This window comes from Crassostrea angulata, chromosome 1 (assembly GCF_025612915.1).
Source record: "Crassostrea angulata isolate pt1a10 chromosome 1, ASM2561291v2, whole genome shotgun sequence".
In the NCBI taxonomy this organism is placed as follows: Eukaryota; Metazoa; Mollusca; class Bivalvia; order Ostreida; family Ostreidae; genus Magallana; species Magallana angulata.
Window position 1 is genome coordinate 19,291,385 of NC_069111.1, and position 121,896 is coordinate 19,413,280.

The window sequence follows — 121,896 nt, forward strand, 5'->3', positions numbered from 1 at the left end:
CAGGGGTATTTTAAGTCAATACACTAGCAGCTTATTTTGAATATCAATTGATCGTCTAAGCTAAGTTGGAACTGTGGAATGCAATAATTGAGTAGAATATAACTTATAAGGTATATAACGTTATATACTATGTTTTATGTTCATTCACATCAGTTGTACCAGTGGTATACATCTTTCTGTCGTCTCAACGTTAGCCCAAACAATTAAATTGACTGCGCACTGACATTTCTTTTTCCGGTAGTCTACATGTCAAAATATGACTTGCACTGTCTGAAACGTTGGTATTTTGAATATTTATACCTCGAATATATTTGATCTTTCAAAGTGAAAACGGAAGTTTTAACTATTGTTTCTCTTTAAACAATGTTAAATCTGATGTCTTGAATTATGATATCTAATATCCCGGGGAAAAATTCAGTTCTATTGAGTTCGAGATAACAAGGTTTGACTGTATTTTGACTCACCAAGCCTTTTAATTTTGAAGTCATTACAGTTTTATTTTTAAAGAAATTCCTTAAATATCTACTTATATTTATTAAACTTTTTATTTTACAGATTTGAATGAAATTCATGCCAGATTATTTGATCATCGACCAATTTTACAGGGCCATATAAACTACTTTGTGAGAGAATTTGAGGTTTGTTAACTTTATATAATTGATAGACCAACCCATTACATACACAGTGTTTCTCCTTTATAAGAAGTCCAATTTCATTTTATGAAGTTGTAAATTGTATGTTCATACCATAAATTAAAATATAAAACCATTTTGCTCTATCGTGTACATTCATGATTTTTCACACATATGAAGAATTTGTTTTTATTATACACATTTTTTTCTCTTTATTCTGGTTTAATTTTAGGAAAAACGAAATGATCATGAAATAGAAAGACTGAAGAAATTAAATGAAGACATCAGGGATATGAAAGATGAACTTTTACCACAATCAACAAAAGGAATGGACCTTTTTCTGGCAAATCTTACTGCCAAATGTAATAATTAACTCTTAATTAAATATCGTATTTGTTTATGTGTATCTTGTAAATTTACCAAGGTATGCAAAAAGAATTATCAACTGGGTTTTCGAAAGTAAAAAATCCAGTTATTGAAATGGTGAAAGGTGGCTGGCTGCCAAAAGGGTACCTCTATTGTATGGTATTCAAGATAGGAAGTTGTTGTTTTGTAGATCATTTTTACATATATCAGAGATGAGCATATTACTTGGATATTGATTTTTGATAATTTATGAAAAAATACCAGCTGTTGAACTTAGTCAGTCTCTTATAGGAGAAAATAAAGATAGAATGAATAAATGAATTTATATTTTTTTAGTGAAAGTAGCAACAGAAGTGTGTAATAAAGTTGAGAACAAAGAGAACAGTATGGATGTAAGTATAAAGTGTGAATTTAATTTATTTTAATTTTTTCTAGGAGAATGTGTTAGTGTTTATAGAATTTACTTGCAGCATATTAATGTATATTTTAGTACAGTTAAACACGATTATAGCAAACACGCGTATATAATGAATTTACGCTTACAGCAAAGTGATTTTGATTCCCTGAGACTTTTTTCATGTTGTAAACCTCACGCCTCACGGATATAACAAAATACATTTATAACAAAGTAAAATCGCCCGTGCTCGGCACTTTGTCATTAGAGTGTTTTACTGTATGTCTGATAGTGCATCATGATGTCCGTTTCTTGTGTAGACGGAGTTTTTGGAAAAGGAACGCGTCCAGAGGAAAGATGAATGGATAGAGTTCTTGGGACAGCAGGCAAAAACGTGTGAAGAAATTGACGAGGAATTTACTGAGCAAGCAGGAATTCTGGCTAGACATTATGCTGAACTTGAGAAAAATTTAAAAACAGTTAACAGCTCAGTGCCATAAGCATTCCATTTTGAACTGAACCTTCAAGTTTCACTTTTCTAGCATGTACAGTAGCTGATACACCTGTACTAGTAATGTTTATAAATTAAAGATATTTGTATTTGTACTATTTTAGTACATAAAAAAATTAAATATTTTCAAAATGTGTATGTTTGTGTTTAATATTATATAAGTGCAATAAACTTATTTGTTGATTATATATGGAATTACAGTATTATTACTCATTAACTGGCCTTCAAACAAATGATCTAAAATTGGTAGATGTAAATACAATAGCCGGTGAAGTAGCTGCAGATCTGTAGCTCTCTGGCTGAAAAAAAACCCAGATAAACAAACCAGGATTTTTTTTTCCAACCAGAGAGCTACAGATCTGCAGCTACTAGTGAGGGAGGTAGCTGGTGTTAATTATCTCTTATAACAAAGTTCAAAAATTTCCTAGAAAACTTATTTTTAAAGACTAGTGAGTCATTTGAATATACTCTCCTCTTGCTGTGAAATGATTTTCTTCATGAAATTAATTTTAAATTGAATCATTGGAAATATCATGTTTTTAGATTTTAAGAAAATCTGCCAAGTCTTGTTGTAGAACTTAGAATGATATGTGTTATACACAAAAACTGGTGCTGGCTACCATCAGCCTTTGAACAATGGTGTTCGCACCATGCTCTGTGCAATCCCACAAAGTGAAAACTTGATAAATATTGACCATTCAAGATAACATGTAAAGAAAATCCAGAACAAATTGTCAACATCTTATTTTGTCTTCATGAGTAAGAGCTGCCAGTCTAGAATAAGGACTGGCATATACTCTACACAAGTAATTGACTCCAGGGAAGTCAGAGGTATATGAACATGTAAATGGAAGTATTTCTATGGTTACATGTACTTTTACATACTGGGTGCTAGAGCAGCAAACATCTGAATCATTTTTTTTTTTTTTTTTGGGGGGGGGGGGGGGGGTATGTTTGGGTCCAATTGTTTTCTGTAATGCTTCAGAGGTTAACACTTGAACCTGTACTTTCTTAAAAAGAATAAAAGAGAGCTGTATATAAGACACAAAATGATGTTTATTTGAAATAATCTATATCACAGATTTATGAACAGAAGCTACAACAAGTAGTTTGGTGTGTATCGTTTTAAGCCAGAGAGTATATAGAATATTCTGCCGTGTACTAAAAGACTATATCTAAATGATGTTCAGGAAAATTTGTTTAAATTCAAAAGTTATTTGAGATCACAGAATAAATTTAACAAAAAAATTTCACTTGCTTCATGGTACATTTACATGTATGTATCCGACTGTAAATCATTTCTTTATATATTGCTCTAACTTGTGTCAACAAGAGGAAACACATATATTAATCTCTTAAAACAAGGCAGATACATATGAAGCAGTAACCAAACCAAGTTCAATAAAAGATTCAAGACTTATCATATTTACCAATGGTTTATCTTAATGTATTTTTGCCTAATAGTAAATGTATTTTGTTACATGTATTAAATTAAAACTTATTTTTGGTAAAAAATTTACGAAATTAGCATATTTTACAACATCAACATGAACAAATTACTATACAGAGGACAATTAATATTTAAAGATGTGTCATGAAAATGTACAAATGCAGTTGGAAATGAAAATACAAATCATGCAATGAAGTTCAAAATAGAAGTTAGCAAATGACAAAATAAAGTAATACACATTTCAAGCAATGTTTTAAATTAAACCCATTTACGAAGCTATTGCAATAAAATTACATGTTCTGGACAACATGGTTAATATTGATGGTAACAAATATTTTAATTTTCTCTGTTTATATACAGAAGTATTCATAATTTTTATAAATTTATATCCGATTTTTGGATTTAGAATAATAGCATATACATGTATCTTAGTCCTTACTAGTATTTACTTTAATCCCAAAACCATCAGAAAGCATCAAAGATAATAGTTGGTGAAAAAATTAAGGTCCATTGATTTTAGCCAATTTCTGATACAAATAATATATGGTGCCTGGATACTGCAATCAAATCAAAAATAGTGATCAAATAAACACAACAAAGAAATGGAGAACAAGTTTTTTAAACAGTTAATTTCTACATTTTACACTTTGGCATTGACCAATGTGCTCGTTTGGTCTCCTAATCAAGAGTAGGAGCTTTGTTCTCCCCTAACAGAGGGTATTGTCAGTTTAACTGAACTCTCTGTTCCTCAAAACCATGGGGGCCACCAGGGTCCACACGTACAGGGCCACACACACCCAGGAGGACACGATCTTGACCCACACAGAAGGCATGTTGGCATTCAGAGACTTGAAGTCAGAGCTTGGACTGCAAAAGATGAATTAATTTATGTATTAATTAAATCTATAGCTGTCCATAAAAAATCAGAACAAGAAATCTAAGGAAATAATGCATATTTAGCAATACATGTCTACAGAGTTCAAGTGTTTTATCTTCTGATGTGAGGCAAAATCCTGATGATATAAAAAATGAGGAATGCCTAGGATTATCTTAATTTATGTTTTTAAGAATTGTTTAGAGTTATTTCCCTTGACACTCTTATTTAGAGTTATTTCCCTCGACACTCTAAACACATTCATATAAAGAATATATAGGACTATGTCTCTGCACCAGATTAAAGGAAGTGTGGAGGGAGGGGGATACATGGTTCTTACCTGTACCAGTTGGTGAGGGTCATCATCACGTAGAGGGAGGCCAAGGCCAGCATGAAGTGGAAGAAGGAGTAGCTGTAGGCCACTGCGTCTTCCTCATTGTCCCACACATGCTGCTTACCCTTCTCTTCATCTCCAGAATCAGAGGCACCTGAAATCAAAAGCAGCCACTAAAGTCAGGATCTACCAGGCAGTATGTCTCCAAGAGACGTAGCTTTGCAGACATTTTTAGTTAAGTTAAAATATCTAAATATATGAATTCCATATTACCTGTATTTCAATATGATTGAAATATTTCTTTCTTTCATAATGCCAAAAGTTCCTATTATTATTTCTGGACAGAAATTTATATATACTAGTATAGATATGTAATTATATAATAGTCATAAAAGAAAGTAGACATCAACATTATAAATATTTTTTGCTGATTTGTCTTCTTAAAGTATGCCTCATAGAGTTTTTAAATTATTAAAACTATCATTTTAACTGTATAAGTCTTGCAGAAAAAAAATCTTAATATTTTTCGTATCCCCTGTATTGAGCAGACTCACATCCCAGACAGCATAATCTTACATGTGCCAAACATTAACTTGCTAAAATTAATTCAGACAAATACCAATATGTGTATTTTACAACAGATTACATGTAAACTAGACTGAATTAAAGAAAAATAATCGATAAACAATCAAAGAATTGTCAGGTATAAAGAAAATGTAGATATCATAATATCACAGCTATCATTATTGAAGCCATTTTGTCTCCTGAAGACATCATTATAGTAATTCCATCTTTAATTAATTTTAAGTTAAACTTTGCAATTCTAATTTACTAGCTATGAAATGAAAAAGGACAAGATAAGGTTTCGAAGAAACAGAAAAATTAAAGCAAACATAAATGATTATTTACTTCTGATTGTAATATGGGTGCAGTGCATATACATGTGATTATTTTGATTGCATGTACTGGTGCATGCATAAAGCACCATGGAAACATTCAAATTTGTGAGGGGGGGGGGCAATTTTTTTTATGTCTAATTTAACCACAGGGACTAAGTCCGTTTTAACATTAATTATTTATGGTTACATTGAAATTAATGTTAAAACGGGCTTGGCCCCTGTGGTCTAAACTTTGATGGTTATGGCAGTGTAATTATATGTAATACTTGTATGTTCATATATTCCAATGTAAGATAATAGTACTATGCTATATGATATCTATTATTCATGATATAAATATCAAACAGAAGGCTGACTTTGGTAGCTGTCAACATAGTAGCTAGTCTAAATAATACTAAAAGTTTCTACATTTTGCAAAGTTTTCACTCTTTTCACTTATATCAAATTCTGTATTAATTTTACAAACATCTTTCTTACTTGACAATTTCATAAGGAAATCCAAGAGAGATTTGAACTAATTTCCAAAGCCACAATTTCAAAAACACATAAAATACTAATTATACTATGGTTTCATTTCTAATTTCTTTTTTGGAATTTATATGAAATTCACACTTGGGAAGATATGTGAATTTGCTGACAATGATATTTTTGTTGGATATATATGTATCTCTCATTTGAACATCAAATCCATTGAAGAGGTACGTGTTGAACAAATATTGTTGAAACCACAATACAGTACATTAATAATTATCTCAAATACATGCATTTGTGTTTATCATTACATGAATTGGAAATTTGATTTTCAGTTACTGGTTTAAAACATGCATTTAGTGAAGTTAGTAAATTGTTACTGGGTCATGGGTAATTTGCTATGGCTAATGTTGTCCTTAAGTTTTTAAACATTGGAGAATATAAGGAACCTCAATACACAAATAGATCGTTGTTTTTGGACGTAGATTATGTATTACCGTTAATTTCAAATAACAATATGATATCCAAGTTATTTTTACATCATTGAAAAAAAATATTATCAAATAAAGAAAATACCAGGTAATTACTGTATACAGGGTTATTTTCACCCTTCTACACTTGCAAACGGTTTCGTTCCATTTTGAATTCACCCAGATGCAATTGTGTTATAAGAGATATTATTTGCAAGAACAAAATTTGGCAATAGCCCAGTCTTAAATTTTCCTGCTAACAACGAGGGTGAAAGGGGCCAAAAATAAAACGCAGGTGAATATTTCCCTGTATACAATATCAATCTTTTGATTTCTATCTTGAAGAATATGATGAAAGAAACCAAGTTTACATGCATAAAACATGTCAATTATCTAGGTAATGATAGAATTTAAGATATTTTGTCTTTTAATGATTTTGTTCTCATTTTCAATTTTGCAATGCATTATAATTCACAAAACAATGAATCTGATCACTTTTCATCTATAATTAGACTCTGCCCAAAATACCCTGAAAATGAAACCCTGTGTGCATTGTATGGAGGTTTCTTAAATGAAAATCCTGACCAACACTTTCTGCATACAATAAGTAAAAGATAGTTAACTGTTTATCCTTAAAAGAGGAGTATCAAATTATTTAAGGAACAGTAATCACACTTGTTTACTCACCACCGTACTTGTCAGCTGTCGCAATTAATTATCAACAAAAACAGTTAAGTTTATGGCATTACAAACTCCATATTGCATTGCAAGAGCAACAAGGACAATCTATTATATCTTATCTATTTATACCAGCTTGCGAACCAAGTGAAATAACAAATACATATACAAATCTGTATTAAAAATTAAGTGAAGTATCAAATGAAGTAACATTCACCCTTTCTATCTATTCTTAATACTTAAAACAAATCAAATTTAGTTATATCGAAGATACACACTTATTGATGGATGAAACAGGGGCAACAAAGACTTATTTGAATCTCGTGAGAATGAGGAAAACCTAACATGGCTGCAAATGAACCTAAGGAACTCTGGTTCGAAAACTACATTTATTTAGATTATAAGAATTAATAATACGTGCCTTTTCAACAATATGTTAAAAATACATGTTTGTGTACATGTACATTTTAGAAATTTTAAATGTGTATTACACTTCATATTCTGAAACAAGTGAAACAGTTTTACATTCGGGTACCAGTACAAATGATACATGTATTAGCTCTGAGTGAGTGGATGTGTGAAAAAAACAATTCAGTACAAATACACTATGAAAACAAATGCAAATGGACTGATGCAAGCTATCTTCTTAAATCAAGCAATGAGAATAGTGAAATATGCAAGGAAATTTAATTTACAACAGGAAAGTTATGGCACGTTCATGGCTTTTTATAAATAAATAGCATGCGAAATAGCACTTTTGAAATCTTTGAACTGAATTTCTTTCTTAAATCCAAACAGTTTAAAAAATAAAGTTCCTAATAATTTTAGAAACAAAACTCTAAAATCCTAACATTCACATCAATTTAGCATTCATATTCATACCATCAACAAGTGGAGCATCACCTAAAATTTAGACAAGATCTCGCTAAAGATACATGATAAAATTGATCCAGACCCTTATAATGATGTATCGAACAAACATAAAAAATATCTTGTCTATTTCACAACATTTTGGAGGGGAAAATTAAACAATTAAAAGTACAGTGTATTTCTTCAAATTCAAACTTACCTGAATCAGACTGAAGGACAGTTCTCTCTGACAAGGTTAACTTTCCGACTTGACTGTTGCTTGAGGTGCGGATACTGTGAAAAGTATAAACAGTATAAACAAGTGCATAAACTGGAATATGCATGTACAAGAATAGACACAGAGTATTTTTCATATGCAAGGACAGACCATTAGAGGTACATGTATATATCACAATTCATTTGTGGAGAAGCAAGAAAATATCCATTCCAGTCAAATATTTCATAAATGACTTGAACATGAATTAGCTAACATTGCTTGAAACTTGTCTAGCTATTTTCAGGATTGGGAAAACTTTCACTTTCACTTTTCCTCTCTGAACAGAAACTATACAGTATTTGTAAATGAATCTGATATAATATTTTGATAGGTTCTCTTATGATAAAGAGTTCTATTTTGAATGAACAAACACTGGGATAAAAGGTAGTTATTAGGCATAAAATTAACATAGCTGAATATGAAAATATTCATTTGGACTAAACCCATCACACACCTGGAGTACAGGACAGCCAAGATCCACATCAGCAGAGCAAGAAGACTCTGCCAGTCAAAGTTGTCAGCTTTCACGTAGTCAGTGGGGGTGAGGTTTCCAGTTACGTTATTTTTTATAAAGATGGTCTCAATGCTGGGATTGCAATTCCTATCTGCAATGGTATCATCAAAATAGTCATTTTTTTTTCAGAAAGCATCTTGTAATAAGTTTATTGTCCATGTGTCCATATTCATGTAAAAATTATCAAATAGAAACATCTACCAAACAACAGACTCACTCTTGTCTAAGAAAAAGACTCTGATGAAATTGTTGAGTTACAGCATTAATTACCTGGGTTGTTGGACATGGCAGACCAGGTAAGATACATGATGTAAGCAGAGATAATAGAGGACTGCAGGAGACCAGAGCGGGGGTTCACTGAAAAAACAAACAAATTTATATCAACCGGTACAGGAAACCATTTTATAATCAATCTCAATCATATTAAAATAAAACTTGGATTCTCTAAAATAAAACATTTATCATAGCTACAATAACAGATCATTATTTGGGAGCATCCAGGATCTAGTCCTTGGGAAAAAAAAAACAAGCTTATTTTATCCCAGTCTTCCTTCACAGCTATAGATCATCTTTTTGTAAAAGTGAAATTTCTGTTAGATGTGAATTTGACAAAGTATTTTGGCCAGGACTCAGATCTTATTCAGTTTGTTTCATATGTGAGATTCCAACACAATGGTTTTATCATCAACAAGAGGCCCATGGGCCACATCGCTCACCTGAGGAACAATAGGTATGATAAAGTCAGCTTAATGGAGTCATAATACAAACAATCTGGATAATGTACAATAATACATGTAGATCCTGTATAAATAAAATCCATTTTTCCCCCTTGGAACTCGGATAGCCCTGATTGCTGCCAATATTTACAAGAGCAGCCTTTAATCACCGCTCCTGCACATATATAGGGACTCAACATTACGCAGGCAGGGATGACCGCACACCTATACAACTCAACAGGTACCAACGTTAACGCAAGTAGGAATAAACAACTTAACAGGTACCAACGTTAACATCAAAGGCCTGAAGGGCCATAATGGCTTACGGGTTTGATATGACTATATTTACATGGATCGAGTATGATTCCCTCTATTTCTAACGGAAACTTTAGTTTATTTATAGCTCTATAGAACGTAACTAGCTACATGTAATTCATAGATCTATAAAAACTAACAGGACCAATATCAACATGCCCCATTTGTTGATTGGTCGAACCTTAGTGACCGAAACAGACAGGATTGAAATCTAGACGCCTCTTTTATCAATTGATTGAAACCACCATTGCTTTTAGGAAAATCATAGACTGCATAAAATAATAATGATGATGTCAGACTCAAACTCCAATATGAGACAGTTTGTTTCTTTCTTTTATCCAACGACTGAAGTATATTAATTGTAAATTCATTCAACTACTGTGGTTTCATTAATTTTCGTGGGTATCAAATTTCGTGGATTTTCTGAAAACCACAGTTTCAAGGATACGTAATTTCGTGTCCAATGATCCTGTCAATACAAAATGTTAGTTGAAATTGAACTTCAATGAACATTAAGTTTCGTGGATCAACTTAACAAGGAAATCCACGAAAATTGGTATTCAGCGAATATTGATGAAACCACAGTATATAGGACACACTTAAAACCAACATGCTCTCAAATATCAGTATACCTTGTATTCCTACGCACTATGAACTTGCGCGAGAGTTGGTGCACGGTGCGACGTAACAGCGCCACAGCCAGCGCGAACTCACTGCGCGTAAAAATAATATAACCAAATGATGAAATGTACTGCATATTATGTACTATAATTAATGAATTCTCATGAAATCTACACCAATAAGTATTATTCCATTTTATTTGTATTTCAAAAATGTATATTTATTAATATTTTTCTGTTTTTTTCTACTTTTTTAAGAGGCTGACCTTCACAAGCTTTTATAAGAAATATAGATTCACAAGGCAGTTCTAACACCTTCTGTTTTATTTTTTTCCCTTTGTACATAGATAAACTCTTTGGAGGGGGGGGGGGGGGGCAAGAAACAGGCAGAACTATGCAATTACAGCAAACTTGTTTTGACACCAAATTTAATTAAAATTAAATACTGCACTATAACTTTGCAGTCAGTCTCTCTTCACATGACATGTGTACACAGTCATTTTCAGAGGCATACTATACGATGTCTATATGTTATAGTAATGTGACATCGCTTCCGTATATGACTTGCAATCAAGCTTAATTGCATATTGTTTTCTTATTTGAATACATTTGGTCTCAAGTTTCCAATATCAACAGTTCAATCATAGCACAACCAAGGTAAGTCAATCGAGGGAACATTGTGCTATTTTTAGATCTTGGAAAATCCCCAAAATTCGATAATGGCGGAGGTGTCGAAGAAGGCACATTAATATAATTGCCCCTCTATTTATGCATTTATTACCGATTTATAATCCCAGTTTCAATAGATCTCAATCATAAGTTCAGTTCTTTAACCGTTAAACACTTTCCCCCTTGCTGAGATCAATGTCGATCGAAGTTAGCGACGCTGTCTGCGGGTGCAAACGTTTTTATGAAGATTGAACGAAATAACGACAACTTTACATTTACTTAACATTGTTAGGATCTGAAATAATTGGAAAAAAATTTTTTGCTTATAATACATGTAAGTATGCATAGCGGAAAGCATGGCGGCACTGTGTGATGCATGGCGGGGGCCTATACCTCTATGCAAAAACGGCCTAGGGAAAACACTGCAGCTAATATTCATTCGCGTTAGATTTCGAGTTTGTTTAAATAAAGTCAATTCATATTAGTTACAATAACATAAGTGATAATAACATATGGAAAATATAATCTTGCTTAAAGATATTTATTATGACGACAAACAGTTAACTTTGCAACATTCGAATAGAACTATTTTTTGTTGCGCATGTTCAGATAACTGAACTCTTTGCCGTAGAGATTATCCAGCAACTAGATGGCTGTAAGCCATAACAAGTAGGGATAACCGCACACTTGCGCCAACAGCTCAACCTAACGCAAGCAGGGAGTGCCGCACACTTGCGCCAGAAAGGCCAGAACACCAGCAGGGATGACCATACACTAGTGCTCCGCCCCAACCACCACAAGCAGGTATGACAGCACACTTGTATTAATGCGATACAGGGCAGGAATGACCGCACACTCTGTATCATAGGTTAGAAACCACGAAAATTAGATAGTGTAGGGGTGTCCACCCACTCAATCTATCCATATCTGTTCAAGTTTAACCCCAAACAGTTGATAATAATGTCATAGACACTGTCCCTATATATGTGCCGACCTAAAATAATTCATAGTATCTAAAAATTGGAAATCAAAAATAAACAAACTAATCCGGCCTTACCCAAAACTACTTATGCAGAACAACTTATATACATTGAATATTCATTATTGTATAAAAATAATCATCACAATAATTGGTTAACAGTGGATGCATTAATTAAAATAATCAAGAATCAATAAATCAAGGGCAAAAACTCAATACAGTAATACAAAAAGAGTCTAATGAAAAAATAGCTGCCTGTTTCAATTTTATAGTCATATCACGTGTTGAGTATTGCAGTTCTCAAAAAGATCCTTTACAATTGTTTATATATGGGATATTTAGCTGCATCAAACTCTGAACCTTCTTGTGAGGCCAAAGAATTGTCCTGGAGCCAAAGTCTTAACAATTATAAAGAATCATCTTGCTGATTAGTTTCTGAGAAGAAGATTTTTAAAGATTTACTCTATATACTTCTATGAAAAATTTTAACACCCCCCCCCCCTTGTGGCCTCACCCTACCCCAAAGGATCATGATTTTCACAACTTTGAATCTACACTACCTGAGGATGCTTCCACACAAGTTTCAGCTTTCCTGGCTGATTAGTTTCTGAGAAGAAGATTTTTAAAGATTTACTCTATATTTTCCTATGTAAAACTTCGACCCCCCATTGTGGCCCCACCCTACCCCTGGGGGTCATGAATTTCACAACTTTGAATCTACACTACCTGAGGATGCTTCCACACAAGTTTCAGCTTTCCTGGCTGTTTAGTTTCTGAGGAGAAGATTTTTAAAGATTTACTCTATATATTCCTATGTAAAACTTCGACCCCCCATTGTGGCCCCACCCTAGCCCCGGGGGTCATGAATTTCACAACTTTGAGTCTACACTACCTGAGGATGCTTCAACACAAGTTTCAGCTTTCCTGGCTGTTTAGTTTCTGAGAAGAAGATTTTTAAAGATTTACTCTATATTTTCCTATGTAAAACTTCGACCCCCCCATTGTGGCCCCACCCTACCCCCGGGGGTCATGAATTTCACAACTTTGAGTCTACACTTCCTGAGGATGCTTCCACACAAGTTTCAGCTTTCCTGGCTGTTTAGTTTTTGAGAAGAAGATTTTTAAAGATTTACTCTATATATTCCTATGTAAAACTTCGACCCCATTGTGGCCCCATCCTACCCCCGGGGGTCACGAATTTCACAACTTTGAATCTACATTACCTGAGGATGCTTCCACACAAGTTTCAGCTTTCCTGGCTGTTTAGTTTCTGAGAAGAAGATTTTTAAAGATTTACTCTATATATTCCTATGTAAAACTTCGACCCCCCATTGTGGCCCCACCCTACCCCCGGGGGTCATGAATTTCACAACTTTGAATCTACACAACCTGAGGATGCTTCCACACAAGTTTCAGCTTTCCTGGCTTTCTGGTTCTTGAGAAGAAGATTTTTGAAAATATCTCGAAATTTTTCATTAATTTCTAATTATCTCCCCTTGAAAACGGGTGTGGCCCTTAATTTTCACAACTTTGAATCCCCTTTGCCTAAGGATGATTTGTGCCAAGTTTGGATGAAATTGGCCTAGTAGTTCTTGAGAAGATGTTGAAAATGTGAAAAGTTTACGGACAGACGGACAGACAGACGGACGGACAGACGGACGACAGACAAAATGTTATCAGAATAGCTCACTTGAGCTTTCAGCTCAGGTGAGCTAAAAAGCTTATTTCCCATGGAATGCATAAATAAATAATGTAAATTCATATCAATGTACCATCTGTATCTTCTAGGTAAATTAGATATTCTTACAATCTTGAATCTTTGGCAGAATGGCAATGACTGACACAGCAACAGACAGGATCAGGTTGAAGCTGACAAAGAATTTATGTAGCCCACAGTCTTCACCCTGTAACAGAAAGTCAACAGCATTGAAATGATGAAAGGACTTTAATGTTTAAAAAAAACCTAAACAATTTCACTTAAAAATACTAAAATTCAGTAATTAATGTACATACATTTGCATAGTAGATGTAGAACATGATAACTGCCGCAATGGAAATGGCATAGAACAGGAAAGTGAAGAATAGCAATCCTAAAAGCAAAACAAGGTTAGTTAATATGTTTTACGGTGCGACCGTTGGGGCGAGCGCAGCATGTGATCAAATAATGAGTTATGATAAATCAATAAAAATAAAAGTATTAGAAATTAGAATTTCCCTGATTTTGAGAATTTCTTTTTCATTTTGCTTGTAAATATTTTTTGAATGATGCTGCCGCGCCCCTTTTAAAAAACGTTGCTGGAAATTACTGTAATTATATAGTGAATAAAATAAATGTGAGCATTCATCCAAATGAGAGAAAGTTACAACTGTTTCCTATTTAAAAAAAAAAATGTCCCCATTCGTTAGCTTTGCACAGGCACATAACATCAGGGGGGCCAGGCCCCCCCCCCCCACTTTTTCTCGCAGCAATTAATTTTTTAAAATATACATATAAAAAATTGAATTATCATGGAGTTGGCCCCCCACTTTTTTTGGAGGATGTAAAAATTTAATGAAAATAAGGAAATAAGGATTGAAGTTATATACTACTCAAGCCCCCCCCCCCCCCCTCCCCCCCCCACACACACACACAGATTAGGATTTTGAAGATTTTGGGAAAGTCTTATTTCCTTTTTTTTTTTTTTTTTTTTTTTTTGCTTGTCCAGATTTATTGGATGAGTCTGGCCCCCCCCCCCCACTCCCCACTTTCAAAAACGATGCTACGTGCCTGTTGCAAGATTTTGAGAAGATTTTGGTATTTATATTTCAGCAGATTTACAATAACTACTTAGAGTAATTTCCCCTTATTGTGACGTCAGAGTTCAGGTCGGTCAAGTGTCTTTCAAAGTCAAAGTACTGAATGTAGTGTTAGACGGTGGCGCCGTTTGAAAGTGGCATATTACATGTATGGAAATTATTGATGTCGAAAATCCACAGCCAGCAACTCATACATGTACTAGCACAACTGGTCGTGAGTTACTCACATGGATAATTATGTGGAAATCGTAGTTGTGTTCACAATCCACACTTTACAAATGTTCAGTCTCTTTATCGTCATCTTTTGGGGAAAACCCATAGATTTATCACAGAAGCCTTTATAGTATAGAAGTTTGTAGTATAGAAGTTTGTATCTATATGTTTGTATCTATATCAGTTGCTATCAAAACTCCGTTTGAATGACTCATTAAATATGTGGGTTGCCACCACATATTGAATGAATAAATCAAATCCAAAGTGATTTCATCACTGTACGCCCAAATATTTGATTGTATAAAGAAGGGGAATTTTGGTTTTTTCCCTTTTGACCTTTGGGTTGACCCCGCAAAGGGGAACAACTTGTGGATTGGACTATAGTGCTTTAAAGATATTGTAGATTTCTCAAAGTAACGAGAACAAATAAAGCTTTGGTATGATGCATGTAAAATACTTATCAGGCTTTTACTGACTATTTGGGCATACATGTAGTATGTTTATTGTCCCTCTCGACAGCATTTTTTCTCAATTTCTTCACGGGGAAAAAGTTGCATCATCACGCTTGTGGACCATCACACTTGCTTTTGTCCTCATAGTCAGTTATACATTTAGGTGTACAGAAAACGGAATGGTTTGCAAGAACCTGTTTGATAAAACTGGTATTGCTTTTGGAATGCATGTCATCATGAAACAGAAGAGTCAGTCAATATTTTATCTTCGACTGTAGTGGATTATTTCCATTTGCTCACAAAGAAAGTGAATAAAGATTTGAGAAAAAATTATCATACAATATTCAGTCGCGGCACTTTCATTAATCAACGTTTTAAAGTTCATTTGTCTTATTGTATTTAGCTATAGATTTATTCAAATCATTCGAATGAACTTGGGAAAGTCACATGTATATTTTATCGGTTCTCAGTATACTTTAACACGCATAATTTACTTGCTACATTAAACTTTTCTTGTAAACTTACAAGAAATAATATTATTTCTTGTAAGTTTACTAGCAAACATAGCATGGATGTATACGCTACGGCCGATGTAGCATTTCGTTGAGTGATGACACTTTCTAACCGGTGTGTATTTCGATTGCGAGTCACAACGAACTGACGCATTTATATAGGCTCGCCTATTTGTAAATGGAAACAAATATCGAAGAAAGCTCATAATAGAATTGTACATAATGTACTCGCGAGTTAAAAATTATTTGAGAACAAAAGGGGCGATATTTACGTACATGTGTAAATAATGTTATCTGTTTGCGAAAAAATCCCCCAAATCCAAAGAAAAGGTTCTCTAGTAGCAGAGACGGGCGCATATGGATTAAAGTCACAGATTGTACTTCGCTCATCAAATTGCGTTATTTCAGTTTAGTGTGAAATTCGTCAGAAACTGTTAAGTGAACAAAATTATTATATCTTACATTACTGTTCACAATGTACCATAAACGTACATGTATATGGAAAATTGTATGAGTTGAACCGATTGTTTTTTCTCACAAAAAAAGCTAGCGTTTGCTGCAAATTAGAGATACTAGTACACGAGCTGACACGCCGTGAAATCCATATGACGTTTTACAGCATGTCTTTAATCCCTTATTTGCTTACAAAAATCTGAACTGAAAATCTTTGAAACATCATAAAATGTTGTTTGTTTATACATGTATACATTTACATGTACATTTTTTATTTATGTTTTATTGCGTGTAACACTGCATACCTAACAAAGTTATCGTTCCTTATCCGTTAGGGTCCCTGTGAGAAATACTCTTCCAATCAGGGCCGTAGCAATAGACCGTGGCTATTTATAGCCACCGTCTAAAAAACTAAGTGAAATATACTGTTTTGTTTACTTAAAAAGCATGATATTCTTGAAATTACACAATTTATCTGTTTCTCAAAAGTTTTACTTTGATTCTCGCGAGAAGGAATCAAGTCTAGTGAGATCGTCCGACATTGATAAATTGCATTGTGGGTCGAAATTTACTGACCCCGAAAAATTCTGTGGGATGAATGTGCAAGAAATCCATTGTGACGTCACTCGAAGGAACAACAACTCTGTTAGTCTTATGTAATGGAATTATTTTATTTACAATGCATGATGTACATAGTCTTTTATCTTGTTCTCGTGAGAGTGTGAAATGGGAAACCATAGTAACAGGGAAGTACTGGGACAATTAAAACAAGGCATTACTGGTCCGATTTACTGACGCCAAAAAAATCTGTTGAATGAATGTGCAACTAGTCCGAATTTTCTATTCACACACGCCTTGTTGGTAGAGCTCGCTTCGCGCCGGCGCTGTGCACCGGCGAGCTGCGCTCGCTATAAATTTCTGTTTGCTCATAAAATGAAAAATAATTACAATGCAAGAAATTCATAATTTTACATGGGAGATAAGAAGAATCTAGCTTACCAAAGTAATAGCATTTTGATTCGGTTTCCTCGTACTTCTCCACCCAGTTCTCGGCCCACCCGTGAGCGAAATCAATCAGAAGGACCAGTTGTATGATGATGAAGAGGAATGCTCCAGCCAGACCAACATACATCCAAGCTGTCAATCAAATAAAAAATATGCATTCTTTTTTATAAAAGGCATTCATCTTTTGTAAACATATATATGTAGACAGGATTCTCATTAATATTTAATTATAGGTAGTAAATATGCACTAGATTATCCCCTGAATATTGCCCAATGTATAGACAGCAATCACAGAATATACATGCATTTATATGTGTTTGCTGTTCAACTCTTTGCTTTAAAAAACCTCATGCTACCTGACCATTAACATTAGTTACATATATCTAATCTTATTCTGCATCATAGGCTGTAATGCATCATAGGCTGTAATGCATCATAGGCTGTAATGCATCATAGGCTGAAAAATGTGGAAATAAAACTATATTGGTACACACCTATCCCAAATTCTCCTCTTGGAATAAAAAATGCTCCAACACATATGGCAATCAACACTAAAGCCTTGATGGCCCAAAATCTGAAACATATGAAGACAATGTCATTCACTTTGATGTCAGCATATATATGATAACTCTTATTTCATATAATCATGGCTTGTTTGGTTCTTTGGACACAAAATGACAATGAATTACATGTATAATATTGCCCATTTGGCTGACTTTAGTATTCATGGTTCGTTTTGTAATAATCTTACCCATTCTGAATCCCAGACCGAGGGTCTTTGGAGGACTTCACATTGATCATGATTATACAGAACAATACAAAGAACCCTGTCATGGCGAAGCAGATTCTGTAAACCGAGAGGTAACCAACCACTTCGGAGCAATCCAGGGCCTTGTCTTGAATGTTTACATTGATGGTGTCTATCCTTAGATCTTTACATAATGCTGGAATCTGTAAAGTTTATTTTTATTATTTTATCAAATATAAATATATGTAGGCCTACAATTCTAAATTACTCTGTTAATGTGAAATTTTGTGAGATTCAAGACTCATCTATGTAAATATAACATTCAGAGTTACAAGTTTGTATTTTATACCTTTTCTAATTCCGTCTGCAGTCCAGAAGCTAGGAAGATGCTAGCTACGATTGTTCCTACGATCAACAAGAGCGAGTAAGCAATGCGTGTTGCTGTAGAGTTCTTGCAGGATGGACAGGCAGCGCAGCAGAGACTGCAGGCTGCACTACCACAACAGCAGGCTAACTGTAATAAAGTGAACAGCAGTCTATATAGTAAGTACAGGTATCAAAATTAAGTATACTTTTAAATAAAATCCTTAAAAGATGTTTTTATAGTGGAATAAATGGATTATTAATGACTTATTAAGTCTTTTTACTCCTATTAACTATCTATTTATTTAGTTCCATAACCCCCCCCCCCCCTTTTTTTCTCTCTTGTGCCAATGTGAACATCAAAATTAATCTCATAAAGCACTTGATAATATACTTCTTCACCATGTTTACTATTAATCATTTATCCCTTTATCGCAAAGATAACTATTTTTCATTTCCAGTGCCTATGTCGAAATGGTGCAATCATTCCGCTATCATTTTATAGTGTTTACGCCACATCAAATATAATAACCTAATACATTAAATACAAACCGAGCCAATAATACAGCCCATCACGTCTTCTTGCTCCGCTCAAAAATAAATCAAATATCTGAAAAATAAAGAACTAATTCACTGTCATATGACAGATTTTCGATTAGTCAGAAAATGGTTCCTGCTTTGTTTACGAAATGGCGCAGGTTAAATATAGCAGATGCGTAGACTTACCCAAAAAATACCCACTTGGTTCCAGAGAAGGGAAAAATATTTTTATCAAGATCACGGACTATCTTTTATTTCCGAACTTGAATAAAATAATTTCAGTTATACTTAACAAATTATATGATAGTAACTTATAGTTCAATGCTGCAGATTAAACGTATCTATATAACAATATTCATGGACTTTGAATATACATTAAAATAATATGTTGTCAAATAAAATCAAATAATTTACAAACACGTATATTACATTTCATAATATTCAATCATTATTACATTATTTAAATTGCATGATTAAATTGTGTATTGTTTATATATATTTTTTTAAGAGAATCAGAGTTCAATCATCTGTTTGCAGACTGTTATCATATATATCGTTCTTTTGGGTTATTTAGCGCACCAACGACGACGAACCGAAAGTAAGGAATGAAAGTTGGCGGGAACTCCGAACCATGATGAACACACAGATATGATCTTCTCTAAATTTATACTTGTGGATGGATTGTTGGTTTAACGGTCGGTATGACATAGTTTTAATTGTATAGAATAATATATATGCGTTCTAAGCGTTCTTACAGTACCTTTAGCTTCCTTCCATTCAACTGTATAAGTAGCTGCAGGTCTGTAGCCATATATGGCCAGAAATTAGTCCTGACTTTTACCCCTTTCTATTTGTAACCAGTAACATTGGTTACATCGAGTCCTGACTTTTACCCCTTTCTATTTGTAACCAGTAACATTGGTTACATCGGTAACAATGTTTGATTATGAATGATTTTCAAACTTTGATGTACTTGTGACAGGTTACAGTGGTTACTGGTAACATTGGTTACAAAACAGAGTTAGGTTTGGGTTAGGATTAGGGTTAGTTTAGGGTTAGTTTAGGGTTAGGGGTTAGGATTAGGGTTAGTTTATGGTTCGAATTAGGGTTAGTTTAGGGTTAGGATTAGGGTTAGGTAACCATTGTAACCAATGTAACCAATTTAAAAAAGACCCCCTGTAAAAAATAAAACCCCATGGATTATAGCTGTAACGATTGTAACCATTGTAACCACATAAAATAAGACCCCCTGCAAAACAGAAAAAGGCTCGTCACCTCTGTTACCTTTTGTCACCAATAGAATATAGCTGTAACCATTGTAACCAGATAAAATAAGACCCCCTGCTAAACAGAAAAAGGCTCGTCACATCTGTTACCTTTTGTCACCAATAGAATATAGCTGTAACCATTGTAACCATTGTAACCACATAAAATAAGACCCCCTGCTAAACAGAAAAGGCTCGTCACCTCTGTTACCTTTTGTCACCAATAGAATATAGCTGTAACCATTGTTACTGGATGAAATTAAACCATCCAGCGGAAAGAAGATAATCAGTTTTGTATGATATGTTACTTTTGTCACCAGCTGAAAACAATGCCTTGTTACTGGTTACAAATGAAATGGGGTAAAAGTCAGGACTAATTTCTGGCCATATCTATCTGTAGCTCCCGGTCTGAAAAAATTCGGATGGACGACCTGGGAGCTACAGTGCCTCCCATAGTTAAAAACTGCAATTTATGGCGCACAAAAAATGGCACTAGTTTTGGACTGATTAATCTCATTTCCGAACACATTCTGTACAAATATTTGATTCCAAAAAATTCCTCCGACAAATTACTACAGTGAGGTCGCCTTTAACGAATCACTAAGTAAATTTGCGTTGATTGTACGTATTCAAGCTCGAGTTAAATTCATAATACAACATTGTTTTATTGTACCATACTTGACTCATAACATCATATATATCTTTCCCAACAACCAATGATTAAACAAAAATTATCGCTGTACTTTGATGAACGATGTTTTCTCCTTTAGCGGATCATTTTCTCCATTACCGAATCACGTGATATACAGCTGATTATTTTTTGTTAGGGACAGTGTCGAAATATTTTTTAAAGTTTTAATATGCTTTAAAGCATGAATAAGAAAAATGGAAGAGCTAATAATTTTTTTCATTTTGAGTGAAGTGTTCATTCTGTTTAACCCGACAATTCATGATAAAATAACAATGAATTCAATGGAAAAAAAAATGACTGCATGATTTGTAAACTTTGATCCACCAATTTATTAAAAATCATTTAGTTTTTAGTCATTATTGTAAGTCATCAATATTGTTAATTTTATGAGATACATGTATATGCACATCTTTTCATGAAATTACAAAGAAATATAGCCTACATGTAAATGGATCGAGAAAAAACCGACACACGAGGGTTTTCCCAAAATTGCATTGACAAGTGACGTTATTCAGTTCATAGAACTCACAGAAAGATGAAGTTTGTGTCGCAACGGGTTTACGTTATTTGCATTGAAATTATGTGTCGATATTAATTAAATACTGTATCAGATTGGATTTTTATAACATATATATATGTACTACATCATAGATTTTTCGTGCGGCACAACGACACTTAAAAAAAAAAATAAACATACAGAAACTTGAAGATTATCACGAGGAAAATAACTCATCGAATAAAGAATTTAAAAAAAAAAAGAAGAAAAATATGAATTTAAATTTCTGCATTGTTTTTTGGTTTTTTATTTATTCAAAAAAATTTAGCCATTCCGAATTTTTTAAAGATTTTTTAGCACGTACGTTAGAAAAGTTGAAGTTTGAATACACAACGGTAACTATAATTATAAAAAAGGTTTTAAAAGATCTAGAAGCAAATCCTAGGGCGATTTTAAAGTAAACAAAATAAAATACACAAAATTGCCTAGAAACGTGTTTAGTGATTGTATAGTTAAGCAACCAAAAAAAAAAACAAAAACAAAAACAGGACTCAGTATTGACATCCAGCAAAAAAAAAACAAAAACAAAAAAAAAAAACAAAAAACTTCCACCGATAGAAATGGAAGAACAAGTTCCAAGAAGACAGACGTTTTGAATCGGCGATCATTTTTACTATGAAATATTTTAAAACAAATCTAGAAATGTATAGTGAATGACTGAATGTGCAAGCTGGATAGGTGTTCAAGGAAAACAAATATTTTCCATGACCTGTACATGTATGGATTCAGCTATCGTTTGTACTTATGAAATATTTTTAAAACAAAATTAAAAATGTATATGTGAATCTGCAAACTGGATCCATGTTCAAGGAAAATTATATTTTTGGGAAATAAACTACTAAATGTCATCGAATACGAATAACTTTAATTTGTAAGGCATGGGTTTTTAAATCAATAAATATCAGTATTTATACAGGGAATTGGGGAGACCACAATATGGTTGAAATCATAATCGAATGGAGAAATGTTCTAGAAAATGGGAATGAGATGTGTTTTTAAAATCTTATATTGTTGTTTCTGGATTTTTTTATTGAAGCAGATGTGCAAATAATCGTAGCGGTATCAATTAATTTTGTCATGATCCCTCCATGATCCCCGCATCTCGGTGATTCGTTATTGGAACCCTGACTACCCACAACATTATAGCCAATATAATTATTCTCTGATTAAGAAATTGTTTGACGCTTTCAGTGCTTGTAGACAGATAAATTTATTAAACATCTATACTAAATATGCTTACATACAATGAGCCGTTCACATCAGAGCTCAACCGAAAAGTGAAAGTAGCCAGCTGCACGCATGCTTTTTGTCTGCGTCTTCAAAAAGCTTGTTCATGTTTGTTTAGAAATTACGACATAAAACAAGATAAAATTTAATAATTTCATGATAAATAATTAAAACAAGAATAACTCTACATGACAGGATATGTTAAGTTAAGTATTGAACCTTTAATAGAAAAATACAGAATTGTTTATCTGAAAGTGATTCGGTAATGGAGACGATTCGTTAATGGCAACCTCACTGTATATATATCATCACTTAACTTGCCTCTGATATTCTTTTAAACACCATCACCAGTCCCGTAAATTGAAGTGGTGCAATTTGTTTACATGTAAAAATGGCGACTCTCGATCTCGATGTGAATTGATATAATTTTTTTTCCGAGGTCGGTTAGCATGTTTCAAAGAAAGTCTGCGGCAAGTAAAGTAACAATATCAGTAGTAAATTGTTTGAAGAATTTAATGGTACTAATTGTTTTCACAGGATTTGTGTGAAAATAAGGTTAATCAGTCCAAAACTAGTGCAATTTTTTGTGCACCGTAAATTGCAGTTTTTTACAATAGGAGGCACTGTAGCTCCCAGGTCGTCCATCCCGATTTTTTTTAGACCGGGAGCTACAGACCTGCAGCTACTGTTTAAGATTTAAAATTCCCAGCAATTTAAGATTTTTTAAAATATGTTATACGGTGCAACCGTTGGGGCGAGCGCAGCATGTGATCAAATAATGTATTACGATAAATCAATAAAAATAAAAGTATCTACGTAACGTAAATGAATTTGAATGCAAAATAAAATATAAACATGCCTATTTTTTTCTAGTAAATTTTCATTATTCATAATTTAAAAGATTGTTTATATCTCAGTTTTTACAATGTTGTTGAATAATAAAGATTTTAACATAATGTTTATTGCAGTTTATTTCCTCTTTTCTTGCAGCAGACATTTTTCTTAAACTTGCATATAAAAAATTGACTTATCATAGCCCCCCCCCCCCCCCCCCCCCCCGGTTTAAAAAAAATATAATTTACGTATAAAAAAAATTTGCTGATCATATAAGAAAAACAGTTTTGGACCCCCCCCCCCCCCCCCCCCCCCCCCCCCCGGGAGGATGTAATAAATGTGAAAATAAAGATACCATTGAGCAGTTAAAGAGCTAAATGCATACTACGCACTCACCATTCCCTCACCCGCATTAGAATTTTCCTGATTTTGAGAATTTCTTTTCATTTCGCTTGTAAATATTCTTTGAATGATGCTGCCGCACCCCCTTTTATAAAACGTTAAAATTAATTACTGTAAAAAATAAATGTGAGCATTCATCCAAATGAGAGCAAGTTACAACTATTTTCTATTTAAAAAAAAAAAGATGTCCCCATTCGTTAGCTTTGCAAGATTTTGAGAAGATTTTGGTATTTATATTCCAACAGATTTACAATAACTACTTAGAGTAATTTCCCCTTATTTTGACGTCAAAGTTCACGTCGGACAAGTGTCGTCTATCTCTTTGAAAAAACCCTGAAAAAAAACTAAGTGAAATACACTGTTTTGTTTACTTAAAAAGCATGATAGTCTTGAAATTACACAATTTATCTGTTTCTCAGAAGTTTTACTTTGATTCTCGCGAGAAGGAATCAAGTCTAGTGAGATCGTCCGACATTGATAAATTGCATTGTGGGTCGAAATTTACTGATGCCGAAAAATTCTGTGGGATCAATGTGGAAGAAATCCATTGTGACGTCACTCGAAGGAACGACAACTCTGTTAGTCTTATGTAATGGGAATTATTTTATTTACAATGCATGATGTACATAGTCTTTTATCTTGTTCTCGTGAGAGTGTGAAATGAAAAACCATATTTACAGGGAATTACTGGGACGATTAAAACAAGGCATTACTGGTCCGATTTACTGACGCCAAAAAAAATCCGTTGAATGAATGTGCAACTAGTCTGAATTTTCTATTCACACACGCCTTGCCGGTAGAGCTCGCTTAAATATTTGTTTTTGGTATTCGCAGAAGTCTGTCGGTGTGTAATTTTGAAGTTGAACATCATTTGTTTTATTATTATACATTATTTGATCTCTTTTTTGACTATTAATTCTTCAAATATTTTAGGATGATAAAGATATAAAAGACACCATGGCACAATTTGCTGTTATTGAACAAGCCAAAAAATCTTTGAAGACAGTTCAGGATTATATTAAAGTAGGAATGGAAACAACTATCGATGTTGCTCAAGATATTGCAGAAAGTAAAATTGGTAAGTTTAATTAATTTATTGATTTGATGTCGTTTTTGTTATTTTTTGTGTTTTTTATTTTTCGTACCAGCTGCTGGTATTAATGGTTAAAACATACATGTATACCAGTACAGTACAAGTATACTTAAGAAATAAACAATGTTATTTAGTGAACATGGCGTTATGAATAACAATTGCTCTGTGGCATATTCCATGATGCCTGCAAGCGCATCATGAAAAATATGCCAGCAGAGCAGTTGCTATTCATAATGCCATGTTTAATAAATAATCGTTGTTTATTACTTATATTTGCATTTTACCACTCAAATATCCTGTATTAGCCTAGACCTTGACATTTAGCTATAACATCAAAAATAAACATTCAGACTGAAATGTATCTTTTTAATTCACATAGATTTGTTAACAGAATCAATGATATGTTATAACAATTATTCCTTTAAAATGTTACATGTTTTAATTAAATACATCAATTCTATGGAGTTGGAGAAAAACACGTGATGTATCGTATAGTGGTTTAAATCTATAACGTCATGGTAAAGTATATGACGTCAAACCTTTATGACGTCATAGTATACAGAAAGAGCAATTGCGATTATATAACCTGAATGAATCATCCAAAAAAGCATTTTATTGTTTATATTAACATCTTTCTTTAAGCTAATTGATAAATTGATTAGGAAAAGTAAGTAAAATTCACTAAGTTACTGTTAATGTACGTAAGTAAGTTAGCTTAAAAAAACAGCCAAATCGTCTCCTGTGAGACTTTGAGTCTGACATAGTCATGATTATTTCGTGCAGTCCGTGATTTTTCCTAGGTGGCTATAGGTTTGGACCAATCGATAAGCTGGGCGTGTCAATATCTGTCTTGTCATTTTCTTGTCAGTTTCAGCCGCTGTAGATTTCGACCAATCGATAAATGGGGCTTGTAGATTTCAGTCTGGCTGTTTCTATAGAGCTATGAATAACTATAAGTTTCCATAAGAAATAGAGGGAATCATACTTGGTAGATGTAAATATATCTGTATGTCTTGTGTATATACTGTATACAGGGAAATATTTTCGTCCCTTTTGCCATTGATGTCAATCAGGTGAATTTAAAACAGGGCAAATTCCAATGTCTCAAATTATCTATCTTTAAACACAACTTTGTCTGGCCGAATTCAAGACAGCTAGGATGAAACCGTTTGCATGTGAAGAAGGGTGGAAATAATACACGGCGAAAATAACCCTATATGCAGGATTATTATTAATATCTTTGTCTATTTCTTGACATGGTGTTATTTTTCCTTTTTACTAACTTATAGTTCGATTCTGTAATCTCCAATCGGATCATAATATAGTACACGGCGTTTATGTTGCAGCATAAGGGGGAGACCCTGCACATGTCACAATATTAATATAAAAGGAAACCTTAGTATCAGAGGGGAATCTCGGAATATGTCATCTCAAGCCCATGCAGTTCAAAGTCCTTATAGCTTTCTCATTGTGACTGCTAAAGCATCAAAAGTCAACCTCAAACTAAGCTGTACTCGCATGTTGGTCAATCCAATCAACCCAGTCTAATATACAGATGCAACAAAATATTGCTGTATATCTTGTTATGCACCATGGCAATGGGAGAGGATCAGCTTTCAAAAACATTTTTGAAAGCTAATGAATGCCAAAATGGGGGGGGGGGGGGGGGGGGGGGGGGGGGGGGGGGGGGGCACGTAATCCTGTTATGTAGAGCTTGTATTTTACAAAAAATTTTGTGGTCCATTGGAAGAAGAGAAAGCATATTGCTTTTAGAAGTGTGACAATACGGTGTTATATCAAACACATGCCATTGTTTGTGATAGCCCATGATATATTATAAAATTCCACGAAATATATATATTTTGAGATTGTTTACAAATAATGTGTGTAAATTGTAAGTTGTGTTGTGAACTTTCTGCTTTTGTACACAGAGAGTGAGAAAGAAATTGATACCTTGAAGAGTGTCATGCAAGACTATGTGCAAATGGAGCGAGATTTAGAAGATTTCATGAATTCAGTTGAAGATGTGACAAACCAGGTATTCAAGAAAGTTAATTTTAAACTCTGATATCAATGATTACTATGCTAATATAACATATTGCATGTAGTATATGTATCATTAATATGTACAACATTGTTAGTTTTTATTCTGTAAGATTACACTAGATGACCAAAATACTTTTCAAAAAATTATTATAATTTGGGAGAAAATATACATGAATAAGAACACTCAAAGTTTAAAAGTGTCTCCCCTACAACTTGCAAACGATTTCGCCCCAGTCTTAAATTCACCCGCTGACAAGGCTGGCGAAGAATAAAATGGGGCGAATATTTCCCTACATGTATATACAGTACAGTAAAACTCGGTTATAGTGAAGTCCTAGAGACCTATGGATTTATTTCGTTATATCCGCGATTTGTTATATCCATGTAATGAATTCATAGAATTTACTATTGCGAATCGTGCACGTTTTCTTTAACCAGACCTACAAATTTTGCTAATTTGGGCTAAGAATGAAAATACATTCTTTTGATACCCTTAAAAATTGGATTGTAAAATTGAAAAATACATGCGAAAATAAATTCATTCAAACTATGATGTTAAATGTTAGTGCAAACTTTTTAAACTGTAAACAGATTCGTTATAAAAAGTGTTAAATATCTTTATTATTTACCTCTAAGGGACTAAAAATCAGTTAGCTATATCCGTAAATTTGTTATATCAGAATTTGTTAAAACCGTAAAGTTTTGCAAAGATTTCATAAGAATTTTACCGGGTACTAAAAAAAAAAATTCGATTTATCCAAGAATTTGCTATATCCGTGTTCGTACTAAATGAGTTTTACTGTATTTAATCTTGTACAGTAAATACATTATTTTCATGTATCACAGTTACAAACATGAAGAAAATCTATCATGTCTATTGTGTTGATATTTACATAAAGCATAAAAAAAATCAAAAAATAAATCTGTAGCAGTATAATCATTTACAGTAATTCCTTTCATTCTTCCTTGCTTGCTTTAAGGCTGCCCAGTCTCAAGAAGCCATTGATTTAGAAGAATCGGTAGAGAAGAGGCTCCAGGATTATAAGAACAGAAGTCGGAAGCTTCCACTAGAGGGGCATGAGAAATTCTTGGATCTGACAGAAAAAATAGCAGGAATCCTAAATCCAGGTATGTGATGACAGGTACATGGGATCATTCTAAAGTATAATTTAAAATTTTACACCATAACACCGAGCAAGCGATTGACTTGAGGTACATGCATATATTCCCTATTTGGGATGTCTTTCTGTTCACTATTTCAGCAAAAAACAGTTTCCCTGTCCTTTCTCTCTCTTATGGTTGTAGAAACTGAGCTGAATTAAGGAGTTTGTCCTCTGAATATCTTGAGAACATTCAGATTTCTTTTAACTTATTGCAGAAAATTGAACTAAATTAATATATTAAGAACATTAAGGAATTTAAGGTTCTTTCTGAATTCATGTTCCTTTTACAAAATCAACAGTTTTTTCCCCCCTTTTTGTTGTTGTGCTTGTACTTTGGATTTTAACTTCCATAATATCTATGAAGAATTTTCTGATTCATTCTTTTTATCAATGAACAGACGGGGAGGTGAACTGTATCCCGCAGACTCCGGTCTGTGGGGGGGACGAGGAGATGGTGCTGACCCAGTCTGACGTCAACACGAGGTGTCCCTACACAGGCAAGGACATGGTGAACCCGGTCACCAACAAACACTGTAAACACAACTATGACAGGGGACGGAATCTATTACTACATCAAAATCAAGAAGAACAAGGCAAAGTAAGAGTTTCATTAGCATGTTGAAATAGTAGTGTAAGGAGTGGAGGGTTTTTATGTTGCTATTGAAGGTCGAGGGTCAAAAGACTAAAACTACTCTGAAAATTTATAGATATATATATATCTCAATTTTTTGAGAACCCTTTCTTTGTCCTTAGTGTATCTTGTGTTAATTGAATTTCATTGTTTTGCACCTGGTGTTCAGTCAGTTGGTATGTTGTTTGGTTGTTGGAACATACATGTACTGTTGATGTCTGCTTATCTTGAGAACCCTTTCTTGGTATACTAGTACCCAGTAAAGAGTAGAGAATCCATATTGATTTTGAGTACAGTAAGGTGGTATGGGACACCTTCATATTGTGATGTATACGTACTTCCTATCGAAATATTAAATCAAGTATAATTTTATGAATGTTTTCTTTCCCAAAACTTTAACTAACAGTACAGCACAATGGGTTAGAGCGTTCATTAATTTATGCATCTGTAAGTCTTGAGTTCTACTACTGCTGAGGCTCTTCTGATTTTTCCATTCCAAAAAATTTCAAAACATATTTTTTGGTCAAATATTATAAAATTTTAAAATTCTAAACCAGTGAAAGTATTTGATTTTAATGTACTTTTATCCATGTGGATATCAACAGTTGCCCCATATCACCTTAAGTCTAGAATAATACTACTCTAGACAAAGATATTGTCCCTCGGCCCGGTATCTTCAGAATTATCCTTTGTCTATCTGCATTGTACCTTGTATGAAAGTTGACCCCTTTCAATGATGAGGAGGGAAGGGGCGTTTTTAACAAATATTGTCATTAATTGATTTGGCAATTAAATTGTGTCTTTATAAAAAAGGGGTAGTTTACATCAAGTATATATATCACTACATGCGTTGTATTTTCAGGTGCCCAGTTGGTGGTTGTATGAATGAAAATCCAATCAAAAAGGAAGATTTAGTGGAAAACAAAGAACTTAAGAGATATATTGAGAAGAAAATCCGCCAAGAGAAGAAATCAAAGAAATAATATCTTATGTGAGATAATAAATCATTTAATGCTACATGTACATGCATGTATGTTAAAACATGTATGTAAATGCCACTATGTGTTTCAAAGGTTTTCTGCAGAGAAACTGTTTTTATTCTGAATAAATTTTACAATGATGATTAACATTGGTAGTTATTTTTTTTAGCTCACCTGAGCTTAAAGCTCAAGAGAGCTTTTCTGATCACAGTTTGTCCGTCGTCCGTCTGTCCGTCTGTAAACTTTTCACATATTAAAGTTCTTCTCTAAAACCGCTTATCCAATTTCAACCAAATTTGGCACAAAGCATCCTTATGGTAAGGCAAATGTAAATTGCAGAAACGAAAGACCTATCTTTATTCAAAAGCTGAGAAAACCTCAAAACTGTAGAAAAAGGGGAGTGCATTTTTAAAAATCTTCTTCTCAAGAACTACTGAGTAAAATTCAACGTAGTTTTGCATAAATTATCCTTATGGGAAGGAAAATATGAATTGCAAAAATTAAGGGCTAATCCTGTTTCAAATTTGAGTAATTTACGGAAATGATAATAAGACAGAGAGAATGAGGGTCAATCAGCTTAACTTCGGGTTTGGTATTCCATATCTCAAAACCCTCTTTGAAACAAAGAAGCGGTCATTTTGAACGTATAAGGAATTGGTCAATCTGACAAAGATGAATTTGGTTGTTGTGGAACAGTTTGCGTGCGAAAGGAATATTTGAAATGTGCAAGATACATTAATGCCGATTTTGTGAAGTAAATTAAGATTAGATATTCCAATGCGTTGACATTTTCACCTTTGATGGTGGCTTTAGCTTGTTTTGATTTTCGTTTCGTTTTCATGAATTACTGTTTGTAACTTAGGGGAACTATCGCCTGTATTTTGTAATTTTTACGTACCAATCAAATATAGACATCGGAAAGTAAGACAGCCGACTGTTACTTGCGGAAAATAAGATACATTATGAGGTACGGTACTTTAACAACTAAATACAAATTCTAATGGTACATGTAATACGGTATGTGTTTTGCGGTAATAGTTGATTACTGCAAATGTGTTTTAGGCTAGTTGTAAGTATTTTCTCGTCTATTCAGTCTAAACGGAGATTAATTTTGCTGATGAAAATACTAAGTGCGTGTACATGTAGCAGAGACATGAATAATTGTTAGCTCACCTGAGGTGAAATATACAGAGAAATATCTTTAAAAAATATTCTTCTCAAAAATCAATCGGCCAAAAAAGTTGTAACTTGTGTGGAAGCATCCTCAAGTAGTGTAGATTCAAGCTTGTCCAAACCATGATCCCCGGGGGAACGGTGGGGTCCCAATGGGGGATCAAATTTTTAGATACAAATGTATAAAGAAAAATCATTAAAATCTTCTTTTCAAAAACCAGTTAGCCAGAAAAGCTGGAACTGTGGAAGCATCTTCAGGTAGTGTAGATTCAACTTTTTTCAAATCACGATCCCCGGGGGTAAGGTGGGGCCACAATGGGTTGGTCGAATTTTACATAGGAATACATAGCGAAAAATCTTTAAAACATTTTCTTCTCAAAAACCAATTGGCCAGGAAAGCTGTAGCTAACTTGTGATGAAGCATCCTCAGGTAGTGTTGATTCATTCTAGTTTTTTTCAAACCATGATTTCAGGGGATAGGGTGGGGCCACCATGCAGGGTCAAATTATGGTGGTGCATGTAATTCGGTATTATCTCTACGCAATAGTTGATTAATGCAACATATTCTGTTAAAATGTTCAGCAATTTCAATCTAAACTGAGATTATTCTCGCTGCTAGAAATTTATAACTAAAGTATATATGTATGATGAAAAATAAATTCGAGTTTTCTCTTTGTTTAAATTGTTTACAAATTCCTATAATTTTACTAACCTGAGAGTTGAGCTTCGAGTTATAAGCAAGATACAGAGCTTTGCGCACAATGCTACTATATGTTTGTACACAAAGCTGAGGTCATTTTTTAGTTTGTTTATATTTTAAATGCAGCTATGCTGAATAGGAAATACCAAGTTTAAAATTCTTAAGTTGAATATTAATGTAATAAACTCATGTGAACAAAAACATGACTCAAACCAAGCTATGTATCTTGCTTATGATTCTACGATTGACAGTGAAATTTTGGTTGATCAATAGAAATGTCTTGCTAAAAGGATGATATGCTGTAATTACTTTCTGGTGCCCCTTCTTCAACGATGAATTGCATAAAAGCTACACAAATTTTTGATAGTTTTTTGAACACAAGTAAATGAAAGCAATGCCTTTTGAACAGTTTCCATAGGCCTGACACATTATTATTATGAGGATAAAAGCATTATCGGTGTTCTTAAAAAATTATTGCAATGGAAAATCATCTTTGTTTGTACACATTTGTTGTTTTTTAATAAAGATGAAAATAATGGAAGGGTCTTGGTACAAAAGAGCAACATGCCTGCCAATACATTAATTTGAATTATAGCTCTTTAACATATGTGACAACATTTTCAGTTAAGTTTATTTTCTTCAATCAAGTGAGTAAGGATATGAAAGGTCATACGAAATGAATTCATGCCTGGTAAATGACAATTGTCTATAATGGATAAGGCCAATTAAATTTTTCAATGTTTTTAATTTGAGGAATTGAGCACATTCATTCTGGTGCATTGAGGTACACTTTTCTTCTTTCACATAAAGAATTTTTTAAAATACAATAAGTAGCAAGTAGTGGAGGGAGAAAATGTACCTTTATGCTCTCATATGTATTTTAATCGTTTTATAAAGTGATTGGGGGGGGGGGGGGGCTAAAATAAAGGGGAACTGGAAGTTAACCGTGAACACCAACTGAAAATTTAGTTATTTATATTGCATATGATCTTATTTTCGGTAAAAATTGTATTCCATAAAGGTAAATATGCCAAAGGTGCAAAAATAAGTGAAAATTCGGATATTCTTTTTTGGTTAATCTACCGAGGGGCCACATGGCACAATATCCTTTGAACGCCCATATAAAGCCAGTGTTGCTCAGGTGAGCGATGTGGCCCATTGGGCCTCTTGTTTATATATAAATTCATCATCTTGCAAATATACGTTTGCTCTTTAGATCCATGCAAACTACAGCACACACACTTCTGTAAATATAGGTAAAAATAACAAAGAATATATGTTTATTACTGTATTTATTGAACATGTATTGATATAAAACTTTGAATTATGAAATGAACACAATGTACATACATGAACATGTATAAGGAGCTGTATAAAAATATATAGTTACTTTTAAAAGCATGATGTATGCATTTTCAAATCTTTTTTAAAGGACTAAAAGGAAAGTTTAAACTGCTTTTAGTTTAGATATATATCATTATCATGATTATGCTTATGAAAAATAAAAAAAATATATTTCAATATAAAAGTACAAACAATGTATAGCAATATATTTGATTTTACTGGTAAATGTATGACAAAAGAAATTAAAAGATTGAACAAGTTTCCATTTATATTATGCATAAACATGCTTTAATGATAAATAATAAATACAATTTGGCAGCAATTCATGGTAAAAAATAGAATTTTTAAAAATAAAATGATAACAGATGAAATAAAAGGTCAATGCACTTTATTATCTCATAAAATTTGAAAATATATAACATATAAATAAAATATGTTATGTCATGCATTTCCTGCATTTCTTTAACAAAATGTAGATATGGTGCATGTTACATGTACATTGAATTTAATATACTAATTACAATCACAAGAATTAACTGTGAATTGTTTTAAGCACAGAATTTTACTACAATTGTCCCGTTGGCATGATTTTTCATAGATTCTAAATATTAAATTCTCTTTTTTAAAATCATGGCTATCTCCTTTTGATCGTATGTGTAGAATATGAATTTCATTTTAATACATGTATTTTGGTTTTGTTAATCAAGAAAGTGGGTATATGACTAGAAAAGGGGAGGAAAGGTTAAACAAATTCAAACTGCAATTTACATATGCAAACAGGTATATGTATACATCTCATGCGCGGATCTAGAGAGGGGGGTCGGGGGGGGGGGGGGGTCCCGACCCCCCCCCCCCCCCCCCCCTTGAAAATGAAAATTTATTAAATTTACATAGTAAAATTATCGCGAAAATATGCCTCGGACATCCCCTGGCAAACACAATTATCCTTCGGACCCCCCCTGGAAAAATTTTCTGGATCCGCGCATGCATCTCTTCACTTTTTCATGAGAGATTTTGTTTGAACATCCTGACACACGTAAGAAAAGCTTGCTATATTCCTATAGAGTGTAATGTACTGAACAACCTTTGACATCTGAGGTAGAATAATGTCATGGGTCAGTGCACTCCTACTCTCAGCAGAGAGATTTTGTCTGCTGAACCCAACCTGCTTCAAGAAGAAGATCACAAAATCAAAGCAGTTGTGACGGTCCTCAATGTACCTGCAAAAGACCAACAAAATATAAGTATTAGATAACAAAAATACATGTATATACATCATCATGTACTAGTTTATTGAAAGTTTAATTACACGTATATGTGTTTTCCTCTATAATTATGCTCGAGTATGAGGTGGAATTAATTTTTTTTTGGTAAGCAACATGCACAACTTATTAATTAAAAATATTTAAATTCCATGTAAATTTTTTGAAAGTAAAGTGTGTGGAAAGCTAAAGCATTTAAAAACCATAATACAGTCGAAGAGGTTAACAGTTTTGAAGTTAATATGTCACAAGCATTTAACGAATTGTTCAACTTGAAAGATGATGGGGATTAGAATGATGATATTAAATGCATTTCAAGTCACTTTTTAAGAGAGGACAGACAGGGTATCATTATAATATACCTCAGTATGATTATTCTATATAACACAACATCTGATTGATTCTAGACAGTCACGTGTTGGGGAAATAAAACTTCATATTTCCCTGTCATAGCGATCCTCATTAAGATTTTTCATCATATCCCACCCCTTCGAATTTTCATTCCATGCTTATGAAATATCAAAGGATGAGAATACGATGTGATTAGTGATTTCAATTTTTTTTATATCAGAAAACTGACATATATTAGAAAGAAACCAGTAAACATTCACTAAGTCATTGCTTTACTAGCTTTGAAAAACGATTAGAACCTGATGTATTCTTATTATCACCTGTCATTCGGTATAATAAACAATATATTACATGATTATGAGGGAAATATGAAGATTTATTCCACCCAGAAAAATCAATCTGTGATGCCCCTGGGAAATATGATTTTTCTTAGGGGAATAAATCTTCATGTTTCCCTCACAATCATACAATAAATGTATAATATATTTCAATGGTAGAATAAGATGGTCACTTACTTTGACTTTGTCCACATATTGGACTGAGATAGGTTATGAAGCGTGGCATCCCAGAGATGGTAGATCTGGGGTGTGACGCCTCTATTTGACAGTGGAATCACGAGGCATTCCTCCCACCCTGCTACCCCTACATGAACCCCATCTTCATCATAGTCATACACTGTGCCTGAAATCCACATTGGTAACTATTGTTAGAGTGTTTCCTTCTTTTTGTCATCTTGCAGTGAATTATACAAATTTGGAAATCTTATACTGATACATGTACAACATATTCTTTTTGTTAATAGATGTTTTTATATCTCACCTTTTGTATCAGTCACTCCGATGTGTAGATTGACAGAATTGTCATAATTTCTGCAAAAAACATTACCAAAAGATAAAATAAACATGCATGCAAAAGCTGAGGAGACATAGAAGTCACCATTATCTGTGAAGAAGTTGACATCAACTTTTAACAGGAAAAATGATCTTTGCTAGCCAAAGATTTTTGGTCAACTCTACTCCCAAAAAACCAAGGTTATGGGTGAGCTTGTTTTAACACGTTGGGACCAATCAATCAAATGGGATAAAATAGCCCGTTCAAGAAATAAAAGCCCAAATGGGATATAAATTTAAAGTGCATAAATAAAAATTTTTGATTTTGAAACTTTTGATATAAATCTGCATTAAGGTAGTCCTATACTCGGCACTAAATGGACTCAATCATTAAAAGCCTAGCTTTAAATGATAAATATACATTCTAGCAATACATATACAAAAGAAAATATGCATGTTTTCATGCTAGTTTGTTTGTTATCACCTCTCGGACGGGTGTACCCCCTTGCGAAAATTATTGACAATTATGAAATTTGCCAGACGTCCGTATATATAAATAAATATTTATTTAAGCCATATCTCATCAATAATTTTGCGCACATTTTTGTAAGTAAGTACGCTTTATGGACCTGATGTATCAAAATAGAATAGAAAAAATGCAATGCTAGTATCGCGTTTGGTAATTTTTTTTACTATTTTATGGACTCAAACTTAAATTCATGGTGTTTATTCTATAGATTGACATCTCAGAAAAAAGATTTGGTAAAATAAATGATATGTTGACGGATTACTTTTCACGCTATAAGCTCTAAACCAAGTAGACTCTGACGAAAAAATCCGTAAAAATCACATTTTGCTAGTTTTCTGCCTAGATCTGTCAACAATGTTAGATATCATTTAAACATTAATTAATTGACGATTGATTAAATTCGAAATAGCTTCTGTCTCTACATTTAAACCGGTTTTAGTAAAAGAAAAAGAAAATTTCGGGGGGGGGGGGGGGGGGGGGGGGGGGGGCATCAAAACAAAGAAGATATAAGCATACCTGAGATCCCGGTTAATCAGAAACTTTGTTTTTCATTTTACTTTAACAGAATCGAGTTTCTCAACATTAATCATTTCTATCTCTCATAGAATACATATATTACCGTTCCAATTGCTTATTATTGCCATTGTTTACAACAGCGATGTAGAGTAAAATCAATACCGGGTATCTAAAACGCTTTGTAAAAGTCGAACCAACATTGTAAAATCCGTATTATGACGTAGTGCGATACTCGGACTACTTTAATATGTATCAAATACAAGAACTTTTGGTTAAGAAGTTTGTCTATATGTCAATAGTTTGTAAAATTGATCCCCAAGAAGTTTTGGATATACTGAGGGATTAATCTCCGTAATTATAGTATGGTTACAGAAAAAGTTGATACATTTCATCAATAATTCTAATGTGGATAAAATTTATACATGTATCTGAAATTTCAAAATCAATTTTTTTTTACTTTTCACACTTTAAATTTGTATCCCATTTGGGCAATTATATCCAGAACGGGCTATTATATCCCATTTGGGCGTTGGGTCCAAACCTGTTTAATGATTTTTTTTTTAGATCTGCCTTTGGTTTGTGGGGATTTGAAAGGACTGGAAAACCTTGGAGCCCTAGCATAGATAGTAATAATCAGTTATACATTGTACTTTAATTGTAGATCTTCTTTTAATTAATTTTTTAGTGTGCAATTCAGAAATTAAATTATCGACATACCTGAGAAAAGTTCCAACTGTTGGTCTTACAACCAGTGACACCGGTGACTCTCCAGCATTGGTGAGGGGTGAGGGGAGTTTGTAAGGGGGGATACGACTAGGCGAGTGAGTCGTGTTATAGTGACACAGAGGACAAACAGGAGGGACAGAAAAACACAGAATATTGGTCAGCTTGTCACAGTGCTGCCAGCACAGGATATCCGGCGTGCTTTGTCTGGACATCGTTTTCTTGATTCTCTGCAAAGAAACTAAGGTAATTTTAACTAACAGTTTTACAATGAATTGGATTGAAATAACTTGATACAAACATAAACGCAATTACATCAATTAAATTAACTGTCTAGGCCTGTGTCCCTCGGGCGACAACTTCTAGATATTACTCTTGTCGCAATGGCGTGAAGTCACCGGAAGTTCAGGTAAATTTATCGACTATATTAGCTTCGGGCTCGACATGATGTTTAGGACTCGTGCTCAAGATGCTGCACGAAGCAGACACTTCATATGATAAAGATGGATGAAAATGCAGAATATAAAGATTTTGAAGAGGCTATAAGGGCTGTTAGGGATATTGAAATTGAAACTAATTCGCAGTTTGTAGTTGCTCGAAAAACCAAATCCTTTAACACTAATTGTAAGTATTAATCTTTTGAAATCAAATTCATGAACGATTTCAGGCTGTTTTATTTCAATGAAACATTTACTAAATAGTACAAATTAATTTATTTGCTGCATGCAATAAGTTTCAGACATATCATCCTATCATTTTTTCAGTTTTATTGATTTTTTTTTTACAACCAGTGCACTCTCCGTTAAGAAAAACGCTCCCCCCTCCGCAAAAAAAACCAAACAAAAACAAAAGAAAACCCCATACGGTTCTTTTTTTTAGAATTTGTTTTATTAAAATGTTATTTATAATAATTATTTATTTATTTCCAATGTTGGACCCAGAGCTGAAGGGCATGTATACAAGTTTTCAATTATTATATAGAGCTGGAGAAAAAAATCTGGATCAGCGCCTGCTAATAAAAATTATAGCGATGTCTGTTGTAAAAATAATATTTTATAAACACATAATTTAAATGTCATGTTAGTTGCCGAATATTTTTTTAAAAGAGATTTAAATTGTTTAAAATATATTCAAGTTAATGAATTAAATCATTACGCATCATTTTATCGGAGAATTATAACTCAGATGTACGCGTTTTTTTTTTGTGTGTTCCATTCCGTTCCGTTTTTGTTTTTGTTTTTGTGTGTCAGTCCTTTGCAAAAAATCCTACTCATTATCGTAGTTAAATGTTAACTAATGTGTGCTATTAACACTAACAAATAAATAATTTTAAAAAATGAAATCAACTTGTCACCAGTCCAGAGGTTAAATCGAGATCAGACTAATTACTTGCACACCAGTGTTAAAATTTGGAACAGCCTTATCAATTCCATCAACAGTCAATCCTCTGTTGTGGTCATAAATAACTCCCCGAAGAGAGTAAGGGCGGTGTAAATTACTTTGTAAACTTACTCTGCATCAGAAACAATTGAAATTTTTGTCGAAATCTCACGTTTGACTAGGCTTCATCGGCGATGAAGAGAGGAACCACACGTCATTCTGTCAATGTCAGCACTGCAACCGTAATAAAATTATAATTGAAACTGTAACAGCCATTTGGTTTGCCCTTTTACCAAGCAGTAACGAAAGTGGGGATGAAATCAAGATTTATGATGCAAAACCAAAGGTAAAGGGAACATTTGGGACAAAGCGAGACAGTTGATAGTTTGCTTGAAGAAACAGGTGGGAACAATAACTGGGGGGGGGGGGGGGGGAGGGGGGGGTAAAAGGGCGTCTTAATAAGCGCAGCGGTCGTCGCCCAAACAAGGTTTTGCAGAAATATTTTTAAAAAATTAAGATTGAAGCAATAATTAATTATTTGTAAGACTGATCTGTGTCACTGAAGCGGTTGCTGTTCAACGGAGCATTGAAGTGTATATTGTTTACACTAACAAACCTGTATACCCGTATAAACTTTTGACATCAATTAACTGGGTATTAATTAGATAGGTTCGGCATGAAAGAAATATCAATGTCAATATCAAAGCTAGCATTGATGATAACAAGTTGCAAGTAACTTAACATTCATTGTTGAATATGTACATGTAACAATGCTTGACCGTATGAATTGCAATATGCTAAAAACATATTGATAAAATATCTTACAACTCTATATTGTGGAAATAAAATTAAAACGAGAAAACAATCAGAATAGACAAATGTTAACAGCCTTAGGATAATCCAAGACAGAGGAAGATTGTGTTTTATGTGTTATTGATCATAATGATTATAATTGTTTCAGGTCAAACGAAAAGAACGAAATGAAAACAATTCCTTTTATTTAATTATGTGCTTGTATTAATTTCCTCCTTTTTTGTACATGTATTTATTAAGACATTTGTATATACATTGCTTAGCGACGAAAAATAATTAAATGATTTACATACATGTCACCTTATCAGCGAATCTGCAGCACCACTCATTCACTTCTGTAATATAATCCCTTTAACGACCGAGGGCTCGATATAAGTAAAGGTAGTGTTTAAAAAATCAGGTTAATTGTTTATAAAATGAAGGAATGCAATAAAACATGTGACGACTGCTTTCACTGTCCAACTAAATATCTAATACATATTCAGTAGATTCTTCCATTTACTATCACTATTTAAACGAATGTTTTAACAATTAAAAAAAAACATTCAAAACGAATCTAAAGACTTTCTAGTACTGAAAGGACTATGAGAATTGAGCAGTCAACATTGCACGCAAAGCTACCGAGTAATTTACCGTGCCATATTTAATACAAATTTAACACTAAATCATTTTTAATGATATAAGAAACATTGGGTTTTCATAAGAGAAGCATAAATGATGGATGGGGAAGGGGGGGGGGGGGGTAACAATAGCCTTATTTATTTAATTTATAGTGATTTCAGTCTTGGAGCATAACTAATAATAGAGTGATATATTTTACTTCAGTTTCGTAGAACTATATATACTTTAAAATAGCTCAAGACTTACTTTTAGTTTATATATACATGTATCAACTTACCGACAACCTTCTGTCGTCGATAATAAAACAAGCAAATCACAAAATTAAAAAGAAAATCCTACATGTGTTGAATAGTGTCACATCATGCTCCGTACTCTGACCCATAGTCCGCATCCCCAAAAAAACCTCATTATTAGTTGATTTTTCAAGGTTTAATACATTTTTTAACAACATTAAATTTTGAAAGGCTTTAAAATTAATAATAAAGACTTCTTGAGCAGGTCTGCATTTCATTAAGACTAATACATTGTTCTATAAAGGGATATTATTTGAAAACTATTATAGAATATGATATTTAAAGCTTAGGGCATGATAAAATGAAACTTTCTATCCATTGTTCGTGTGAGTAAATATTATGTAAACAATTTCCCCCTTTATTTCCCTCTAAGATTTTCCTGACGACCTTCAGAAGCAAAGAATTTGGTTTTCTGGAAACAATAACGTGGTTGGACCCGTGATAGAAAACATCCCCTTCGTTGTCATTGGTTCCTGCGATTTAGCATGCATTCATGGCAAACCAAGGAAGAAAGAGAAAAAACATCAAAATGTAAGAATAACATAAACATGCAATAAGTAACTTCAAACAAAAATGTTTTTTATTAAAGTAAAGGTGATAAGACTTCATGCCATTGTCGTATATAAAGGTGACTCTACGCCATTGTGGTACTATATGAAAATGTATATAGAGGTGATTTCGCGCCATTGTGGTTTTATAATTATAAGCATGTAGAAAGAGGTGACTTCACGCCATTGTCGTTATATAAGCATGTAGAAAGAGGTGACTTCACGCCATTGTCGTTATATAAGCATGTAGACAGAGGCAACCTCACGCCATTGTGGTTTTATAAGCATGTAGATAGAGATGGCTTCACCCCATTGTCGTTTTATATGTTTGTAGTTAGAGGTGACTTCACGCCATTGCCGTTTAATAAGCATGTAAATAGAGGTGACTTCACGCCATTGTCGTTTAATAAGCATGTAAATAGAGGTGACTTCACGCCATTGTCATTTAATAAGCACGAAGATAGAGGTGACTTCACGCCATTGCCGTGTAATAAGCATGTAAATAGAGTTGACTTCACGCCATTGTCATTTAATAAGCACGAAGATAGAGGTGACTTCACGCCATTGCCGTTTTTTAAGCATGCAGATAGAGGTGACTTCACCCCATTTCCGTTTAATAAGCATGTAAATAGAGGTGACTTCACGCCATTGCCGTTATGTGGTAATCGTATGAAAGGTTTGATAAGGTTGCAGGTGCGCGACGCAGGCGTTTTAGCCTTGCTTCCCTAGGGTAACATTTGAGCTCGTTAGGAAAGTGACAGAGAGCGAGCATGAGTCTATAATTTCTGAGTTAATATCTGTAGTTGTCATTTGTTTACTGTGCATGATAGAGTTCTGAGAGATGAAATTTAGTAGTTGATTGAGTTATGGGTTAGTCTGAGGTGTAAGAGATAATTGCTATAGCCATACCCAGGGTACACGTTGGAGACAGAGGACAATAAGTTTGGATGTTAAAGAGTGAGGACGAATTTTCATAAAACCCGTGTTTAATATGTAAATAACCTTGTAAATAAAAACAATAGTTATCAATCAGTGCCGGTGACTCCACGCCATTATCGTTATATAAGCATGTAGATAGAAGTGACTTCACGCCATTGCCGTTATATAAGCATGTAGATAGAGTTGACTTCACGCCATTGTCGTTTAATAAGCATGTAAATAGAGGTGACTTCACGCCATTGCACTTTTTTAAGCATTTTAGATATAGGTGACTTCGCGCCATTGCCGTTTAATAAGCATGTAAATAGAGGTGACTTCACGCCATTGTCGTTTAATAAGCATGCAGACAGAGGTGACTTCATGCCATTGTCGTTTAATACGCATTTAGATAGAGGTGACTTCACGCCATTGCCGTTTTTTAAGCATGAGAATAGAGGTGACTTCACGTCATTGTGGATTTATAAGCATGTAGAAAGAGTTGACTTCACGTCATTGCCGTTTTTTAAGCATGAGAATAGAGGTGACTTCACGTCATTGTGGATTTATAAGCATGTAGAAAGAGTTGACTTCACGTTATTGTCGTTTTATAAGCACGAAGATAGAGGTGACTTCACGCCATTGTCATTTAATAAGCATGTAAATAGAGTTGACTTCACGCCATTGCCGTTTTTTAAGCATGTAGATAGAGGTGACTTCACGCCATTGTCGTTATATACGCATTTAGACAGAGGTGACTTCACGCCATTGTCGTTTAATAATCATGTAGATAGAGGTGACTTCACGCCATTGCCGTTTTTTAAGCATGAGAATAGAGGTGACTTCACGTCATTGTGGATTTATAAGCATGTAGAAAGAGTTGACATCACGCCATTGTCGTTTTATAAGCACGAAGATAGAGGTGACTTCACGCCATTGTCATTTAATAAGCATGTAGATAGAGGTGACTTCACGCCATTGTCGTTATATAAGCATGAAGATATAGTTGCCAACACGCTATTGACATTATATAAGCATGTAGAAAGAGATGACTTCACGCCATTGTCGTTATATAAGCATGAAGATATAGGTGACTTCACGCCATTGTCGTTATATAAGTATGTAGATAGAGGTGGCTTCATGCTATTGCCGTAATATAAGCATGTAGATAGAGGTGACTTCACGCCATTTTGTTGTACTTAAGCGTCTAAATAGAGGTGACCGTTAGTCATTATAGTTTAAGAGGCATGTGTTTGAAATAATGTATAGTATAGTGAAACGTACTGACAAACCTGTATTGTTCTAAATGAGGTTGTTTAAATTCTATTAAAGGAAAATCTTGATCATGAATATCAAAGGAAGAAGAAACATTTTAAAAGAACGAAGAAACAAGGGTGCCCATGTAAACTTGTTATTCAAGAAGTAGTTATATTTAGAGGTTTTCAGGTACGAAATCTTTCAAAATAAACCTCATATAAATTATCTGTTAATTTTATGTATTTAAGCTCTTTTATGTTTTAAAATAATTTCCTCTTCTTTCAGGCACCCTTGTCAAGGAAAATACGAACAAATATTTCGAAAACCATAAAAGATCCTAAAAAACCAAGATCCACTGAGAGACTATTTGTTCTTCACAAAAGGAATGTTCATGAAGACCATCTCACTGGAAAAGTACGTTATTTGTAGTTATTATTTTTTATTCTCAAACTATTTTAATGATATTTTGGTCATCAGATATCTATATAAGAACACAAAACATGTAAATTTTACTGGTATGTATTAAATTATATGATATTTATATTAATTTAGATTGCTGGTGTTACTAGAAATCTCTCCAAAGAGATTTCTAATAAAATTCACGAATTGGCGGAGGAGGGCGTCGTGAAAGTTGGAGAAGTCAAGAAAGAATTAGAGAAGCATGTTAAAACCCTCCCATTGAAAAAAAGGCCATCTTTTCTGAACAAGCAGTATTTTCCGACTAACAAAACGGTTTCAAATCATATACAGTTGGCACTTGCAAAGAACAGGTAATAGACTAAGTGCTAATCTAGAATGTTAAAGAGGTAAATGTCTGATTTTTTATTTTACGTCTCAAACGAATTTTCGACAAATTTCGCTGAATATCTGCCGTTAAAACCATTACGCCATGGCCTTAACCAAATATGAATTCAATTGTACACATTAATTCCGATTTCCTAAACACATGATAAGTCACAATTTTTTTTTTAATTAGTTACCGAGTTTTGGCCGCTGGGTTTTCCTGACATGTTGTCAAGTTGTAAGTTTTGAATTTATTGTCACCCGGTAAATTTTAAATTTACAACATGACATTCCGTTAAAACTGGCCATAAGATAGACAATTCGACTTTTTAAGTTTAATACAGTCTACAATGTGGGTTATTTTCAACAAATTTGGTATTTATTGTGTCATAAGTTTAAGTGCGTTTAAGGAAAATAAAATCTTACAAACCGTGTAAATACAAGTGACACATATGGTTAAATATATGCCTTATCTAATTTTTAATTTTTTTCACGTTATTTCAAGATACTCCAATGAAGAACAGGAAAATGCTAGGATGCATCTAGAACATCTCTCTAAAAATGCGGATATCCATGGAACTTTTAGCTATTATTTTAGAGCCCATTGGTAAACGGTTACATTTATTTGAAATGACATTCTAGTAAAAGGTCTTCCTAAAAAAAACGTTATCACTTTTTTTAATATGTTGCAATACAGCTTGGCATAGCTGTTGTATACATACATCTTCCTTACATTTCAATGTAGAGTGACATTTTCCTGATTTGCACTGTAATGTCAAATAACTTTATGACAAGATGGCAATTCGCTATTTTAACAAACGGTATGCTAACAGATAGCTACATAAACTTTCTTCACATATTTGCGCATAGAAAGAAGTCTATCAAATTTTAAATGTATAAATCAGTTATAATTGACAAATGGTATTTTGTAGCGAAGAAAAAGATGAAAAGTTTCTGATTGTAATACAGACAGAATGGCAGAAAAAGATACTATCAACTTTTGGGGAATGTTTTGTCATCGATAGTACTTTTAACACCTCGAAATATAAACTTCCTTTGTATGAGCTTGTTGCTCATACAAACGTTGGTTATATTCCCATCGGCATCATTATAACAGAAGATGAAACCGAAAAAGACATTTTCGATGGCCTTACTATTCTAAAGTCATGGAACCCGCAGTGGAACCCGTCCTCTGTTGTTAGTGATTGTGACATCGCACATAGCAATGCCTTACAAAAAATGTTTCCAGGTACTGTGTATCATTTTGGAATGTTTTATCTGTATACAGTGTAATTTTATTTTTATAAGCTAGTATGTTTACTAAAATTTTATAAATATTTCATTATATTAAAAGGTTTTATAAACCTTTTCACCTTCTGAAATCAAATTCCTCTTTGATGAAATTTTTGTGTTAGAAGATTTTTTAAAAAAAACTGCTTTAATTTATTCAGCGGGCATTTAAACATTTATAAAAAGCGCTTCACTATCTTAACTCATGTTGTTATTTTTACCTATAGATTGTTCTCAGTTTCTTTGCAAGTTTCACATCACACAGGCTTGGAAGAGATGGGTTTCAAGGAAAGAAAACATGGTTGGGGAAGAAAAAGATGAAACATTACGACAGTATGTGAATTTCTGTTATTTTTTTTTTGCACACTTGCCTTGGGACAAAATAAGCTGTTTTGTGCATTTAATAAATGTTTCATTATATAATAAAGACAAGTTAAATTTCATGCCGCCACTGAGCCATTGTTCAAAGAAGAAATTACAAATTAAAATATGTTTCAGTCTCGCCGTTTTCTGGCACATAAAATGTCAATATTTTGATTGAGTTCAAATTTCTAGAATTGTCCAGTGTTACGTTTGTATAAATCAACCTTTTCTACAAGATACAATTTTGACATGTGTTACTTACGGGTAGTGCGGAAAAATCGTTGGCATTAATATGCAGTATCTGATAGATACTGATAAATACATACGGCGCATGTTCTTAACGATTAGATTTTAAATAATTTGGTCTTTAACGAACGCTGGTAGCAATCAAGTAGTGTATGGCAGATAGGCGCTTTCATATGCATGCTGCTGTCACAAAAACATTTCGAATCAAAAGATTTAAAGGGAAATGATTGTGGTTCCGCTTTATTATGAATTGAGTTAGACAAATTTTACATTGATATATTTACATATATATATTTTATTTACAGTTTTCAGAGAATAGCCGATTCCCTCACAATGGATCAATTCGAAGAAAACGTGACTGCTTTTAAGAACGCAACAATATTTCAGGAGAATGAACATCTGCAAAACTATTTTAATAACGTGTGGTTAAGTGTTGCCAAGGTACTGAATGTAGTTCAATTCAAATGATTGATTACTATAGATATGATTTAGTACTTTAATTAAGAAAATGCTATAATGACATGTTGTACATTTAGAAATGGGTTAGAGCATTCAGACCTCTAAACGAAAACACCGTTGTAACAACCACAAATGGAGTAGAGGTACACCACCGAATTTTAAAGAACCTTTTGGATGCTCATAGTTGCAGAAGTATTGAGAGTTTGGTGGAAGTTATCATAAAGAGATATTTCGAAGAAATGCTTACAAAGTAAGTATTTACAACACACACACACACACGTGCGTGCGCGCACGCACATATATAATTTTAGCAAACTCTTGTACTCGTTAATGTATCCTAAAAATCGATTTAAATTACAGATATGTGTCGAAAAATGTTCAGCCATTAAAGTCATCAAAAGCTTACAACGGATCCATACCAATATTCTTAATCGAAAAAACGGCGCCATTTATGCAACATTGCTTAAGTAGATTGACAGATGCAACAATTATAGATTCATCAATGGTAGAAAAAATAACGGAAACAAAATATAAAGTCTCGTCCCTTTCAACTCTCCAAGACTGTTACGCTGTTGATTTGTCAAAGCCAGATTGTGAGTGTGTGGACTTTCAGTTCCATTTCCTACCATGTAAACACATATTGGCCATTTTGACCTTGGAGAAACCAGCGCTTGAAATTTGTACCAAATATTTAGCGTCAAAGTTTTTTAACAGTGATCGAAATTTTTTGGAGTGGATGAATGAAGAAACATCAGAAACCCATGATACTTATGATAAACCACATTCAAGTCCAACTGCAGCTACATCCAGCAACGGAAGTGTCGAAGAATTCTTAACCGCAACAAGTGGCTCTAAACCAGTGAATGTGTTCACTGCTAATGCTGCTTTAAATAGATTAAGAAATTTTATAAATAACTCCAACAATGAACAGGCAATCAGTGACTGCATTGGGCACATTAATGACATTCTGAGAAAGTTAAAAAATGAATATGGAATACCGAGTTCTTTCTCAAAAAGAAAAAGGGGAACACAGCGTTGTCCAAAACAGAAAGTACCATTTTCATTTTTGAAAAGAACTTTGAAAACAAGAAGACGGATAAGAAAAAAAAGCCGAGGTATTAATTTGAAATTAAAAAAAATATAACAATGGAAATGATTTGTATAATAATTTATTTGTATTTCATTATAGATTAATCATACATCTAAAATTACTGAATGATCGTATTTCAGTTGGTGATATCAAAGTAAAAGACCAAACAAAATCTAAGAAGGTGAGTTTCAGATTTATATTCAAAAAATCCCAAATCCATCAGTTCATATATTTTGAATTTTCAAATTATAATAATGAATAATGAATGTGTATATTTAAGAGCAATGCAACAGGAAACGTCACAGAGACGATTTTGGATCATGACAACTTTCAGGTTGTATTATTTTATTTTACTATCTATTTTGTAAAGGAATGTAATTTAAAAACGTGCAGTTTTTTTTGGTCTAAGTTTTGCTAGGTTTTTTATAGTTTGATATTTAGAGACAAAATAACAATTACTGCCTGAATGATTTGCTTACTAGTACATACAACTTTTAAAACTTATAAATTACTTTTATCAAAATTATCTAAATCAAAAAGCATTAAGACATTCTTTTGTGTTAAGTCTTTCAAATCAGTTAAATTGCCATTTGGTAACGTACTTTCATAAAAAGAAAATCAAGGTTTCCTCATCTTTATAATTATTATTTTTAATATTTCAATAATCGTTTAGATAATTGTCGATGAAGATTCAAGTTACCCTGATCATGGAGACGAAAAACGAGATATGACAAAATATGATACACAATCAAAGACGGTATTTTTAAATTGTCATTTCGTTAGATCCATCATTTAATGCGCACTCATGATATTTATGATGTTACATTGACTGAGATAATTTTCTAATAATTTTTGAAGACTCTTGTATTAAAGTTCTTATGAAATAAGACGGTTAAACAATCTAAAAATTGCAGAGCATTGTTAACGAAGATTTAAAACAACTGAATGATGCCTCACAATCTCAAGAGGTATGTCTTCTTTTACTTTTCTATTCAAGTTTAAAAGAAATTAGTAGATTTTTTAAAAGCATATTTTAATTAAGACTACTGTGATATTGGTGAGGGGTGCTCCGTTCACTATTATTAAATTCAAATCAATTAAAAAGGCTTACATGGATGTGTGTACGTCACGTAGCTGTTGCTAATGATACTGCAATATAATAATGCTTCAGTAAAAGTACATATTTTACAAGTGTCTTGGGGTTAATAATAAGGTCATTATTTAATTTGAAACACTAATGATATTTGCATTTAAGTACCGTTAACTATCAAATCTATCAAACAACATTTTAAATATTATAGATTGTTGATGAAAGCGAGTGTGGTCAACCAGTAGATGATGCTACACAAGATGACAAGGTTTTCCTTTTATGATCATATACATGTACATGTACTAGCGCTAATTGGTCAGAATTGTTTAACGAAAACTTATTTGTACCCAGTTGGATATCTATATATATGTACAATAATATTTTGATTGTTTACGTATTTGCGATACATGTCAATTTGCTTTGATGGTAAATCCCAAATCGAATCCATTCACATCTTTTTCTCTGCAGGACACAAGTAGTTGTTCGTCTTTTACGGAGGAGGAGCTTAACATGTTTTTTGAGAAGGTGCCTTACAATCCATACTTTAAGGTACTCTAGATATACGTAAATTCGATTTAATAAACGCTACACCTTTTAACAATACCTTGCGTACCTGATAATATTTGCAATGCAAATGCATCGTTTTCATATTTAATAAATCCACTGTGTATTATTGTAAAATAAATTGTCTGAATCAGTAAAAAAAGTTACACTTTAAAAAATTATACGAGTCTCTCTCTCTCTCTCTCTCTCTCTGAATTACTGATGCTTTGTATTTTTACACACTGCAGATACCAGTACCTGATTACGCTGAAGTCAATCCTTATAATCCAAATCTAATGCGAATAAAACCAAGTGAATGTCGATTAAATGACGATGACATTCCCGATTCAATAAAGAATTACAAGCCAAAAAGGAAAATCCGCGTGTCATCTTTACAGCATTCAAAAGTACAATTGTATTTCCATTTTTAAATCTGTGTGGATTGTTTGATATCAAGATACTTTGTTTTGTAATTGTACGGTTTTAGGATAGGTGGTACCTGTAATTCTTAAAACGTTTGATATATTTAAATTTGTTCACTTTTTATAATGACGTTACTACAACTTATTTTCTTAATTGGCTTAAAAATGTTATACTGGAATTGATTTCATGCAAATTAACATGATATTGCAATTATTATTTTAGAGCTGTGAACAGACTAAAATCAGTGATGCAAAAGTAGAGGTATGTTCTCTCTCTCTCTCCTCTCTCTCTCTCTCTCTCGTTATTTAATTTGTTTTTTAAATTTTAGAACTCAAAAGACAAACCTAAAAGCGAATTGCCAACCGACGATTACACATCCTCCCGCAAATTAACAGAGGTAATTATGATAATAATCGTTCAAATGTTGATGTTAAGCACCGTCAACTATCAAATGTATCTCATTTTTTATACAAAATTTGAAATATTATAGATTGCTGATGAAAACGAGAGTGCTCAACTAGTAGATGATGCTACACAAGATGACAAGGTTTTCCTTTTACGGGCATATACATCTCTCTCTCTCTCTCTCACTCTCTCTCTCTCTCTCTCTCTCTCTCTTTCTCTCCGGTTATTTTATTTGTTTTTGAAATTTTAGAACTCAAAAGACAAACCTAAAAGCGAATTGCCAACCGACGATTACACATCCTCCCGCAAATTAACAGAGGTAATTATGATAATAATCGTTCAAATGTTGATGTTAAGCATCGGAAATTATCAAATGTATCTCATTTTTTATGCAACATTTTTAATATTATAGATTGTTGATGAAAACGAGAGTGCTCAACCAGTAGATGATGCTACACAAGATGACAAGGTTTTCCTTTTTTGAGCATATACATGTACATGTACTTGCGCTAATTGGTCAGAATTGTTTAACGAAAACTTATTTGTACCCCGTTGAATATCTCTATATACATTGTATGTACTATAATATTTTAATTGTTTGCGTATTTGTGATACGTGTCAATTTGCTTTGATGGTAAATCCCAAATCGAATCCATTCACATCTTTTTCTCTGCAGGACACAAGTAGTTGTTCGTCTTTTACGGAGGAGGAGCTTAACATGTTTTTTGAGAAGGTGCCTTACAATCCATACTTTAAGGTACTCTAAATATACGTAAATTCGATTTAATAAACGCTACACCTTTTAATAATACCGTGCGTACCTGATAATAAATGCAAATGCATTGTTTTCATATTTAATAAATCCACTGAGTATTATTGTAAAATAAATTGTCTGAATCAGTAAAAAAAAGTTACACTTTTAAAAAATTATGAGTCGAATATTCTCAATATATCCCTCTTTATATCATGCAAAATCTCTCTCTATTTCTTTCTCTCTCCCTCTGAATTACTGATGCTTTGTATTTTTACACATTGCAGATTCCAGTACCTGATTACGCTGAAGTCAATCCTTACAATCCAAATCTAATGCGAATAAAACCACGTGAATGTCGATTAAATGACGATGACATTCCCGATTCAATAAAGAATTACAAGCCAAAAAGGAAAATCCGCGTGTCATCTGTACAGCATTCAAAAGTACAATTGTATTTCCATTTTTAAATCTGTGTGGATTGTTTGATATCAAGATACTTTGTTTTGTAATTGTACGGTTTTAGGATACATGTAGGTGGTACCTGTAATTCTTAAAAGTTTGATATATTAAAATTTGTTCACTTTCTTTTTATATTGACGTTATTTTCTTAATTGGCTTAAAAATAATGTTATACTGGAATTGATTTCATACAAATTAACATGATTATGCAATTATTAATTTTAGAGCTGTGAACGGTATGTTCTCTCTCTCTCTCTCCTCTCTCTCACTCTCTTCTCTCTCTCTCTCTCTCTCTCTCTCTTTATCTCGTTATTTAATTTGTTTTTGAAATTTTAGAACTCAAAAGACAAACCTAAAAGCGAATTGCCAACCGACGATTGCACATCCTCCCGCAAATCAACAAAGGTAATTATGATGATAATCGTTCAAATGTTGATGCTTCGAAAATATATCTTTTATTTAGTTTTTCAAATATAATAAAAAAAATCTATACATTTCTTTCGTTGAAGAATACAGAACAAAAAACAGGAGATGAAGATAAGGTATCTGTTTTATTGATACTAAGTACGGAATAGTCTACAATATTTTAATATATAAACGATATTGTCAGATATTTTATGAAATGTTTAAATAAATCCTATTGTTAATATTAATATTGTTTACTTTTATTGTCTGCTATTGAACTTTTAACCTTTTAATTGATCTTTTAGCTTCTGAAAAGATATATTTTTATGTATTACAAACGATGTTTGGGGACTTGCTGTGTTTGATCATTTGTAATAAGAATATAAGATTACATATATTTGAATATTTCAAGAGTTTTCGAATTCTAAAATTTTTAGAAATTTTCAAAATTTAAACTTTCTTTAAAATTTTACAGCCCTGTCCAGAAATTCGAAAAAGAAAATATATCGTTGAACACAAGGTATTTTATTAAAATGGAAATTTTATATATATCACAATTGAAACATGGTCTCATATTTATTTTCACTATTTTAAAGGTATGATAATTTAACCTATAACAATAAGCATTGATAAGCATGATGTTATAATACTTTATCACACGTTTTACGCCATATTTCATAACGCTTTTTATCTGTTAATTATATACTTTCACATTTTTAAGAAATGCATTCTTCTCAAAAATATGATGTAAGTCTGAAAAATCATTTCAAATTCATTAGAACAAAATGTGGTGTTTGTATAAAAAGAATGGTATATGTACATGAAGATGTAAGCTGTTGAGAATGGGGTAATAATTATAAATAACATTGACATTAATACAAAAGAAATTTAAAATATTTACCTTTTACTGGTATTAAAGAATCCCATTATTCCTGACATTGAGGAAATCTGGAAAAACCACAGAAGATCAACTTCATTAATGGCCATTGTTGGGCAATATAAGCTGTACGGATATTCGTTTGATTCGCTTAGGAGTGGGATGGAAGTCACTGATGAGGTATGTTGTAATTCTCTATATCATATGTGTATTTTAATTAGTAAAATGGGGTTTTTTGGTTGACTTAAGAATTCACTTTTTTAGATTATTGATGCATACATGCAGTCCCTTGTAGACGCCTCTAACAACTGTGTATCATTCATAAGTTGTGTTGTTGCGGGAAGATTATTTCTACAACCGAACGATTGCGCACTTATGTCGAAAGTAAGACTGAATGTGGATTTTTGCTTTCGTATAATGATTTAGATAAGATGAATTTTTTCAAATCGACTGAATTTCTATTTTAATTAATTTGTCAATACAAGTTAAAGTATGTAGAAGCTTTGTTTTATAATCTTAGAACAAAGAGAGAAATGATTTTATCTGCTCAATGATTATCCATTTGCAGTTGTCTCTGAATTGTTACGACAAAATTATTTGTCCATACAACTGCAGTGGACATTGGGAGCTTGTGGTAATTTTTCCACACCAGAAAACTATTATGTACCTAGACCCATTGGGTGAGAATGATAAAAAAAAGAAAAGCATCCTTCAGTCATGGAAAACATTCATAAACAGACGGTTTTCAGCCGGACTTGAATCATCTGGACCGAGTAAATGGAAGATTGAAACTGCCCCGCACTGCAAACAACTAGATTCTGTTAGCTGTGGTGTTTATGTTATGAAAGTAGGTAGAAGTTTATTGGTTTTGTCGGTATTTGTCAATCCTTGCATAACAAAGACAAATACAAAATACAATTTAACAAGGACATTTTAAAGAAATGATAACACAACGAAAACGTTGTCGGAAATCAGTATTATAAATACATGTTCTAGTAATACTATTATGCAGATTAACTTATAAGAAGAGAAATATCTCATCCTCATAAATATACCTTCACAAAAATAACAAATGTGCAAAACAGGAATTGTGTTTTTTTAGGTACAACTCATGCAGGAAGCAAGTTGAAATTTCTTTTCTACTTCTACACATTTCAGACATGAGTGTTTTAACATCAGAATATGAATATAATCAACTTGTAACTGAGCTTAGAATGGTCTTCCATACAGAATTTTAAGACTGTTTCCTTTGTGTTTCAATAGTTAATAAGTTATTCTATTGAAAATTAAGTTGTAAACGGTTGGGTTTTTAATAAGTACACACAACTGAGTTTCATAAAATGAAACAACACAGATAATTTGGTATTTGTACAAACATATGTTTAATTAAGTGCAGCTAGCAAAATTATTTTCAGTAATTTTTCTGTTAAATCAAGATAAATATGATATATAGATGTATGACTAAATACAACCGAATTGATATATACCTTTTATTTAGATTTATACTTTCTATTTTTGTAATCATACCTATTAAAGATAGTAACAATTGACAATTTAATAGTTTGCAGAATTATTGCTACAAAGGAAGCCACTTTTCTTCAACTCTAGACAAATGGGCACAATCCGATTAGAAATTGCTGCGATTATACTAGGAAACTGTGGTATGTAACAGTCTCCATAAATCTATAAATTGAGATGTTCTATCATTTGATAGCAAATGCAATTCTTGTCATAACATTGTTTTATTGTTTTCTGTTTTAAAGGCAATGTTTCCAACCTATGTCGCTCATGTGGTCAAAGTTACAAACTTTTTCATAGATGGGTATGTTTATGTTTAAGTCTAAGTGCATTGTTATATTAACGCATTTAACAATTGCTGAAAAATTTGTTTTTCAAATTTTTAGTTTAAAATATGTTTTATATTCTTATTTTGAATATCTTTCATACAGATACAATGCAATTCTTGCCAATGGTGGCACCACTTTGAATGTGCCGATCTACCAACCACATTTGACAACGCAAAGCGTAATTCCTTTTACTTCCTTTGCAAAACATGCCGTGGAGTAGAATCACAACACCATGCTTTCGGTTTCGTGGAAACATCTCTCCCCGATATTAAAAGAAGAAAACCTGAGTTGCCTGAAGGTACAACCTCGCCCCTTTCAGATCTTCATGCCACACGGGAACCATTTGTGTTGTGTAAGCTATCAAATCGTGTAAAGATATGCGCAGGATGTCGAAACAAGTTTGAAAAGCCCTTGAAATGTCCGAGAGATGTAGCCATCAGGCACAGAGAACTTGAGAAATTTTTTGATAAAAAAAATAGACAATTACGGGAAGTTTTTAACAACAAATACTACCACGTGTCTGCCAATTGCATTCAGTCTAAAAATCCACTTTTTTGTAAATCATCAATATGCATTCCTCCACAACTCCACTTAACAAACGAGTATCTGGAGTATTTCAGAAATCATGGAGTTGATTTGTCATCTGTTCTAGTCAGGAAAATTTAAGTTTTATTGAGTACATCAAAACTGGCACAAACATGTAGAATAAAATACTAAGAGTCTGTCACAGGGTACCGCTTTCATCACTTTTGATTGGCTTACTAAATAAATACACAAACATCGCATGCATTGACATTGTATAGTTTTCTTATAATGAAAAACATGTTCCGTCTACCTAATAATACACAAGTTTATTCGGATCGAAGAGGGTAAATATTTAAAGTATATTCAGGTGCCTATGTGGTATATATGATTATCGTAATTTTATGCCAGAGTGGTGGAAGCAGAATCGGTGGACAGAGTATAAAGGTTTATTGATATGTTGCATATTTTTATGAAATACGTCGAATTTCATTATGAAGTTTGTGAAACTACCTCGATCTTAGTATTCTTATGATATATAAGGTTTTTTTCTTCATAATTAAACTTTGACAATTGTTGTTTTTGTTTGTCTTTTTACCCAAATGAAGCAGCCAACAATAAATTGTCATTGTTTGATACATCTATTTAAATATTATAAATTATATATAAATGTGAATGATGGAGACAACAACAAGCAACTGATTTAATGAGTAAACCATTTTTTGTGACAAGAAAAAGGTAAAGAAAGTTGAAATATTTATTAAAATTAAAACAAAATGTAGAATTGTGTAAAACAATATATACAAAAAATTAAAAAAAAAAAAATAAGAAAAAAAACCTGTGAAACACGTCTCCTCTATCCACATGCTTGAAGTCACTTCTATGTACAGGTTGATAAAAGACAATGACGTGAAGTCACCTCTATCTACATGATTATTAAACGTCAATGGCGTGAAGTCACCTCTATCTACATGCTTATTAAACGACAATGGCGTGAAGTCACCTCTATTTACATGCTTCAAAAACGGCGATGGCGTGAAGTCACCTCTATTTACATGCTTAAAAAACCGCAATGGCATGAAGTCACCTCTATTTACATGCTTAAAAAACCGCAATGGCGTGAAGTCACCTCTATTAACATGCCTTAAAAAACTGCAATGGCGTGAAGTCACCTCTATTTACATGCTTAAAAAACTGCAATGGCGTGAAGTCACCTCTATTTACATGCTTAAAAAAGTGCAATGGCATGAAGTCACCTCTATTTACATGCTTTATAAACCGCAATGGCGTGAAGTCACCTCTATTTACATGCTTAAAAAAGTGCAATGGCGTGAAGTCACCTCTATCTACATGATTATAAAACGGCAATGGCGTGAAGTCACCTCTATTTACATGCTTAAAAAAGTGCAATGGCGTGAAGTCACCTCTATTTACATGCTTAAAAAACCGCAATGGCGTGAAGTCACCTCTATTTACATGCTTAAAAAACCGCAATGGCGTGAAGTCACCTCTATTTACATGCTTAAAAAAGTGCAATGGCGTGAAGCCACCTCTATCTACATGCTTTAGAAAGTGCAATGGCGTGAAGTCACCTCTATATACATGATTATAAAACGGCAATGGCGTGAAGTCACCTCTATCTACATGCTTATTAAACGGCAATGGCGTGAAGTCACCTCTATTTACATGCTTAAAAAACCGCAATGGCGTGAAGTCATCTCTATCTACATGCTTAAAAAAGTGCAATGGCGTGAAGTCACCTCTATCTACATGCTTTATAAACCGTAATGACGTGAAGTCACCTCTATTTACATGCTTATAAAACGACAATGGCGTGAAGTCACCTCTATCTACATGCTTATTAAACGGCAATGGCGTGAAGTCACCTCTATCTACATGCTTATTAAACGGCAATGGCGTGAAGTCACCTCTATTTACATGCTTAAAAAACGGCAATGGCGTGAAGTCACCTCTATCTACATGCTTAAAAAACCGCAATGGCGTGAAGTCACCTCTATCTACATGCTTAAAAAACTGCAATGGCGTGAAGTCACCTCTATCTACATGCTTTAGAAAGTGCAATGGCGTGAAGTCACCTCTATCTACATGATTATAAAACGGCAATGGCGTGAAGTCACCTCTATCTACATGCTTATTAAACGGCAATGGCGTGAAGTCACCTCTATCTACATGCTTATTAAACGGCAATGGCGTGAAGTCACCTCTATTTACATGCTTAAAAAACCGCAATGGCGTGAAGTCATCTCTATCTACATGCTTAAAAAAGTGCAATGGCGTGAAGTCACCTCTATTTACATGCTTAAAAAAGTGCAATGGCGTGAAGTCACCTCTATCTACATGCTTTAGAAAGTGCAATGGCGTGAAGTCACCTCTATCTACATGCTTTAGAAAGTGCAATGGCGTGAAGTCACCTCTATCTACATGATTATAAAACGGCAATGGTGTGAAGTCACCTCTATCTACATGCTTATTAAACGGCAATGGCGTGAAGTCACCTCTATCTACATGCTTAAAAAACGGCAATGGCGTGAAGTCATCTCTATCTACATGCTTAAAAAACTGCAATGGCGTGAAGTCACCTCTATCTACATGCTTACAAAAGTGCAATGGCGTGAAGTCACCTCTATTTACATGCTTAAAAAAGTGCAATGGCGTGAAGTCACCTCTATTTACATGCCTTAAAAAACTGCAATGGCGTGAAGTCACCTCTATTAATTTACATGCTTAAAAAACTGCAATGGCGTAAAGTCACCTGTATCTATATGATTTATGAATCCATAATAGTGTGCCTTGTACCCACCTTTGTCTACTCGCTTGTATGACGGCAATGACGTGAAGTCACCTTTTTTCTACATACTTATAAAACCACAATAGCGTGAAATATCCTTCACGACAATATCATTAGCAAAACCCCCATTTTATTATTTTTGATTATTTTTTTATCGGAAATATCGTAAAATTTCCGTAATTCCGTAAAATCGTATATTTTAACTGATAACTAATTTTATACCAACTCAGAAAGTCTCTAAAGGTAGTTTATACACCATAATCATAAAGAAAAAATTAAGTTAATTCCTATATTACTTTAATTAGTCACTTCTACTTAAATGTGCTTCAAAATTATTTTACCCTCCTTATTTTTTTTTTATTAATTTCATTTGTATTATACTTTTATCTCACTTGAAAAATTAATTTTGTCGGGATCGGTTTTCCAAAAAAAAATAAGCGATAACCTTAATTTTTATGTTTCGGGAAAAGGTGACTTCACGCCATTGTATTTAGGATTAACGTTTTTCCAAAAAAACACTTGTCTCACCTGCAGCAAGTTTGTTTGGGTTGGTTCGAAATAGGTAAAGCGTTCGCAAAATATTCGTGGAAAATTGTTAAAGCAAAAGTTATGAAATGTGTAGTTAAAAACATAAGTTTGCAATTTATGAAAAACATATTTTTTATAATAACCCCCCCCCCAAAAAAAAAACAAAAACAACAAATAATAGCTTGTAGAAGAATTCGTACGAGTTAACCAAATAAGCCAGTCCTCTTTGTGCCACTGCAAATCGCCCTACGTAAATTCAACCCCCCCATCCCCCCCCCCCCCCCCGAAACAACTAACACCATTTGAAAAATTCTACATAATATTTTAAGTAAAATTCTCGATCAAACTATAAGGAAGATCAAATTTTTATTTACTCATGGTTTTATAAAATATACTTTTTGACCGCCGAATCCGTTTGATAAAATCACTTTAGGGGGATGAATTTGCAATGGGACAATTTGGGCTATTCATCTCAAGAGAACCAGTCAAAAACGCAAAGATGTCGGTACAGTCTCTCGTTAGTGCTAAAAAGAAAACGTTTATTGGGTTGCCTGCCCCTTTAGGCTACGTGCCAGGTCTTGGAAGAGGGTAAAAATAATATTTTGAATATCATGAACAAGTAAATTACTCGTTTAAAGTGGAATAACATCTCAAACTAGTATTGGTGGTTTGCTTTTTACTAAAGCAGAAGCCGGTACTTTTTTACATTGTGTACTACTTTAATCATGTTAAGTACTAGTAAGTCAGGAGAAGAGCTTTCTTTTTTATGTAATACTATAGCTGATTTTGCTCTTAATTTGGTCGGACAACTTTCATTTTATTTTGAACTTGATCGCTTGATATAATACACACGCTGACTACTTATTATACCAAGTATTTTCATTTGTATTTTTGTTTTTCCAGTGCAACCGGCTTTACAACAAGATCTGATATTGGTCCGGCAAGAGATATAGATGATATTTCGTAAGTACATGCATGTAAAGGCTGGCTATTTGCATAGTTTATAACCTTCTCTTATGCTGTTATGCTTTGTATAACAATCTGGATTTTTAAATAACTGGAAATATAAGTTTTAAACATGTGCCCATCATCCTGTTATGTTTTTAGTGATGATCGTCATGCACCACCCATAAAGAAGAGCAAAAATGATGATGAAGAGGAGGAAGATTTGAATGATGCTAATTATGATGAGGTGTGATCTATCATTAGAAGAAAGGGTTATAGATATTTGTTCGTATTTTAAAGAAAAGTTGAAATTCCTGGACAATTTCGAACTGTATTCCTAAAAATTAACATTATTAATGCCTGTCCAGTCGTTAGGTTATGTGGGAGGTTAGGTTTTGATTGATTTTAATATTCAATTAGTGGAGCACATGGCTCAGTGGTAAAAGGTGCTGGGCTAGTTGCACAAAGGTCACAGGTTTGTGCCCGGTTGTGGTCACGCCCAGTTGTTGTCACTTGATCTTGTGTTTTGAGTTCTTAGACAAGTGATTTTATCTGCATTGTCGCATTCCACCAACTGCAATTGAGAACCGGCTTATGCTTGTGATGGATGTCCCATCTTGGAGGAGTAAATGACTATTATATGCTTAGCACCATGGAAACTGGAGATAAGCACCAACCCTATGCACCTTCATGGCTCGGAGAAGAATTTGACTTAATTTGATATTCAATAAATCTTAATCTAGGATATAAATGCATTATGTAAATAATAAGTAAAATATAGCATATGGTCATTAGTCGTTGGTATGACTTAGCAATTCATTATTTGAAGATACCTTAGATATCATTGAAGTGGATTAGAAAATGTAAATATTAATAATATATAAATGTAAATTTTGAATGGACTTTTCATTGTTTTCATGATCACTATACAACATCTAAGTGACATTTAATTTCATATAAATCACAGTGATACTGTAACTAAAATTATCTCCCAATGTATGTACACTTTATTAACAAGTGTCTTTTGTTTCCTTCTACCTTATAGTTTACTGGTTATGGAGGAAGTTTATGCGCAAAAGATCCATACGACAAAGATGATGAGGAGGCAGATGCTATATACGAGGAAATTGACAAGAGAATGGATGACAAACGCAGGGAAAGGAGAGAGCTGAAACTGAAAGAGGAATTAGAGAAATATCGTCAGGAAAGACCAAAAATTCAGCAGCAGTTTTCAGATTTAAAGGTACTTATAAGAAATGTGTTGAAAATAAAAAACAAAAATCTAAGTTAAGACAACACATGTAAGATTTGATTATAGGCCTTCATGTAATGTTGTTTTTAAAAATTTTGATTTGCAGAGAGATTTGGCTGCTGTCAGCGAAGATGAGTGGTTGAACATACCAGAGGTAGGGGATGCCAGAAACAAGAAACAGAGGAATGCACGTGCTGAAAAGTAAGGGTTGTATCATGATAAATGTATTGAGAAAAAAGATTAAACCTGAAGATATTAAAAACATGCATACATCTACATACCTGCATGTACCTGTACACATATTAGTTTTAAATGAAAATCCTCTTTATTCTTGACATACATGTACCATACAATTTTTTCTTTCAGATTTACACCGGTTCCAGACAGTGTGTTAGCTAGAGCAGCAGCCAGCACAGGGACAGCAAACACCATATCTGACAGGGACCAGGTATGTCTGTCAATTTTTTTTTTGAGTTTGAATTTATGCAGTTTCTGATGAATTGGCATCATCATCATTAGATACCAATGACTGAATTTTCTTTAGATAAAAGACAATTTAAGAATATGAGAATCAAATGAAAATAGATGACATTGTCTTGGACAAAAGATCATACTTAACTAACATTGATTAAATAACCTCCAATACTTTGTTATTAATAGAATTAAATAATAGAGATATAACTACATATATAATAATTATAATAAATACATGTAAATGTTGGCAAGTGCCAGTTGTTACCTCAAAATAGTTTTATGACCTTTTTAAGTATTGAGCATTTGTATCAACTTTGAAGTTTTTGAATTATTGCTTTTTGTCTACAGAAGTTTGGTGGCTTAAACACCCCATTTGGTGCCATCACCCCTCTAGGAACCTCAACACCCAGTGCAGACATTGACATGAAGAAGATTGGGCAGGCCAGAAACACTTTGATGGATATAAAACTTACACAGGTAACTGTTGATAATGTTGAGGAAATTTCTTTGGTAAAAGCAACAAATATAAAGTACAAATGCTTATCTATTTCTGCTGTGAAATTGAAATGTTTTGTAAAATTATCAGTGGTACACGTATATAATGTCTATTTGCACATTTACTTTATGTATGAGATTCTTCTGTTTTCAGGTGTCGGACTCGGTCAGTGGACAGACGGTGGTGGATCCCAAAGGTTACCTGACAGACTTACAGTCCATGCTGCCTTCTCATGGGGGAGACATCAAGTAAGACTACACACCTATCTGTCCATTAATTGGCTAATAAATCAAAACTCGGATATCAAATAAGACTATTAGGCAATATCTATCTATAAACTTGCTAATAAAGTCAAACCTTGGACATCAAATAAGACTATAAGGCAATACAGTGTATCTATCTATAAACTGACTGATACAGTCAAATCTTGTTATCCAGAACTCCAAGGGAGTTAATCTATACATGGGCATAGTCATTTTTCAAGTGTAATTTTTCATGATTGAAAGTAAGTTTCCAAATGCCTTTTATAAAACTTTTTAAAATTCGAATTTTTGTTACTGATGTTAATAACCTATCATGTTTTGTAGTGATGTGAAAAAAGCCAGACTTCTTCTCAAGTCAGTCAGAGAGACAAATCCCAAACATCCACCAGGTATATTATAAGTTTCATAAGTCTTCTTTTCATCATAACAAAGTAATGTATAATTATATGCAGTTTCAATGTATTAGATTCATTGCATGAAATAACACAGTGCAAGTTCATGTACATCCAAATGTATAAGTACTTTATACAGAGTACTGTAGACATATTATATTTTGCGTGTACGTTGTTTGGCGGAAAGTGATTTTTAAACAAGTTGGCATGGATTTGAATCAGCATATTTGTAAAAGTACCTATTCTTCTACACGTATGCAAGGCATTTAGGGATGTACGATAATTCATTTAGCAGAAGCCGCTTTGTGGTTAAAACAGTAAAAAATACATGGCCTAATGTTATACATCTACAAAACCTCACTCACCCAGTAAAATTAGAAGGGAGCTTGAAATATATAAAAGAGTTTATCATGCAGTAACTGGAGTGTTATACTTTGGGCATTCTATATAAAAAGGGGATTGAAATTGTAATTTTTTTTGCTCTTGAGTGAAAGTGAACACTGGACAGTGCTGAGAAAAAAACAACCCAACAATGTCAGAAAAAAGATTGGACAGCAGGACAGTAGGAATGTACAGTGTAGATGAATTGGAGTTTTCTATATTGGGATCAATGACAGGATTTTAAGCTAGAGTTATCAGAATTCCAGCTTGACCCCCAAAATTGTGATGTACACAAACTGCCTGCAATGCACAGTCTTCCTGATTATATATATATATATATCAGTATATATATTTGCACAATTATTTGAAATGATTCAAATTTTTTCTTTATGGATAGCTTGGATTGCCTCTGCTAGGTTAGAGGAAGTGACAGGAAAGATGCAGATTGCCAGGAATCTGATCATGAAGGGCTGTGAGGAATGTCCAAAGAGTGAAGATGTGTGGCTGGAGGCGGCGAGACTAATGGTCAGTGGCCTTGATACGTTAATGCCTGGTGACATCTATAGCAAGAATTTAATTGCTTATAGCCTTGTGAATTGAAATTTGTATTGTGCATGTAAATATTCTAATTTTTAAAGTCAACAGAGATACAAGATTTCAAACATTCAGCCTGTAAAAAGTTGGCTCAATGAAATAATTCATATTGAGAAATTATAAGAAATACCGTTTACACAGAAATATTCGCCCCCATTTTTATTTTTGTCTCTTTCGCCCTGGTTTTCAGTGGGCATATTTAAGACTGGACAAATTCCATATCTCATATTATCCCTCAGTCTTTAAAAACAACTGTGTCTGGGCAAATTCAAGACAGAGCAAAACTGTTTGGAATGTAGAAAAGTGAAAATTACACAGAGCAAAAATAACCCTATATACAGTTCAGCAAATTCTGCTTAAACTTGTGGTAAATTTGTTACAAGTTACAAGAAAATTATTAGATTAACCAAATATTATATTATTTATAGATTACTATAGAATAAAAAAATAAAGTGTTTAAGGGTCAATTTATCAATAGACAGATGTAAATGTGCATGTAATATGCATGATAATTGTTTATGTAAGTAGTTCAAGTATTTAATACTTTGATACATAACTGCTTTTATAGCCAGGAGACCAGGCCAAAGCCGTGATTGCCCAGGCAGTGCGACACCTCCCCACTGCTGTCAGGGTCTGGATCAAGGCTGCTGACCTGGAGTCAGAGATCAAGGCCAAGAAAAGGGTCTTCAGGAAAGGTATAAATAATAACAGCAAATCGGGGTACTTCTACTGATATAATGAACAAACATGTGTTATTGAAAGTGATTCCAAATTAAATTATAATATGATTTAGTGATTTTGTATTGAGTATAATTTTTATGATTTTGTATTGGTAAAAGGAAATTAGCTTTGACTATAAATGGTGCATGAACCCTGTTTATTTTACAGCTCTAGAGATGATCCCAAACTCTGTTAGACTATGGAAGCAGGCTGTTGAGTTGGAGAATGAGGAGGATGCAAGAATCATGCTGAGTCGAGCTGTGGAGTGTTGCCCAACTAGTGTTGAGGTAGGCATATTTTATATGAATTTTTTACAATTCAGATGTTCTCCTTACATGTATTTCTTTAGTTATACCCACACTTTAGGTGAATCATAAAAATCAAGTTATTTTTATATTGGGTTTATTCTCTTTTAGGTTTTTTTGTTGTCTTAAAAGTTTTCTTTTCTTTTTTTTTTTTGAAAAATATAAAATGTGAAAGTTTTGTTTGTGTTAATAAAGTGCATTAACATGAATACATGTACAGTGGTATGTTATATTTTTCAACTGCATTTCAAACTAGTTCAAACCAGTTTTCGATGAATCTGATAAATCATTGTTAACCTTTGATTTTACAGCTCTGGTTGGCTCTCGCACGTCTAGAGACATATGAGAACGCCAGAAAAGTCTTGAACAAGGCCAGAGAAAACATCCCGACAGACCGACAAATCTGGATCACAGCCGCCAAACTGGAGGAGGCAAATGGAAACATACACATGGTGGAGAAGATTATTGACAGAGGTAAAGGGGGATGAGGTGATAGGAGAATTTGTCGGTCATTGGCATGGTCTAGAGAAATACAGTAATGTGAAGCTGTATACTAGTATAACTGGAATATTTTTAATCATTATTCAATATCCTGAGTAGTGGAAAGTTCAAGCTGAGTGGTAGAAAGTATAGCTATATGGTTCTTCTTGAGAATTTGTATCGGAGACTCTCTCAAAAATTTCATACTTCTTCGTTTGTTTGATCGTAGTCAAATTTGAGACTTGAATTTTCATGTACTGTAATTATGTACATGTGCATTGATACTCAAAAATGATTTTTCACAACAGCTTTGAGTTCTCTAAGAGCCAACATGGTAGAAATCAACAGAGAATTGTGGATCAAGGATGCAGAAGATTGTGAACAAGCAGGCAGCATTCACACCTGTCAGGCCATTGTGTGAGTATGATTGAAATTCATTTATTCTCAAGGTTTAAACTTGTCAATTTATCAATTACTGTCCTTTGTTTATTCATTGAGTATGGTTCTATTTTTTTTTTTTGTTGAAATTCAAACCACACAAAATCTTGCATTCCTTGTAATCTTCATCCTCCTTGTGTAAATGATTCCAGAAAAAGTTGTTATGTTTTGTTTTTAATGTTGAACGTCGCCTACTGGGTATGTTTATTTTTAGCCGAGCTGTGATTGGTGTTGGAGTGGAAGATGAGGACAAGAAACATACATGGATGGAGGATGCCGAATCTGTAAGTATTCTTGTAATTTATTTAGTTAAGTACAGTTACATGCATGACAAAGTAAAGCATTGATTTAAAATTTGCTGGTAATTAATAAATCTTATTCAGTGTTTGAAATTTTGTGTGTCCTGCATGTTTTTTGTGTTGTCTTTCCTAGCTTAAATAGAGTTTAAGTGAACAAAAATAATAGATTTAGAAATTAAGGACAATTAGGATTATCTTGAAAATGTATTGATAAAGTACATGTATATGTAAATGTGCCTCCACAACCAATCTAATTAAAATTAGACGTTCTGAATCTGCTACCGCTTCTCAAACCGTTTGAGAAGCAGTAGCGGATTCAGAACGTCTAATTTTAATTAGATTGCCTCCACAACATGTATTGACTTTTTGAAAAAAAATTTACTTCATTTGAATTAATCAATGCATTTGATTTTTCAGTGTGCTGCCCATGAGGCTTATGAATGTGCCCGGGCCATTTTTGCACATGCTTTGTCAGTCTATCCAAGCAAGAAGAGTATCTGGCTCAGGGCAGCTTACTTTGAGAAAAGTCATGGGACAAGGTAAAAATAAATATTGAAATATCAAATAAGAATATTTTGTAATGATTTTATATACATGTACATCATGATCCTGTGTTACTCTAAACTCTTTTAGTAAAACTGTTTGCTCAGTACATGAATATTGTCTCAATGTAAATTCTAACAGCAGTATGAGGGGTTGAAAACCAGATGTTTCTTTTGATTAAAACTTCCAATTTTAAACTGACTTAACTTTTCCCAGGGAGTCTCTGGAATCTCTGCTACAAAGAGCAGTGGCCCATTGTCCAAAAGCTGAGGTTCTCTGGCTGATGGGAGCCAAATCCAAGTGGTTGGCTGTAAGTGTTGATTTTTAATACTAATCTTATACATTTGTATCAACAATATCTACTTGAATTCTCTGTTATTATTCTCTGATTTTAAGTCTCCTGAACTAAACTTTATTTGATATTCCTTGTGTAATTTAACTCTTTTATTTTTTTGTGCAAATACAGGCTTTTTGCACAGTGTGCTTTAGCAATTTTTCGCAAATACATGTAGGAACATCAAAAAACTTTATCTCAATGTATCTACATGTGTACTTGAATTCGCAGAACTAAACTTTATTTGATATTCCCTGTGTAATTGAATTTATTTATTATTATTTTTTGTGTGCAAATACAGGCTTTTTGCATAAAAAGTTTTCGCAATATTTTACAAATATAAACATAAAAAAAAAGTTGAAATCTTAAATGAAAATCACGAAATGTTTAATTTCTTACTACAACAGGGAGATGTGCCTGCTGCCAGAAGCATCTTGGCCTTGGCTTTCCAGGCCAATCCCAACAGTGAAGAAATCTGGCTGGCAGCAGTGAAGCTAGAATCAGAGAACAATGAGTTTGAAAGAGCCAGGCGGCTGCTACAGAAGGCCCGAGCCAGTGCTCCTACAGCCAGGGTAACTGAATGTACTGTATACAGAGAAATATTTGCCCCCGTTTTATTTTTGCCATTTTAGTCCTTATGGTCAGTTGGCAAAGGACTATGTGCGGTATGGTCAAATATCTGCCCCCGATTTTAACCAATTTTTAAATAGTATCGTATAAAAATAAAATCTTCACAAATTATTGTATAGAGGATGCCTATAACTATAATTATGATTTAAGTCATCATTGCTCTTTCGCTGTGTATCTATGACGTCACCTAAATGGCCCAAATCCCGCAAATTTGCAAACAAATGAAAATATTCTCATTTTTGCTCTATATTTTGCATTCGGAAGTATAGAGCGCAGGTCTGCTCAAGTGCGATTTTAACATATGTTTTTCTTCAGATAGTTATACACATTATACTAAAATATGGTACTTGAGCAAGCCTGCGCTCGATGTTTCCCAGTCGAAAAACCATCGGAAAACACCCATATTTTGCTACAAAACATCAATTTATCAAAATAATGCAATATTCATGACGTCATTTCTACATTATGACGTCACTATGGTGATAACCTTTTACACCTTTATTTCCAATATGATTTTAACGATCTTTCACCTTATTTTAAAGCTCTTTCTAAAACTTTGATTTTGGGGGGCAAAAATTGCATAAAACCGCACTTAGTCCTTTAATACTGAATTTAATGTCTCAAATTATCTCTCTGTGTCTTGGCGAATTCAAGACAGGGCAAACTGTTTGCAAGTTTAGAAGGGCAAAAACTACATGTGGCAGAAATAAACCTGTATACAGTATATGATTGTGTGTTTGGGGATTGGGGTTTAGGTTTGAGTTTGCAAGTGGACAACAACTTCATTTCACATTCAGTATGCGCAGACAAATTTGAATTGAACTATAAGAAATAAACTACCTTTTACCTGATTATCCCTAAAGGATATTTGCATTTTTTTGAAATACCAGCAATTAAGAGAATTGCATCTATAGCTAACAATTTCTAATTTCATTGACAAGGTGATGATGAAATCTATCAAACTGGAATGGTGTCTTGGAGAAATCAAGAATGCACACACATTGCTACAGGAAGCTGTCAAACATTATCCAGACTTTGCTAAGGTCAGTAAAAGGAGAGAGAGAGAGAGAGAGAGAGAGAGAGAGAGAGAGAGAGAGAGAGAGATTTAATGTTTTATTAAATGATTAAATTATTAATTCTGCTACTTACAACTTATACATCAGTGTACATGTGGTTATGTATAGAGTATTAATTCTTGTTATCCATGTAGCTGTGGATGATGAAGGGACAGATTGAGGAGCAAAATAACAACAAAGAATTGGCTAGAGAGGCCTACAACCAAGGGGTAAGTCGTGTGGTTACAGGGTTATTACACTTGTTACATTTGTCAGTTTCGGCACAGGTTGCGTTGTCAATTTCTTTGCTCATATACCCATCACTTACTGTGCTATTAATTTTCTACAAAAAATATTCTTCAAATTTTTTAAATAAATCTTTATAAATTTTGCTGTTTTAATATAAGATTCATTGCACTTTTCTGTTCCATTAAATCATCCTGGTCAGTTTGATATCACTATCATAAATAAAATTTCTAATCTTTTTACCAAAGAAAATTGTTGAGATCTAAGAAATACAATGTATTTAAACATTGCAGCTGAAGAAATGTCCCCGCGCGATTCCTTTGTGGCTACTGATGTCACGCTTGGAGGAGAAGTCAGGGCAGCTGATTAAGGCCAGGTCCATTCTGGAGAAAGCCAGGTTAAAAAATCCACAGTGTGCTGAACTCTGGTAAGTATCAAACCTTTATAGTAATATTTTGTGTATTCTTATGAAGCAGTAACATAAAACAGAGAGTTTTCCTTTGAAATCTCTTTGTAATGCATTGATTGAGAACCGCCAACATTGAAATAGCTTGTTAAGTCTTATTTTGTAATACATTGTGTGTTGTAATACATAATGTGAAATAAACATAAGTATCAAAATTCACATGTAACTGACATAAAAATTATTCATTTTTTAAAAAAAACCTGTGTATTTTTTATGGTTTTTTTCTTCTGAAATGTACATGTATTTTTCATTATTTTATTAAGGCTAGAAGCAGTTCGAGTAGAGAACAGGGGCGGTCTGAAGAATATAGCACAAACACTTATGGCAAGAGGTATTCTTCCAAATTTGTACATTTGGGGTGTATGTATTACATGTATTAATGAGAACAATTTAAAGAAGGAAAGAATTTTTTCAATGCATACTAATTTTTCAGAATCATTTTTTTGTTACCTGTATTAAAAGATCTGTTTTACAGATGTACCTTCTACCTTGTATTTAGAGGACGTAATAAACCAAGATTCTCCCTTGTTTTGTAGCTTTACAGGAGTGTCCAAACTCTGGAATTCTGTGGGCTGAGTCTATCGCAATGGAGCCAAGACCTCAACGAAAAACAAAATCAGTTGATGCCCTGCGCAAATGTGAACACGACCCTCATGTACTTCTAGCAGCCTCCAAGTAAGGATGCTGAGTACATTATCAAATGTTTAACAAACTGAATGAATTAATAGCATGTTAAGATCCAACTCAATAGTACCTTCCTTTCAGAGCAAACTAGAGGAAAAAATTAGAGTACACAAAAATGAATAAGTTGTTAAATCCATTACTTTTCAGATACATATTTTGGGCAGAAAGAAAGGTAGCCAAGGCCAGGGAGTGGTTTAATCGTACGGTCAAGATAGAGCCAGACCTGGGTGATGCCTGGGCATATTTCTACAAGTTTGAGCAGGCTCACGGTGATGAGGTATGGTAGTTAGTTTATTCTGATTTTTAATATTCCACTAGTCTTAAGAACATTTTTGTTATGTAAATGAATAAGAGTTAATTTTTTGGGTGGTCATGAGCAAAAAGCTATTGCTTTGATTTTTTATTGTGCAAGATTATGTCATACATTATGTAATAAGCATTTTCATTTTCAGGATTCCCAGGCAGACATTAAGAAGAGATGTATTAATGCCGACCCTAAGCATGGAGAGTTTTGGTGTCAAGTGTCCAAAGATATAAAAAACTGGAGACTCAGAACGGAGCAGATTCTGCCGTTGGTGGCGGACTGCCTACCATTGCCCACATGAGGGAAATAATGGTGTCTTGATGATAAAACTTTTTTATTTGGCATTGTCTTACAATGAGATTTTGTCATTTTTATCAGAAGTTTTATGAAGAAGAAGTTAGGTCTGTTGCAGTAGGAAGTTTTATGATTGTAACTTTCAATGATAGGCCGTTAAAGGGAGTGACATGTAACTTGGATGAAATGAATTATCATCTGTGAACTGTTACCAATCTTCTGTATTTGTATGATTCAATATTGATGAGATGTACATGTACATATACATATATTGCTGCATCCATTAGAATTTACTGATAATACAGATATTTTGTAAATGTATAGCCTATGGTTTTTGTGTTTATTTTATACTTGTACTCAAGGGTTCTTGATTTTTTACTTCAATTCAGAAGATATTAATACCTGTAGTTCAGATGAGCACATTTTGAAGTGACTAAGTACATGTACATGCCCTTTGTTCTGAGAGGGAATCATTTGACATCAACAAAATAATGATTTTCTTTCATGTAAGGTTTGTGTTTAGTTTTGGCTCCATCCCCGGTTCTTCCAGTACACATTTTATTACAGATCAAGACAGTTCACAAATAAAATCAGTCTTTTCTGCAAGTTAACTGTAAACAGAGATGAAAATTAACATTTAATTGCCTTTTGAGTGAAAGGTCATAAAGACGGAATATCTTTATTTTCTTTACACTGGTCTGGAATATTTTGTGAGAAATTTTCTTTCTGGTCATCATAACTTATGTTTATTGTGTAGGGGGAAAAATTGGAAGCGCAATCCTGTATGTTTTATGAAGTGATTAATTTGAATTTAAGGAACCTTTGCAAAGTAAACACTATGTAATGCATCACTTAACATCGAGTATTTTGGCAAGGTTCTTAATACTAGTTTAATGATCTAACTAGTTTTAAGGTGCATGAACTTTCTGAGTACGGGAGTAAAATATTTACTTGTGAGGTGATTATAAATTCTAATTAAGGAATTAAAATGAAACGCTTCAGCATGCCTTGGAATTTGTAAGCATAATTGAACAGGTATGAGGCGGCACTTAACTTGACAAATGGCCATTAACCCAATGGGGGTTGTCTCGCTTTATTAAAAGATCTTGCACCTAAATAGATTTTTTGGGGAAGAACTAAGGCCTATTGATACATCATCCATTAATATATTGTGATGTGTGACGATGTTAACTTTCATTTTGATTTTACTTTTACTTTTTGCATAACTTTGTAGCAATGGTATGTTTATAACGTTCGGCGTAGTATTGTCAGATAAATGGTCTGGCTAATTTGAAATCAATTAAAATTGTATTAATCAACTAAACCTTACACATGCTGGTTCAACACATTGGAAAGTCGTTTACTGTTAAATTACATTTTTCTTGCCAAATTTGATTATGTCTCTCTATTATAATTATATTTTTGTGAACAAAATCATATCATCAAAAGTAAATCAGCAACATGTAAATTTAGCAGTATTTAACGTTTGTTATTGTTGATGACAGCCTCAAGAAGTCTCAAGCAATGTAAACCTTAGAAACATGAAATTACGCAGTTTGGAAATATGGTTAAGATTAAGGTAATATAATACTGGTTTTTTTATTGAGTGAATGTTGAAAAATGTTGTTAGAAATATGGATTACACAACTAAGTGGAATACAAAATTTTGTTGTTTGGTTGGTTGGTTGACCGTTGGTTGGGTTGGAGGCAAAGAGCAAGCTTGGGCTGTATAATTTTTTAGCATTCGACTAATCGAATTGAAAGACTTCAATGTGCTGTTAACATTAACATATAGGAAACTCTCTAACTCTCTCTCTCTCTCTCTCTCTCTCTCTCTCTCTCTCTCTCTGTGCGTGTGTGTGTGTGTGTGTGTATGAAATGGTGTGAAAATCGAGACGTCACGACGAAAGTACTCCATTCAAAACACCACAAAATGTGCAATGATACCAACTTACCGTACCTGATGCATACTGTGTTTTGAAAAAAGTAAAGGTACATTCGAATATAAATAGGGAATGGAATAAGTACTAGTAAATGCAATGTAATAATTTACATGTATTTTAAAACTAAAATATAATAATCATAATATATGAATATGATATGAAGACTTTACTTTTACCCAATACTGCGACATGATCAACGTAAGTTAAGGTGAAGTTTCAGAATAAAACATTTTCCGAAATTGTAATGAGAAAAGTCCATCCTTAAATTCAAAGGCCATAAATTTTTACCTCTAAATCCAGAGTGTACATAAAAATGCATAGGGTAAATATTTGTTGAATAAATATATTAAATTACTTGTAAATGCATATTTCCGATGGTGTTTATACTTTATTATTATTACAGTGTTATTTGCAACGAAAGGATACGTTTTTCAGTCAAAACGTGTTTTGAAAAATTTCAAAACCACATCTTTATAGATTACAAAAAAATGGAAAATATAAACTCATGCAAATTTTATCTAATCAAGAATGCAAGACAATATCGAATCTTTGTTTCTATTCATTCAGATTTAAAATCTTAGATACTGTACGATACTGAAGTAAACATATTTGGGAGGATCCTCAGTCTAGAAAACATCTTTACAAAGACACATCGGAAACAGGATTTAGGTATTACGAAAAAAGGGAAAATGGTAAAATTCTTGAAAGTATTCAGCATTACTAAATGCGATAAAAAAAATCAATCTAAAAAATTCAAATACAAATGCATATATATATATATATATATATATATATATATATATATATATATATATATATATATATATATATATATATATATATATATATATCTATCTCTGGCATTTTTTGGTAGATGGATTCATTTACAACACGTGTTAGTGTTGTTATTGTTATTCTGGGGTGTTTGGAATGCTCGTATGTCTATTTTTCTCGACGATGTCCAGCCTGGCAGATCAGCAACGGAATACGTAAAGAGACATGGGAAAAACAAACAATTCTTCAGTGCTTTCAGTTTGACGCCAATGATACAAACTCCAGACATATATGTAAGATATCCATGGTTGTTTTGCCATATTTCTACAAAATCGTATTTTAACAGTACTTTTCAACGGTTTGTCCTTCTATCGATCTGTTATATGCTGAGTTTACCGTTTTAAAGGGGCATGGTCATGATTTTGGTAAAATTGAATTTTAATATTTTTATTATTTACAATGCTTAAAGAATGTATTTCTTATGATCAAGTGAAGTTTGAGAGTCAGTTGTAAAGTTATGAACAAGATACAAGGCTCACAACTCTTTGTCATGTAAACAAGGCTCGTGCCCTGTTTTTGTTTACATAGGTTCAATATACCAGTAAATTTTCTTTTTCAAGCAGATTTGTGTATCTCAAAAAGTTTAACATTCAAAATGAAAACGAAAGGTTTGTTTACAAAGCAAAGAATTGTAAGCTCTGTAACTCGCTTAAAACTCGGAAAAATAATTTTTGACCAAAATCGTGACCATGCCCCTTTAATCGCATGACATAATATTTAAATTTTGAATTTTCTTGTTCTTTGTTATAATTTCAAAGGAATATACCAGTATTTTTATAAGCATATTTTGTGAAAAATAAATTTTATCTTTATAAAAATATGAAAACATATTTTTTTAGATCTCAATAATGGCTTGACTAGCTTGAATTGTGAAACTGCGGGAAAAGATCATTTTTTACAAGCTCTGACCGAATTTTCGACCAAATTGTACGATACCAATCACATTCTATCTGCTGCATACTGTGTAGAGAAGAAAGGTAATAGTAATTAATCTTTACAAGATATTTACAAGTGTGTTACACATTTACCTTAAACTTTTGATTAAAATTAGTTGGCGAATTTTGGTAAGCAAAATAACATACCTTTTTCAGATTATAAACTTGTAAACTGCTCAATGCCAATGAGGAAATTTTCCTACATGAAAGGATTCGACATTATGTATTACTCGCGAGTTTTAAGAAAAATAGTCAGGTATTTATGCAGTTTTTGGTTATCTTTCCGCTCAATAATCAGTAATGTTAATAGTATTTTGAAATCTTTATTCCAAGTAAAAGTTTAATTCAAGATAAAAATTTGAAGACTGTCATTACATACATGTATACTAGTACTTGCAACACTTATCGCGATTTTATTACTTATTGTTAGAATCCTGATACGGATATCAAAATATGCTTTATATTGAAAAATATATTTATGCATATAATAGCTTGATGTGATTAAATTTAAATGCAAACCTCTGTATAATACTTTTTTGAATGGTTATAATTGCAGTTGAATGTTTTCTTGTTTGTGTTGTATCATTTAAAGAATTACGCATACTTGGATTTTTATTTATTTTTAGTGCTCCCTCTGAATTTGACAACACTACCTTTCAAATAGAGCTGTGTGACCTGGAGCGATTATAGGGGAAAAAGAAAGAAATGATGGACATCATCCTTAGAAAAAAATACCAGTTTTTTGTTTGTCCAAATATATTATGTTTTGACAAATGATACTTGTAATATGTACAATAACTTAAACAGGTCGAGACCACTATATTTTATGACGTCGGCATAAATTTGCATACTAAATTAGCCATCTGTTTACTTTTATCGACAAACCAATCAGGCGAATGAGTTGCAAGGCATTGTGGGCTACTACAAGTTTCAATGTACACAAAGCGTATTGAAAATATATACCATTTTGAATTGTCCTTTGGAAACTCATTTTGAATGATGTTTCAGAATTTATGAAATTAATATGGACAGTTATGTCTGAACTTCAATTTCTATGCTCACATTAAAAAACTATTGCATATGAGGACTTTTATCAACCTATTTAAATACCCCATTGTCACTGTTCAAAAGAGAGGTACGTCCTATAGAATTAGAACCAGCGAGTACCGTTTTTTCACGTGATATCCTATATTTAAGGCAACATTATTAGAATGCGCGTTGATATTTTCTACAGGGACATTCATCAGAATGCTTAACGGACAAAATACAATATGCTGCACAGCTTGCGCTGATCATTTTTGAAGCAACAATTGATAAACTAAAACAACAGTATTTTTCAATGTGAGCATGGAACAAAGTTAATGGTACGTAATATTTCCTTTTTTACCTTCTAAAGTAAAAATCAAGATGTACAAACATTCCGGCAAGCAATTAAATATTGTGAATAAAACAGACAAAAACCACGTGCGTCTGTTTAATCGTAAACACGTTGTAGACCGTCATGCGTTGCAACTCATTCACTGGATTGGAGAATCTGTTTGACGAAAATACTGTCACGTGTTAAATAATGCTATCCATATAAGGCAGTGTACCCGACCTGTTAAACTCAGGTCTCTCATCTTAGAATGTTTTATTCTGATGAATGTCCTTAATCTTATGCAAAAAGGAATGGTCTTTTCTCTTCGCACAGCTTGTTAACAACGGAATCAATAAAGATAACGTTTGGGTTTTTGTTATGACTGTTCAGAACATGTATTGAGACTAGTATAAAGTGGTTTTTTTTATTGATAGAGTATTATCAGCGGATAGAGTAGGGTAAACGTCTAACACGATTCTCTGTAAGTCTCAGGCACGTAGCAAAGCTTTTATCCGGTTACTGCAAAAGCAAACTACTGACTGTAAGCCGGCAAATCGCAAATGTTACCATATATATATAGCACAACTTCAAAAGTAAACTCAGCGCCAGAGTAAAAGTTTCCGCTATATCAAATAGTTACACAGAGTGCCCTGTTTTTTTATATGTATTTTTTATTTGTTTGTGAATAAAGTCAGCGAGAAGTGTTTTTGCTGTTTTCTTATTTATTTAAGTGTTTTTAAAAACAAGACAATGCATTTTGGTTACATACAATACGCAAGATTTAACATGAACTACTTTACAAAGCATTGGTATTCGGCTACACATCAAAGAAACTGGGGATTTTATAATATATGCTTGTTTCAAAATCGAATGCACTGTTGATTTATTTCCACTAGACAAACATAATTTTCTTAATAGCCGCTTACAAAATTTAGTCGCTCTCTGACGCTTTGCCGACTTTTTAGAGGTCCGTGTTGCTCTGCTTTGAATTTGTATTTCGTTTTATGGATTTTTGAGATGATTGACAGTTTGTTATTGTCAAGTTGTCATTCAAAGTGTGTGTGTGTGTGAGAGAGAGAGAGAGAGAGAGAGAGAGAGAGAGAGAGAGAGAGAGAGAGAGAGAGAGAGAGAGAGAGAGAGAGAGAGATTGCCAATCTTTACTACAGAATAATTGAGTGTAGACACATCAAGAGAGTCTCACTTTTATAACTTCAGTGCTAGGAATGAAAATAGGGGACTTGTTCAAAATCTGAACAATTAAAAAAAAAATTATCCGCTAATCTTCAAAATGGGGTTGGGGGGGGGGGGGGGGGGGGGTTGAGTATGCGTAGTACATAAAGCTTCTATTTTAATGGGTCTTTTTTGTTTAATTTTACTACAATTTTTTCTATGCCCCCGGCCCCCTATTATGCTACCTACCCGAGTTCTCTTAAATCGGAAAAAATTAACTGTAAATTAAAATTATGTTAATGCTACCTGTGTTTATAGCTTACTTGATCTGAAAGCTCAACTAGCCCTTTCTAAGCAATATTTGGTCAAATTTTCACCCTTAGAAAACAGTGAACCAATTTTGACTTGGCACAGTGCACTCACGAGTTATAATGGCTTTGCTAAAATACTTTCAATTAATTCAAAGGGGCTATAATTTGGAAATAAAATGGACCTAGAAAAGTTAACTAGATTAAATTCAGTTTAAATGCTTTACCAAAAATCAAGATTTGAATGAAATTTAATCTATAATAATTTATAGATTAAACAAATGAAAACGCTCAAGGTTTGCATGGTGTGTGTATTTCGAATTTTTTTTATAAAGTTTAAAGGTTTTTTATCTTCATTTTTTTCTAACTTTAAAAAAAAAAGAGTAACGTGTTTGCATAGACAAAATAGCAACTTTTTAAATTTCAATTAGCCAACGTAACACTCGATTAAAGATTTATGCAAATAAAAAAGCTTAAAAGAGACTATTAAACAATTTTTATTATAATATCTGACTAGACATAGTAATAAAGTTTATGCAAATGAATATTGGAGATCGAAATCTTTTTTTCTGTTAATACCGGACTGGAAACGCATGGAATGTGAAAAATTTAGAAAATAACAGAATTAAAGAGAATCCTTTAGTACAATGTACATAAACAGTGTCAAATTTAGCCTATGCAGTTGCTCCCATCACATAGAAAACACGACGATTGAAGTTTAATTAAATGTATTCGTAAAGTCACAACACATTTGAATAAATACAACCATCAAACAACGACTGAAAAGATCGTCATTTTTAGACGTCATTTAAAGGTACAAATCCGTGTAAGGATCAATAAAAGGTCAAATAATTACCTTTGATTATGAGATATGATTTTTTAGCCATTCAGTAAAGTTAAATTCTATATATTAAGTTTGAAAAAAACCCCACCTAATCTTTTTACTCAAGGAGATATTAAATACAGTCTACAAATGGGCACAACTATTCAGTTTTTGATAGGTTTTCACCTTTCATCAATAAAATTAATACATACATAAATGATACATGAATATGAATTTACTGGATATCTTTTTAAAAATATGTTTACATATCTTTTACAACTAAATCTTTATATATAGAAAATCAAAGGCCGGAACGGCCACAAAGGCGTCGAGCTGACATTTTCTTTTATATAGATTGATATCAATAATTTGAATTTTTGTACTAATATATATAGTCGTTTATCAAATAATATTATAATAAAAAAGAAATAAATAACTTTTTGTCCTGTTTCAAAAACAATAATCAGTATATTTCGTTATAAAATAGGTAGTGATGAGTTTATAATACAATAACTCATCATGGTTACAAAAATCGAAGAAATTTCAAAGTTAAAAAAAAATTATTATTTTCTTTCTGCTTTAAAAAGTCTTTGCACATTTCACAGGCTCATAATTTGAATACATTAACAGTGTGTCCCTAATTATAATAATAAAACATACTTTTATTTATTTCAATTCCCGTTTGAAACAAGATTACCTATGCTATGGTTGTTTACAAACAAATCCACAACATGTGCTATCTAAAATGCTCGACCAAACCAACTGCATTATCGTGTTTATTTATTGCAAAAAAATCACTAGATAAGTTTATCGCTTACAATTATTTTGGAGACCATGCCCGATAACAAATACATTTACATATCAAATTTTATTTCTATCGGGCACAGTCTCCAATCAAAATGTAAGCGATAAACTTAAATAATATTTTAGTTAATGTTTACATTGCACCTTATTGTATTCATCTGCCATTTCTTGATTAAGCAAATTTATACTAATGCAATGGGTTGTCTATAACCAGGGAGGCAAAGTTGGTTTTTTTGTACACAATTTAGTTGAATAAAAGGAATTCAAATCTTGTAATACGTTTAATACTTCAAGGAACTTATTTTTTATGCGCATTAAAAAGGCGGTGCAGTGCATGAATTTTTGGACGATTGCCAATCCAGACGATCGCTAGAAGGCTGCCGAGCATTAGCTCGACGCCTTAATAAAAACCAACTAATTCTCTCGCTCTTAGTTATTACACAACATAGAAATTGTGAGAAAAAGAAGAAAAAGCTAAAAACGGAGAATGAAGGAGAGAGACAAGTTTTTCTGTTAAAAAAATCTTTTCATTAATATGCTATAGTAGTTGAGAAGATAATGGAATATAAAAAAAAAACCTCTTGCAATCAACATGTTTTTCATTTGACATATAGTCACGCTTCTTTAAAGTATTTAAGTATTTAAAATTCTTCGAAGAAAAAAAAAACTTAATATGGAATCAACATTTGATTCAGAAGCCTCATCATATACTATATACGCTGTTTTTCTGTTGTGAAATATTTGTTGCTAGAAATAAAATCAGAAATGTACTTTTCTATTTCTGGTCATTTCGTGTACCTTTGTTGCACGTATGATTAATGTCTGTCATAGGTGCATGAACCTACATTAAAATTATATGTTGATATAATATGTAACAAAAATGCATATTTTTCTTACGCAAAACACGAAAACATGTTGTTCTTAATAATGAAACGACTTTTCGTCGTTAAAATCTAAACAAAATCCTTCTTTTCTTTGATCTCTGCAGGGGTGCAAAGAAAAATGCTATTTATTTCTTTATCCAGTCATATGTAGCATTTATTGCATGATATGTATAAAAGCTACTTGGGGAACAGTTCTAAGACAAGGCAGGTATTTCTACAAGACCCAACGTATCCAGAATAAAAGAAAAGAAATAGAGAGAGGTATAACTATATTTCTATCGTAGTTAATTTCTTGGTATTGCAATTTTGAATTGGTTAAAAGAATTTTTAAATTAAGAATGCATAAGTAAGTAATCAAAAATTTTCGAAATGACCATATGCATGTATTTGAATTTCTGGCTATTCGTTTTTAGATGGACCCACTAACAGCACGGATCATTTTGGTTATTGCTTTGGTTGGGGCGTTGGAATGCTCTTATGTCTACTTCACTCGTCGGTGTTACTTCTTTCAGATCAGTCACGGTATACGCAAAGAACCATGGCAAAAGGACGCAATTCATTATTGCTACCAGTTTATAACTGATGATACAAGTAGCAAATATATACGTAAGAACCTAAGCTTAATTTTCAGAGTACAAGTTCATATTAAGCAAATAGCAGAAGATATCTTATAGAAATATTGAGTTTTTGTATATGATTTTTAGCAATAGAGAATGGCGTGAATTGCGAGACGGCTGGAAAAGACTATTTCTTACAAGGCGGAACCGAATTTTTCAACGGTACTCACATTACACGTGCTGCATATTGTGCAATGAAAAAAGGTAATACCTTTCTATGATTAAAGGGGCATGGTAACAGTTTTAGTCTAATTTTATTTTTTTCTGTTCTTAATGCATTTCTAGTGATCAAATTAAATTTGAGAGACAGTCGTTAAGTTATAAGCAAGATAGAGGGCTCACAATTCTTTGTCATATAATCAAAGCTCGTGCCCTGTTTTTGTTCACATAGGTTCTATATACTGGTAAAAATCTTTTTCAAGCTGATTTGTATATCTTCTCATTTTAAGCAAAAATAAACAATTCCTAACGTTTAACACATTAATTTTATTTTAGGTCTAAAACTGGAATTTTCACTTTAACATTTAAAATGTAAACAAAAGCTTTGTTTACATTGCAAAGAATTGTAAGCTCTGCGACTCGCCTTTAACTCAACAAATGACACTCAGATTTTGGTTGCCAACAAAAATGCCTTACTGAGACTTTAATAACATTAAAATCGGAAAAATTATCTTGACCAAAACCGTGACCATGCCCCTTTAAGAGACATTATTGTAATATTGACTGATAGATCGTTCATACTAGATTACATTTTGACACTGCATTCCCGAGACCATAGATACTTTTATTATAAGATAAATCGCAATTTTAGAATACAGGCTGGTGAACTGTTCAATGCCCGAAACGAAATTCTCCTACATGAAAGGCTTCGACATCATGTATTACTTGCGGGTCTTAAGGAAAATCGTCAGGTATTTGAACTTTACTTTTATATATATTTCTTTAAAAAATGTTTGATTTTGCGAATGTTTTATATTGTTAAACACGCATTGCCACTGTTTGTGGTTATGTACTTTGATTCTAAATCAAGATATAATATTCACGAATTTGTACCCTTTTCTTATGAAAAAATAAATATCTAATGAAAATAAATAATTATATTATAATTATCATAATTATTCATCGATAAAATACTTTTTGAAATTTTCATATAATTCTGTCTTTCAACTCAGAGAATGTTAATTTGGAGAAAAAACACCCCATCCCATTAAAATACAAAACCAAAACGACAGAAAAAGTATTTGTTAAAACCTGTAGATTTATAGTTAGATCCTCCGTTAAGACGGAAGACCTTAATAATTATACTTTCAATATGGCCATTTAGTCAAGAATACCTTTAGTATGCATTGTTTAGCATATGTGAGTTTTTATATTAAAGGTATATGTATTTTTTACGATTAGACGAAATGATGCCCAACCATCAAGTAACTCATGCAGTAATAAATGTTAAATCAAGCTACATGGAAATTTAAATGTTCCAATTCTTGAATTGAATACTGACATTTATTTTTTCAGTACCCCCACCGAAGACGATTACACCGCTTTTCGAATAGAGTTGTGCGACCTGGAAAAGCGCGTTACAGGGGGCCAATAGAAATTTAAAAAAAAATAGTACTGTATTCAGGATCTTACCATAACTGTTCAACAAAAGAAAACCAATTGTGTAATATCTGCTTCACTTGCAAAACATTATTATTGATCTGTAAATATTGAACCAATTTTGATGTATAATTTCCTACATGTACAAGTTTAAGTTTAGAGATTATAAAAGTCAGCTTGTTTCATTAATATTGTTTATAAATATCATTTCTCTTTTGTAAAGCAATTTGCCTTTGTGTGAGTCTTTTCAACAACCTAACATATTCAAACGTTGTTTTTTTTTCATAGATATTTGATACCTTTCGATTAATATGCATTAGATTTAATAGAAAAAAAAATGTTATCCAAGGTAAATTATAGCTTGCTTAAATCATCTGCAAGACTCGTTTTGGTCGAATTTGGGGTTTCTATTTGAGTGGGTTTTTTTTTCAATGTAGAGATCAATCCAAAAATACTATTCTTTATGACAAAATGAAATAAACTATTTTTAAAATGAACAATTCTCATTTAGCATTAAATCGAATGAACTGGTTAATATATTTAGTTCAACTCGGACATGTAATGATCTGTGAAAATTCTATATAAATGATATAAAGTTGTTTATTAAAATCTTTTTTATGAAGTAAAAACGGTCGTAATATATTTCAGTGGGCAAAATATCGACTCATCTGGGATGTTTTATTTCTTTTATTGTACTGAATATTTTTTCAACATGAACATACTAAGCTAACGTTGTGATATCATATGCCAGTTTGCTATAAGGCATGTAATAAGACGAAACAAAGTCAACATATCAAATGCTTCAAACATGACGTAGTGTATACCAATACCATAGAAAATACCAGACCTATTTGAGAAACGTCTACCAAACTATTCGAATAAAGGGAACAGCTTTAATGTAAAAAACAGAATTGGAAAAAACCTCTTGTTGGTTGAGAGGAGATTGAAATTAAAAATAAAAAAAAAAATAAAAAAAATTGTATAAGTTTTGTTTAGAGAACTTTATTCTTAAAAAATATTCAAATACATGTAAAATTAAAAAAATTATATATACATTACGGTCTTCATCATGAATTGTACATTTTTAAACGCACAACGTTATTAAAGCATTTACTAGATAAAAATAACATTTTTAATGAGCACGTGATAAAATTAAAGAATGTTTATTTTGAAAGGCTTTTACCAAAAATCTGAATTTTCTGAAGTTCTTATCACGTTGAATATAGGTTGTAGCAAAATAAAAGTAAAATAATAAATTTAAAAAAAAAAATAACTAAATAAAATTGAAAACATCGACGTTCATCTCATTAAAAAGGAATATATTAATACAGATTTATTTTGAATATATATATTTGTATATATCTTTTTGAAAAAAAAAACTGATGGTCGGCAGTAATTGTGTACTAAATGGTAAATGTTTGGTTTCTAGCTCTACGTACCTCTATTGCACCGTACATTTCTTTAGCTGTTCTATTTTATATACACTGTTAAAGAAATTATCATGCACTTAACACCAACATATTATCGAATTTGGCGGGTTGTTGGTTATCGCACTGTCAATCAAACAATTTATACCATTATTTTTAATGCGTATTTAATCAAGTGATGTGTTTTATCTTATAGTACAGGGCTACTTATAAATTTAAAAGATATTGTGTTTTATGTAGGCGAACGTATAGAATAAACGATTGTACTTTTCATTATCAACAGATAGCTATAAAAAAACATGTAATTATATTAAGTACATTTATTTACATCGGTCCTGATGTTTTAAATGTGAAAATGGTGAAATTATATTAAAAAAAATTGTTAGTTTTAGTCTGTTTTCTTTATTTTCAATCAAGGAATATAGATGATAGGAATGGAAAATATCCGTATATTCTAGAAAAATAAAGACACCAAGTCAATTTAAGCATTTAAACATTGCAATATAAGTAAGCAGTCCAATAACTTGGCCCGCAATATTTATTTTGGTATCGCTAGTCCTTTGCATAACACCGACCCATATTTGTGTGGTAAACGCATTTTGGTATTGAATTCACTTTAATGCCATTTGTAAAAAAAAAAAAAAAAAAAAAAAAAAAAAAAAAAAAATTGTTGATGATTATATATTGCATTCAATGACTTACGTGACAGTTTTGTAAATGTCTCGAAAAGTGTAAAATCAAAAAACTATTTTAAAAAGTATTGAAATTGACAAGGGTACAATAATAATTTATCATTCTTAATACAAAAAAGTAATGAGCATGTGTGGTTTTCAAAAAATGGAAGTATCTCAAAAGAAAAACGAGGAATGGAATATTAATGAATTTATAAAAGATAAATAAAAATAAAACATTCTTGCCCCAGTTGTGTGTACCAGTGTATCTTCTTGGTGAAATACAAGGAGAGTAATGAAATAAAAATCCCATATACTTTAAAGTACATATAATTATTTGATTTTTGTCTTACCCAATATTTCTTTATCTTCGAAACAGTCATTGAAATATAGTGCGTTCGATTTTTATCGTGTAAGAATAGATAGACATCAAGGATCGATCGATTAAAATCAATTGTTGAATGTGTAATTCAGCTGTAATATCCTGCTATAAAAGGGGCCAGAATCTACGTTAAACAGACAGCTCTTCAGCGTTTGAAGGAAAAGTGTGAAATCGGGACCAAAAAAGAAAAATGAAGGTATTTAATAATTATACTAGCATGTTTAGTATGTATAACAATTTCTATATTACTAATATTCTAAGCGAATCGTAATTAATATAATTACCATATCAAAAACAATAAGTTAGTTGATTAAACCGTGCGAACATTCAATTTGAATTCGAAAATATTTTTGAACAAATGCATAAATACTTATCGCTAGTTCAAGAAATTGCTTGCAAAATAGTAGAAAATTACTTTCATGAATCGCGGCTTGAAAACATTAGTACAACAATACTCAAAAAGTGACAAAGTTTACTATCCTGTGTGTATTTTCAACTATATATTGTTGATCCTCTTATTTTATGTTAGTTGTAATCTTTAAAAAAAATACTACTTCATTATGCTTTACATTAAAACAATGCATTTACTTTATAATTAAACAGTATAGTTGACATACAAAAAAGGTTGATATGCTAATTTAAAAAAAAAAATGTATCAATAGAAGCCAAAAAAAAAAATATAAAAAAAATCGGGAAAAAATACATGCACGGAATGTTCAAAATAATCGAAATGAATCTGAATAAAATACGTCTGTTCATGAATTGTTGTGGGTTATGTGAAATACTAACCATTTAGTTTTACTGTCCTGACTTTCGAATAGCGTTTTCATTGAACTAATTTCACTTATTCTTCAGATATTAAAAAAACAGTATTAATTGATGTTTAATTTTATTATATTGTAATACTAAGATGTCTAAATAATTTTCTTTACTAGATTGTACGTGGGGTATTAGTGGTAGTTTTTGTTCTCTTGGTGGAACAGACGGAGGCTTTTATTATTGATCATGCTCGTCTATGTGAAGCGACTCACGTCAGCCACGGGTTTAGAAGAGATACATTCCAACAAGAGGCTATCCACTATTGCTATCCGACTAACATCACTAATGGAAAATGTGAAGCCCTTGGTAAGCTCAAAGAAATTTGTTTATTTTACCATAAACCATATTACATGATGTCGATGGGTCTACCGGGTTACCCTTGGTATTATTTGTACATTAGTCTCTCTCTCTCTCTCTTGCTTAAATAGCCTTATTTGTTCTTTAAAATAGTTGTATATACCAGTTTTATTTTCAATAGTTCTACACACCAGTGTTATTTGTGTATGCATGTATACATTACGCAAACATTATTTGTCGAATCTTTACAACTCTGAATATTTTTGCCGACTATATTTCATTTCATATACAATATGAAATTTCATAGCGAAAATAACATCCCAATCAAGGTATTAGATAATACGCTGTTTTCTAAACAACTTAAATAATTTAAAAAAAAAAGAATCTCAAAGAGAGTAAATATATATATTTATGCATCAATTATAAATAAACAATTAGAAATTATAAAAGATGTATATATGCTGATTATTGTGCTTGAAATTTGTGTATGCTTTGTGTATTCTTATCAATAATAAAAAAAAAACCAAACACCCCCCACCCCCCAAAAAAGAACGACCCCCCCATAATTTCGATGATTGATTATTAACATTCCCATTATTTGACAATTTTATCAATGAGTCTGTTTTAAAATATGATAAGGTTTATATATCTATATACCTATGTTTCTCATAATCTTAGAGGAAATTCACCTAAATTTATAACAAAGTTCTTAGAATTATGAAAACGTGATTTTACTGAATTAACTGTGGTTTATAATTATTTTAAATCTATAAATTTATGCAACAGAACAACTGATTTTTGTATCATTTTGAGTTCTTTTTACCAGGTAAGTCAAGTTGTAGGGTTTTTAGATATAGATATATAGGTATTGAGTATAAGAACAAGAACTTTGATATAAATTAATTTAGTCACTTACTAAACACAGATGCAAGAGCGGGGATCAACTGCACTCAGTTTGGTGAAAACTACGTATTACAAGGAGGCCTAGGCAAACAAAGAGCTAGCTGCTGTGAGAAAAAAGGTACTAAGTTATCAATTATTCCCTTTCTTCGAATCAAATGATTGAAACGGAAAGGTTCAAAGTGTTGATACAAATAAGTTTTGAAAATTGACAAATGAAAAGAAATAATAAAAGGATTAATATTTGCATATGTTTGTCATATTCAGTTTTAGATTTGTGCTGGATGTTTGGATTATAATGTGAGAAATATACCCCCCCCCCCCACCAAAAAAAAAAAAAAAAAAAAAAAAAACAACAGCACAGTCACATTATTTTTTCATTTTCATATATTTTAAATCTTATTTATCATTTTGATCAATTACTATTGAAGTAAACTGTGGTAATTTTGAAGAATCGTATATCCGTCCTGATATTTGTAGCATTTTCTTTTTATAGGAATAATTCTAACGAACTGCACAATTCAACCCAGAATTTTCTCCCATGATAAGGACATCGATGTAATGTACTTCGAGCGTGTTCTGACAAAACTGATCAGGTTTGTCACTCTCGTTAATTATAATTTATTAATATAAAAAATTAAATATATATGACGAAAGTAACTAGAATGGAAATAGTGAAAATCCAGTTCAACTGAAAACACATTTAGTAATTACTTATTTTTCTTTTCATTTAGCATCAAATCAGCGGCAGACCCAAAAAGTTTTGAGATTGAGTTGTGCACCCCAAAATACATCTCATCTACAACCCCGACCCCGACTCCGACCAATCCTCCTCCTCCTCCTCCCGTACCTAGCACATTGGACTTTCAATAATATCATTACAAAATAATGATGGACAAAAATAAAAAAAAAAGAATCAGTAACGACAACTTACTTGTTTTCACTGGCAATGTATAACAATTGAAAAGGTATGCTTGTTAGGAATATTGTTATGTTGTTAATTTTGAATTTATCGGGTAGCAGTAAATACAAACTTAACAACATGACAATATTGTCGAATATCGCATAACCTAGAACCAAAATCAATATTACTCTGCTAAAACTCGATCGTTTTACGGAAAAGTAATACATATGCTGTTTCTTATTAATCCTTGCGAATTGGCGTATGTGCACTGGCATAGATATGAAACACAATTGTATCTTAATACGTGTCCTTAATTGTTCGGTTACGAGACGACATTTTATTATGGAAATAAGATTGGGGTAACAAAAACTAAAGAGACGTACTGGTATATCGAAATGGTTTTCCTAATGTACTACTTGCTCATTCCCATTCAAAATATCTATAATATTACGTACTCTTGATAATGCGGATATCAAACGTTAACCATCCGACACAATTTCTTCGCAATGCTGCTTTTGATAACTTTAAATATGCTATTATACAGTATCAACATTTGGTCAGAAATTGAATTATTTGTGAAATTAATTTAAAAAAACCTACTTTTATTTTCGATAAACAAGTCCGAAATAGCAAAATTGAGAGTAAGGTGGTGGACACGCTTTGGCGGATTGAAGTCAGGGATGATCTCGATCAAAAATATACTTGCAATGAAATAACATAGGCGTCGGAACCGGGGGGGGGGGTGTTAAGCCCCCACTTTTTTGCAAAGACCTAACCATTAGGCACATAGCATCATAGACGGTTCAGCTCCCCCCATCCCCCCCACCCCCACTTTTTTTCGCAGGAAACAATTCTTAAATTTACCTTGAAAAGATTGAAATATTGAGAAGTTGGAGTCATAGGTATACTAGCCAACACCCCCCCCCCCCCTCTTCCGATAAGGAATTCCATGATTGAATAATAATGATAACGTATAGAGTGAATATATTTAATGTGACCCTATTTAGAGAATATATAAAAGTTGAGATTTGACAAATGTTGAATAATTGAAATAAGTTAATTCGTTTCTTTAGTGTGCGATTTCACTTTTGATACTCATTCGATTGCGAAGCACGACCCCTGGTGAGAAAATGGGATAGAACTTTCTAGTCTCGCTTATCCCAGACTCTCGCTCTCGAGACTTGCTCGTGCGAGAGACTTTCGCATGAGCAAGAGTCTGGGATAAGCGAGACTAAGAACTTTCCAGAACGGGGTAACCAGTAACGCGGATTAACTAATTAACGAAAAGTGTAGGACGAGTTCATCATGCATCGCGGGCAGATACCTTTGATGAAAAAATGACAATAGTAAACCGTCTACCATCTCAAAAATCCATTAAACGAAAAATAAATTCAAAGCAGAGCGACAAGGACCTCCAAAAAGATAGAGGTAGGATCAAGTGCCTAGGAGGGGTATAATCATCCTCTGCTGACTGGTCATACCCGCCGTGCGTCCAATGTCATATCGGTAAAAATGTCATTATTGGGGAAAATGTCGTAATTTGGGGAAAATAGGGGAAAAACGGAGAAAAATCCGTGGACAATTCAGTGTTCAGGCAATAGTCCAGAGCAGAGCAATCACGGACCTCTGGAAAACCCCAGAGGCAGGATCAGTTGCCTAGGAGGTGTAAGCATCCTCTGCTAACCGGTCACACCAGCCGTGTGCTCTTTGTCGTAATCGAAAAAAAACCACCGGAAAAGTTCGTAGACAATAAGGTGATTAATTATGGTCAAACAATAAGTATGAATAACGTCAGTCAGCATGCGACCCAGTGGAAGATCGTATTTGCTTACAAGGTCGTTGTATCGACCATAGAACTTACAAAAAGATGACTCCAAACGAGACTGTTGATAGTCCTGTTTTATCAAATTGATTGTCAGTAGCTTGTCTCGCCTTAGAAACTGTTCAAACGAAGAACATGCCATTGCGTATCAAATAAGCTGAGAGACAAAAGCACCCTATGCGGTTGATGAAGGTATATAAGCTTCATAAGTAAGAAAGTTGACTATAGAATAACTGAAGTCACCGCGTTTATCACAAAGATTTGTTGTTAGGTTACCATCAATATCCATTTCCAGTAAAATATCCAAATATGAAACAGATGACTTCGATCTCGATCGGACTTCGATTAATACCAAAAAAAAGGACACCATGGCGGAAAGTGTAGGGCGAGTTAACCATCGGCTTTGACCAGCTATTTGGGATAAAAAGCATGCAAATGGATAAAAATGCATAATCTAGTGTGTTTGGTTGTAAACCTTAAATATCAATGAACAAATAATTGTATTCTACGTCTATATACTGTCAATCGCAACTTCTTGGGAAGCTGCGATTGCTATACTGTATGGATAAATGATTTATGCATAAAACGGGAAAGTTTAATGGAGATGCACCCCCCCCCCCCCCCCAGATTGTTTTTCTTTTATCTGAAATTCTTATTTGCAACAGTAATATAAATTATATTGAAAATTGGTCTAAAGAACCAAATTAGAGAGAAACACTAAATACCTATTCACTTGGGACTTGGGACTTGGACACGATTTGACTTAATTATAAAAATTTTCAAATTTTATTTTTCCATTTTCAATGTTAATAATGATAAATCTATAAGTTTATAATGCTATGTCAAAGTTATAAGCAAGATACAGAGTTTATAATTCTTTGTTTTGTAAACAAAGCTCGAATATTGTCATTTTTTACATATTCGTTGTATTGGTGTAAATTTCAATCAAATGTAACTTTCTTTTGTTGATAATAGTATTTAAGAAGATATTGAATAAGTTTAAATTGCTTTTTTGATGTCATTTTGTCTAAGAAATGATAATTCTCTACATTACATTTTATGTAAACAACTATAAGACTCGAGCTTTGTTTACATAACTATCAATTCTTACCTTTGTATCTCGCTTGTAACTTGACTTTAACATTTAATATTTTGGTCAATCATTTAAAATGCACCAATAAACCATTTTATACATAAAAAATAAAATAAAATTTTTGATCTCAAATCGTGTCCAAGTCCCTTTAAATAAATACGTGTAGAATAAAAGTAATGTTTTTCCAAGTCAGCTGCACCAAACCGGATTAAGGCCACGTACATGTACATGTGTATAATATCCATTTCAGTTTAGATTTTTCAAATCCCTGTCCGCTTCCTAAATATTCAACAATGCAATTTATTTTTTATTTCAATTTTAAAAGATTCAAATAAGGAAAAATTTGAACAAAGTATATAAAAAAATGAAAAAAAAGGTTTAACATATTAAGTATTGTATTAATAATAACAATTTGTAAAGTGTTAATTCCCGTGCTTGCGCGGGGTATCATCTAGTTCGGTAAAAAAAATGCAAAACCTGTTCTCAGAATTTGAAATATATTTTGTTGCTCAGGTTCCCTTATTGCAAAGAGCATTATTTAGAAAAATCCTTATTATTTATAAGCTTTTACGTTGCCATGTGAGTACTAGTATATAAAAATAAACTCAACATTACTTAAATCTTCTTTTGTTGTGATCGGCTTCGGTCGATCACAGTTGTGTCCACATGAGGCAACCGGCAAATTGAACTATTTGCGCACGCATTGCGCCTCGCACTATTTTATTTAGTATACAATGACAACCTTATTTATAAGAATAGAAGTAGATTACTATAAACGTTACTCTTATCATTTTACCCTGAAAATAAAACATTTATAGGATTACATACATATCGATTCAAATCACGTTTTTTTCCTCACATATGCGTAAGAATATTAATCGGAAGTGTGATTCGCCTACTAAAAGTAAAGTTCATTTATCCCTTGCCATTTCGGAAATCATTAAAACGGTGTTATATATATTTTACTGCATGTAGCGTATATTATATTAATAGATTAACAGAGTTGACCAATGATATTTCATGCCGATCATTCCTTTAAAAGGAATAATTGTTTTTCTTTTGTTTTCTTACTACCTTGGGTAAATACCGATGCATTCCGGTTAAAAATATCTACGTCATAAATTGAACTTTGGACCATGTCACTCTAAATGTTTAGCTGCAGAAAAATTTGACGATGAAGAGAAGCTAAGAGGAAAAAGCATAAATCAATCATAAACGAAGGTATTAATTAGAAAGAAATTATCAATAGAAATAATAACCTACTAGGAAAAAAGAAAGAAAACAAAATCTTAAGTCAAATGAATAAAAATCCTTTAAATTAATAAATAATCTTAAAACCCTGTCCGGAATTACACCCCCCCCCCTGTTTTTAAGCAGTGATGAAATTCCGGACAGCATGGAAAATCACAGTACTGAGCTATACACAGAAATGTAATACAAGGCTTATTTCTTTATTTACAAAATGGAGGTTCTTGACACCTCATATTTTATCAAGTAAATAAAGTAGTGCTCAGATCCAAGAGAGTTAATACATACAACTTAGCTCCCCCCTTCCCCCTTCAAGCGCACTTAACCATACTATATACTATATTTATTTTTAATTTTTAATATTTGTTTACAAAACATAAATCTTTCAAATTACCGGTATTGCGTTGCATACGCAAAAGTTATAGAAACTAAAAGATATATCAATTTTTTTGTTTAGCATGCCTAAACTGATAATCCACAAGCTATAGGCTGTTGGTATGGACCATTGGGGCCCCTGAGAAATAATGGCGGGTGCAGGCTACAATTTACAGGAAGCAAAGAGCATCATTTACATTAAAAGTGCATTTTTTGCTTCATTAAGGCATTTCTAATCGTCAAATAAAGTTTTAGGCAATCGTCAAATTATAGGCGAGATACAAAGTTCACAAGTCTTTGTTATGTAAACAAGGCTAAGGTAATGTTTTTGTATATATTTTGAATGTTGAAAAGAAAACTTCAGGTTTAGACTTGAGCAAACGCTAGAAACTGTTTGTTTGTGTTCAAAACGAAATAAATTTAAAAAAAAAAAAGCTTTAAAATGAACGATTACCCGAAAATTGAACCAATGCAACAAACTAAGGCACGAGCTTTGTTCACATAACAAAGAACTGCTAGCTGTGTATCTTGCTTATAACTCTACGAGTGTTACTAAAATTTTGTTGATCATCAGAAATACATTGCTTAAGCATTATAATTATAATCAAAGTACTTAAGTACTGCCGGTAGTAGATTTGATTGATAATTATTTATTTTGATATCAAGGATATGTTAATTTGCATTACAAGTAGTTTCTTAGCTCTATTTAAAAAATAAGCACATTTTTTTCTAACTAAATATGAATTCTCGGATTTTTATTAGTCACATTGTGTAATATTTAAAGGTAGAATTAACACTATCAAACTCTACAGTGTATAATTATACAATAATCGAAATATTTCTTGTAAAGTGTGTCAAAGTAATTTTAGCAAACAAATGAAGTCTAGTCTACGTCAGTACTGGCTCTATCTTTAGATTGGTTAGTCTGTGCTTGATTCCAAACATCATCGCAGTATTGAAACTCTGGCGTAGGAATACACACGACCACAATATAAAATCTGACTATTTCTAAGGTATTCATAAATAAATTTCCTTGAAAAACAATAATTTTGAATACAAAACATTGAATTTATTGATTATTTTCAAGTACTACGATGACTTGTGCTTAAGTCCAAACACTTTTTTACTTCTGCTTTGCCAGAGTAAATGCGTATGAGAGTTGATTAAAATCAACTAAATTCAACTCCCAAAAATAGTTATAAAATTGGACCAAAATTGTGAACATGCCACTTTAAAATGCATCAAATGATTAACAATTACATATTTGCCATACTCAAATCAAAATATAATAAACTTGCTTATATGTTGAAATAACAAATTTCATTATAATATATTGCTATCATGTATTAAATTTTGATGAAGACACTGATTTTTGTACTCTTGTACATGTACAACAAAAAAGTATACATTAATTTGCATAGCAATTAAGTGCACACATCACATGATACATCATGTGATTGAATTAACCGTCAGCATGTACAGCCATGGCTCTTGAAATCAGCCTGTCTGTCAGAGGTGAGTTTGATTTCAAAGCTTTTTTTTCCGTCAGCAGAATTCTAAATAAATGCATAATTGTTAGTACTAACAGCAAAAATAACAAAATGTATCATGTTGTTTGTGATACTAATAAACACAAGAACATATAATCAAATACTCTTCCTTTTTAGATAAGTTATAAAAGTTCTGTTGAAAAGATACGAAAAATATCTCACTGGAATATGATACTTAAAAGTTTCAAACCTTGCTAATCTGTTGTGGTCTTTTTGAGGAGATTGTAGAGCAGCATGAATCAAGAACTGATTAAACACGTCTCTCTAGGAAGAGAATAATTAAAATTCATTGCACTTGTTTCTAAGAGAGTTTGATGGTTGTGGCCATTATGAGACTATTTTAATCTCCTCAAGAGGAAGAGCTCTATATGAGGATATAGGAAAATTAACTAATTTCAAAGCTAAAATATCGCGAATTGTTCTTTACCAGATGTTAGTTTATGGCCAATATATATATATATATATATATATATATATATATATATATATATATATATATATATATATATATATATATATATATATATATATATGATGGTTAATTTGTTGACCACTCAACCACTCAGCCTCCTTAATTATATTTTTTCATGAAATAATATTTTCGAACGGTGCCACAAAGTCAAATGTTCGTATGATTTAATTGTAGTTGTATTAGTCACCTGGGCATGACTACCTCCGATGGTAATGATTTTGTATCTAATAGGCTGTACAAGAGAGACAGCCTTGGCAAAGTCCCCGGCATCGTATGCTACGAGAGCTTCACATAGCGGCACGCCCACTTCTTTGCTGATTTTCTGATTGTCTCCCTTTCCAGTTCCTCTATAAGAGTATTGAGCATTTTGTAAATTAACTTAAACTCAAATTAATGTACATGTATACTAGCACAACTATAGTGTATCATCTAGGTTTTTGTTAACCAAAGTCTAGTTCTTTAGGTCATTTGTTTTTAATTATATTTGAGAAATAAGAAAATTAATGGGTTTTTTTCATACTTTGCAAATTCTTTCAGTGATGTCAACAGTTTATCTGTTGCTGATTTGTCCCCGGCCCCCAGACTCGCCATCAGAAAGTGGGCATCGTTGAAAGCCAAGATATGATCATCAACATGGTCTTTGCAAACTTCGTTAAATTCTCTCCACTTATCTTTCACTTTGATTCCTTTAGAACACATCACAAAACGGTTTACCGTTCATATCCACGTCTTGAAACTTCAAATACTCAATGAACATTTTAGAATACCAATAAATTGTATATTTTGCCTAAACATGTGTGTAAAGCTACCTTCCAGGTTGAGCCGATACAAAAGAGAGCATGCATCTACCATATCCAGCATGGCTCCACTTTTGGCTGCTCTTGGTCCGATCTGTTGTATCAAATATTTTATATAAAGAAATGCTAAGGGTGTTGTTTACTCAGAATCTGAGTTCTCAAATTCGGATTGTTATAAAGTTCAATGTTTTGAGTAAAATTAGTTCTAAACGAAAAAAGTATTTTTGAAATGAATTATTATCGACAATAAAATCGGTATTTTTACTTTATCATGGAATTAGGCTCAAACAAAAATAGACTTTTAGCCAAAAAGAGGAAACCGGACTTAATTCTGCAGATTTTGCTTTCCGCTAAAACAGTTTTGGCAGTACTCTAATATTAAAATATAAGATCTTATATTTTAGTCTATATAATTTTGCATATTTTCTGTTTGTTTTGCCTCACTTATTCATTAAAAAAATCGTATGACAAGAATTGCAAAAATATTGAAAAATGCTTCAAAACGATGAAAGACACCACATCTCAAAATTTTGATCATTGACCTCATATATGCCAACAGAATAACGTCAATATAAGTAGTTCAATGCTCTAAATGTTTTTGTATTATCATCATTCAATTTTTTGTTAAATTTGATCAAAAATGGGTAGGGATTTGAAAACAGATAGAAATCCGGACTGGAATAATTTATAAAAATTGTTACTTAAATCTTAACGCTTTGTACCAATTTAGTGCCACTACCAATCATAAACTGTAGTTCATTTTTAAAACTGTTTTATTATTTGTAATATTTTTACGATGAAGAAAATTTCAATCGTAGTGTAAAATTTGATGGGATTTTTCTTGATTTTTCAAAAAATATTCAATGGCCATTAACTCAAAAAGTAGGTCATTGACCTACTTTTTTAAAAATGAAAAATAACACTACAATCAAAGGTCTATAACATACAATAGATGGATATTCATTATCATCAGTGGATTTTTTTTTCATTCTGAGTAAACGTCATCCTTAATGCACAAAATCTATCAAGATATAGCTATTATTTTATATTTTATTTTAAGGTGATTGAAAACTAGGAATCAGTGCAAAACTCTTACCTGTGTGTCAAATAAACCCACTGCCTCGTCGTACAATCCCTAAAAAAATGAACTTTGGATAGCAATGTCTTTATTACTTCATATGAACGTTTGCTAAAGTACTGAATACAAATTGAATACCGATCGTTAGCAAGGTATGGTTCTGCACAGCCTTGGTGTGTTATAGGACCAACAACATCCAAAAATGAGCATTCAATGCTTAGATTTTATTATATTCAAATTGATGTTTATATGATGTGTATGAAGCATTTATGTATCGTCGCATTAAAACCATTATATACTCTCTTAGTCGGGAATATGAAACATACATCGAACAGCTACTTAACATATTATTTAGTTCGCTTCCGCGATTAAAATATAGTGCCAGAAACTTTGTAGAGAAATATCTTTTTTATTAACAAATATATGTCATTTTTCATAAGTATATATCAACTTGGTTATGTGAGTTTGAACGTTTCATTTATAATCTTACAATAAAAAATATATTCAAAACACGTGATGACATTAAAATGTGTGCGCATGAGCACAAATATTACTCATCAATGCAAACATAAGGGAAAATATACACTGAATGTAAATATAGTTCATAGACTATAAACCAATTCCATATACCCTCTCAATGTTGTAAACTCCATAATGCCAGTAGTTATGACAAGCCAACATCGCACAAACCTACAAAATGATAGTTTAGAGAAAATAATTAAATATGTGGTTGTGTGATTGTACATATAACCAAATTCACTCGATCAAAAAGCAAGATTGGATCGTATACTGATTGTTTGAAAAAGGAAGAAAAAAATGACGGAAAATTATAATTATTTTTAATAATTATGTTTTTCTTTTTAAATTCCAAAACACTTAGACTCTCTTACATATTTGAAAGAACACATCAAAGAAAAATAAGAATTTCATGACAAGAATCTCTATTTTGTCGGGACCTTGCACAATCTCTCAGGTAAGAGCTTTGCTGTCATAATACATACATGTAATATGATTTTTTGAATTTCGATCAAATGAAGTTATGTAAAAACATATAAGACGTCAGTGGTTAACTTACATTCCAGTCGTTTTCCGTCGAGGACATGAACTGGATTCCCTCAGATGATCTCCCTGTCATCTCCAACACGTGGGCCATTGAATGAGTGGACCAGCAGTCATTACGATTCAATTCCAAGCCCTGTCAGCAAACAATGGGTCCAGCATATCAACAGCATTCATTATAATATTTAATGTAACTAGTCATACATATACATGTACATATCGTTACGATTTTCCCAAATTTTAATAAAGAAAAAGAATACTGTGGACAGGGATTTTCGCCCCGTGTAATTTTCGCCCTTCTACACTTGCAAGTAGTTTCGCCCCGGGTTGATTTCTCCTATATACAGTTGTATTTAAAGAGAGATAATATGAGACGTTATAATTCGCCAAGTCTTGAATTCTCCCACTGACAACGAAGGCGAAAAGGGCGAACATTTCCCTGTATACAGTGCGTATATAAAATGTAAATAATAACCTTTCTAGCAACTTTTTCTGCTTCTGCGTAGTGGTTGCATTCCTCCAAACCAAATGAGTGCATGCCATATAAATAACTAAAAAAGGTGTATAAAACTTACATTACATCCAGCAACTTAAGGTATTGTATTTAAAAATGGCCTACAAGGTCATGGAGAAATCATATTCAGTACATGTTTTAGGTGGCGCTGGATCGGAAAGGTGGGTGATATCAATTCGTCTTGTTCGTTAACAATTTTTTCATGATCGAACTGATTATTCAGACCCATTCTAAATCAGAAGTCAAATAATTCTTTAAGCTTTCAGATAGCAAAATATTTCCATAGTATAGTACTGATAAATTCCAACATTTGATATCAATTTTAAATAATAAATTGTCTTTGGTACTATCATTTGGAAAGAAGGAAAGAAAAAAGAAACTGATAGCATTCGTTAACAGAGTCCAAACAAAAACACAAGATGCATATATCTATGCTAAGAGGAGATAGTGACTCAAGATTTGGTTTACTTACAAGTCAAATCGTCGAAGTCTTCCCGGATATATACTTTTTTTAAAAACCCTGAAATAGGGCTGATCCAAGATTTTAATTACCTTTTGGCAGTTTTTTTTCTCAAAATTCTCGCGTATTTGTTTTTATAAATCAAGGTGTTCACTTCTTACCTGTAAAGTGGCATGGAGCTCTCCCACTTGGGGAACACCCTAGCGATGCTGTCCCTCATCTGAGGGTGGTGGGCCTGGTAGAAGTATGAGTCGTGGGCGAACTTGAGGGCCAGCATGTCCAGGGGGTTCTCCTCCAGTATTGACTCCCAAACCAGGCACGCCTCCGTCATTTCTCTGGAAAATGGCGACATTGACAAATACATGTATATGCAGACATGGTATAGCAAAATTTGGGAATATTTTGCATATACATATATGAATGGCTTTATTTTTTAATGTGCATAATATATGATTTTTAACATGATAAATGTTGATATTTACATTCTACTATGTTTTTCCATTAAATTCTGTGATGTTTAATTGCCTCTAAATACAACACCTATTCACTGCGTATGAATTTACAAGTAATTTACATAAGTCAATCAGTGATTTCTATATATGTTATCGGTGAAAAAATATATTTTATAAATGTTGTCAAAACACCATGTTTTACAGTTATTCAACAAAAAAGTTGCTTTTATTATTAGAAACAAAATTTTAAGAATTATTTCTCATGGCTTATATTTTCATGCTCGTCGTTCTCATCTCAACAGTCTATTAGATAACCAGTTTAAACAGGTTTCATAAAACAGCTGTTCTTTGCTGTTACTAATTTACTCCCTACGTTATATGCAATTTATATCGATTTATATAAGTAAATAATTGATTTCATCTGTAAGGGAATGTAAATATAAGCATTAAATGATTTATTTTTGACGTCGTGGTGTCAATAACTGCTGTCAGGTGAGCAAACAAATTATCATAACGCGCTAACACGCGTTATTCAATTTGTCAGCTCACCTGACGGCAGTTATTGACACGACGATCTCAAAAATAAAACCATCAAATGCTCTATTAAATAGCATACTTTGGTGTACAGTTTGCATACACGAATGACTTTCAAATGTCCACTAACCAAACACCAAAAAAAAAACCCATTAAAAGATCAGAACACGGTGCATGCTAATTGGTTAAAGCATCTGATCTGCTTTTAAAATGGCTAGCTTAATTTCTTTTTTTTATTGTGTTCATTTATATTTCTAGATCTTCTACCAAAACATAAACTTAAGTATAAATGTCGGTGCTGTTTATAAGCTGAAACACACCCTTGAGCCCACAGTTTGACAGCATTGATGTGCTTTTTCTCACGTGGGAGGGTGCTAGGACTTTTCCCAAGATCCATCATGGTCTGAACCTCCGCCTGGAAGTCTTTGTCTAAATAGTAACTCCGACCTGTTCCGAGTGCATCCAAACCGTTCTTGACCACATGGCCCATCACTAATGAAATAAACAATGTATTTAGGAGAAATCCAAAAATTCACGATGTTCATAATTTCTTCTTGATGACATGTTCTGCATATGAATATAAGGCTATTTTAATACAATCTAAAAAGCTTCATCTTATGTTACATTGTAGTGACTCTGACGTCAGTCACTCGTGGATGTATTGTGGTACGTACCAAAGTTTGGATCGTTGCCAATCATTTTTTCCAGGGACTTTTCGAGTCCTCCCAGACTGTCATCATCGTACCATCCCACGTACTGGAAAATACCATTACAAACTTACAGGTCGAAATCACGATTTGTACCTTTACTATATTCTACCATCGGCATAGTTACAAGAAATATTCTAATTTGCAATTTTATCCCGATATGCTCTTTGTCTTTTTATTTGCTCAGCTTGATTTTAAAGATTAGCATTCATTCAAAATTGTGTCACAAAAGATAGGAGCAGTACCTGTGTCAAAACAGCATCGAATAATTTGGCCGCCTCATTGTTCGTGGTGGACAGCTCAACCCCAAAGTCTTTCCAGGCCTGTGATAAAAATACTTTTGTTTTAAGTATTTAATAATACAGAAAAGACTAGGTTCCAAAGTTTCAGTCCAACAATGCGATTTTTCATCAGATTTTTAATCGACTTCTTTTCTTAGGTAAGTCGACTGTTGAGATGGTCACAAGATAGGGCTAGGATTTTCACAATCAATTTTCAATTAATGAAACATATTCAATTTCATTATTGTACGGATAAAAGGTTATTGTGATGTCACGGTTCTCACCAGAGAGTCGATAAAAAAATCGGAGGCACTTCAGATTTTCATTCGGCTTTCATACTTTGCTTTCTACTTTCGACTTAATATAACACTGTACGATTTTAGTAGGAATTAGCGAATGGGATAGAAAATCTGATTTAAAATCGCTTCGTATGAACGCACTTTAACGCCTTGTACACCCTTGTTCTTTGCAAACTTTTAATTAATTTTCACAATGTAATTGACTTATTTTATTACTTGTATTCTCGATAATGCATATTTTTTCAATTTTGATTGGTAATATATAAATAGTGCCTGTTTGGGACGGTAACAGTTGAAATTGACACCCCGAGAAAACCATTGTCAACAGGCACTATTTATTTTGTTATACTGAATGTCTTTTTTTAAATTTTTAAGAAAATTTTACTGCTTTTATATAGGAATAACTTGAATTCTACAGCGAACCGTACGCGCATAATTTTCGCGCATGTAACATTTTTTAATGTTACCCGTTGCCAAGTGCGTTGCTAACGCTGAGGGTAATAGTAAATATTATTAACTGCGTCTTAACCAATCAGATTTCAGTATTTAACATGAAAGTATAACAACTGAAGTTATAAATTCATCAAAAGTAAATGGTTTTGAAACATTCAAATTCTAATTCATCTGAGTACATTTACACAATGTTTATCCTGAAAATATTTTTAACTGTCAATCGATCAATCTATAAATACTGATGTTCACCAGTCTAGATTAAAATATCATGTCCCAAACATGCTGCCATACTCTCTTATCTACCAAGTATAAAAACATTGTTAAATACATTAATATACAAAGTTAAACAGTCACCAATTGATTATTGCAATGCGTTTTCATGCAGCTACACAAGGGCACGTGCGTTAGCGCTGTAATATATTTCTATAGGGCGTTGAGTTATTAGCTTTGTACATGTAAACAAATTAACTATAGTAGCTTTAAGTGGAAACCTTCAAAAGCCTGAATTACCTTGCAATCTCTCCAATTATTCCTCATTGCGTTGCTCTTGCTCATATACAAATAACACCCGCTACCCACTACTTCCCTGGACTGGGTACACTAAATCCTGGGATATGGAGACACAGTTTTGGTTGAACTTTGACGATGTAAATATTTTTTACTTGGCTAGTCAATACGACAACCCACTCAACCATAAAGTCAGTGGGTTTAAATCTTGCAAAATTATCCGCTCGCGTTTTGCGTGCAATGCAGAGCTATCCTTTTTGGATGTAATTATATTGTGCAGTTTCCTAAACTGAATTACAACACTGTTGCAGTTCCAGTAAACTTCAAAGGGTGTGATCAAATCTGCCTTTAGGCTTTATTTGGTTTGACCACGCCCCAAGCAAATTTATCCGCACACAATTCCTCATTTATTTAATGCATGCACTGGTACAAGTTATGTGCAAGTCGCTACTTTTATCCGATGGCTGCATATTTTGACTAATTCTGCAGTGCACGCCAAAAGCGAGCAGATCGTTTTGCAAGATTTAAACACTTTTTGGGGTTGAAGGGCTGTCGTATTAACTAGCCATGTAAAAAATATTTGGTAAAACTAAAACTGGGTCTCAATATCGATTCATAGTGTTAACACAGAAAGTTAATCACTGAAAAATATAAATATTATTTATTGCATAGACCGTTTAAAATTATTTGACTTTCAAAAAAAAGAAAAAGAAAAAGGATACATGTTCTTGTGTATATAGTAGAAGATCTTTAATGTTTTTTTTTTTCATAGTAACGAGCCTTGGTACAGTAAACGTAAATTGTCCCTGGCTGGGATTCGCTTCTCCAACGAAATCAGAAAATTTCCCATAATCAATGACAAAATAAGCTCCATGCGCGATATGTCCATTTAATTCATTTTACAATGGTAATATAACCTCATTAGCAACACAGTAGAATCATCACATATTAGTACACATGATTCTATTTCACTGCTATTCACAGATTGTCAGCTTAATAAAACAACATAACACAATTGTAAGAAACGGAAGTTTATTAATAAAAGCAGATTGGTGATTATTAACTGAATCCAATAGGCCCTCTCCTCTCTCTTTTTTGGGTTGTAGATGTTTCACATGCTTATTTTCAGAACATAAGTTAGTCAAACACAGCACACGTTGTGGATTCCACGTTATCTGTAGAAGTCATCATTAAAATCTCCGACTTCTTCACTATGTAGTTTGGAACCATTTTTTTTTTCGTGCTGCGCTCTCCATAAAATGTTATCAACTAAAACAAGAACTCTAACTTCTTTATGGAAAGATTAACCCCTTCTCGTTTTTTTACACCGTGAAATGGTTTTAACATTGCAAGTAAAGATGTACATAAAAGATATAAATTCTATTACAGGTTTTGGATATTAAGTGAAACGAGAAAAGGCTACAGAAACCTTTAACATTTGTACAATTTTTATGAGTTGCTGTTTTACACAATTGTGTTTTGCAATTTTTTTGGTGCATTTTTGTTTTATAAGGAGCCAGTTAATAATCAAACCATCACTTTTACATTCAACACTGTAAAAAAATAACCAGCAAAGTAGAATTTCTCTCAAAATTTAACAAAGATCTTTTGAATTTCACCAATAATGAATTTTTGATATCCAAAAAAATAAACAGCAACAGATAATTTAAACCAACCACCATTTAAAAAAGTTTTTCAGTGATGTTCGGCATTTACATTTTTAAAAACAACATTCCAAATAATGGCAGATCAAGGTTGGTGCATTGCGTTGTTGTTGTATGTTAAAGTCTAGAATCATTGACACAGCTCTTGTTGGTTATGAAGCTGTCACGGCTTGTATCTTACTCAGCAGGTTTGGTAGTAGTGGCAGATTCTTTAGCCTGGTGAGCTTGCAACACAGCAACTGCTTCTTTAACCTGAAAACATTAAAAATCAACTTTTGAGTAAAAAAATTCAGAACAAACATCAATTATCAATCACATTAGTACTATGTTTCCTTTAGATAAGTAATAACGACGTCAAATTTACAAATTTTACTGTAAAGTAGCACAAGTTTTTAATTCCTTTGAACTTCTATCATACAAACAGCATTCTGCTTACCTTAGCCTCCAGAGACTCTTGTGATTCCAACATGTGCAGCAGCTCAGAGTTATCGATTTCTAGCAACATGCCTGTGATCTTGCCCGCCAGGTCTGGGAACATTGTTGAGATGAGAGGGAACAAACGCTCTCCCAGCATCTGCTTCTGTTCCTGGGGTGGGGCAGTGGCCAACATGGTAGCTGTCAATGGGTCTTGTCCCTGAACAATCACAGCTTGTGGTGGAGCCTAACAGCAAAGATAAATAATTATCAGTGATATATAAAATCTTCAGTTCATTATTTCAAGCACTTTCTCTTTTCCTATACTATATCATCTTGCAGTTTTGATTTGAACATTTCTGAATCTTAACATACCTGCTGCATGCCTGGTGTTTGACCTGGTTGCTGCTTCATCATCTGTCCTCCTCCGTAACTCTTGTAACCTTGTTGGCGATTGGCTGCGGCAGGAACAGTAGGCTGACCTCCTTGTGGACGTCCACCCACCTGTTGGTTGACAGGCATGCGCTGCTGAGCGTTGGGGGTTCCTGACTGACCAGTGATTGGCCGGGCACTTACTCCAGCACGAACGTTGGTCTGGCCTGTAGGCCTCTGCTGTCTTATCTGCGGAGCTCCAGGCATGGTTTGGAATCCTACAAACATTCAAATAAAATTGAATTTTTCACATATATAATGTAAGACATTTTTCTAAGTCTCAAAATAAAAATAACAGTTCATTTAAGGTGGCTTACTATACCTTGAAATATTTTCTCATATCAGCAGATAACAAAAGAAGTATACAAGTCAAATAAATGAAAAAATATGCAGTTTTGGATAACTAATTTTGATTTTCAAAAATTTAATTTAGAAAATATGAACAAAAGCCTAATACTTTAACTATTAATCTACCAGAAAATAGTATTCAAACAAATCGATTTTCATAAACAATTTAATATAACATCTTAATTGCCATCTGGTGACATTATGACTTAAAAAGTATTTAAGTCTGGATGTAGTGAGCTACCTGAATGTCAGTATTCTACAACCAGTCTAAGCAAAAGTTTTCTGGGCTGCACAGGACAATGAATAAAAACACAGGACTAGACCAAATTTTGTCAGACTCAGAAATTATATTTTGCTAATAGAAATGTCACATTTTACAGACTGATTAAATTCTGGCCAGTGATTGCCCATTATCTATTTAAAGGTAGTTTAAATAAAGCATCCCTAGGATTTAGATTAAAGAGTGACAGCAAGGTGGAAAAAACAAACCTGAATTATTGCAGTTTTGTTTTTAGGAAGAATGGAAAGAAAACTGACAGCAATTAAAAAGAAGTACGGTTAAGCTCAAAACCGGACACTTGAGACATAGTACATTTTAGTGTAAAAAATAAGGCATCAAACCAGAAGCACTGCATATCAGTCAGACGTCTTTGACATAAATTGTATTGTTACTTACCACTACCAGGCTGACCAGTGGGTCTTACAGTTGTCTGCCATCTAGGATTGCTTCTCATGGCTGGCATGTTGTTGGGGGTGAAGTATGTTCTCTGGGCTTGAGGCATGGTAGGTACAAAGTATCCAGCACTTCCAGGCTGGAACATCTGGCTCACCTGTCCAATTTGTTGTCCCTGAAAACAATTATTCATTCAGTTACAAAAAAGAAAATAATAAGACACATGAATCATTCCTCAAGATCATGAAAAGTACAATCAGAAACGTTAAAAAATATAAATATTATCAAAAATTAAATTACCTGCATGCGCATGCTTGTAATGCGCTGCATGTACTGTGAGGCAAGATGAGCCTTACGATCCTCCTTCCTCTGAGCCAGAGCCACATACAGAGGTTTAGCCACAACAATTCTTCCATTCATTTCGGTGACAGCTTTGGTGGCTTCTTCTGGGGAGCTAAAGCAAACGAATCCAAATCCCTTGGATCTGCCACCTTCAGTCATCACCTGAAACAGTATTTGAAATAGGTATTATAGACTTTCATGCTGACATCATTCATGCAAAACCAAAAGGATGAATTCTTTAGCTGTAAGCACCCATATAATGCCAAGTCTAAGCTCGAGACAAAGCACAAAATTGGTTAGGTGCTGGTAATCTCACCCATGTTTGGGAGGGGTCAGTAAATTCATTTACTGGTCCCAGGGTGTTGGGATTTTTTCTGTACTATGCATAAATGCTAAAGCAAAGAGCATGTGAGACTGTTTTCAAAGTTTTCTTTCAATGTTAGCAAATAAACATACATCAATCCTATAGGACAGTGAGTCTAACTTTTATTTTACAATTTCATGAACTGTATTCTTTTATTCTCAAAAGGAGTATCCCCCCCCCCCCCTAAAAAAAAATAAATATAACAAAAACACCCTGTATAAACAGAAAACCCCTTTTTGTTGTTTTACATTAACTGGATAATAGAATTGTTTCTAATTAATAATCTTTTAAAGTGTTCTGTCATGATCTACCTATAACAGTGTTTAACAGTGCAAGGAATTTTTTTTCAAGATCAGATTTCTTTAAAACTTTATCAAAGATGATCAGAGTAAGCAATGGAATCATTTTATTCATAGCCCAATGCTCAAAGTTTCATCAAGTCATCACTGTACTTATATTGTCTCAAATTACATGGTACATGTTTTTCATAAAGCATTAAATAATCTCAACACAAAAATTTAAATTTAAGACAAATTTGCAATTCAAAGTCAGTCCTACTGTACCTTGGCACTGGTGATGGTACCAAACTGAGCAAACTCCTTTCTGAGTCTCTCATCGTCGATGTTATCGTCCAGATTTTTGACGTACAAGTTGACTCCCTGGTACCTGTTGATCCTCTCCATCCTAATCCGCTCAAACTTCTCCTTAAGCTCAGCCTGTCGCTCGATCTTCTTTTGAGCACGTCCAACATATAATATTTTTCCAGAATTGTCATTTCCATTAAGAGCCTCTACAGCCTGAAATTCAGCAACGAAAAGACATTGCATTTTAAATCCAACACCATGTATCTTTTAACATTTCAGAAATCCATAGGCTAAAATCCATTATACAAGTTTAATAACTTGTGAAGCACTTCAAACAAACAAAAAACAATCCCTATTTCTTGATACTTTATCGGTTTTTTAATCAGATAAATCCTACCTTTTCAGCAGCCTCTGGATCTTCAAAGCTTACAAAACCAAACCCTTTGCCTTTTCCTGAGCCATCGTCTGTCATGACCTACAAATATAACGGTGAATAACAATACAATGAAATTCAAAGCTTACTTCATAGTTGCAGTTCTTTCAAACTTATTATTGAAGATGATCAGAGTAAGCAATGGAATCATTTTATTCATAGCCCAATGCTCAAAGTTTCATCAAGTCATCAATGCACAAATTTCCTTATTTCTTTTTTAAATATTCAATACAAATTTAAATGGTTTGTAAATCAATATGTGACAACGTCTGGGTTTATTTTTTACCTTGGCACTGATGATTTTGCCATAGGGTTCAAACATCTCCCTCAGTGTTTCATCATTGATTTCTTCACTGAAGTTTTTCACATATACATTGTTGAACTTCCTCATTTTGTCACCAAGAACTTCCAGTCTTTCCCTCCTGCTCATGAAACGCCCGACAAACCTGTAATACAAATTCAATGTAGCTAAAACAATGACGACATGTTAAGTATAAATAAATGGAACATTCACAGATAAGGAATAATCAACTTAATCTATATTTTTAACAGTAAAAATTTATTTTCAGCATGATCAGATAAAGCATTAGAATCATAAATTTTCATAGCCCAATGCTCAGTTTTCATCACATCAAACATGACCCACAATCCTTACATGGCAGCTTTCATGGAACCAACAACTTAAGGTTAATTTAGTTTCAATATTGATTTAATATTAAATTTCAAAAATTATTTTTTTTACAACATCAAATTCATCAAAGCTACTGACAAGAAGCTTATCATTTTCCTAATAAACAATACACAATGGCATCTATCATTCTTGATAATACCAGCATAAATTTAACACCTTATATTCACATACTCTGGATAACAAACCTCTCTCTACCACAACAACATCCCCCCAACATCATTAAATTAAGTTACTTACACTTTCTTTCCATTTAGCAACATGCCGTTGACCTTCTCTATGGCTATTCTTGCAGCTTCTTCTGTCTCGAAGTGGACAAACCCGTAGCCTCTTGAGCCATGTTCATCACAGACAATCTAGAATGGAAACACTTTCTTTTTGAATTTGAACAAATATCATAAAATGTGCATGTAGTGTTGCATACATTGATTATCATTTTATTTCCCAATAAAGTCATTCAGAATGCTCAGATGACAAATTATCTATCAAATCTGCACATTGGAATTTTTGTTTAAATCAGTGGGGATCTAGTCCCATAGTTTTGTTCTTCTCAATCTCTTATAGTAAGTTAGTTCAGCAGCTGAATGAATAGGTACTAAAAAATACCACAAGACAAATGCTATAAAAGGCAGTGAATGAAGAGACTGATAAATTTTTCATTTATTTACCTTACAAGACAAAATATTGCCAAAAGCAGAAAATGTGTCATAAAGAGCTTTGTTGTCAATGCTCTTGTCCAGGTTCTTGATAAAAACATTGCCCACTCCGGACTTTCTGAGGGATGGATCACGTTGGGACCACATTATTCTGATTGGTCGCCCTTTGATGGTATCGAAGTTCATGGTATCTAAAGCTCTCTCAGCTACAATAACGATAGGAACATATTGTATAATTTTACATGTTTTACGTCTCCTTTTAAACTAGAGTTCAATTATGACCAATTACTCATCAGATTTGTACTGTTTATTTATAAAATGACTGTTTATCATAAATTCAAGATATTACATTTTATGATAAGTTCAATAATTACCCCCAAAATTTCAGAAACATGCATGAACATTACATTTTCCCTTACATAGCTTATCCAATTCAATAAATATTGCAAAGAAACAAAAACATTATGCGAGTTATTGGTAAGTTTGTCTTGTATGTAAGATAAAAAGTATTAAATAAAAAAAAGTTTTACCATCTGCAGGTTGTTGAAAGTTGACATATGCATAACCCAGAGATCGCCTCGTGATCATGTCTCTGCACACTCTGATACTCAGAACTGGTCCAGCTGTGGAGAATTTCTCGAACAACATAGCTTCTGTAACGTCTGGGTGGAGATCTCCAACATAGAGGGAGGCCATTGGGTAGCTGGGACCAGCTGGATTCATCGTAGTTGTAGACATGTTTCTTCCTTTTCTTCAAACAATATGGCGTTCACGAATTACGTTCAGTTGCTGGCGACTTATAGAGGAAATTGTAAATAAAAACCTACCGTTTCAAACCTATTTTTGGTTTTTTCTAAGTTTTACAGATTTTTTTGTATTTTTAAAGTTGTTTTTTACTTTTTTTGTCCACTTTTTACGTGGTGTGTGATTAAAAAATATAACACACAACACTATCTTATGACCTCGCGGTGAGAGAAGAGGGACTCAAAGGAAGTGACGAGAGTAGTGCTCTATATATCAAATAAAAAGAGGAAGTACTTGCGCATTAATATAGTTCTTTTTTATTCAGTTCCTTTTAGAAAAACATTCGCTAAATACATATGTTTATTATAGTATGTATTACTCAATAAATAAAGTTAAACTTAAAAATGGAACTTTATTCACATAAATATTTCGCAGACTGAAGCAATTTTAAATCACTACACGGTGACGTCAAATGCCGATTCATACACCGGGAAATTCAACCGCCACCACGTGGCAAACTACGTGCTCCTGACTTGAAAAATCGATTGATTGAGTTGATTTTTTTCAATGGATGTAAGATGGCTTCCGATCAATATAAGATTTTATTTTCTAAACACTGCCCAAACTGTGCTCTAAAGAGGCATTGTTGTTAATTTATAAAATAGAAATTGATTGCAGCGTTGAGTCGATTGTAATGAAATGCAAATTTGCAATATAAAGATCTCAATACCTAATTTACGATTCAGTATTTTGATAGCACTAAGGTGTATTACTATAAGAAGAGGTTTGGGGTGCTTCAGCAAAAGTTACGGCAGAAAAGCAAAATGTTGTTGGGATTTTTCATTAATATGGGGGGGGGGGTGAATGATGAAGGTAGATCTAAATACTACTAGGTAGACAAATACGACTGTTTAAATTACTTTGGTCGTTCCACATGTAACCAAGTCCCAAATTATTAAATTAATCCTTAATAAATTTGGCCCAGCTTTGATAATTTTGCTTTTCGTTTTCACAAATACAATATATGACCTGTCATAAGCAGCTTTTAATATACAATTGTCTGTCTGCAATATTTTAAGCCAGAACTTACACATTCGATATATATACGAATGAGATATAAGGGAGAGGGCCCGGCGGTCTAAGTTATGGAACTTGTGTCCAATCCCAATTGTATTTTTGTACAATAAAAATATGTTCAAATCAAATCAAATCAGATATAAGGGTAGGCGCCCAGTTTCAAAGTATAACATAGTTGTATTTGTAGTTTTACGAACACCAAGCACAAAGCGTAAAAACTCAACTTTTCAATATCTTGTCCTTTATGGGAACCCCAAACTTCACATCCATAATTAAAATGCTACACACAAAAATATCAAAATTAGAAACCAAAGTACAATGGTTTAAATAAAGCTGATTAATTGTTGATTTGAGAGCAAACATGGCTTTACGACCTTGTGCCGCTAATTGTTTTTGAGTGGTAAAAATATTACCGTTATAATTGAACACAACGCCTAGGTAAACAAACTGGTCCACTATTTCAAAATTTTCACCGTTATATGAAGCCATTTCTCGTTGGTGCGGTAATTCCCACAATTTCTAAAAATAACAATTTAGTTTTAGATACTTGTACATCTAGGTTCCATTAATTTGTATAGAACTGTAAAGTATATCAATAATCTACAGAAGTTCAGATGAATTAATTGCTAAATGTATTTAGTTATTCAAATAGAACGAATGAGTATTAGAATATAAAGAGAGAGAGAGAGAGAGAGAGAGAGAGGGAGAGAGAGAGAGAGAGAGAGAGATTTTCATTTGCGGATCCAGAGGAGGGGGGGGGGGGGGGGTCCGGGGGTCGGAACCCCTCTTTCTATGGGACTGATGCATTTTTTTGAAAACTTTGGATGCCTATTTAAAAAAAGTTTCTCATTTATGACATAAATACTGTAATTATCTCAAATAAATGCTTTTAAAATAATTTTTTATTGCTTATTATAAAGAATTTTGTACAACGTACCGTAATTTTGTTCTTATATGAAAAAACCCTTTCGATTTTTTTTATCGAAATAAAGTACTCCCCTTCAGCATCCGGTGTTTACTACACCGAATAAACATGTGGACGATAAAATATTTATAACCGCATCTACAGTGTATTTTGTACTCTATTTTTTAAAGAAATCGATTATAGTTAATAAAGTTATGAACTGACAAGCCATCGAGTAAAACGAAGTTCTAGTAGGAGTGCACGCATTCGTTTTACTTCTAAAATCCGCTTTCAAATGTATCTTTTAGTTAATTAACTTAAGTAATTATAATGGATAAGTTTTACTTTGTTTCATACGAAAAATACAAAGAAAATTACCAAAAAAATAACATGACCGCTTAATTACGTGGGTTATGCTATTTTTCTGGAATGCTAGCTACCTTCATATATAATAATACCCACATGAAACACAAAAAGCCATTTTTTTGTTTCCAAGAATCGGAAATTCTGTTACAAAAATACCGTATAAAAGGGATATATGAAAACCATTATGAAATTAAAATGCACAACTTTTCAAAACTTTCCTAAATATGATCTCATCTGTACTACTACCGGATGATGTAACGCATCCATAACAGAGGTCACATACAGTTCCCTGGGACGACAATTGCTTGTACCATTGTATTACACATGTGCCATCTATTCAGCAGATAAATTATCCTTATTCTTTTGTCATTTATATCCGATCATTTAGACCTTTATTTAAGAAGGCAATCGATAGAAATCAAAACCGAAAAATAGTTCATAATTAAAACATCAAAGACAAATTACCAAAAATCCATTTTTATGGTAGCTTGTAGTAATTAGTCTGAATTATTTTTTGTTTCTTGTCTAGTAAGCATAGACGTACGTACGTTCTCATTGCTGGAGACTGCATTTTTTTGAGGCTAGAAATTATGCAAATCTTCCTCATCTAAACAAAACAGTAAAACGCTCAATAATGCAGTGCACTCTGATGTTGAAATTGATGTGAAATAGATAGTGATGAGATAAATGTTTATTAAATTTACGCACGTAAAACGTTCAAAAAGTGTTTGTTTATTGACAAATAATGAATTTTGCACGTATTGATTTTCATCAATTGGACCCCCCTCCCTTTTCCAAATTGCTGGATCCGCCTCTGATTTTGTGTATGAGTTCATCGTTATACGCAAATTCAAACCAACAAATGAATAATTCGATAGCGAAAAGAGAGAATGTGATGAATTACTGACAATGCATGAATGCGATATATCAGTTAAAAGTATGAAAAATAATAAATCTCCAGGGCAAGATGGACTTACGGCAGAATTTTACAAAGAGTTCTGGAAGGATATAAAAGAAACGTACTATGCATCCCTACTTAAAAGTATTCAAATAGGAATATTGCCGTTTTCTCAAAAAAATGCTGTGATTTCATTAGTTTTTAAAAATGGAGAAAAAAATAACTTAAACAATAACAGACCTTTAAGCCTAACTAATGTTGACTACAAGATATTTGCACATGTACTAGCAAAACGTTTACAAAAAGTTGCTGATAAAATTATCAAACGTGCACAAAGTGCATATATTAAGGTTCGTTATATAGGCGAAAATGCATGATTGATATTAGATGTTTTTGAATACTACTTACAAAATGATCTAGACGGAATACTTCTTTTTCTCGATTTCGAAAAAGCGTTTGATTCAGTAGAATACAATTTCATGTTTAAGACTCTAAAAAAGTTCAATTTCGGATCTAACTTCATAGGAATGATAAAAACACTTTACAATAAACCCATGTTTAAATTGAAAAACAATGGATGGATATCAAAACCATGTACAATGGAAAGAGGTATTCGACTAGGCTGTCCAGTCTCTGCCTTGTTATTCATATTTGTACTAGAAATATTAGCTATTCAAATAAGGAATGATAATCAGATTAGAGGACTATCCTTTCAAAGAAATGATACAAGTGATGATAATATAAAAATCGTTCAACATGCTGATGATTGCACAGGATTGATAAAAGATACTGAATCACTAACTAAGATACTTAAAACAGTTTCAGAATTCACAAGAGTTGCCGGACCTAGACTAAATATAGATAAAACAGAATGCCTATTAACTGGTACAGATATAAACGAATACGCTAATGAATCCTTTATCGGTGGGATAAAAATTACGAAAACCTGCACTAAATCTCTGGGAATCTACATTGGGCATGATAAAACTGTGTGCTATGAGAAAAACTGGATAAGCAAACTTGAAAAACTTGAAAAATTTCTAAGTGTTTGGAAAAAACGAAATCTTACAATATTTGGAAAATGTACAATCATTAACACTTTAGCTATTTCCAAGATATTATACAATGCCTTTATTTTACAAAACCCAAAAGTTGATTTCTTTAAAAGTGTCTCAAAACTTATATACAACTTTTTATGGAAAAAAAGAGATAGAATTAAAAGAAACACTTTAATTGGTAATATTGAAAAAGGTGGTATTGGGATAATTGATGTTGAGAGCAAATTTAATGCTGCAAAGGCATCATGGATAAGTCGAATTAATAGTAAACGTAGATAGCATTACACACAGAACACTTAGTAGTATTTTACAACAACATAATATTTCGGTCTTTGATATTATCAAGACTAATGAGAGTAAATTAAATGATTTGAAATTTTTTGAAATGCTTAAACTTCCTCAATTTTATGGAAATGTGATTACTGCGTTTAATAGTTGTAAGAAGCAAAAAGTAATTGGTAACTTAACGAGAGATGAGTTCTTAAGCCAATTTATATGGAATAATAAACTTTTTCAATATGATTCAAAACCATTGATTTTGAATAATTGGATACGGAGTGGTATTTTGTATGTAAAAGACATTTTTGACGAAACAGGGGAATTGTATGATATTACGTATTTCTCAAACAAACTGATTAAAAAGAATAATATTCTGTGTGAATATTTAATGCTTAAGAAAGCTGTTAAAATGTATAGACAAAAATTTGATTGTTCATATGCAAAATATGCATGTTAACATAAGAAAAGATGTACATTTTTTGTTTAAAAACAATGTTGTAGAATCAATAAGAAATGTAAAAAGCAATTTTTATTACTCTATTATTTATTGATACGAAATTTCATAAACCGATCAAAGAGAATAAATGGAACAGGATATTTAACATTACAGAAAGTTATATTTGGAAAAATGTATATTACGTCTAAAATTAAGAGTATGTATGAGAAAAGAATATCAGAATTTAACTACAAATTGTTACATGGTATTTTGAACAACAATGCTTATGTAAGCAAGTGGAATAAAGATGTATCCCCGCTATGTGAAATATGTAAAGATGAAGAAAATATTAAACATCTACTATATGACTGTAAAATTATCAAGACTATCTGGGAGAAAGTCAGCTCCTTTCTAAAATTTGATATTACTTGGAAAATTATTGTACTTGGATTCTATGCTGAAGTAAGCGACAAAACACTGCTTTTAACCAACCTAATAGCTTTTATTACCTTTAGTACGTATAAATATAAGATGAAATGTAGATTAAAGGATGAGAAAATGTCAGAGAAAAACCTCTTATTTAGTTTGAAAAGTAATCTGTGTATGCAAAATACTGTTCTAAAAATGACTAGTTGTATTAGAAATGATATTTACCACGATATAGGTGATTATTTGTAGACACTAAATGTGCGATGTATGATGATGATGATAATGATGATGATGATGATGTAATAATGAATATGTGTTTTATAATAAAAGAAAAAAAAATGAATAATTCTAATAGTTCTAATAAGTAGATATCTATACAATTGCGCTGTTACAGAGATTTGTATTTTAATTAAATTGATTTTACCAAAAAACTGGGGATAGAAATTGTTTATCATCTAAACGGTTACTCGGTTTGAATAGGTATATATGTCTCTGGTTTGAATGAAAGTAACCGTTTAAAGGCAAAACCGTAATTGATTTCTCTTAAAAAAAATAACCAAAATCTGTGTATGTTAATTAAATGATATTTATTATCAAATCCATTTTTTCAGCCGTTGAAATCTGATCAAGGTGAAATGAAGACTGTCACTCACTCAGGACTAAGATCTAGAGTAATTGTTAATTAATTAATGAATTCATTGGTAAATCTAGGCTATTGGTCAATTGATGTTAGATATAATGGCAACTTTAATGGCAAGCTTTGCAACTCATTAGATTATACAAATTAAACATAGTAAAGTACAGAAGTGGGTATTTTACAAGAGACCCTAGTAAATACATAAATATGAAAAATGACATAAGTAAAGGGGAAAAACAATGAATAAATAATCAGAGGTCTATCATTAAATTGAGAAAGTGTTCAAATTCATTCAGTCATGATTCAAATTAACGACGTTTACATTTGAACTCATTCTTGTAAATTTGTCGCATTGTTATCATGATTTAAACCATACACTGTACTTGGGTTCCTTTCAAAATCATACCCATGATTATTGTATGATTTTCACCGATAGATAATTATACATTTTCTGAATGTTTCGATGAGCTAAAAATCAAATGTTCACAAATATATAGTAATGGATTTTCTTTATCATATACACGTGTTTGCTTTTCAGCCAATCAAAAATAAGTTAAAAGTTGCCCCTCAAGTACTCTCCATGCAAGTACACTGGGCTTGAGGCATTGTGGGTAAAAAGTATCCAACTCTTCCTGACTGGAACAATATGAACAAAAGCCTTCAGGTGGATCTGAACTTTAAATCTGTGGTTGAACCTTCCCAAGCCTGATACTTTAACTATTAATCTACAAGAAAATAGTATTCAAACAAATCGATTTTCATAAAAAATTTAATATAACATCTTAATTGCCATCTGGTGACATTGTGCCTTAAAAAGTATTTAAGTCTGGATGTAGTGAGCTACCTTAATGTCAGTATTCTACTACCAGTCTATGAAAAAGTTTTCTGGACCACACAAGACATTCGGTCCTGTGTAATGAATAAAAACACAGGACTAAACCAAATTTTGTCAGACCCAGAAATTATATTTAGCTAATAGAAAAAGCATTCCTAGGATTTAGATTAAAGAGTGACAGCAAGGCGGAAAAAATAAACCTGAATTATTGCAGTTTTGTTTTTAGGAAGAATGGAAAGAAAACTGACAGCAATTAAAAAGAAGTACGGTAAAGCTTAAAACCGGACACTTGAGACATAGTACATTTTAGTCATTTTAGTGCAAAAAATAAGGCATCAAACCAGAGGCACTGCATATCAGTCAGGTCAGACGTCTTTGACATAAACTGTACTGTTACTTACCACTACCAGGCTGACCAGTGGGTCTTACAGTTGTCTGCCATCTAGGGTTGCTTCTCATGGCTGGCATGTTGTTGGGGGTGAAGTATGTTCTCTGGGCTTGAGGCATGGTAGGTACAAAGTATCCAGCACTTCCAGGCTGGAACATCTGGCTCACCAGTCCTATTTGTTGTCCCTGAAAAGAATTTAGTTACAGATGACACTTATATTTGTGTGTTGGTCATCAACATTATTTATCGTAAAATAGGAAATGTTATAAATAGCATGTATATAAATAACCTGCAGCTTGCGCATGCGCTGCATGTACTGGGAGGCAAGATGAGCTTCGCGGTCCTCTTTTTTCTGTGCCAGAGCTACATATAGAGGTTTAGCTACAACGATTCTTCCATTCATCTTCTCGATTGCTTTGCTGGCTTCCTCTGGGGAACTGAAGCAAACGAATCCAAATTTCTTGGACATACCATCTTCAGTCATCACCTGTGTGCAAATGTGTTGTACATTTACTGCCGTGTTTATTTATACATTTTGAAAAAAAACCTTATATAGTAGTTTATTTTATTGTAAGCATCCCTATAAAGTTAACTCCAAACCCTGAAATAAAGCATAAGTTCTGTTTATCTCACTCAAGTTTGAGAGAGGTCAGTATTATATTAAATTGGTTTTAGGGATTCCTCATTCTCTTTCTTTTAGATATAACGTACAGGCATGAAATTATGGGGTTTTATCTTTCAAAAAGATAGAGGAAATTTATTTAAAAACAGTCAATTCAAAAATCCGCACCTATCCATGGGATAATTTTTCAAAAATAAAAAAGTGTCATTTACATTTATTTTGCAAGACATGAACTTTGCAAAGGCTTCAAGTTAATTTTTTCGCACAATTTCTTTTCTTTTAATTAACGCAAGGTAGAATCGCAGGTATAAATATAGAAAAAGATGATTCTACATTATGACCCCCCAAAAAAAATCAATCCCAATTCCTCGTACACTACCTTGGCACTGGTAATGGTACCAAACTGAGCAAACTCCTCTCTGAGTCGTTCATCATCGATGTTGTCATCCAGATTCTTGACGTACACATTGACTCCCAGTTCTCTTTGTTCTCCCTTATAAGAAAAAAACTAACGACTTACCCAATATTACATACGATGAATTGCATGCATGGTTTTCCAAAAAGGCTAAACATAGTATAGATGGATTATCTGCTTGTCCATACTTGTATTATTCTGCATGTTGAAGAGAGCAAGATGAGCCCTACGATCCTCCTTCCTCTGAGCCAGAGCCACATACAGAGGTTTATCAACAACAATTCTTCCATGCATTTCACTGATAGCAGTAGAAGCTTCCTCTGGGGAACTAAAGCTCACAAACCCGAAACCTTTCGATTTATCATTTTTAGTCATCACCTGAAGTAAGATTTGTTATGAATCTTACTTGCATGATGACAAACCCCATGCATCATAATTATATATTTACATCTACTACTACATCTACTAATTCTTCTAGTATGCTGTATTTATCGTCCACCACTCTCTAGTAGTGCTTTTTGGCAAAAATTGTCTTGGTCTTTTGAAAAGGCTACTGATATTTCTAATAATATTGTAATACTTGGTGATCTAAATATTGATTTTTTAAAGGTAAATAACTCACATAAGATACATACAATAATGAACAACTATAGACGGACAAATATTATACATTAACCCACAAGAAGTACACACAACACAAATACCCTCATAGATCCCATTTTAATGAGTGAAAATATATGTGTACAAGATTCTGGTACTTTAAGTGTATGTAATGTTCTTAGTGATCATCGGGCAACTTACATCTATATTCATCAGAAAACAAATACAAACATGGCATATAAACGCAAAATTTTGGATTACAAGCATGCAGATATGGAACTTTTAAACAAACTCATACTTGAATGTGATTGGTGTAGAATCATCGATGACACAGATAACATAGATAAGGCCACAACAAATTTACTAACAAACTCCTTTCTTTTATTCATCAATGCATACCTGAAAAAACTGTAACTATAAGGCCGAATGATAAACCATGGATTGATTCTCTTCTTAGAAAAACCTTGCGAGTTCGTAATAGGTTTAAAAAGGCACAAAAACAAGAAGAGAATCTGATTGGGTTATTTTTCGGAGAATAAGGAACAAGGTTAATAACATGAAAAAACATGCAATTGCAAACTACTATGACAATATAGACTCTCATCTTAAGGATGCTAGCTTAAACAATCAAAAATTATACTGGAAATTATTGAAAGATTGTTTTCACACTAAGCTAACACACGAGATCCCAACTATAAGGTATACCATGGATAATGATAAGGAGGCTTATGCATTTTCAGACACTGATAAGATTGAATTAATGAACAATTACTTTACATCTATTACTTTCTTAGATGACAGCAACCATGACCTTCCAACTATAGGGGGTGTAGATTTATTAACTCTTGTTCAGAAATAAAAATACAAGAGCATGAGATTACAGATATCATATCTATCATTCCAGTTAATAAGGCAGTTGGTCCTGATTGCATCAGTCACAAAATGTTAAAATCATGTAAAGATACCATCTCAAAACCACTATGCTTATTATTTAACAAATCATTATCACTCAAATTTTTTCCAGAATGTTGGAAATTAGCACATGTTCTTCCATTATTTAAGAAAGATGACCCTTCTATCACTTCAACCTATAGGCCAGTTTCTCTTTTGTCTTGTATAAGCACAATTTTTGAAAGAATTATTTTCAAACATGTATACAATCATTTACATTCACAGAATCTCTTTTACAAATATCAAGCAGGTTTTTCACCAGGTCATTCTACAACGTATAAACTATAAGAAATATACCACTCGACTGTTAAAAGTATTGATGAAGGCAAATTTTGTTGTATGGTGTTTTGCGATCTTTCAAAAGCGTTTGATCGAGTATGGCACAAAGGTCTAATTTACAAATTAAATATGTATGGAATTAGTGGAAACATGCTGGATTGGTTTAAGAGTTATTTAAGCAACAGAACACAAAAAGTTATGTATAGAAATATTTTTTCTTCCGTAGGCCATGTTAAAGCTGGTGTTCCTCAGGGCTCAGTACTTGGACCATTATTATTTTTATTGTATGTAAATGATGTAGCTGAAAATATGATTCTGTATGTAGATTATATGCTGATGACAACTCTTTACAACAATGTTCAGATAATATTAATCTTATTGAACAAAATCTTAATCATGACCTCAAAATATTAGATGAATGGTAAAAAAATGGTTGTTGAAATTCCATCCACAGAAAACCAGAGCTGTATTTTTCCATTGAAAAATGTACATCATTTTCCTAATTTATTTTTGAAAATTGTCAATTGGAATATCTTACTGAACACGAACATCTTTGTATACAGTTATCTTCAAACTTAAGTTGGTCAGAACATATTGATAACATTGTTAAAAAAGCTTACAAAAAACTGGGGTTACTTAAAAAGCTAAAATTTTCTGTTTCAAGGGATATTCTATCAAAAATGTATGTATCTTTTATTAGACCACAATTGTAATATGCTGCCGAAGTATGGGCTGGTTGCACACAGATGGACATAGAAAAATTGGAAAAAGGTTCAATTAAATGCCGCAAGAATAGTAACTGGGCTCACAAGTTTTGCTTCAACTTTTTTACTAACTTAGTACTTACTTACATACAAAACACTGAAATTTTCAAGATATTTTTTTTGAGTGAATGTTGTCACTTTTCAAACAATGTCTGAATTTATAAGGTGATATTATATATGTAGTAGATTGTTTATTCAGGTATATTTATGTGTATTCATATCTAACGTTATTACTGGCAATATATATAAAATTTCATTATTAGGAGAAGACTATCTAAGTTATTTAGAACTTGTGTCTTATCCATTTGATTGAATCAATAAAATATGTTCAATTCAATTTATCTACTAAGTATTATTTCCTCCATTTCTTACGGAAACATATAGTTAATTCATAGCTCTATAGAAACAGCCAGACTGAAATCTACACGCCCCGTTTATCGATTGGTCGAAATCTACAACGGCTGAAACTGACAAGATACTGACAGGAATAAAATGGACTCGCCCTGTTCATCGATTGGTCGAAGCCATCAGCAACCTAAGAAAAATCACGGACTGCACAAAATGATCATGATGATGTCAGACTCAAAGTCTCACAGGAGACAATTTGGCTGTTTCTTTTAGCTAAAGTACTTATGTACATTAACAGTAAGTTAGTGAATTTTACTAACTTTTCATAATCAATTTATTAATTAGTTTAAAGAGAGATGTTATTATAAATAATAAAATGCTTTCTTTGATGATTCATGCGGGTTATGAAGGTAGCGATCATTGCAGAAAAAAATTACATAACCCGCTAACGTGGGTTATGTATTTTTTCTGCAATGTCGCTACCTTCATATCCCGAATGAACCCCCAAAGAAAGCATTTTATTGTTTTAAATTAGTACAGTTACTTGGTTATAAATATGCATATTAGTTAAAAAAGTGTTTTTCTCAAAGCATCCTTTCATATCAGCAGAACATTTTATCAATACTAATTCAATTCTAATCATACTCAACCATTTACGTTAACATTTTGATTTGTTTTGTTTGCAACAAATACATTGACATGTAATTTGTATACCAACTAGTCCTGATGCCAAAACAGTCTCTGTCATACTACCTTGGCACTGGTGATGGTACCAAACTGAGAAAACTCCTCTCGCAATTTCTCATCATCGATACTCTTGTCAAGGTTCTTGATAAACAAATTTACTCCTGGTCCTATTCGGTGTTCCTTAAAATCAAACAATAAAATAAGGAAATGTTTAATAGTTTAATTATATAGTTTAAAACATTTTAAAAAAAAATATCAAATACACAGATGCGAAAAGGTTACTGGCATGTCCCTGCTTGAAGTGCGTTGCATATACTGTGATGCAAGATGAGCCTTACGATCCTCTTTCCTTTGAGCCAGAGCCACATACAGAGGTCTTGCCTCAATAATTTTTTCATTCATCTCAACGATCGCTTTAGCTGCTTCCTCTGGGGAACGGAAGCAAACGAATCCGAATCCCTTGGATCTTCCATCTTCAGTGGCCATCACCTGAATCAAGATTAATTAAGCATTTTACTTGCATGCAAACAAGCATTACGCGTAAATACTATAACTATGCTTCCTAATTTTGTATATCTATAAACTACAAGTTGATCTTGATACAAAGCAAAGAAAGAATTGCAATAGCGTCAAACTTATTTAAGTTTTAAGATTGTCTAAACTCAATCTTTGACCTTAGGAGCATTACATAGTTTTAACGGTCTTAATATAGGGACACAAGTTAGTACTGGTATAACGTGGATGCTCAATTCACACTTACTGTAGTACTTCAATACCAGAAAACCAATTTACCAACACTACACAAGATTTCATAAATTGCTCCCATTAGACAATATCATCACTGTGGTAAAATCATCATTAATCATAATTTAAATCGCAGAAACATTAATATATTGACAATGCAAGGTTTCAGTTAATTTTTTTTTCAGAGATATTCTACTGAATATATTCAATATATAGGCATATTTCGTAACAAAACTGTTGATTTTTAAAACCTTAACTTGTATGAATGTTTGTTAGCTATCACGAAAAAGACATCAAAACATCAAGAAAACGTTAAGTTTGACAACAAATCAACAATCAAAAGTCATTAGACCCTAATTGTACCTTGGCACTGGTGATGGTACCAAACTGAGCAAATTCCTTTCTGAGTCGCTCATCGTCTATGTTATCGGACAAATTCTTGATGTACAAGTTGACTCCCTGGTACCTGTTGATCCTCTCCATCCTGATGCGCTCGAACTTTTCCTTAAGCTCAGCCTGTCGCTCGATCTGTCCAATAAAAATATTTTTTAACATATTCTGTTCATATATATTAATGATTTCTTATGAGAGAAAGTATAAAATAACAAATATACATTTCAACTAAGTACTTACTTTTGTCTTCGTGATGACAAAAAATATTTGATTACATGCAAAAAAGTTACATTATATTTGTTAGGAGAGTGAAGATAGAATATGTTTTATCGTAAAAAGGAATAATGTCATACGGACACAGTTTTAAAAAGAAAGTACATGTACGTTAGTGAAAAGGTGAAATCTTCCATTCTATGGATTAACATTTTTAGTTGAAAGGTATTTGCAGTATCAAAAAGGTTTGTTGTGATGAATTTGACTGTTATTTTCAAGGCAACTTTCTCCAAAATCGTTCAAAAGTGATTCTGCAATTTTCTGCTACATTACGGGTATAAGTGAGGCATTCTAACTGTGGTGAGGGCCTTTCCCGAGACGCAGTTAGATTATTTAAACTAAGGAAAGTGTAGTGAAATTAATAGCATCATTGTAGGCTTATAGCTTTGTTATGTAAATGTCAATAATAAGTTGTGTCGATGTACATATTTCGTAAATGTCCGATATGCAGTGTTAACCCGTGCACGCATGGGTCAAAATCTAGTGCATTTAAATCCAGCAGTATTTTCCTTTTAACATTTTAGAAATACCAAGACTTAAATCCTTTACACAAGTTAAATAACTTGTGAAGCACTTCAAACAAACAAAAACAATCCCAATTTCTTGATACTTCATAGGTTTTTTACTTAGACAAATCCTACCTTTTCAGCAGCCTCTGGATCTTCACAGCTTGCCATATCAATCTTGATGCAATCATACATCTACTGATGGCCAGTATGTGCTCGATATGTTCAAGAACTGATTGAAATCATTTGAAACTGTGGGTTTGAAACTTATAAGATGGGAAGTACATTTTCAATATGAGATTTGTACCCTAAAATAGTTATTACTAAGCATACCGATCGTTTTTTTCCGGGAATAATGAATAGATTTGTGGAAAGTGAAAGTACATTTCTACAAAACGTTCAGTATTAGGACATGTAACGGTGTGTGTGTGTGTGTGTGTGTGTGTGTGTGTGTGTGTGTGTGTGTGTGTGTGTGTGTGTGTATATATATATATATATATATATATATATATATATATATATATATATATATATATATATATATATATATATATATATA

General features: G+C 32.8%; 11 protein-coding genes across 16 annotated transcripts in view; 6 read left to right on the top strand and 5 right to left on the bottom strand.

The window, feature by feature from the left end:
• Nucleotides 1-2,091, top strand: part of LOC128189342 (biogenesis of lysosome-related organelles complex 1 subunit 5-like) — a 2,241-nt gene extending 150 nt beyond the window's left edge. Inside the window, exons 1-5 of the mRNA XM_052860914.1 lie at nucleotides 1-5; nucleotides 556-638; nucleotides 865-994; nucleotides 1,335-1,390; nucleotides 1,713-2,091. The exon at nucleotides 1-5 is cut by the window's left edge and continues 150 nt beyond it. Coding sequence (XP_052716874.1) covers nucleotides 1-5; nucleotides 556-638; nucleotides 865-994; nucleotides 1,335-1,390; nucleotides 1,713-1,892 — 454 coding nt within the window. The 3' untranslated portion in view covers nucleotides 1,893-2,091. The remainder of the gene's footprint in view (nucleotides 6-555; nucleotides 639-864; nucleotides 995-1,334; nucleotides 1,391-1,712) is intronic.
• Nucleotides 2,092-3,387: 1,296 nt separating this feature from the next.
• LOC128188100 (serine incorporator 3-like) lies at nucleotides 3,388-19,266 on the bottom strand. 3 transcript variants are annotated; one of them, XM_052858930.1, is made up of 13 exons: nucleotides 19,113-19,266; nucleotides 18,547-18,711; nucleotides 18,201-18,400; nucleotides 17,944-18,023; nucleotides 17,444-17,581; nucleotides 14,032-14,108; nucleotides 13,826-13,922; nucleotides 8,990-9,076; nucleotides 8,660-8,810; nucleotides 8,149-8,222; nucleotides 7,089-7,103; nucleotides 4,568-4,715; nucleotides 3,388-4,220 (listed from the first exon to the last, which is right to left on the bottom strand). In XM_052858930.1, the coding sequence occupies exons 1-13, from the start codon at nucleotides 19,131-19,133 to the stop codon at nucleotides 4,082-4,084; spliced, it is 1,392 nt and encodes a 463-aa protein (XP_052714890.1). In that variant the 5' UTR covers nucleotides 19,134-19,266; the 3' UTR covers nucleotides 3,388-4,081. The 3 variants fall into 3 exon arrangements, with proteins under 3 accessions (XP_052714890.1, XP_052714880.1, XP_052714898.1); XM_052858920.1 differs by lacking the exon at nucleotides 7,089-7,103 and adding an exon at nucleotides 7,962-7,982; XM_052858938.1 differs by lacking the exon at nucleotides 7,089-7,103.
• Nucleotides 19,267-19,676: 410 nt separating this feature from the next.
• On the top strand, nucleotides 19,677-30,129 carry LOC128176029 (E3 SUMO-protein ligase NSE2-like). The gene is given in 7 exon segments (XM_052842071.1): nucleotides 19,677-19,799; nucleotides 25,009-25,153; nucleotides 27,100-27,206; nucleotides 28,195-28,342; nucleotides 28,776-28,930; nucleotides 28,932-28,975; nucleotides 29,871-30,129. Coding segments are annotated over 6 exon segments (696 nt in total). The 5' UTR covers nucleotides 19,677-19,799; nucleotides 25,009-25,032; the 3' UTR covers nucleotides 29,992-30,129.
• A 4,031-nt stretch (nucleotides 30,130-34,160) lies between these two features.
• LOC128169668 (MKRN2 opposite strand protein-like) lies at nucleotides 34,161-58,160 on the bottom strand. Of its 4 annotated transcripts, none has more exons than XM_052835781.1 (5): nucleotides 58,137-58,160; nucleotides 37,411-37,646; nucleotides 35,638-35,687; nucleotides 35,334-35,499; nucleotides 34,161-34,425 (listed from the first exon to the last, which is right to left on the bottom strand). In XM_052835781.1, exons 2-5 carry the CDS (start codon nucleotides 37,629-37,631, stop codon nucleotides 34,200-34,202), a joined length of 663 nt encoding a protein of 220 aa, XP_052691741.1. In that variant the 5' UTR covers nucleotides 37,632-37,646; nucleotides 58,137-58,160; the 3' UTR covers nucleotides 34,161-34,199. The 4 variants fall into 4 exon arrangements, with proteins under 4 accessions (XP_052691741.1, XP_052691733.1, XP_052691743.1 ...); XM_052835773.1 differs by lacking the exon at nucleotides 58,137-58,160 and adding an exon at nucleotides 37,732-37,796; XM_052835783.1 differs by lacking the exon at nucleotides 58,137-58,160 and adding an exon at nucleotides 37,732-37,796 and having other exon boundaries at nucleotides 37,411-37,657.
• LOC128169699 (uncharacterized) lies at nucleotides 37,911-55,377 on the top strand. Its single transcript, XM_052835796.1, has 32 exons — nucleotides 37,911-38,040; nucleotides 40,897-41,054; nucleotides 43,319-43,432; nucleotides 43,529-43,657; nucleotides 43,796-44,013; nucleotides 44,532-44,633; nucleotides 44,959-45,275; nucleotides 45,544-45,649; nucleotides 46,231-46,366; nucleotides 46,462-46,634; nucleotides 46,745-47,499; nucleotides 47,615-47,655; nucleotides 47,755-47,808; nucleotides 48,148-48,231; nucleotides 48,389-48,442; nucleotides 48,776-48,832; nucleotides 49,033-49,113; nucleotides 49,356-49,514; nucleotides 49,753-49,791; nucleotides 49,859-49,927; nucleotides 50,021-50,077; nucleotides 50,186-50,254; nucleotides 50,348-50,404; nucleotides 51,485-51,553; nucleotides 51,658-51,690; nucleotides 52,029-52,073; nucleotides 52,473-52,610; nucleotides 52,695-52,814; nucleotides 52,999-53,277; nucleotides 53,992-54,091; nucleotides 54,194-54,252; nucleotides 54,380-55,377. The coding sequence occupies exons 1-32, from the start codon at nucleotides 37,911-37,913 to the stop codon at nucleotides 54,941-54,943; spliced, it is 4,566 nt and encodes a 1,521-aa protein (XP_052691756.1). The 3' UTR covers nucleotides 54,944-55,377.
• A 424-nt stretch (nucleotides 58,161-58,584) lies between the features above and the next one.
• Nucleotides 58,585-70,051, top strand: LOC128163037 (pre-mRNA-processing factor 6-like). The gene is made up of 25 exons (XM_052826499.1): nucleotides 58,585-58,724; nucleotides 59,040-59,099; nucleotides 59,244-59,328; nucleotides 60,127-60,324; nucleotides 60,440-60,534; nucleotides 60,700-60,781; nucleotides 61,156-61,284; nucleotides 61,457-61,551; nucleotides 61,891-61,955; nucleotides 62,737-62,864; nucleotides 63,502-63,628; nucleotides 63,822-63,940; nucleotides 64,270-64,432; nucleotides 64,747-64,855; nucleotides 65,091-65,160; nucleotides 65,593-65,714; nucleotides 65,935-66,028; nucleotides 66,460-66,624; nucleotides 67,624-67,725; nucleotides 67,893-67,967; nucleotides 68,277-68,410; nucleotides 68,713-68,780; nucleotides 68,986-69,124; nucleotides 69,281-69,410; nucleotides 69,586-70,051. Exons 1-25 carry the CDS (start codon nucleotides 58,585-58,587, stop codon nucleotides 69,736-69,738), a joined length of 2,847 nt encoding a protein of 948 aa, XP_052682459.1. The 3' UTR covers nucleotides 69,739-70,051.
• A 2,482-nt stretch (nucleotides 70,052-72,533) lies between these two features.
• On the top strand, nucleotides 72,534-74,141 carry LOC128164358 (uncharacterized). The gene is made up of 4 exons (XM_052828183.1): nucleotides 72,534-72,741; nucleotides 73,348-73,485; nucleotides 73,600-73,699; nucleotides 74,070-74,141. Exons 1-4 carry the CDS (start codon nucleotides 72,549-72,551, stop codon nucleotides 74,131-74,133), a joined length of 495 nt encoding a protein of 164 aa, XP_052684143.1. The 5' UTR covers nucleotides 72,534-72,548; the 3' UTR covers nucleotides 74,134-74,141.
• A 9,534-nt stretch (nucleotides 74,142-83,675) lies between these two features.
• LOC128178098 (uncharacterized) lies at nucleotides 83,676-86,658 on the top strand. Its single transcript, XM_052845110.1, has 5 exons — nucleotides 83,676-83,681; nucleotides 84,421-84,610; nucleotides 85,527-85,622; nucleotides 85,998-86,097; nucleotides 86,236-86,658. Exons 1-5 carry the CDS (start codon nucleotides 83,676-83,678, stop codon nucleotides 86,372-86,374), a joined length of 531 nt encoding a protein of 176 aa, XP_052701070.1. The 3' UTR covers nucleotides 86,375-86,658.
• A 5,332-nt stretch (nucleotides 86,659-91,990) lies between these two features.
• Nucleotides 91,991-100,301, bottom strand: LOC128170464 (tetratricopeptide repeat protein 38-like). The gene is made up of 14 exons (XM_052836241.1): nucleotides 100,110-100,301; nucleotides 98,812-98,889; nucleotides 98,534-98,615; nucleotides 98,180-98,351; nucleotides 97,035-97,208; nucleotides 96,375-96,450; nucleotides 95,916-96,035; nucleotides 95,471-95,530; nucleotides 94,859-94,897; nucleotides 93,775-93,856; nucleotides 93,486-93,651; nucleotides 93,153-93,312; nucleotides 92,684-92,757; nucleotides 91,991-92,499 (listed from the first exon to the last, which is right to left on the bottom strand). The coding sequence occupies exons 1-14, from the start codon at nucleotides 100,152-100,154 to the stop codon at nucleotides 92,406-92,408; spliced, it is 1,422 nt and encodes a 473-aa protein (XP_052692201.1). The 5' UTR covers nucleotides 100,155-100,301; the 3' UTR covers nucleotides 91,991-92,405.
• An 820-nt stretch (nucleotides 100,302-101,121) lies between these two features.
• On the bottom strand, nucleotides 101,122-107,702 carry LOC128170548 (polyadenylate-binding protein 4-like). The gene is made up of 11 exons (XM_052836337.1): nucleotides 107,235-107,702; nucleotides 106,717-106,910; nucleotides 106,289-106,404; nucleotides 105,647-105,806; nucleotides 105,325-105,402; nucleotides 104,907-105,140; nucleotides 103,938-104,141; nucleotides 103,641-103,812; nucleotides 102,560-102,834; nucleotides 102,207-102,431; nucleotides 101,122-102,022 (listed from the first exon to the last, which is right to left on the bottom strand). Exons 1-11 carry the CDS (start codon nucleotides 107,440-107,442, stop codon nucleotides 101,948-101,950), a joined length of 1,941 nt encoding a protein of 646 aa, XP_052692297.1. The 5' UTR covers nucleotides 107,443-107,702; the 3' UTR covers nucleotides 101,122-101,947.
• Nucleotides 107,703-113,463: 5,761 nt separating this feature from the next.
• Nucleotides 113,464-121,690, bottom strand: LOC128170635 (polyadenylate-binding protein 4-like). Its single transcript, XM_052836412.1, has 9 exons — nucleotides 121,473-121,690; nucleotides 120,529-120,693; nucleotides 119,704-119,910; nucleotides 119,488-119,601; nucleotides 115,967-116,170; nucleotides 115,757-115,870; nucleotides 115,045-115,242; nucleotides 114,769-114,940; nucleotides 113,464-114,257 (listed from the first exon to the last, which is right to left on the bottom strand). Exons 1-9 carry the CDS (start codon nucleotides 121,530-121,532, stop codon nucleotides 114,253-114,255), a joined length of 1,239 nt encoding a protein of 412 aa, XP_052692372.1. The 5' UTR covers nucleotides 121,533-121,690; the 3' UTR covers nucleotides 113,464-114,252.
• Nucleotides 121,691-121,896: the final 206 nt, after the last annotated feature.

What these genes read in the sequence shown, in the direction of transcription:
- LOC128169699 (XM_052835796.1), top strand. Translation starts at nt 37,911, where the DNA reads ATGATAAAGATGGATGAAAATGCAGAATATAAAGATTTTGAAGAGGCT. An exon ending in AAAGATGAAACATTACGACA is followed by an intron (nt 45,650 to 46,230) that starts GTATGTGAATTT and finishes TTTTATTTACAG; the next exon opens with TTTTCAGAGAATAGCCGATT. An exon ending in ATGCTACACAAGATGACAAG is followed by an intron (nt 50,405 to 51,484) that starts GTTTTCCTTTTT and finishes TTGAAATTTTAG; the next exon opens with AACTCAAAAGACAAACCTAA.
- LOC128178098 (XM_052845110.1), top strand. An exon ending in TGGAAAATGTGAAGCCCTTG is followed by an intron (nt 84,611 to 85,526) that starts GTAAGCTCAAAG and finishes TACTAAACACAG; the next exon opens with ATGCAAGAGCGGGGATCAAC. An exon ending in GTTCTGACAAAACTGATCAG is followed by an intron (nt 86,098 to 86,235) that starts GTTTGTCACTCT and finishes CTTTTCATTTAG; the next exon opens with CATCAAATCAGCGGCAGACC.
- LOC128169668 (XM_052835781.1), bottom strand. Translation starts at nt 37,631, where the DNA reads ATGTCCAGACAAAGCACGCCGGATATCCTGTGCTGGCAGCACTGTGAC. An exon ending in CGGAGTGACTGATACAAAAG is followed by an intron (nt 35,500 to 35,637) that starts GTGAGATATAAA and finishes TGTGGATTTCAG; the next exon opens with GCACAGTGTATGACTATGAT. An exon ending in AATATGTGGACAAAGTCAAA is followed by an intron (nt 34,426 to 35,333) that starts GTAAGTGACCAT and finishes GGTCTTTTGCAG; the next exon opens with GTACATTGAGGACCGTCACA.
- LOC128163037 (XM_052826499.1), top strand. Translation starts at nt 58,585, where the DNA reads ATGGGACAATTTGGGCTATTCATCTCAAGAGAACCAGTCAAAAACGCA. An exon ending in GTGCCAGGTCTTGGAAGAGG is followed by an intron (nt 58,725 to 59,039) that starts GTAAAAATAATA and finishes TTGTTTTTCCAG; the next exon opens with TGCAACCGGCTTTACAACAA. An exon ending in TGGAGGCGGCGAGACTAATG is followed by an intron (nt 62,865 to 63,501) that starts GTCAGTGGCCTT and finishes CTGCTTTTATAG; the next exon opens with CCAGGAGACCAGGCCAAAGC.
- LOC128170464 (XM_052836241.1), bottom strand. Translation starts at nt 100,154, where the DNA reads ATGAGCAAGAGCAACGCAATGAGGAATAATTGGAGAGATTGCAAG. An exon ending in CGACGGAAAACGACTGGAAT is followed by an intron (nt 95,531 to 95,915) that starts GTAAGTTAACCA and finishes ATCATTTTGTAG; the next exon opens with GTTTGTGCGATGTTGGCTTG. An exon ending in GACCACAACAGATTAGCAAG is followed by an intron (nt 92,500 to 92,683) that starts GTTTGAAACTTT and finishes GCATTTATTTAG; the next exon opens with AATTCTGCTGACGGAAAAAA.
- LOC128188100 (XM_052858920.1), bottom strand. Translation starts at nt 19,133, where the DNA reads ATGGGCTGTATTATTGGCTCG. An exon ending in CGGTCTGGGATTCAGAATGG is followed by an intron (nt 18,024 to 18,200) that starts GTAAGATTATTA and finishes CATATGTTTCAG; the next exon opens with ATTTTGGGCCATCAAGGCTT. An exon ending in TCTACATCTACTATGCAAAT is followed by an intron (nt 13,923 to 14,031) that starts GTATGTACATTA and finishes TTTCTGTTACAG; the next exon opens with GGTGAAGACTGTGGGCTACA.
- LOC128164358 (XM_052828183.1), top strand. Translation starts at nt 72,549, where the DNA reads ATGGATTCATTTACAACACGTGTTAGTGTTGTTATTGTTATTCTGGGG. An exon ending in ATACTGTGTAGAGAAGAAAG is followed by an intron (nt 73,486 to 73,599) that starts GTAATAGTAATT and finishes TACCTTTTTCAG; the next exon opens with ATTATAAACTTGTAAACTGC. An exon ending in GTTTTAAGAAAAATAGTCAG is followed by an intron (nt 73,700 to 74,069) that starts GTATTTATGCAG and finishes ATTTATTTTTAG; the next exon opens with TGCTCCCTCTGAATTTGACA.
- LOC128170548 (XM_052836337.1), bottom strand. Translation starts at nt 107,442, where the DNA reads ATGTCTACAACTACGATGAATCCAGCTGGTCCCAGCTACCCAATGGCC. An exon ending in GCAAAATCATCAGTGCCAAG is followed by an intron (nt 105,403 to 105,646) that starts GTAAAAAATAAA and finishes TTATATTTGTAG; the next exon opens with GTCATGACAGACGATGGCTC. An exon ending in AAGAGTCTCTGGAGGCTAAG is followed by an intron (nt 102,023 to 102,206) that starts GTAAGCAGAATG and finishes TAATGTTTTCAG; the next exon opens with GTTAAAGAAGCAGTTGCTGT.
- LOC128170635 (XM_052836412.1), bottom strand. Translation starts at nt 121,532, where the DNA reads ATGTATGATTGCATCAAGATTGATATGGCAAGCTGTGAAGATCCAGAG. An exon ending in CTTCAAGCAGGGACATGCCA is followed by an intron (nt 119,602 to 119,703) that starts GTAACCTTTTCG and finishes TTTGATTTTAAG; the next exon opens with GAACACCGAATAGGACCAGG. An exon ending in AGCGCATGCGCAAGCTGCAG is followed by an intron (nt 114,941 to 115,044) that starts GTTATTTATATA and finishes AATTCTTTTCAG; the next exon opens with GGACAACAAATAGGACTGGT.